Source organism: Rhizophagus irregularis, chromosome 11 (genome assembly GCF_026210795.1).
Source record: "Rhizophagus irregularis chromosome 11, complete sequence".
In the NCBI taxonomy this organism is placed as follows: domain Eukaryota; kingdom Fungi; phylum Glomeromycota; class Glomeromycetes; order Glomerales; family Glomeraceae; genus Rhizophagus; species Rhizophagus irregularis.
The window spans coordinates 4,465,557-4,587,452 of record NC_089439.1 but is presented as its reverse complement, the minus strand read 5'-3'; the positions used below and the strand labels follow the sequence as shown (position 1 = coordinate 4,587,452).

Below are 121,896 nucleotides of genomic sequence, written 5' to 3'. Positions count from 1 at the left end.
TTAACGTGTTGTAATTTTCTTAGATGAAAAAAATATTCGCTTATTCTCGAATATGTGGATGGTGGGACATTAGGAAGTTATCTAAGGAACAATACTATTGAATGGAAGAGCCAACTAAATAGCAAGTGCTTGTTGGTTACATGATAAAAAGGGAATCATACACGGGGATCTTGTAATTATTCATAGTGTCTAATAACCTTAATACACTATCACTATAACTTGTGACTAACGTTTTCTTTTCTAGCACCCTAATAATATTTTAATACACAAAGATACAGCCAAGTTAGTAGATTTCGGCTGTTCATGTCTAAAAGGCTCAGGTTATTATAACACTCAAGTATGGGTGTAATACCTTTTGTAGATCCTATGATGCTCGATAAATAAATTCCGTACAAGTTAGACGAGAAATCTGACATATATAGTTTAGGTGTAATGTTCTGGGAGTTGACAAGTCGTTCCTCCCCTCTCAAATTTGAAACAAGAGATCCTCATATTGTTACATTAGAAATCCTTAATGTAAGAGAAGAGCCCGTTCCAATCACGAATGCTATATTTGTTAGGCTATATCAAAGTAAGTATAAAGTTATAAAATTAATTGAGGAAATAATTCTTGTAGTAAACTAAATTTGATTCGTTCGAACAGGATGTTGGGAATGCGAACCGGATAAACGATCAGATATACACCAAGTAAATTTACAACTTAAAAGTATTGATTCCGAAAACAATAATGCATCAGCTGTTTTTTATTCCAAAGAAGGAGGGATAAGCGAAAAAATGGAAAGTGAAGACTCCGACTTGTCAAATTGCGAAGAAGATTGTGATTTAAACAAGCTTGATTTAAACAAGATTGATAACTTGCCTAGATTCGATATTAGTTCCTAGATTTCGTTTAATGTATATTTTCGAACATTGTTAGATCTCCTATATTTTCGTTTAAGGGAGACTTACTTTTTCGAGCATTTTATTCTAATAAAAGATATTTTCTTTACGTACATCACATAACATCACACAAACGTCAAAGTACTCGAGTGATAATATTTGTGTACTGGGATCAATGACTATTTCTTGATGCGAAAACTCTTCTTAAATCTGGTTGGCCTGTAGCATAGATGAACGTAGACGAAATAAGTAACTTGCATATATAATAGCAATCTCGATCAATGATATCATCTTCCTCATTTATTTTTAAGTTTCATTCTGCGATTGATATGACGTCATAACATGTTAGGGGATGGCCAGAAATGACGTAATTTAAATTTTAGGATTTTTGACCCCCCCCCCTCCCCATGTCATCATTCATTTTAGGAAATGTAAAATTAAAACATAATTCTGGCTAGAATTATATTAACTACAAGTGTCTAAAAATGGAAGATGTGTAACATCATCATGGTCTTAACCCCCTTAGGAAATGACGTCATTTCTGGCAGTCCCCTTAGATGCTAGAAACGGAAATTTATACTTGTATAAATAGTACTGATTTGGATTCGAAAAAATATGTACGACGTGTCACAATGTAGCTTGAGTTGGGATGAGTACAGCAGAAAATCATTCAGGAGAGATATCGTAGCAAATGACTAGAAAAGTCCATATAATGTTATACAAACCGTTACAGTATTAAAGTTAAATATAATAAAAGATAAAGTCATGTAACTGTTTGCAATTAGGATTATTATCATAAATGCGGGAGTACAGATAAATGGGATAAGTGGACAATTGACTGTGCACAGAGAAATATCCTTTTTCACTTCCGTTTGATAATTTTACTCGCTAAAATATATTTCTTTCGTTACGTTATTGAGTTCGGTCATCTGTCATAAATTACCTTCTACATTTCAAAAAAAACGAGAAATCCTGACATATTTAATAGCTTTATTGCTTAACGACAATATAGAAACTGTTATTTACGACCTTTCTCAACCTCGGATTTTGTACCAAAAAAGTTCAAATTTATACACGAAGTAATTCCCTTCAGCCATTTCTTCTATTGTGTCATTACAAAGGTACAGTTTGCCTTTATTTCGGCGTTAAAATATTCGCTTTTCATTTTTTACTTAAAAAAATATGTAAACTAACTCCGACATTTGGTTACCAGGAAACCCAAAATTTTATAGTTTATAAAATTAAACAGAACTGAGAAAACAGAACTACAATTAAAATCAAGCCGTATTTATATATAAATGTTTTTTTTTTTAACCCAAAAAGAAACTCATTATATAAAATTTTTGGAATCATGAATAGTTTTTCATTTTTGATGTAAATCAGTCATATGCATCATATGCATTTGAGCTACATAAACTATTAGAGATCAAGGCAATTCACCGCTATGGTTCTCACTTCTCAAGACCTTAACCATTTTAAGAATATCTCAAAGAGTGTTTATACCGCTAATTGGAGGAATACGCCAACAATATATGCAATTAAAAATTTGTCCACAATAAAGAGGTGTGTTGCGATAACCTTATTTATATAACTTACATATTATTTACAAATCATTTCCTTTCTAGATTTATTTAACTTATACGGCCAATTATCATAAAAATATAATTCAATTCCTTGGAATTACGAAATTCGATGCCAAAACAACAATTATCAAATATGAAATCTTATTGATAATTTTTTTCATTTCGTTGGCATATTTTTATTTAGATGATTGCTTGTTCTTGAATATGCAGAAGGCGGGACACAGGGAAATTATTTAAGGGACAACTATAAATTTTGAATGGGAGGACCAATTAAGGTTTGTCAAAGAGATTGCAAGTGCCATTTTATGGATACACGATGTTAAGAAAATCATACATTCTTTTTAGCACCCAAAAAATGTCTTAAGACACAAAGGTATAATAAAATTAGCAGATTTTGGGTGTTCGTGTCTAAAAGAATCAGATAACAACACCGGAGCACATGGCGTGACACCTTATATGGATCCTAGATTTTATGAGAATCAGTCGTATCGTATAACCGAAGAATCTGATATATAATACAGCTTGGGAGTATTACTCTAGTCGAAAAACTCCTTTTAAATATAAGACGGGAGATGATTGCGCTCTTAGATTACGTATTCTTAGTAGTTTAAGTGAAGAGCCTATGCCAAACACCGAAACACGAATGTTATATTCGTCGAATTGTATCAGAGTAAGTATAAAATAGGGTACAATACTTTACCGCAACATTTTTTCACAATCTATTTTTACCGTTTTATTAGAATGTTGGGAACAGAACCAGATAATAGACCGAATATCCATCAAACTTAATCTTATAATCCCTGAAAACAAAAATGTATCTTCCTTTGCTCTCAAAGAAAGTGGAAATGCGGATGACGATTTATACTTGCTCGATAGAACGGGTCTGGAGTAGTAATTATCATGCCTGATCGGATACTTTTCTCTTAATTTAAATTATTACTTCAATAAATATATATATTTTTTAATTTATTTATTAATTACAATACAAAAAAATATAAATTTTCATGTTATACATTTTCTTTTCGTTTAATCACTTCACTTCGAATTTCTACAATCAAAAAAAGCGCATCAACTCAACCAAAAACGATACATTTGCACTCAAAGTTTATTTTGTTTAATAATAAATATGATAATAATAAATAAATGTGATTTATAAAAAAATGATGAAACATTTAATATATTGTTGCTAAAAAAATAAAAAATTTTCATCTGATATTTATGTTTTACTAATAACCTGAAAAACTTCAAATACACTAAAATTGAAATTTGTTGGTAAACCAATATCAGGATAAGTACTAGGAATACAATATCCACTTTTATCTGAATATATACGAAGATCAGCCCCACCACCAAATGTTGGCATGTAACCAGAATTACAAAATATAGAATTAGTATTAATACCGGCTCTTCCTATTTTAGCCGTTGTATGACTAGATATATTAAAAATAAAACAATCATTTGAATGATAATATTTACTATTAACTATATTCCAACTAACTGGATTATAACCCCCAATAATTTGACCTGTATTAACTTTAACTACGGTGATGGTTTCCCGTATATAATCACATTTTGCATGAAAATCCATAGGAACTGATCCATCTTTATTGCTACTATAAATTAATTTAAATTCATATTTGTTATTAAAACTATTATATGCTGATTGATCTTTTTTATTAATCCAATGTGTAAATAATTTAATATGGTCTTTATTAATTATCTCAGAATTTATTCTTGTTTCGTTTTTGCCTTTATTCCTATAAAGTTTTGTTATCCAATTGTCAATTACAATTCCGACTGTGGTCCCCCACTTAACTTCTACATAACTTCTATTATTATCATCATCATCATCAACATCATCATCAACATCATCGGATGCAGCACTTATGACATCTAATATTGGTTTATATAACCAAAACTTTTGTTCCTTTTTAAATTTTTCTATCGTTAAGTGTAAACATTTTGGTATGTGATTTAAATATTTTGTACGCTTTTCTATATCTGAGGTTCCTTGTTTTAATAAGTTTTTTTGGTATTGTTTTATGTCCCCAACAATACTTTCCTTCAATTCTTCATCTGGTACTCTTTTATGGTATATAACCGCTAATTTTTGGTATAATTCTTCTAATTCTTCTGAGGAATCATATCCTGGGTTAGGTTTAATTAAAGAATCACCTTTTCCTACTGATTTTACGTATGACAAGTAGATTTTTAATATCGCTTGAATTTGCACTTCTATTAATTGATCGTATTCTTCCGTCATTTTCTTGTTAATAATCATTCACAACTTAAATGTAAGCTTATTATTTATACATGTTAAGATCTTATTAATTTTATTATTAATACACCCATTTTAGATTCATTGACAGTTGTATTGTTGATTTTAGATATTACTGCATATCACAATTGTTGTGTCCGTAATCCACTGTACATTAAAAAGAAACCTTTTTTTTTTCAACTACCAAGTTTATTTCTAAAAGGTTCCATGGAAAGTAGAAATGGGGTTAATTAACCGCCGCTACGTGGAATTTTATGAGATTTGTACAGTATTACTAATGTAAAATTCGCACAGATCCCGATAAATTCTTGCAAATTCCATGGGAATCCCATCAATGATGGATAGAAAGATTATGCAGTTGCCAAGAGATACGCCATCTTTCTATCACTAAAATCTATTTCCAAAAATAGGTAGACAAAAAGAAATCTGAAACGCCAAACTTCTAAATTAACAGATCAACATAATACATATGAAAGAAAGAACAGTAAAAGAACGCCAGGAAAATGCAAGAAGAAAATTTAGTGGTACCATGTGAATTTTTTCTTTTTAGTTAAATGGATTTGATGATACATACTACTGATGCTAGTAATTCGAGAATAATACCTCATAATTAACAAACGAAGATTAATTCTAAAACTAATTAACGTAAAGAAGAGAAATAAAAATAAAATATGATATTCTAAAGGGCTATATCTAATTTCTCAGATAGTGATTGAATACAATTTTAGATTTTTATATGCTACTTTAGGTTTTTTCGTAGTTATATGGTGGAGGTCTTTCAAATATTTTATTTAAATTCTTTTTGTCTGAAATTTTACACGAAACATTTTTATTTCTATAAAAATATAGATTGATTTTACGTAATGCATAAAATTTCGATAACGTAAAATAGTCAAGTGATAATGTTGTACTGTCATTGTGCAACTTCCAACAAAGAGAAGTATTGTAATTTTCAAGTGTACATCGTAGTTGTACAACAGATTTCCAAATGACTTTTTAAACTTGTAATCACGAATTTGATTGTTGTGCGACAAAAGATTGAGAACAAATCTCGATTCTTTTTTTTTCGTTCACTTTTCGTATCCATGTGATTATTAATAGAATATAAAATATATATATATATCCTGTACCCCTCTTACATCATACACTAATTTATACATTTTCGCTCACTCTTCTCTTTCCCCTTTGCCCTTTTCTCTTCTTAAATAAAATTGTTTGAGCAGGTATAAAGGTATGTAATTTTTATTAATTTTTATTAAATTATTTAAATATATACTTGATAGTTGAAGTTTACAGGAGTTTTTTGGAATTAAAAACTGTGCTGCGGCTGTTTTTTAACTTTATTATATAGTTACAACAACTTAACCAAAGCAAATACGTTTTCAAAGGCTATTTTACAGGTATGAGAGATTATTTAAATATTAATTTTCATCAAGTTATTTTGAATATTCATGAAGAAGTTATTCTTAATTTTTGTTGCAGATATTTTGACGTAATTAAACATTTTGGTCAAATAAAACTAACTTTTGCTAATAATAAGTAAAGTCATTTAATGGATATGAAAATATTCAAAAGTTAATTTTCATTGTCTTGAATCAGTATTAATAGAGTTGATTAATATTTTTTGTAATAAAATTCACCATGTATATATGAGTCGTATGTTTGTTTATAAACTGAAATATACATGTCAAATGTTAAAAATTTTTCTTTTTAATTTTATGCGTACTTGCTTTTATTTTCTTTCGTTCCTATTTTTTTTCACGAAATGAAAAATATTTTCTAAGATAAAGGGAAATCTTACCACACCACCCTCGGTTACACAGCCGATCGCCGACCTACTTTCCGAACTACGCACATTTATTTCGGACAGTTATATTTTATATTGTTTTTTTTAACACGTTAACCACGAACGCGTTAGTTATTTTTTCTAAAATTTTTTTTTTAAAAAAAACGCGGTAACCATTGGTTTATTCTTTACAAATGTCCTTTAAAATCCCTTCACATTTAATTTTAACTCAAAAAGACCAACTTAATAATTTGCCGGTTTAAATTTTGTTAACTTAGAATGGAGTAATATAACACAAGAAAATGCTATGGCTTTTTTACAACAATATAATCTTATTTTAGAAAATATTTTACCCGAACATAAATCGAAAATATGCTGTAGTAATAAAGATAAAGAAATTTATGTTTTACAATGTTGCTGTGGAAGTGACATGAATTTAAATTAAAAAAAGTTTAAATCAGAAGAAGTAAAAACACGAAAAACAAGATAAATATATAAATTTGTTGGTTGTCTTGCTTTTGCACGAATAAAGAAATACAAAGGTCTATATGTTAGTATATTTGGTTATCTAATCATTTAGAAGATTGTCAACGTAATCTACCAGTTCAACCACCACCACTTCGCATAAATGAAACAGTTAAATTAATGGCACAAAATTTATTACATATAAATGTTCACCCATCTCATAACCTTGATGATAATATTGATTATATAAGCAATCATTTAGAAGGGAAAGTTTTGATTGATGACGAAAGATATTTACTATCAAACCAAGATATAATAAATATTCGTAATTCAATGACGAAAGATCTCTGGGGAATTGATAAGCGAAAAGCTGAAGAAATTAATATAAATCAAATTTTTGGGCCAAAAAGTAAAGATAGTGAAATAATGGAGGCAACAATATATTATAAACCACGATAAGAGTTAAATGATCGGTTTATGTTGGTTTTACCTACTAAAGAGCAGCGTGAATTAGCATGGGAATTTGGTCACAATAAAATATTACATTTGGATGGAACTTTTGGTATCTCAAATAAGAAAATATTATTATTTGTTTTACTTGTATTAGTTGAACAGAATAAAGGAATTCCGATAGGATTCTTACTTTTTCAGCAGCTGGAGGCGTCCAAAAAGCCAGCAATAGTTATAATCATACAATTGTAAAAGAATTGTTACTACATTATAAACATAAATTGGAGCAAAAAAAAGGACATGTGTTTACATCAAAGGTACTTTTGCAATTTACTACATAATATATTTGTAGTGTACTTTAATTTTATTTTTTTAAAAAAAATTATTAGGTTGCAATGACAGATTGTGATCATAAAGAACGAAAAGCTTTAATTGAAATCTGGCCAAATATTCACTTAATTTTATGTCTGTTTCACGTTTCTCAAAGTTGGGAAAATAAGTTTAAAATAGTTCTTGGACACCATGGTGGTCATGAAATTGTAACATATAGAAAGGAGATATACTGTACCAATTTTTGAAAAATTTTACTGAGAATCTAAAAAATATTACAGAATCTTCTTATATTAATCAAATAACTCAAGTAATTACTAATACGGAAATTCTTCTAAAGGTATGTATTATAAACAGAAGTAATTTATTAAAAAAAATTATATTAACATTTATTAATTAATTTTAGAATCAAATTAAAAATAATTTACCGAAATCTAAAGTAGATATAATTCGTGATGCTGTATTATATTCGAGATTATTGGGTAGGGAATCTATCTATTGGATGGTGTAAATATGGAAGAATACTTGCTGCAAATATTTTAGGAGCGTCATTAGAAAAAATACCCACAACAAATAAATAATCACCCTAAAGCTTCAATAATCTACTAAAAACACATCTTCTACATAAATATCAAAATAATAATCATCTTTTGTGAATGGATATTTTAGGTGTTATTTTAATAAAAAGCATTATATTTAATATTATTTAAGGAGAACTTTAAAAAGACGACTTGAAAATCAGCTTATGGAAAGACATCAAAATTATACATTCTCACCAACTGATCAACAATTTGAAAGCCATTACCAACTGCTAATTTAGAACTACATTCTAATGTATAACTTACAATTTTTTACATTACTATTATTTATATCTTCAATAAAATATTCTTATTTTAAAAACTACCTTTGGTTTATCATAATCACCAGATATTAGTGTTGGATTATAACCATCAACAATTTTCTTGTTATATATTAATATTACTAGATGTACTATTGTAGTTAGCGTTAACGGAAAATTTTATAAGATTAGTACTTGTTGTTACCGGTGATATATTAGCGCGTCTTAAATTCTTTCATAATTCCCTATTTTTATTAGTGAAAACAAAAAAGATTCTTGTTAGCGTTCAGTCATTTGATTAATAAGAATTAAGAAATTTAGTATCGTTCTACACATACGTGTGATTACATCTTCTCTATGAAATAAAAGAAAATTTGAATCTTTATAGATCAGTTACTATCCTTTTCTTATTCCTATTTTACTCTCCACTTCGTAACTTTGCGGGCCTCTAATGGGACCAAAACGTAGATAGTTTACAATAGTGTGTTTCATGTAAAGTCGGCAAAGAGTCAATTATTGTCATTAGTAGAAGGCGTTGTACTGACAGTTTATTAATAGAAAATATTTACCTTTTTACATTTATGTCATTTATGTAAAGTTTCGGTACGCATAAAACTATTATATATGTAACTTTCGAATTATAAAAATTAAAATAAAAAGTACTTTGTATTCGGTAAAGTGGTTGTATATAACTGAATAATCAGGTAATATACTTCTTTGTGTCATCAAACCCAACCTAGTGCGCAATCTCTTCGTTGAAAAAGCCTAGATTTCGATCTTTATGGAAGAATTATGATTAGTGAGAAGGAATATTAAAAATGGTGAATTTATCTTTGAAGTACTTTTTAAGAGATCAGTGAACAAAACTGATGATTGTCTCTTTGTTTAGTGTCATTATTCTTTGTTTAGAATCGTTTATCATTATATTAAATAAATTTTCATTTACCTACTATACATTATCGTTAATATTGCAAATCCAGTTCGGTATATAAAAAGAATGTTCTTTCTTTTAATACAAATAAGATATAACGAATTATTTTCAATTATTATGTTTCATCAGGAACATCAAATGAAAGCTAGAAATACAATAATGTGAAAAATATGTATTGTAAAGTTAAGAAAGATCATAAAAAAAAAATGTAATTAAAAATAAAAATCGTGAAACGCCAAAAAATAGAACAGCCATAAAATATATTTGAATATTCTTTTTCGGTTTAACCCATAAACAATCTTTATGAGAATTTAATATTATGTAAAATATTATGAAGAATATTCACGTTCGAAAGAAAAGGAGGACTTGTAAATGAATTAATTAGGGATTGTTCCTAAATTATGCCTCATCAACTATTTATTCAATAAGGTAAACTGTAACCACGTGAATTAATGATTCCATATAATAATGACCAAAAGTAACCCAAAATTTTAATATTCGAGTAATTTTGAAAATTTAATTAATTTGTGATCTCTATATACTTTATTACTACTATTTTAATATTGAACTGATCTCGCCAAAAACATCGTAGTTAAAAACAATGATAAAATCTTTTTTAGGTTCAATTTATAATTATCGATCAACTGAACATATTTTTTCAACATTAACAAAACATACTGTACATAATTAGGATATAAAAAGTATATCATTAGTATACTATAGTTAATCTTTATTTTATTCGATTTCAAAAAATTCGAAAGAAGCTTCCGCTGTTGTGTTTTTTATAAATGATCAAAAATCAACGAGAAAAATCATAGAATATGAACTTAAGTATAATTTTTAGTGAAATTAACGAAGCTATAGCGTTTCATGCATAATCTTAAAATTATGGCCCATTACAATTTCTATAATTTAAGTTTTGAATCATTTTGATATACAGCGGTAAAGATAAATTAATTATACTAATGACATCATATAGGAAAAATAAAAATATCCACTTTTTTATTTCGGTGCTTCTTTTTTTCATTTTTTATTTTTAGATCTATTTTCAATTTTAAAAAAAGGATTTGGTTTTAGCGTTTACTGTACTTGTCTCAGTATCGTGTCTAGAAGTCCCACATTCAAAAACGGAAAGAATGAATTATGTATATAAAGTTCATTATACGTCACCTTAAATAAGAAATCACGTGAGGTGAAAATTTTTGGTGGTATGATATATCATGTGAAATTTTGCCAAGAGAAAATTTGCCGAAATTTTCAAATATGGTAGTTCTATAATTTTATTTAAGCATTGAAGCACAATTAGAATAAAAATAATAATTATAGACAATAATGTTTTGTTTTGTTTGGATATGAATTTCACATATTTAATCGGTGATTATAATTTTCCAAAACGTATCAAAGTAAAATTAATCTAAACTAAATAGAATCTCTAAAAGGTACAAATTCAATTTCTGAAGTATTTTCAAATTTATTACTATAATACATTGATTATAGAATAACTATAGAATTACTTTAAGACAATGAAGTTACTTTAATTTCAAGATAATGATTAATTATAGAGGAAATATCCTTTACACTTTGTAAGTAAGTGCTTTTATAATGGCAGCTTAAGCTTCTTATTATTAAATAACTTATTACATTTAAATTTTGAATAATTTAAATTTCGTAATCACCAAAATATGGAAATATGTTCAGTGAATGTACAATAGTTATAATGATTATAAATGTTTTGATGATGATTTAATCCCTCGATTAAAGATTATAATTAAACCCATGACACTTTAAAATATGAAGAAGCAAGAATATCTTTGCAAATTACGATTTAATACGTACGCTTATTAATATAGTAATGCAGACTCAAATTTAAATTTTAAAAAAATACTATATATAAATTTTGATTTTAGTTAAGGATTTAGTCGCTGGCCTTGGAGATTATTATAGCGTTATATTAAACTATTAGTTAAGGAGTTCTCAAATTAATCGTGATATTAAAATTGAAACTCTTTATAAATTTATATTTCAAAAAAATTTATGGTTAATAGAAAATTAATATATTACATGATATTGTTTAGATGATTATTACTGTACTTAAAAAGGAATATTTTAAGAAAAAAATCAAGATTAAACATAGTAAAAGATTATTTGGAAATTATTGAACGATACTTTAGAAATTTTTCTATTATTGTCGCTTATTTTTTAAAATTAACAGCTAATCGTATTAATAGTAATATTTAACCCATTTTTTCTTATTTAACGGAAATATATAATTATGATTCTTTTTTAAATAATATAATATTGTACTTTGTAAGAATCATATTGTCATGGTAATATTAATAATATGAATAAATTTGGATTCAATGATGCATATTAATGCACATAATGTGTAATATATATTTTGAGTTATTCCATATTCTATTCGTGGCTGCTTTTTTCTAGACTTCTAGATCACTAATATTATGTTCCGTTCATTCATCATTTAACTACACCAATTCTCGTAATCGCACGCCAATAAATATAATGTATTATTTGACTGACTTTTCAGAATAATCGCTTCGCTCCGGATAATAATTAAACAAAAAACATCCAAGTGTTTCTGTAAAAATCCTGCAACTCAAATCTGGACAACTTATAATTTATCAATATAAATAACAATACTGTAGAACGATAAACATTACAGAAAAAAATATGTTAATATCATATTAAAATAAATCAATATTATTCAAATAGCTAATTGTCTAATTTAAATTACATGCCTACAAATTTTCTACTTCATTGTTTTTTTTTTTACCGCAAAATAATATCTGCATTTAAGAGTTTTTAGTTTATCTATGGAATTTATTTCAGATTTATGCGATATATACTACTAGCAATATAAATTCTAATTCGGATATGGACATATTTATTCTAAATCCACATCATCTTTATTACGAAAAATAAATTAATAATTTTGTCATTATAGATGATCATTGTCTTTAGTTAAACCATTTAAATCTGCAGGTATATTCCCGGCCAATGATATTCGGCATTTCACAAAATTCGTGATTAATTTGATCGCCACAAAATTGCCAAAATTTCATGAATTTCGTGCCCATAAATTTATATATTTTATTCAAATATGCCACATAATTGCACATAATTAGCAAAAATTTACTTTCGCCACAAAAAACAATTTTTATTTTTATCACGCACAATTCCGTAAAAAATCATCGACCCTGCCTCTTTCCCTCTTAGCTGCACGGCTCATCGGCTCAACCATAGACCCGGGACTAAACCGGATACGAATGATCGACAAATGCCCGTTTGCGGCTAGCTACATATGAAAAATTTTTTTTTATGGTTTTATTCTAATTACTAATACGGATAACAACAAATTTCCAAATAAAGTTAAATTTCGGAGTTTATGTTTCATTGTTCATAATAAAATATTATTATAAATAAACCTTTTATTCATTAAAAAATCTCGTAAAATATTTAAAAATAGCTTATATATAGTCTATTATTATTGATTTAAGAATTATATTAAGTGAATAAAAACAAGATTACGGTCTTATTTGAATATTCAATTGAAATTAATTTGGAATTATAAATTAAAAAAAAAATAGATAAATTTCATTGAGTTCAAATACGATAAGGTTGAAAACACTTGATGGAAACATGTCGTTAGAAGAGAATATTGAAGAAAACATCCAACTTATTAATAAATATGATATATTTGAATCAAGATTTGGAGTTTTTAAGATATTAGATTATGATTTAAATTTAGATGAAAGAAAATTGAAATTTAAGAAATATGCTCATGTCTTATGTGAAGATTGTAATCAAGAAATTGAAAAGTTTAGTTTTATATGTTATAATTGTTATAATAAGGAAACCGATTGTAATGAGCGAAATCGTATGAATCATGGAATATGTAACTCTTGTTTTAAATCAAATACTTCTTATGGCTGTTTAATTTGTAATATTTTTTATATTTTTGAGACATCAGATTATGATTTAAATTTGGAAGAAAGAAAAGCAAAATATAGGAATTCAAATTACATTTTATGTGAAGAATGTAATAATGAAATTTTTAAGGGGGATTTTTATTGTACATATTGTTATAATGAAGAAACTGATATTATTAAAAAAGGGCATATGAAATTTGGATCAAGTTTTAAAATTTTGGATTGTAACTTAAATTTAGAAGAAAGAAGAGCAGAGTACATGAATTATGATGGTATTTTATGTGAAAAATGTAATAATGAAATTGATAAGTGGTATTATTGTTGTGCATATTGTTATTATAAAGAAACTGATATTATTAAAAAAGGGCATATAAAATTTGGACCAAAATTTGGAATTTTTAAGACATCAGATTACAACTTAGATTTAAAAGAAAGAAGAAAAAAATACATGAATTATGATAATATTTTATGTGAAGAATGTAATTACTACAATGAAGAAACTGATTTTATTAAAAAAGCTTATATGAAATATGAATATGAATATGTAAAATATAGTAATGAAATTGATAAGTGGGATTGTTATTGTACATATTGTTATGATAAAGAAACTGATGTTATTAAAAAAAGGCATATGAAATTTGGGCCAAAATTTGAATTTGGAATTTTTAAGACATCAGATTACAACTTAGATTTAAAAGAAAGAATAACAGAGTACATGAATTATGATAGTATTTTATGTGAAAAATGTAATAATAAAATTGAGGATTGGAATTATTATTGTGCATATTGTTATTGTAAAGAAACTGATGTTATTAAAAAAGGGCATATGAAATTTGGGCCAAAATTTAAATTTGGAATTTTTAAGACATCAGATTACAACTTAGATTTAAAAGAAAGAAGAGCAGAGTACATGAATTATCATAGTATTTTATGTGAAAAATGTAATAATAAAATTGAGGATTGGTATTATTATTGTACATGTTGCTATGATAAAGAAACTGATGTTATTAAAAAAGGGCATATGAAATTTGGGCCAAAATTTAAATTTGGAATTTTTAAGACATCAGATTACAACTTAGATTTAAAAGAAAGAAGAGCAGAGTACATGAATTATCATAGTATTTTATGTGAAAAATGTAATAATGGAATTGATAATTTTGGATATTATTATTGTGCATATTGTTATGATAAAGAAACTGATGTTATTAAAAAAAATCATATGAAATTTGGACCAGATTTTAAATTTTTTAATACATTTGATTATAATTTAAATTTAGAAGAAAGAAAAGCAAAATATGAAAAATATGACATTGTTGTATGTGAAAAATGTAATCAAGGAATTAATAAACACAATTATTATTGTACACGTTGCTATAATAAAGAAACTGATGTTATTAAAAAAGGTCATATGAAATTTGGATCAGATTTTAAAATTTTTAATACATTCGATAATAATTTAAATTTAGAAGAAAGAAAAGCAAAATATGAAAAATATGACATTGTTGTATGTGAAAAATGTAATAATGAAATTGATAAGCAATACTATAATTGTAATTATTGTTATAATAATAATCAAATGATAATTAATAGATGCAAAGTATGTTTTAATGGAAATAATGATGATTGTTGTTCATTTTATGAATTAAAGCAATTTTTGGAAAACTTTAGTAAATGGATTAATGAAAATAATGTATTTATAGAATCAAAAATTGAAATTTCAGATTATGATTTAGATGAAGATGATAGACGAGTAAAATACAAGAACTTCGATTATATTTTATGTGAGAAGTGTGATAGAAAGTATCATTATAATTATTGTTATGAGTGTTTTGATAAAGAAATAAGAGAATTAAAAGATTGTGAAAATTTTTATTTCAAAGTATACAACAAAGAAACGAAAGAATTAAGAGAATTAAAAGAATTACAATCTATTTTAATAGATTACAAAAATGTTTATTTTAAATTAAATAGTAATTTAGGAATATTTAAACAAATAATACAACAATTTGACAACACAAAAAATTATGTAGATAATAAGAAAATTCTTATAAATAATATAAGATATAATGGAGTACATAATTGTTGGCGTAAACTTCGTTCTTACTGCTGTGATTGTTATGATAGAGAAATTGATATTATTGAAAAAAAACGTATTGAATTTGAAAATGTAAAGAATGTCTAAAGATATATGAGGATTTGGATGGTTGTTTATCCTGCAATCCTAAACATTTTCAAAGAGATTTTGATAAGTGGACCAGTAGGAATGAGGTTATTGATAAGTTGATACAAGACAATCAAAATATAGGCAGAAAGTACGGATTATTAGAATGGATTTCATATGATAAATTTACAAATATTAATTACATTGCTAAAGTAGGTTTTGCAAAAGTATATTCAGCTATATGGAAAGATGGACCAATTAAAAAGTGGAGTCAATTTTCTAATAATTGGAAAAGAAATGAATCGACAAAAATCGCTTTAAAAGTATTGAATAATTCAAAAAATATAAGTGGAGATTTTCTAAATGAGGTACGTAAAATAGAATTTAAAATAAAATAAATTACTATTTAATTTACAAATTTAATATTTAATTATATATTTATAGATAAAATTTCATAACGAAGTTAGTGGTTATATGTGTATAATAAAATGTTTTGGAATTACTCAAGATCCTATTACTAACAATTATGCGTTAGTATTACAATATATGGAAAATGGTGATTTACGAAAATATCTTGAACGAACTGTTAATATAATTACATGGGATCAAAGATTAAATAAAATATATGATATTTGTCTTGCACTTAATAATATTCATATTCATGGGTTAATTCATAAAGATCTTCATCCAGGAAATATTTTTATTGATCCTACATTTGCATATATTGGAGATTTTGGATTTTGCATGCCAGCAAACGAAAATTTATCAAATTCTACAAATAAGAATATTTATGGAGTAATGCCATATATGGCACCTGAAATATTACGTGGAAAACCACATACATTAGCATCTGATGTATATTCATTAGGTGTGATCATAAATGAAATAATTACAGTAACTCCTCCATTCAATAATGAACCACATGATCATTTTCTCGTACTGGATATTTGTCGAGGTTTACGTCCAAATATTAGAGAAGAAACTCCAACTTCTTTAAAAGAATTAATTAAAAAATGTTGGGATGCAAATCCAGATAACCGTCCAACTTCTGGAGAAGTATTTCATATATTATCTTATCATTTAAATACATACAAAAGTATTCCATTAAAAAGATTATCATATAATTTTAACGAATCAACCAACATTACAAATTTATTATTAAAAATACAAAAAGACGAAAAACATCCCAAGGCTATTTATACAAGTCGGCTTCTCAATTTTCAAAATTTACCGGAACCTATTAATTGCAGAAATCAACAAGAATTTGTTTCTTCGAGATATACTAAGAGAATACGAACAGGTAAGTTTTTTATTATTTATATATTACTTTTATCTAGCTAGTAAAATTAAAGTTAAATAAAAAATTTACCTATTATAGGACAAGTTAACACCTTTTATTCTGATGAATGTTCTGATTGTGTTATTATGGATATTGATTGAACTTGGTGTTTATTATGATTATTACGGTGAGATTATGATAGTTACAAATATTCAATTTGAATTGTGCATGATATAAAATTAATGTTCAAATTTATAAGACACTTTTTTTATTATTTTATAAATTAAAATATATTAAAATATCACTTTTTATTATGTTAAATTCTTTCTGTTTCTGATTTTCCAGACTTTTCCAAAGTATATTTGATAAAGATTACATTCACTATCTAATTTCTTTATAGAAAAATGATAGCGGACAATACAAGATAGAATTATAAAATTTGAGTTTTAATCAATTTAGAAATTTGATTTTAAATAGGTTAATTGCTTATGACTGAATCGTTTGAGTACGTCAGACGATTTGTCATCATTGCTCACATTCATTGGTTTGGTAGTAAATTTTTATTGGAATGTTTCCGAATTTATAATTTATTAAATATTTATATTATATTACAAATTATGCTATCTGTTTAATCACTATTCTTAATGTCTAATGTAAAGACTAATCTATTTTCGAAGAAAATTTCAAAACTTGCCTGTATTCATTAAATGTCCCAGATTCGGCCGTTCAAAGAACCGTATACCTATAAAAAAAAAAAATTTTTTAAAAAACATTAAAAAAATTATAACAGATAAGTTTCAAATAGAAACTTACCATGTTGATATCTGCATATCTGGGTCCATGCTGATATCTACAAAAAAAAATAAAATTTTAAACAAATTTTCGAATCGAAACTTACCATATCGGTATATCCAAGTCCCAAAGCTGAAAGAATCGATTCCTACAAAAAAAAGAGAAAAATTAAAAAATAAATAAAAAAAAAACACGTTTTGAATTTTCGAATCGAAACTTACCATATTGGCATATCCAAATCCCAAAGGCGAAAGAATCGATACCTACAAAAAAAAAGAGAGAAATTAAAAAAAAAACAAAAAATAAAAAAACGTAAGTTTTGCTTCGAAACTTACCAAATCCAAATCTCAAATCCAAAGGAACCGATATCTACAAAAAAAATAAAAATTAAAAAATTTTTTAAAAAAAAATTTCGAATCTCCATTGAGAACCAGCAGCCTACAAAAAGAACGGAACGTTATATGTTTTGTCGAAAGAGCTATTTACAAAAAATCAAAAACTCCCTCACCGAATTTCCCTTCTTATAGTCCAAGCCGGCGCAGGCGCTCTACAAAAAAAATATTGAAAAGAAATGTTGTATGCTACCTCAGAAATCTGTACGAGAAAATATCACTAGTTTCCAAGTCTTGGAATCGTTTCCTTGTAAATGCACAGCCACAACCATTCATACCCTAATTGTCTCGCCCGGACTTCAATAATTTTTCGTTAACGCTTCTTTACATTTATGAGTTATACTCAGAGAGAATATCATAGAGCATTACTGCGCTTTATTTGTAAGCCACACTGATTAGTCATATTTCGTCATAATAATAATCAAGGAGTCTAATCACGAAGTATTCAAAAAGACATACAGTAAAAAGGTATATAATTATATACCCTCAAGAGCACTAGTTTTCTCAAACCCTCTAAAAACTAAAATATCATTTATCACTTTAGAGTCTCCAAAATGGAACTGTCGCTAAATTGTTTTGTTCTAGGCAGCAGGAATACTTTTACGGCTAACGTTCCCAAGAAATATATCAATGAAAGTAATTTGACTGTAATCGAATATACCGTTTCAAACTTTAAGGAGATAATTAAAAACCAAGTTAAACATGCAGTTCCTGATCCCGAAGATCCAAACAGTATGGAACTTTGGCTAGTTGATATCGACGATGGAAGTCTTAAAAATATTTCTACCGAAAAAGACATTGAAAACAAATTTAACGGCAAGAGGATGAAATGTGCATAACCCACTTAGCGACTATTTTCCTAAGGGTACTGTACCTCCTACATTGAGGAATATTCATATTATCATAGTCCCCGTCACTGGTAAGTGTCTCCCAACGTTTTCATCTTATGTGAATTGTTTATTGACCTTTTTGGCGCTTCCTTCTTTTTTAGATACTCCAAATAAAAGAATAAAACTTGAAGGTAAAGTTGTTAATTGGTGGTTTGTTTCTAATATAGTTTTATTTGATTTTTAGTACTAATAGTCATATTCTTTTTTCATTTCGATGAAGATATTGGAATAGGACTTATACAAGATAAGACAACCGAATATTTACAAGAACTCTTGTGTCCTTTTGATGAACCAGTCGATTGTAATAATATCAATTCATACTTTAATACACCGCTACGAAGGAAATTGCCAGCCCCCACATTTTATGTCATGATTTTCCTGACTTTTTTGATCACGAAGTTTTCGAGTTTCTTCCTGGTGTAATGCTTACTGTTGGAAATGCTATGAAACTTTATAAGGGTAAGAAAAACCAGGAGATGGAAACCAGTTATATGGTCGACAATGTCATTCGGAAAATGCTTAAACTTGCTGATAAATATATTGGTACATTTGGTTTAGAATGGGCTCGCAACAATAAAACGAATGATTTCACTACAACTACAGACAAGTGAGTCCGACCAGATGTCTTAGTTTATTGTAGAGACGTACTTGTAATAATGGGCGAGGAAAAAGCTACTAATTCAACATTTGCAACTGCAGCGGCAGATTTAGATTATTACTATAAATTTTGGAACATGCTTGCCTTAGGTGAATTACCACTTGTTATTGCCTTTGCAGCAGTTGATGCACAGATACAATTTTATTATTATCATGTAGTTGAATCATCAACAACACCAAAACGTATTGGAGATGTTCTGTCACTTGGAACTAAAGTTAAGCGAACTTTCTTGCAATTTGATCTATAATTAATATTATTCGGATTATCGGGACTTTTGACTAGTTGCCTAGACTTTTCCGGCATTTTTATAACATTGTAGCTTAAGCTTAGGAATGTGCCAAATTTTATGCGTTGTATCCACAGCCGGCTTTACAGATGGTAGGTTAATATATATTGGAAAAAAAAGTGATGATAAAAAAAATGATATGCAAAAACAAATTTCTTTTATCTTTTATCGTTAGTTATTTAATTAAAATAAAGAAATTAGAAAGATACGCAGCGCCATTTGTTTTTTTATTATTATTTTAGTTACTATTATTTTATTAAAACAATAATAATTATCTTAACTTTTATTATTAATAAATTGATTTTTAATTCAGTGATTTTCCGAAATCAAGCTGTAATATAAGAAAAAAATTTCCATAAAATTTTAAAGTTAAAATATTTTTATAGACAATGAGTTAATTTGTTTATTTTGTAAAAAAAAAAATACTAAAATTCGTTAGATGCGCCTATTAAAATTTCATTCATACAATAGGTAAGTAAAATATTTCTTTTCCATAATAATTTTATGCAAATTTTTTTTACAAAGTTACAAATACAATATGTCATGTACGTTATTATTTCCAAATATACGTGAAGATAATTCTCACAGAAAATTTTTCATAATACTATAAACCACATTTATTAATGAATATGTCAACTTTGATTCTTGATTCCACCCTAGTTAAAATTAACAATAAATCTACTTGATAGATTACATAATTATTATTTTAAGTTTAATGTAATGAAAATATTGAGCTTAAAACGTGATGTGATCTTTTTATCATTTTATAGAAATTTTAAAAGATATCAAAATTATATCATTGTTAATATTAGAATAATTACTTTATAATTTATAGCAGTCAATGATAATTTATGGATTAAAAATACTAAGTCTGTTTTCATGACAATTGAGAATATCAGCAATTGACTCAAATGACATATTGTATCATTTATAATATAGAATACAAAGACATTTTAATAATTACATTGTACTGCGCCATTTTTGTGGAAATTTAAATATTAAGAGAAATTTACTGTATATGAAATAGATAGACAAAGGCGCATTATTTTTTTTTAAAAAAAATAACTTTTATAATTGATTTACTTTTTTCCGGAGGGAGCGACTGAGCGAGTGAAAAAGTAGAACTCTGTGTGAAATTAACAAGAAATTAAAGAATGGATTTTTTTAATGATTTCAACGATTTTTAGCTAACTAAATAAAAACGCAAAGTTTTGAATTTAACCCGGTTATCCGAATTAAACTATTAATCAGGTCAGAACGATGTTATATAGACACTCGGACGTGATTTGACGTACGTATTATTATAAATGTTAAAATATGTAGAGAATGTTGTAATAAAAGTAAGTGTAACGTAAATTATAAATTTTAATTATCTGATTTTAATGTGTTTCCTATTTTAGTTATAAAAAAAAGTTTATGCATTATCAGTTACTGGAAATGACAAAAAAAAGAGGGCAAATTTTTTCATTAAGATTAATAAAAAAAAAAATTTGCAGCGCGGTATTCAGATTCATCGCTAAATAATATTTAATACATCTAAGAAATATCTTAGATTAATTTTCGCTGCTTATTCTTGCTAATTACTATTATTTACCACTTATTTACTATCTATATAAGACTTTTTTTTAACATGTCTCGACTTCGAAAAAGTGTATCATCGATAATTTCGAGATCGTCGGACACCACGTTGTCACGTGTTGGATACTGATTTGGTGGTGATGTCTTAACCACATGTATTATCAAATTGATTATATGGTATGAATTCAAATAAATAATTCCTAAGGTTGTTTCGCCATCTTTTAATTAAATTATCAATATTATCATTTCCAGTGGTCGAATTTTTATATAACTTTTTCAAACAAATTTTGTGACATGAACTACACCAGTTATCATCTATACATGTATACATTTTTCACATTTATCATCATATCCTTCTTGAAGAACTAAAATAAAATCTTTTGTATCAAGTTTTGAGAAATTCCAATGATATTTATTTAATTCTGCTTTAACCTATTGAATTGTATAATTAATAAAAGATATTACTCCATGGTTAAGGTAAAATTTATATTAAATTTAGTAAAGAAAATTTCATACCTCGCTTAAAGATTCATTTTTGTAGATTTAAGTAATTTTAAAATAACTTTTAATATTCGGCTGATTTTTTTGTTTATTCATTTTTTCCTTTATTATAATTTAATGGTCCATTCTTCCATATTGCTGAATATACTTTATCAAGAACTTCTTTTTTAAGATCTTTTTCACCTACTATTTCTTCAATATTATTAAACTGATTATATGCAATCCATACAGTTACTATTTCATAATAAAAATTTATTTCTAATAGTTTATCTTGAATTAAACTATTGATTTTTTTCATTTTCATTATTCCAATTTATCAAATTATTTTTAAGATTATTTATTTGACATGATTTACACCATTCATACTTTGCATAATTTTTGTCTATAAATCGTTCACCACATCTTTTACAAGATTCATTCGGAAAAATCATAATGTAATCTTGTGTATCTGGATTTTGTGATATTCCATATATTAAAAGATTATTATATTCACCAACTTCACCAAAAGCTTGAAAATCAGACTTAACCTATTATTGATTTAATTTAATAAATGTTTATTTAAAATAAAGAAAAATAAATTATTTTAAATCAAATTTAGAATTCATAAAAATTTAATAATATTTTATGAATTATATAAATATTTTAGAGAAACTTCCTTGTTTGATTTTCTCATCCATTTTTTATCATAATAATATATTGGAACATCCTTCCATATTGCTGAATATATTGTATGTAAATCATCTTAACTATTATTTCAATATTATTTAATTGATCATATGGTATCCATTCAAATATTAATTATAATCAACCAATGATCGTATTTCTTGAATTATAATATCAATTTCTTCATTTTCACTAATGTAATGATTTTTTTTAAAATAATTTATTTGACATGGTTGACACTATTCTTTAATTATATTTGTATACTTTTTACCACATTTTTCACAAAATATATCTTGAAAAACAATAATATAATCTTTTGTATTTGGATGTTGAGAAATTCCATATATTTTAAGAACTTCACTAATATAAGTTATTGAATACATTTTATCCTATTTAATTATATTATCATACAATTATTATTATTATTATTATTATTACAAAAAAGTATTTAAATTTTCAATTAAAAGAAATTTTATAATTTAGCTCATCAATAAAAAATTCATTAATTAAATTTTGTGAGTTGTATAATTTTAGAACAACCTTTTTATTATTATTATTTCTTATATATTCATTCTTATTTTTATTATAATTTAATGGACCATCTTTCCATATCGTTAAGTATACTTTATCAAACCCTTCTTCTCCTATTTCTTTTATATCGTTAAATTGATTATATGGTATCCATTCAAATATCATATCATCTGGTTCATCAATTTCTAATTGTATCCCTTGGATCAAAGTATTTATAGTATCATCATCACTGGTGCAATTAGTAAAAAAATTATTTTTTAAATTATTTATATGACATAATTTGCACCATTTATACTTTGCATTATATTCACTCGTATATTTTTCGTCACATTTTTCACATTTCTCATCATCTTGAAAAAACATTTTATAAAATCTCCTTTTTTTTAAAAAGTTGGTAAATAAAAAAAAATGTAAAGGTTTAGCAAGCTTATTTTGAAAAAAAAGAAGAAAAAGAAAAAGGACGCAAAATTTTCTTGAAGCCTTTATATATATGAATTTTTGGTACAATTGGACGTTATCTTAATTTGGGGTAGACTAAAAGCCGGACGTTCGGTCTATGAGAGTGTGACAAATAAATTTTTATAAATTACGACCTCAGGATAAATAGTAAAATGGGAGGCGACAATTATTTATAAGTCACGTGATCAAACGCGGCTTTCCCTAATTTGCAAGTAAATCAAACATCCAATGAACTGATCATTCTGATACACGTGTACACGCAAGTCATGATAAAAAACTCTTCCTTCAAAAATTAAAAAACATAACAATTCCGCAGTAAAATTTTAATTTTATTTTACTCAGTTTTTTATTAAAATGGAAGATACAAGAAAAATACAAATAGCCGAAAATAAGTTTCCTATGCTTATTATGGGTGATGAAAATAGGTTTTTAAAAACTACATATTTCCAATATATACAATATTGTGAAAGTCTTAGTGCTTCATTTTTTAAGGGACGTTCAACAGAAGTTCAAAATAATATTTTAAAAGCAAATTTTGGATTAACAAATGAAGACATACTCAGTTGGGAGAATAGAGCCTCTCGTTACCAAATGACTCCTCAAAGTTTCTCATTTTTTTTACATGTTGCTATGTACTCTGCTTCTCATGGTTTTAACGCAGTATATGATGGGATACAACAGAGATATGCTGAAAGAAAGCAAATAATGAATGTTGTGAGAAAACATGAGGATAAGTCTAAAAAAAGAAAGGCTAAAAAGAATAAAAAGAAAAAACACCAAACTGTTGATTCTGATTCTGATCCATTAACAAATGATGAATCAGATGATTATATGCGAAATACTGTTGATGATGATGATCAAATAGGTGATGATCAAGATGTTAATATAAATCGGTCGATTGCGGATGCCTCTGGATCTCAATCACATGTTGATCAACCTTTTGATATGGACGTCACACCAGTAGAACCAGTATCTAATCTGGATGTTACAATGCCTCAGCCGCAGCTATTACAACAACCAGATAATAATTTATCTAATTTGACAAAATCTTCGAATAAAAAAAGAAGTCAAATAAAAATATAATTCAGCAAGTTATTACAGGTCATAAACCAGGTGATGATGGTACATCACAAGTCAGAGACATTTTGGTTTATGATATCCCAGTATCCTGGACGCCAGAAGAAATTCTGCAAAAGTTAACATTTTGGGGGAATACTATCTCATTACAAATGAAACAACAAAAGAAATACCAAACAGTTCGTTTGAAGATAGAATTAAATTCTTTGCGTCTTACCCAGTTCGAAGGTAATGATGATCCTGTTTGGACTACGGATTTAGGGGGGATACCGGTTCGATGGTTTCCAGCAAGGTGGACACTCAAAGAAAGAAAACAACGTGAGAAGTTCCAAGCTACAATTCGAAAAATTCCAGAATCGATGACGATAGCAGCCTTATGGAAAGACCATTGCCCACATTCATTCCTTTCTGCGATTAAGGGTTTGAAAAGCTTTAAAATTATACAGACTGCAAGGGGGGATCGTAAACTTATTGGTTATTTTGAAAAGTGGGTTGATATGCGTACAGCATTAGATAATCAATTTGATTGGGAGCAATTGCACCTGTCTTGGAATCGACATGATTCTCCATCGCAACGAACAAGGTCATTTGGTAATAATACCAACAAGGACCGGCAACGAACTTCAGGAAGTCGACAGACTGATAAAAGTAAACAGAATTCTAAGAATTCTAAAAAGAAACCACAAGAGGCAAAATCTGAGAAGCATAATAAGCAGAAGAAAGATAAGTCCCGTAAAACATCACGATCAAAGGTCTTAGCGGAAATTTTAGATGTTTTACGTAAATTAATTTAGGATATACTAAATTTTTTTAGGTTTTAGAATAATTTTCTTTTTGTTTTATAGTGTGTTTTTTTTTTAGAAAAATATTTTTGATCTAGTCACCAAAGGATGTACGAATACCGGTAGGGTGCTTATGCATGTGAAAGTATTTGGGCAGGCATGACGGTAGATAGTTCTTTTGAACATATATTCTTAAGTCACCATTTTTTTTTATTAGTTTTTATTCGATCTTGTATTTAAACTAGATTAGTTCAATTTTGTATATTTTTCTTTTATAATAAATATTGTCCTTTGTTTAAAAAAAAAAAAAAAAAATACACGTGTACACGCACATATAAATCATTCTGTAAATCCATAATCGTTTATCCGTTAGGCCGGGCCAATTAACAAATTCACGTGATTTATTTATGTACAGTACTTTCTGCCAATTTTCTTAGCTAGTATCAAACCGTAGATTTGGTCAAATAATTAAACTTTGAAAATCTTTCTTCAACAATGCAATTATATAACAAAGTACGAAATAGTATTGCTCAAGTACATTATTCAAAAATTTTTGATGGACGACGAAATCAAAATGATTATCAAAAGGTCTTCAAAGAATTTACGTTGAAACAATTTCCTTTTATCTTTTTCTATTCCAATAAATTTTGTATTTAATTATTTTACTCTATACAGTAGTTAAAATTTGATTTTACTCTATATGGTAGTTAAAATTTATTATGCAAATAAAAATTAAATAATGGGACAAAAGTTATTTTTCTTGGTATAATAAATTTTTAAATTTAATTTTTTTGATTCAGTTCGTTAGCAATTTTGATAATGAATTCCCTTTCTATCGTCAAAACTTAACGTTAAACTTTTGTCGTTAGATTCCAATATTGTCAGTTATTTTGTATGTACTTTTCATTTATTAATAAGAATAATTTTATAATATTGTCATAATATATTAAGATGGAGCTGACGAAGACACTACTTTATTTTAACATATTACCTTCACTCACCTTGCTTCAAATTTAGGATTAAAATGTAAACAAGTTAGATCTATTATTTGTGTCTCTTAATATGATAAACATTCTAAACATATGGTAGTTGGGTAATTGGTTGCTCCAGAATTTAACTTTATGACAGATGTTTTCTTATGTCTGGATAAAAATTTAATCAAATATTGAATTTAAATGTGGTTATGTTAATTAACCTGTTGCACTAAGTGTCACTAATGATTTCCTTCATACCAATTTTTGAAAATTGCGAGTTAAGTGCCGGGATATTTATTTCCCGGTCTCATATAGATAGCCTGGAAATCTAATTCTAGTTTAAAATAGTTAAATAGTTTAAAATATTCAATCACATGTTACAGTATTTAATGAGTGACGCGCTCCAAGAGTAATTATTTCAGGAAATACGGGTTATTTCCCTGAAGGGTAAATTAATATGAATAATACTAAACCATTTTGAAAATGGCTGATGAATAATAATCATTTATAGATTATATAATATCATCAAAATTGTATAACGTATTTATTAAAAATTCCGTGATTTAATATAATAATCGAATAAAAGATTATAACCTGTCAATTAAAATAATTTTTCTTATTATTCACTTAAATTTTACACATTTTTTTGCAAAATTATATAACGATATAAATTTATAATAATAAATAATTTCTTTATTTAATAATATTGAATAATCCTATAAAAAATAAGAATGACTAAATTATTTAAATTACAAACTAAGAATCTTCCTATTACTCTATAATCTTAGTGTTTAAATAATTCAACGTAAAATAAATGAATTTGAATTCATATTGTCAAATTGTAAATTAATTTAAGATTCATCTATAAAATACATAGATTAGTAAATAAATGTAATTTATTATTTTAATATATTATTAAAAATACTAAATAATAAACAAACCATCGAGAATTTCTGATTTATCTTGTTCTGAATGAAGAATTAAATTATTTTGTACTTCATCTGTAAAAGTAAAATAAATTAGAATAATGACCTAATTTATATTATAAATAATTTAATAAATATGGCTTACCATTAGTACCAATATTTGATCGTCGTTGCATAAATTCTTCCTCATAGTCATTTTGAACGTCTACTATTATCAATAAATCAAATTTATTAATATATTCATCAACCAAATACTATAAGAAAATTAGAATCAATATATAAATATTTTAATTTTTAAGGCTTTACCATTCTCTATTTTTAATTTTTTCGATAATCTGGGTGATTCTTTACTATCATTATCTAAAATTAAAATATACAATAAATTAGTATTTATTTATTATAAAACACTAATAAGAATAACTTACCATTGGAACTAATTGGTATATATTGATTACTCGATTTACTAAGATTACTAGCTATAATAATATCAATAATTTAATATTTTTATTGTATAAATTCAATAAATTTTTAATAAATACTTACCATTACTAGAAATAGTAAAATCATATGATCTACTGATATAAAATGCTATTTTAAAAAAAAGAGATTATCTCAATCTATTTATTAATTAATAAAGGACTTATACTAAAACATTATTATCTTTATATTACCTTTTTGTTCTTCTATTATTATTTATAAAAAGAAGATATTATTAATAATACTAAATATTAAAAAAAGATTAAATTAATAATATAATTATACCTTCTATTGCATTTTTTGGTTCAGGTAGATTTTCAAATTTATAAATTTTACTTGTAAATGATTTACTATTTATGTCAATTTTTTCTTTATCTACTTTTGCTATTAATTGAGGTAATTCATTTGGATTATTTTGATAATATGTTTTAATTTCTCTTATCTTCTTTAATAGTGTATCAGGATCAGGTCTTTTTAATGGATTAGCATCCCAGCATTGTTCCATTAAACTTTTATATTTTGAAGGAATTTCTGATATAATTTTTGGTCTTATACCATCAATAATATTAAATGCAAGAATACAATCATCTTCATAATTCATAAATGGTGGTTGTCCAAATGAAATTTCCCACATAAGCATTGCAATACTATAAATATCAGATTTAAAAGTATATCCTCTTCCAATAATAACTTCAGGTGCTATGTAAGGAAGATTTCCATATATACTAGTTGATGGTTTGTCTGCAGGACCACAAAATCCAAGATCACTAATTCGCCAAAAATCTTCATACTGTAAATATAATATATTTCCAGAATGCAAATCTCTATGAATTGAATTCTCTTTGTGAATATAATAAAGTGCATCAATAATTTCAAAAGTAATTCTAATTCTTTCATTCCATGTAAGTTTATTATGATTTTGTTGTAAATATTCTCTTAAATTCATGTTATACTTACTCATTACAAGTAAATAATTTCCATTTGATGGATTTTTTGTTAAACCGAAACATTGAACAATTTCTGACATTTTGTTACTTAAAGTTAAATGTGATTTAGCCTTTAAAAAATAATAAATTAATTAAATTTTAAATTTATTAAGTTCTTTAAATATTTTAGATTACAAACCTCTTCAAACCAACTTTGACTTGCATTTTCAAAATTTTTTAATTCTTTAAGTATTACATTAAGAGTTCCATATCTTACTAATTGTTGCACTTTAGAATCCCATTCTATGTATCTTCCATCAATCCATTCTGCTGTATAAATCTCTGAGAATCCACCTTTTGTCAGATATTTAATACTTTCTAAATTATTATATGGGATCCATTCAATAATTCTACTTGGTATAAGTGTTTCCGTTTGGCAATTTTTTATTAAATTATCAATAACATTATTTCCAGAAGTCCAATTTGAAAAATTATATTTTAAATAATTTCGAACACAATATTCACAATATAATGTAGCTAAACATTTTTGGTTGCAATTTTCACAAATTCTTCTTGTCCCTGAATTATAAATAATTTTATCTCGGTCATAACTTTTATTATTTTCTCTTATTGCTTCAGTTTTTTCTTCTTCTGTAAGAGATTCGTCAGCAAGAATGAATTGTTCACAAAATTCGTATTGTTTATGAAAGCCAACACAAATACTATAATCAATTGACAAATGTGCTCTCGTAAGTGCTGCTTCTATTAATTCTATTCGAATATTAGACATTTTTGTAAAAAAAAAAGAAAATTTTTTTTAATAATAGTGTAAAAAAAAAACCATTGCTGGTGCGACCAACAAAATTTAGTATTGTTCTATTGATCTACCTGTCATGTGCTACATTGTCATCTGATCATAAGCAAATTTTCATTTAACTTGTAAGATCATTTTTATTTATTTATTTATTTCTTGTAAAAACATGACGTAAAAATACAGAGGTACTAATTAACATTAAAGATTGTACAAAAAAAAAGTTTTAAAATTATTTTCTGCAAAATTAATGAAATATATTTCTAAAAATGATGTTTTTGAAAAAGAATTTATTAATCAAATCCTCATAAAATTCAATATATCAACTACATTATAAATTCATATCTATTTTATGGGAACTTTCTGTTTATATTGCAAAAAAAAGGAAAGTAGAGTAAAAAGGAACATCGAATAGGACTTCCTAGTAGTAAGTATTAAACTGTGAGAAAATCATAACCGTCATTTATGTAAAATTCTGAAGAATATCCTGATGATTCACAGACTTAAAAAAAAAAATTATTTCAATTTTTAATCTAGATAACTTTCAAATTACTCATTATAGGCATAATAATATTACATCTAATACCATTATTAAATCAAATTAATTCAATCATTCAGTAGTAAGAAACTTATTTCTTTAAATTTTCTTTATATCATCGTTTTAAATTTTCATTTGTCTCTTCATTTTTATAATTATATTAATTATATTTAATTTGTTAGGGTTTGTTGATAAAATAATTTAATTAATTTCTACTTTCACCGTGAATTATATAAAAAAGTATCATTCTGTCACTCCAGTTAGTCAATCTTGTGCGAATATAAGCAAGAATCAGGCGAAAAATCGAACAAAAGTTCTAGTAAAATTTCAAATATACCATTATTTGCATCATCGATATTTACAACCAAACGAACTCGTACATTCCACAAAGTAATAATAAGGTAGGTTTGTTTATTGTTCGTCTAGCTTCTTGAAACATGTCATCACGATATTAATCAATTTTCCCGCCTTTAAAGACGTTCTAAAGTGAGACGGACATATTATGTACTCTCACTTTCCCATTATGGTATATCAGCACGCACTGGAGAAGAGAATTTTGATGTGTCAAATACAGACACAATTTATTTCTTGGCTCCAAATATAATTCTTAAGTTTTTCTAATCTAGCGACTTCTTAAAAAACAACAATCTGTTTCAGTAAGACTTATTATGAAAAAGTTAATGTCCATTTATTGAAATCCTGTTGAAACCGTTACTAAATTCTTTAATGTTTGACGTAAAATTGTACTCACGAAATAGAATAGGAAATATTGCTTATTTTTTTATTTCATCACTAATCTCCCAAATTTACGCTGTAAAATTACTTAATCTATGAGAAATTCTTTTGCTGAAATCGATGTAATTTATGTGAGTGGGAGTGATTTAAATTAATGAAAATTTTGTATAGTTTATTCGTGCTTGTAGAAGGGTATGGAAATATTTTAGCTAGAAATAATAGTGATAGCCAGGAACAGAATTGCAAGAATTTAGAAAAGTGTGAATTTTTTAAATAATGATGTAGTTAGCTTAAAAACGGAGCCAAATTCCTGATTGCCGATCATCCGTACCTGGTTTAACCGCAGAAAATCCCCTGGAATTCCACGATAATCTACGCCTGAGCCAGGTCCGGATCACGTTGTGACTAATTATTTTTTGGCTAACTACGCCATTATATTTTTAAAAATGACATCTCTTTTTACATATTTGTGTAACATTCCGATGTTACCAGATCTTTTTAAGTGGCTCATTCTGATCTGCGTGACCATATAAAAAAAAATATTTTTTTTTTCTTCTTTCTTTTTTATCTCTCATATAAACAAATTTCCGTAAGGTAAAGTTCATAGTGGCTGAATTATAAAAAAAAAATACTTCGGGGACCTGTAAAGCTATGACCGTTGCCAACGAAATTGATGCATTGAAATAACTTGTATAACGACCTTTAACGAGCCAGTATTCCGGCTACCTTGACCTGTAATATCTTGTGTAGTTACTTGATTATTCTGCTTTCTTATTATTTCATATTCGGATAAGGTTTATTAATTCTATCTTCTTTTTTACATTTCGTTAACTGTATGTACCTTTTTCGATTAATTTATGAAATGTAAAAAATAATCACTCTACTTATGTTTGTAAGATTGATCACATCAAAGCTTTGAAGATAATAGCTTTGGAATAGTCAGATTCTTTTAAAATCTTTGAATCAAACCGAATTGAAATAAAGATCCAACTATTGATGCAGTCTATGATGGTAGTTATGAAACCTCCTCTAATGATTACACTTCCACTGACACTATAAAATGTTACCTATCGACTTGGAAATTTTGAAGCAACATACTTAGCCTTGGATCATAATTATATGTGGACGCTGAAGAATGATCATAGAGATGGTTATTCACGAGTATGCTAAAAAGCTGTCTTCACTAGTTTAAATGATGCTAAACGCTAAATCATTATTTTTCTGAGAGAAATCACAACGTAAGAACTTGAATTAATGAAAAAAAATATGGTTGATAATATAAAAAAAAATTACGAAAATACTTTATGAATCTTTTGTAGATGAATATAATAATAATCTTCATTTTTATTTGACTTTATAAATTATGCATACTGAAGTATGAAAGTTCTTTTATAGATTCTAGATTCAAAGCTAGAGGGTGGTATGGAATGAACGTTTTGAATCACATGATCGAACCAGCTTTTGATAATTTTATTGTGTGGAGAGAGCATCAAATGATTGGAAAATTATAATTGGACAATAAACAATTGAAAGTAAAGGTGATGAAGTTTTCAGACTCGTGAAGATTGTTTAGAATTTGATGCTATGGATGCAGGACGTAAATGGGAGGGAGAAAGCGGAATTAAGTATTTGAATGATTCTTTATTAAAGATAAACAAATGTTGAAGGATGTGATAGCGCAATTACAATTGCATAAGGAAAAGAAGGTCTATTAAGAAAATTGCAATTGATCAATATTCTTAATGAAGCTAACGGAATTCAAGTCATTTAAAATGGGATATTTTTATCGTATCCAACATAGAAAGGTTCGTGTAGTTGCTGGACATTTAACTACTTCGGAATTGCATGCTTTGTATTGAAAGAAATATTATGTGCCAAAGCTATTGTTAGACAGACGTTGGCGTAATAAACAAGAAGAATAATTAATTTTCTTGATGATTCCGTTGACGAAGGTGAATATCATGCACCTCTCAAGATTGTTATGCCATCATCAATTTTCAGGACCCTGAAATCAAAACGTACTAAGAATAAATTATGTATTTGTGTATTATATATAAAGTTTATCTTGACTATGTGACGCAAATTAGCCATTTGATAATTTTATACCGTGCTATAATTATTGTTTTCTTAATAACAATTGGAACATTATCTATATGCATATATGAAAATTTTATGCTAATCAACTATTACTACTAGTTATAGTTAATAGGGACTGGAATCAATTCAATCAAAAATCGAAACCCGAGAGTCGATTTAAGAATTGATTAATCATTTCTTAATAATAATTTTATAAAAAATCATTTTTTAAACATTTTCGCAACGCTTTCAATGACCCGGTAGCACAAACTTTTAGGTGGATTTTAACTAAATACTAAAATAATCTTTATCGTAAAATTTGAAAATTTTTGATTAAAAAGTAAAATGATTTTATTTTTGCACTGAATAAAAACCCTGAAATTTTTTAGCTAAAATAATTATTATATAAGAAATCAAAACTTGTTATCATTATAATAAAAAAATATGTATAAATATGCAGTAGACATTTTTGGCTTGCATTATAGAATTATGTTTAATTCTGGCCAAAAGATGATCCAGGCTCCTGAACTCGAAATTGTCAATTAATAAAAAATTTTTTTTTTTTAATTAATTAAACATTCTAATTGTCCAATATCCAATTATTATTGGTCAAAAGCCATCACAATTGTTGAATTTTTTCGTTTTTTTTTGTTATTTCTGAGATTTTTTTTTCATTGTGGCGTGGTTATAGAAACAGCAAGATTAAAAAATTTGATTTATTGGGATTCGATTTTTAGATTTGATTTTCGATTAAATCAATTTTAGCGAATCGATTTCAATTTTTATCCCCAGTATAATTCCTTGAACATTTTCTTGAAACTCTTCTAGGCAATATGGGCAATATCATATTCAATATTATCACTGGAGTATTCATACATATTTCATAAAAAATTAAACCATATACAGTATATATAATATAACGTCATTATGTACTAATGTAACTTACACTGTTTGATGCTGGTGATACTCTAATTTAAAAAAAAAAATATTTTAATAATAATTTGTTACTAGTCTGACACTCGACATTTAAAATTTGCGTACCTTATAAAAAATTTTATCCATTATTTCCGTAAAAACTCCGTAAAAATGAGCCTTCATGGATCCATTCACAGAAAATGTAAATAATTTAATAAATTCTATGATATAAGGTTATTAATTCCAGAAATATGAGCCTTTTACGGAAAAAAAGATGGAATATAAAAAATGGATAGACTTTTTTTACAGGGGTATTTTTTTATGGCCTATGTTTTTAAATATTTATTGACATTTAATGGATCAAATTTAAAGTTTCGAAAAAGTAAGTTTAATTTTGATGATAAACTTCAATTTATTTACTATCCAACAAAATTTATCGCTTTTTTGTGATATAATGATTAATGAGTTATAAAAAATCAAAATTGACATAATTTTAGGTCATCACAATGAAACAACAAAACTTTTGCTGTAGATAAATTATTATATTTAGAAACTAAATGTTAAAAAGAGCAAACATGCAATAAGACAATATACTTTTTCTAGAATGAGCGACTCTTATAAAGTAATCCTAATTTCAATTCTAATTTTGCTTATTACTTTCTATTTACTTTTTAATGCAAAAAAAAGAAAGAACAATAAAATTAATTACGAATTAGTATTCCTTCAGCAGAATTGTGTAATTCTAATTCAGCTTTATCTTCCTTTATTTAATTCATAGGATTACATTTCAATATCTATGACTTCTTGCGCCTTAATACAATGTTTTTATGGTTTATTTTCCTTTTGCTTTTTTCGACGTATTTTTTAGATAAATAGGCTAAATAGGCTCAGATAATTTACATTATTGTATCAGAAAAGGAAACTCTCTCAATCTTACCCCTGTAAAAAATCTGATCCGTATTTTATCTTTCCATGTTTTTTTTCATTTACATGGAATTTATAGCCTTAAATCATAGAAATTTTCATCTCGCTAACATGGATATCCATGAATGTATCATTTTCATGGAATTTTTACGGAAAACATGGAGGAATAATGGAATTATTTGGATAAAAATTTTTTATAGGGTCACCAATGCTACGATAGTCTTATTTTAAGATAACGTTTTTAAACTGATTTTTTACAAATATTAACTAGTGTAATAAAGCGAATAATCAATAAGGACGTGATATTTAACAATACTACTAAGTATACATATTACTCTTAACTAAAATTATCTTTGATATCTAAATATATTGTATAAAGATTTCAACCCAAAATTTATTTATAGATGAGATCATAAAAAGAAAATAAATTTTGCCTGAAAATTTTCACTGTTGATAATAGTGAGAATTCATACTTTATATGAAAAAAAAAACTGATATTAAATATTATTTTTTTTACTTGTAGTTAGGTATGAGACAACTCTATCTGTTCAATTCCACGAACTGGAATCGAATCGGACTGAACCGAATTGGTAGAACTGACTAGACCGTACCGCCGTACCGGTTCTGATATTTCATAATTCCGGCCAGAAATATGTTATCTGCACAAAAATTTCCTTTTTGGAAATATGTGTTGTCACGTGATCATGTTTTAGTCAGTCCGACGCTCACGGAATCACTTGAGCTGCTCGAAAATGGTTCCAACGTTTGGTTCCAAAACTGACTTGATCACTTGAGTTACTCTCCATTTGGAACATTTCCATCCCTACTTGTAATATCAGCACTTGAATATTTTTCATTTGAAATTCAAATCTCAAAAATAGATATCCAATTTAAACGGGTTACCAGCAGATGGATATTTATTGCAGGATGAAAACTGGGCATAATCTAATAAATTGTTGCATTTAAATGTGGTTATGTAAATTAATAGAATGAACTATTTTAAAAAATGGGTTAATACTTATGATGAATAATCAATTTAGACATCCTAATAATTTTAAAACATATTTATTAAATTTTATACAATTTAAAACATTATAAAATTATTTCGTTTAAACATAAAATTTTATAATTATCTTTATTTAATAATTGAAAAGTCCTATAAAAAAAAATAGAGAATTGAATTATTTTAAATTACAAACTAAGAATCTTTTTACTACTCTAATCTTAGTGTTTAAATAATTCCAAAATATAATAAAGTTAATAAATAATAAAAAATGAACTTGTTTTCAAATTTGTAAATTAAATTTAAAATTCATCTAGTAAAAAGAATAAATATGTTTCTAGTAAATAAATATAATTTATTATTTTTTATATTATTAAAAAATATTTGAATTATAAACAAACCATCGAGAATTTCTGATTTATCTTTTTCTTCTGAATGAAGATTTGGATTACTTTGTGCTTCATCTATATAAGTAAGGTAAATTAGAATAATAATACTGTTCACTATTGTAAATAAGCTATTTATTTACCATTAATACCAATATTTGATTGTTGTTGCATTATTTCTCTCTCATAGTCATTTTGGACATCTGTTATTATTAAATAAATCAAATTTATTAATATATTCATCAACAAAAATATTATAAGGAAATTAGAATTGATATATAAATAAATATTTTAAGGCTTTACCATTCTCTATTTTTAATTTTTTCGATAATCTGGGTGATTCTTTACTATCATTATCTAAAATTAAAATATACAGTAAATTAGTATTTATTTATTAAAAACACTAATAAGAATAAATTACCATTGGAACTAATTGGCATATATTGATTACTCGATTTACTAAGATTACTAGCTATAATAATATCAATAATTTAATATTTTTATTGTATAAAATTCAATAAATTTTTAATAAATACTTACCATTACTAGAAATAGTAAAATCATTTGATCTACTGATATAAAATGCTATTTTAAAAAAAAGAGATTATCTCAATCTATTTATTAATTAATAAAGGACTTATACTAAAACATTATTATCTTTATATTACCTTTTTGTTCTTCTATTATTATTTATAAAAAGAAGATATTATTAATAATACTGAATATTAAAAAAGATTAAACGTGAAACAATTATACCTTCTGTCGCATTTTTTGGTTCAGGTAGGTTTTCAAATTCATAAATCTTACTTGTAAATAATTTACTACTCATACTATTAATTTTTTCTTTATCTACTTTTGCTATTAATTGAGGTAATTCATTTAGATTGTTTTGATAATATGTTTTAATTTCACTTATTTTTTCCCAAAGTGTATCAGTGTCAGGTCTTTTTAATGGATTAGCATCCCAGCATTGTTCCATTAAACTTTTATATTCTGAAGGAATTTCTGATATAATTTTTGGTCTTATACCATCAATAATATTAAATGCAAGAATACAATCATGTTCATAATTCATAAATGGTGGTTGTCCAAATGAAATTTCCCACATAAGCATTGCAATACTATAAATATCCGATTTAAAAGTATATCCTCTTCAAATAATAACTTCAGGTGCTATGTAAGGAAGATTTCCATATATACTTGTTGATGGTTTATCTGCAGGACCACAAAATCCAAGATCACTAATTTTCCAAAAATCATTAAACTGGGAATATAATATATTTCCCGAATGCAAATCTCTATGAACTGAATTTTCTTCATGAATAAAATAAAGTGCATCAATTATTTCAAAAGTAATTCTAATTCTTTCATTCCATGTAAGTTGATTATGATTTTGTTGTAAATATTCTCTTAAATTTACATCCATTCTTCTCATTACAAGTAAATAATTTCTATTTGATGGATTTTTTGTTAAACCAAAACATTGAACAATCTCTGGATTTTTGTTGCTTAAGGTTAAATGTGATTTAGCCTTTAAAAAATAATAAATTTATTATTAGTAATTAAATTTTAAATTTAAGTTTTTAAAATATTTTAGTTACAAACCTCTTCAAACCAACTTTGACTTGCATTTTCAAAATTTTTTAATTCTTTAAGTATTACATTATGAGTTCCATATCTTACTAATTGTGGCACTTTAGAATCCCAAACTACATATCTTCCATCAATCCAATCTGCTGTATAAATCTCTGAGAATCCACCTTTTGTCAGATATTTAATATTTTCTAAATTATTATATGAAATCCATTCAATAATTTTACTTGGTATAAATGTTTCTATTTGGCAATTTTTTATTAAATTATCAATAACATTATTTCCAGAAGTCCAATTTGAAAAATTATATTTTAAATAATTTCGAACACAATATTCACAATATAATGTAGCTAAACATTTTTGGTTACAATTTTCACAAACTCTTCTTGTCCCTTCATTATAAATAATTTTATCTCGGTCATAATCATTATTATTTATTCTTATTGCTTCAGTTTTTTCTTCTTCTGTAAAAGATTCGTCAGCAAGAATGAATTGTTCAAAAAATTCGTATTGTTTATGAAAGTTAACGTAAATATTATAATCAATTGATAAACGTGCTCTCGAGAGTGCTGTTTGGATTAATTCATCCCGAATATTAGACATTTTTGTAAAAAAAAAAAATTAATAATAGTGCAAAAGAAAAATTAAGTTTCCATAGACGATAAGTGGTGTAACTACCAAGATTACTGACCTACATGTCATGTGCTACATTGCTGCATTGTAAACGTAACAAAATAATGATCATTTGATCATAATCACAAAATTTATCATGATGTAAATACTACAAAGGCACAAATAACGATAATAGGTTAAACTTTTGTAGACTAGAAATATTTTTTGCAAATTTAATTTTAGATGTTTTTTGAAAAAAAAGTGTTTTAACAAATCATAGAATTCAAAAAATCAAAACACCTTTAAACTCATACAGTAGTAAAATAAAATTTTAATTACCATATTAGTTCTACGTTATCAATAAATTTCAATGATAATAAAAAAAAAATTAAATATTTAATAATGGATTACTTATTTTCTTTTTTAAATTATTAATTATTTAAATTAATTAATAATATTTTATTTTTAGAATATATTAGCTATTGATGTTTAATGAGCCAAATTTGAAGTTCAATGAAAGGGCGGAAATAAAAATTCAATTTTGATGATAAAATTTTATTTGCATAATATTTCGATAATATAAAACAGTGACATAGTTTTCTATTGCCTTTTTCGTGGCATAATGAGCTTACAAAAAATTAAAATTCAACTATATTTTAGATGTAAAAAGTATATAAAATATTATAGTTTATAAAGTGTTATGATATTGAAATGTAAAAATTTTTAAGGTTAATATTTAACTGAGCTAGAATCCAAGATAAACTAAATTGACACTGAAGTTACGCCTTTTTCCCCCACAAATTCATTAAATTTATGTCCAATTTCCAAAATTTTTATTGTCACCCTGAAAATGTGGAATAAATTTTATCATCGATAGACTTATATTTTCCTAAATAAAATATACATATGCATACATTTTGTAAAATTACTACGTTTTCAAAATGATAATACGGTTAGAAATCTGCGTCTAAGTAGGCTATAAGCTACCTAATTCGGGTAAGCTTCGATAATTCCATTTATTTCAATATCAAAGAGTCCAAGAAACTATATTCAATCTTAAAAAATAATTTTAATACAGATCGAAATGGTTAATATTAGTCATTTGAACGTTAAAATAATGACGATATTATAAATAAAAATTGATATACTTACTTGGACTTCGACAATAGGATGAACTTTATAAGCACGTCGAAGAGTTTCTGCGGAACATTCAGAAAGACCAATATATTTAATTTTTCCTTCTTTAACAAGTTCTGCTATATTGCCGACAGTGTCTTTAATGGGTCTACAAGATTTTGCAAGCTTTATGAACGTAATCTAGTGTACCCGATATACCTTTAAATTCACTATTCGCAATGCCAAATTTTGAAAATGAAATAATAAACACTTCATTACGAACTTTTGAAAGGAGAATTTCATTTGTTCCATTTTCATAAATATCCTTTATATTTTAAAATTAAAAAAATTTAATATATCATTATCATCGTTATTTTAAATACAAACAGCAATATCCCAAATGGTACATCCTAAATCATTACTTGATTCAATGTTTTAATATCAGCTGTAAGTAAAAGTGCCCTATCATATAAAAAAAAATTAAAGTTGTTAAAAGATTATATAATTAATGAGTTTAAATGACGTCAATATCAATTGACGTTGCTTTTTGCAGGAGTTTTTTACATCACTTTTACCAAATTCATGAATAAAAAACATTTTCTAAAAAAAAGGAAATGGAATTAAATGAAAAAAAAATGAAAATAACAATGGTTTTACCGGATAATAGATAAACCCAAAATTTTTAATTTAATGTTTATGAATCATTTGAATTTCGGAAATTTTATTAATACGTATGCAATATGATCTGTAAAAAAAAAAGGTTAGTTTATTCTTACCCAAAGAACTTGTTTAGTAATATTACTATTTCTTGCAGATATTTTTACACTCATGTGAATAAATAAAATACTACATTATACATGAATTTATATTTACAGAACGTTTATTCCATTCATATGTTTTTATTTGTCTAATATTCTCTTAACATCATAGTATCAAAAAAGAAATGAAAGAATAATATACGAAATAGTGACAAAAAAATAATGTATGAAATAATGAAGAGAACATGATAATATGTCAAATTGTCACTAAATACAACTATAGTAGTAATAACTGTAAGATTTATGCTTTACAGTAAGTATGATGGCAGCATTCAGAGAAAATGGTTCTTCATCATTGAGGATATCCCAAATCTAACGATTTTGACTAATTTAATTAATGGAAGATTATATAAATAGTAAATTCAGAATCAAGTAAATCCGTATAAATTCCCTGTAAATCCCGTATCCAAATCATATTTTTAGTGTTGCGGAATTGTGCATTTTCCCGTATCCTTTCAACGGACGATAATTAATTAAGATACTGTAACTTACAAACATACCGTTGAATTTAACAAGACTTCACTCTCGTCCACATCGTCTTTGCTTTGGCTATCTTTTACATAAGAATTTTATTAAACACAAGTCAATGGTTGATAGTTCTTTACAAATATTTGGATACTAAAATATAAAATATAAAATTTTAATGTTACGGAAAATTAACCAATATTCTCCAAAAAGAAGGTGGAACTTTGTAATTTCCAAACCATATTTCTTGCATTTACTAACAATAAAATAAAATCTTTTCGAAATTTTTTAAAATAGAAGATGCTCTAAGCTGATCATAACCGATTTTAATTCTTTCAATGACCTTTTTTCTCCCTTCAAGGATTCGTCATCATTTTTTCTTTTTGAATTTCATCATTAGTAGGTAGGTAAGTGATTACTTCATCTTGCTAATCACCATATTAATGTTAGATATGAATTCTCTTATGAAAATTATTTATGTCAGTATGATAATTGTGATAGTTGCATGTGTAAGAAATTGACTTTCTTATTTTTAAAGAATGTACTGTTATCTATATTGTTATTATTATGTAAGTAAATTAAAAAATGTATATTATTTTGTATAAATTTAATATATACCGCTTTAATGTATTGTATCGCATGTGATTTATATTTTTATGCTCTGTTAGGATCCCGAATTATATAATGATTATTGGATTATTGGATAGGGATAAAAATATCGATCATCTCATCGGAGTGACTGATATGTTACCCTCCCATTTAATAATTGTATCACTGTGCATACCATTCAAGATCATGCCTTTTTTTATATAAAAGTTACGCTACCCTTTTTACTGAACGGTCTACATGATCCCGATGTCGCAATCCATAGGAGATATTTTACGGGGCTAGGCTTTGTTGATCAATTTAAACAAAAAACTCACAAATAATTATTGTTTAAGTTTATTTCTGGCTAGTTTCGCAAAATTGAAAATGTATGACGTAAAGAAACAAATATAACCAACACATTAATTTACAAATTGGATATGATACAGTCGAATCTGCCAAGAAGCTTCAGAATATCGTTGGCCCCTGACGATCTTAATAAGACATACTCACGTGTCAATACTATGGATAATGGATATCGTTATAAATGATCAGCCTTTATGTACATTTCCTTCAACTTCTACTTTTAAATGATTTACTTTCCTGGCAATAAGTAGATCAATTATTTCACTTTTATTACATACAGCTTCATAAATTTATTATGTTACCTTTTCTCGAATGCCATTTTCCCAAATATACCATTTCTCGAAGTCGTTTTTCTGAATGCTCATTTCCCGAACTGGATCATTTCCTGAAATTCCAATTTCCCGAATACAACCAAACTTCCTTAAGTTCAATTCCCGAATTTCAATTCCAATATCTAGACTATACTTTTTTCATAATACATGTATTTATTTATATGGAAATGATAACAAGGATTAAGGAATTATTGCATTAAGAATTTTATTGCCAAGTTTATAATAAATCTATGTACTTACTGTATAGTAATAATTACTGCGTAGTAGATCAGATGATCGTAAAATTTATGTACAAATTGTATAATCATTTTATTAAGGCTTTTGTATAATCAATGTTATTTTGTCATTGTGATTTATTAAATATAAATAAAAAATCTATTCTAAAAAAAGAAATTGTTATACATCATTAAATCCAGTAAAATGTCCATTTGGGATATATTATTAATATTAGGGAAAATAGAATTTCAGGAAATGACCCAATTTTGGAAATGTGGAATCGAAAAATTATTCTTCAGGAAATGATATATTCAGAGAAAATGGCATTCGGGATACCAACGCAGTTGAATGAGATGGTAAAGTATGAGTCATGTGAAAGTCATACCTAATAATTTGACGATCAGCACATCTTGAATCAAATTTAGAATAACGTGATGTTAAATGTATATTTGCGGATTATAAGTATGTTTAACGTAACACAGCCCCTTAAAAAATATAAACATATAATTATTCCCCCTCACACTTTTCAGAAAATCTGGATATTAAACAAACAATTAAGTTGGAATAGTCTAGTAAATACAACGAATATATATATCTTATATATATTTTATACAGTATATATACCTGAGAAAATTTAGAACTGAAGAAGTTATTATACAACATAAGGAATTAAGATGTTTTTTAAACTACTTGGGAATTTTGAAATTAATGATTATATCTTCTTGTCGAATACAATATTAATAGTCTGCATAGCACATTATTATTACAAATATTTTACTCGTGTCAATCCTATACCTGGTCCATTCCCATTCCCATTCCCATTCATTGGTTATTTTCCTTGGATTAATAAAGATGCCCAAAAGTTTTATAGTAATTGTTATGAGAAATATGGTGACATATATGAGCTTTATGGAAGTATACGTGGAAGTGTACGAACTATAGTTTTATGTCGAAGAGAATACCTTGAAGATCTTTTATCTGAAAGTACGCATGGGTTGAAATTTCCAAATCGCAAAGGATTAGAATGGGGACTATCATTAAATGATAATTTTAAAACGTGGATGTTTAATCGTCATTTTTTTAATCAAACTATTTTGTCACCGAAATTTGCTGATGAAGCTATTGATTGTATTAACAAGCTTTTCAATGAATTAGAAAATTATTGGGATAGATTGTTTCTTAAAGAAGAATTTATTAAAGAAAATAAAAATAAATTGGATTTTTCAAAGTGGTTTAACCATTACACAAATGATATGATTATTAGTTTGTTAACTGGTGCAAAATCTTATACAATGGCAGCTTATTTTGATACTTTTAGTGATGAAAAATCTCATTTTCCATCAGCAATAATCAATGATTCTGTTAAATTTGTTCAAGCACTTAGTAATCTTCTTATAGGATATTTAATATTTTTCATAGTTTCACCTTTGTTACGAAATTATGTTCCATATTTTAAAAATAAAGCAGATGATTTACTTCGAAATAAGGATTTTATTGATCAAAAGCTAAATGCAATGATTAAGAGACGTAGAAAAGAAATTGGAGATATACCATTGGACGAACCTTTACCGCATGATATGTTGACGTCGATGATTATCAAAAATACACTTCGTGATAATAATTATATTGAAACTGGTGAAATCGATAGACCTATGACTGATACTGAAATTCGCGTTAATTTATTTGATGGAATTCTTAGTGGAACTTATAAAGTAAGTATATTTTTTGAAGAAATTCATGTTTTAGGTTTATTTTACAATTTTAATCATCGAAATGCAATGTGTTTTAACTTGAAATTATATTAACCATTTCGTTTTTTTTTATTTCATATATATAGAGTGCGAATATGCTTACATTCATTATTTATTATATTTCACATAATCCAGATGTGAAAAAAAAAATGCTAGAAGAAATTGATAGTATATTCCAAGGTGATAAAACGCGATCAATTACTAAAGATGATTTTTATAGTTTAAGTTACTGTGAAGCAATTGTGAAAGAAGCAGCTCGCGTTTTCCCAATTAAGCACATGCTTACAAGGTGTATTGATAAACCTGATGAAGTAGCGGGATATCAATGGCCAGCTGGCACATTGTTTCTAATTAATATTAAAGCTATTCATAATTGTGATGATTATTGGGAAGAACCCAATAAATTTAACCCTGATAGATGGATGGTTGAAAATTTTGAGCCAAAGAAGAATTCTTTTATCATGTTTGGTGGAGGATTAAGATTATGTCCAGGAAGAAAGTTGGCAATGATTGAATTAGTTTGTTTGATGGCTTTATTGTTTAGGAAATATGAAATTAATTTAGTAGATATGGATGCTCCTATTAAAACTATGAGTGACGGCGTTGTAACTGCTTGTAAAGAATTATTAGTTGAAATTAAACCAAGAAATTGATTTTCTTATATTTTAATTTTATACTATTTAATATCAAAAGGATATGAGTAATGGGATAATTTTCACAATTTTGGAATCAAACATCTCTTCTAATTAAGACATCATTTATGAAAAAGTATATTAAAGTTAATAATTAATGATTGATAATTACAAATATTTTATCTACCTTTTTTTTAATTAAGTTAGCATAATCCTTCTTCTTTAAACTGAAGATAATTTTCGAGAATTTACTATGCACTTTGAATTTCATTTACTAATAAATTTATTTTGTATAAGAGAGTTTATAAAGTCAGCGAACTTTATAATGAATTTTAATGTCTCAGGTGTAACACCATAACGAATTTTTAATATCTTTGGAATATTTGTTATATATCGAATATTTAATTAAAAACTGATGAATAATAACTATTTAAAAATTTTTTTTTTTAAATTTTCAAATTCATGTTTGTTTAATGATTCATAGAAAGATCTTTAATTATTTCAAAAGTTCACAACATGGAAAATATTACCATCATATTATATTTGAACAATTATGTCTGAATCATTGTTAGCAAAGTGGTGTCAAATGATGAAAAAGGATTAAAATCTAAATAATAATAATTACAAAGATAAAATCATTCACTAACAAGGAGCTGAATTTCTTTTAAAAATTATTTTGTTCTTACAAAATTTCTTGTGGGACATCTATAAATTAAAAAGGATGGTTAGCTTTTGCTAAGTACTCTACTTAAGAATTTCATCCTGCCATCTGGTAGTGACGTGAGGCAGTATCCTTCTAAAGTATCAAGTAACATAACAAAGCAGTCCGGATCTTCTTCCTATATATTAGTGTCGATATTTTCACCGTCCGTTCCTGAAAATTGCACAATAAAAGGTATAGCTACAAGTATCTGTTTGAAAGTACTTACAAAAACACAGCTTTAGGTTATTGTGTCCTTTCACTGACATCTCTCCTGGACACACAAAAGATTTGTTATCATCCAGAAATTCTGAAAACAGAGAAGGACGTTCACAGTAAAACTGTGGCCACGAAGTGCTTCCAGTTCTCTGAATCCAAAAGTCCTCAATGAGAACAAACCAATTGCATGAGTCAAAGTTGAGGAAGGTACGTAACTATTCCTCATTGTGGAATAGTAGACCTCAACACTGAGAAGATCTTATTCATATCTCAGCCAGGTCTGTCAGTTAACAGAGTTATTATAGATAGACCTGCCAGCTCACAAGGTTGCCGTAACTTCCTTGATCATTGCATCCACTTGTTCACCTTTACCAGATAGCTTTACGAAACAGTTCAACATACCTTTGGCCAAAAGAAGAGAAGACCTAGACAGAGAGAAGATAGATCTAAAAAAAAGATGAAAAAAAAAGATGTCAAAAAAAAGATGTCAAAACGAAAGAAAAAAGATGATGAAGTGAAAAAAAAGATGATGAAACGAAAAAAAAAGATGAAAAAACAAAAAAAAGATGTCAAAACGAAAGAAAAAAGATGATGAAGTGAAAAAAAAGATGATGAAACGAGAAAAAAAGATGAAAAAACAAAAAAAAAGGATGTAAAAACAAAAAAAAGGATGATGAAATAAAAAAAAGGAGGATGAAATAAAAAAAAGGATGATGAAATAAAAAAAAGGAGGATGAAATAAAAAAAAGGATGATGAAATAAAAAAAAGGATGATGAAATAAAAAAAAGGACGATGAAATAAAAAAAGGACTATGAAATAAAAAAAGGACAACAAAACAAAAAAAAAACAAAACAAAAAAAAAACAAAAAAAAAAAGATGACAACAAAAAAAAAGGACGATGAAACAAAAAAAAGGGGTCTAAAAAAGAAGACCTAATAAGAGAAAACCTAGACAGAGAGAAGATAGTCCTAAAAAAAAAGACGAAAAAAAATATGATATAACCACACGCAAACCTAACCCACACTCTCTAAAGAAAGACATAAAGAAAAGGGCCTAAGAGATAGAAGACATAATAAAGAAAAGCTTAGGCAGAGAGAAGATAGACCTCGAAAAAAAAAGACGATGAAAGTATATATTGTGTATATATAATATTGCTAGCTGACGAAAAAAAAGATGATGAAAAAAAAAGAGGGGTATTGAGGGTATATAAATACTTTTTCAAATACACAGTGACTAACAATACAGTTGTTTCTGGTTTTGAAAAAAAAACTGGAAATAAAAAAAATAATAAAAAAGGCCTCGGCAAACATGATAAACACGATATACTGCGGCTGATCGCATCATCCAATATATTTTTTTAAAAAAAGGTTCTCTTTTTTGTAAACTTTTATTGATAAAATGTTGTTCGTCACCAGTATAACGTGATAATAGTCTCATATGTTACACGTTGATTATCAATTGATTACTTCATCGGGTGGTGTTTATTTAAAAAGATAGATAAAAAGTCTATCAATATTGGAATAAAAAGTCTATCATCATTAGTCAAAATAAGTATATTAAAGGTTTTATGGTATGGATACCGTGATGAATCAGTTATTTCACGGAGTCATTGGAATATCATGATTTTCATGGCTGCAAGGTATGTTTGTTTGAATTAAAATGTGGTAAAATGTTTGCTTAGTCTTAGGGTAAGACTAGGAATGTGATCTAAAACTTGTAAATTTAATATTAATAAAATAGTGCTTTAATGGTTGTTCCATTTACAAAATTTCTTCCTTTAATTAATGGAATTGGAAATTTTTTTAACGAAACCATCGAATTAGTAGAAGCTGCTGAACATAATAAACGAACTTGTGAAATATTAAAAAATCGAGTTCATGTAGCAGAATTAGCCGTACGAGAACTTAGAGAAAAAAGAAAAGATAGAGGAGATTTTTTTTAATAAAATAAATTATATGCGTTTACAAGAATTATCTACTATTATAGCACGAATTAAAAAGCTTATATCAGAAATTTCTCTAATGAAAACTTTGATAAAATACCTTAAAGAAAAAAGTGTTGAGAAAGTTTTTAAAGAATTATGTGGAGAATTTGATGTTTATATTAATTTATTGTCTTATTCTATTAACGTTGAAATTGCTGATGAACTTGAACAATTAAAATCCGATCAAGACGATTTATTTAAAGTAAGATTAAAAAATTGAATTTTATTATTGAAACATAAAATTAATTTATATTATTTTAATAAATTATAGTATTTACAAGAGATGGTGGCTGGTATTGATGATAACGACTGCTTCGCAGACTCAAGTAAAAAGTTTTTTTCAACAATTGTAAAAGCTAATGCAATGAATAATACAATGGAACATTTTACGAGAGGAAAATTTAGAAGTCAAACAAAAATTAATGATATCTTTCAGGTACATCCACTAGAATTTTCTGATTACTATGAAAGTGATGATAATAAGAAAACACGTGAATATAGACGTGTATATAAATGGTATAAAAAACAAATAAAGGTGCTGAATTCGCTTTTAAGCTTATCTATAATAGAGATAACCCAATGGATTTACAAAGCAGTATTACAATTCTTAAAGAACTTCATGATTGGCAAAAAATCATAAAATTTTATGGAATAATTTATGATGGAAGAGAATGGCATTTTGTGAATGAATGGGCTGAATATGGAAATTTACGTGACTTTTATCAAAATAAAAATGATTTCGACCTTAAATTAAAATTACGTATATCCCTTGATATTGCTCGTGGATTAAAATTTTTTAATAACTGTAGAGGTAATTATATAACCAGCTTTTATTTAATTAACGAAATTTTTTCTAATTTTTTTTTTTTTTGTTTTCTCATCGAGATATTAGGGCTGAAAATATATTAATTACACTTAATGAGACAGCAAAACTTGCAAATTTTAGTAGCCGTTACGAATCTGCGTCAAGAAGCAATTTAGACAAATATAGATATTACGCACCTGAAGTGTTAGATAGATATTCATATTTTAATTATGATCGAAGAAGTGAGGTTTATAGTTTTGGATCTTACTTTGGGAAATTGCTGAAGAAAGAATTCCACATCAGGGTATTAATGATAATTTAGATATAATTGATAAGGTACGTAATAAAATGTATAGAGAACCATTTTCTGAAAATAGTCAAATGCCAGAAGAATTTAAACAATTAGAAATTGAAGGTATGTAAAAGAAAATATTTTAAATTACAATTTTATTTGTTGTACTTAATTGGCTTCTTTTTTTTTACATATTTTTTTAGCCGTTCATCATGATCCAGATTTTAGGCCAAAAATCACGAAAATGTTTGAAGTTCTTAATAATTGTTACAAGAAATATTCACAAGTTACATCAAGTTCTAGTGGCCCAAACCCAAGCGAGAACAGCAGAAACAGCTCCATGCAAAAATTTCGTCCAAAACGAGCAGACAACATTGATGCATACTCTCTTCCAGATCTTGAATCACTTAATTATATGACACTCACTGATGCAGCAATGCAACATAGGCTATATAATAGACATGGCAAACTAGTTGGAAATTTAAAAACTGCATATAAATGTTTTGAAGCTTATGCAAATTTTGGTAATACAGGAGGCACAGCTCATCTAGCCACCTTCCCACAGCTTTGTAGACACATTTATATTGATCTGTGAAAATTTTCTAACCAATGCACACGAATATTCAAGAACATCGTTATTTTGCTATATATGGTCGTCTCTATGAAACACATTTCCGGTTTCTTTCAATTTTTTGATATTATAATTGGTTGTTTAAAGGGAATGTTAGTTAATGATGAACTTCTTTTGGAGAGCGTATTCTATCCATAATTTCTGTAAAAACTCCGTGAATATGATACATTTTCGGAAATAATATGCAATAAAAAAAAACACGGAATAATTTGTTATAGGGATTCCAATAAACTAGGAAAATAGAAACCGTTTAAAGTCCGTCACGTTTATTTACTAAGTATCTTTCTTTCATTTCAAAAAGAAATTACGAAAAATAGCATAATATGATGATATGTAACACAATAAAATAAGCAGCGTTACAAAAAAAAGGAGTCAAAATAGGAAAAAGCGAGGGCTAATATGTGAGAGAACGTCAGCGAATGAAAGACAAAATTGTCTAAGCAGAATGTTCTCGTTAACGTTCCAGACAATAATGAAAATAGTTTGACGTCGCTTATTTAAAGGCAAATTTTTTTGTGCCAAGAACAAGCGCAAATTATGATGTAGCACAACTCAAGATGTATGCGTTTATGGTCATAGGGATCAGGGGTAACACGTTGGTTATAGATAATCATGTGCCGATTGTAATTCTTCGTTAATTACAAAAGTGAATAAGCAAATGAGAAATGAATAAGAAAGCCTATTAATAGCTGTTATGCGTGTTAAGCGCATAACCCCTGAAGCTTGACTAGATGTTAAGATTAGTTAGTAGATATAAACAACTGGATTATATAATATATAAATAACAATAATTTAAGTTTATTGGGAATTCGGAATTTTGATCATTTATATAATATATTTAATGTATTTGAAATAATTTTTTTTTTTGTTATTTACTTTGTAATAATCATTATTTCATAATTAAATTTTACGGTGTATTCAATCTCATAAATAATATGTAATTAAATTATTTTTTGTGTATAATTTATTACATTCCGACCACGGGATATTTGTTTACTCGGATTACCTGTAGCATCTTTTGTTAATGCTTTTAGAATTATTAAAAAGGTTGCATTGGAAAAGTAAATAGCTTTTTTCATTTATACATGTGAAAATCTATTCTTATCGATTATACGCATATTTAATGTAGCCACTAAAGTTTTAGTACGAATGAGATCAAAATAAGTTTAAATGATAGTATATAAAATAACTTTTTAACGTAATATTTACATATTTATTAAATTACGCGCATTATTAACTCATTTTTATAGGTAACAAGATGATAACTTTAACTGGGATCATAAGCAATATACTATATTCCATTGTACTACATTAAATATCAGCATTAATATCATCCACATCATTGAACTAATAATCTTATCAGCCACAGAGAAACAAAATACACCATTGTACTACATTAAATCATCAGCCACAGCCACAGAATGATTAGTGATATATAGAAGTCTCAAGCCCACAAAAAAAAAAAATAAATTCAAAAAAAAAATCTGAATATTAAATCCTCCCATAAAATATCTATCTCAAATATGAATTATGGACAAAAAACTCGCGGAACACCACCATATGTTCAAAATATCTGTTTCGAAAATAATGCCTGCAAGATAATAAAAGAAAGTAAACCTCCAAAGATTTGCTCTGATTGTAAAGAAATGAGCGATTCTGTCAAACTTATTTCTAGTAAAGCAAATAAAACAGAAGTAATTGACGATTTTTATAAAAATCCCATAAGAAAAAGTAAGACTAATCAATTTTCTATATTCAATGCAAGATTTACCTTAAACAATGTCTCTCGCGAATTAGAATACGATTTATCAAAATTTCTTTAGAAAAATTAATAATTTTTCGACTAAACAGACAGTCTTCTATCTCTATGACAATTGTTGTCTATATTTATACAAATCTCGTATTAGCGTCACCTAAAAGGATGGACTAAAAACCAAAAATAAAAAACATTAAAAAATTTTTTTTTCGGTTTTTGAAAAAAAAAAAAAATAATATTAATTATAATAATTATTTAAACAAATTATTTATCTAAATAATTTAAAAAATTGTATTAATTTTTATCAATTTAGTATACAGTGGACATTATTATTATTATTTTATTTTATTTTTTTTTTAAAGATTATTATATATTATATTATTATTATCCCTTGTTTATACAAATATATTTTGTGATTAACATCAAGTTTCAAAACGTTATAACACGAAACATGAATAAGGAAATCTCATTCAAGCATCTGATTACACAAATTAATAATCAAAACCTGATATCTTGAGAAGATTTTTTGCTTTGATAAACCGGAGATACAAACAAATTAATAATATATATTAGGTTATTTAGTAAATAAAGGGGTTTTTTTTTTTAATGTATACATAAAAAGAAAAAATTGAAATAAAAAATTTTCATGCTACGCGAAAAAATAAAAAATCTAATTTTCTTTGTAAAAAAAGATCGTATAACATAAAAAAAAAAAAAATCTTTTTCTATTAAAATTATAAATTAGGAAATGTTCCTCCGCCTAATCTCAATCTCCGAGTTAATTCCGACCTCCTCTTCTCTATTTTATCTTTCTTCTATAATATCCCCCAAATATATAAATTATTTTTTAATCAATCTTTTTTTAAAAAAAATGAAATATTCGGGCATATTACCGTATTAAGTAACATCAATATTAAACTTAACTGTATTTTTATTTTTACATTTAACACATTCAACAAGGTAATTAAGGCATGTTATTCGGTCAATCATTATTATAATTAATGGTATAAATAGATTGTTGTGTTATATTACAATGCCACATTAAGATTTCCTAAGTAAAGAAATGATTTTTTAAAAAGGAACGTTAATGAAAAAGGATTTAGAAATGACAATAAAAAATTTTCCCCAAAGTTTAATCTATCAAATGTCGTTCACAAAGAATAATATGAAAGGAAAAAAAAATTTCCTCATGATTCTTTGTAATTACGTTAAGATACAATTCTTACAAAAAAAAAAACAAAAAACAAAAAACAAAAACAATAAAAAAATGTTGCCGTGAAATGATGTAATTAAAGGAGGGTATGTTTCTCGGGCCACGGACAAGATCTCCTCTAACCCAAAATCTTTGAACAACCCTGAATCAAAAATTCTATAGAGCTAAAATGTGAATCAATGGGTATTTTTTTTTGTTTATGAGAATTGAGAACAATATTAATCGATTATTAATAATATAGTCTGAAACTTATTTTGTAAGAAAAAAAATATATATATATAAAAAAAAAAAATTTCAATAAAAATAAAACAAAGAATTATTAACGTTAAAAGAAAAAAAAATCGGATAATTTTATATTCTATTCTCAAACGTTCCTCAAACGTTCTAAACATGTTCCAAAAATCTCAAACGCAAAACGTGGACTGAAAAAAAAAAGGTATTAATAAACTTTACCGCTTCTTACTTAATTTTACCATGCAGCTCATAATAATTTTCCTATTCCCCCTATCTGTCAATTTAATTCTATGCCTATGCTTATTTACCGATCTTTTGCAGAGTTGACATCTTCCTCGTTCATGAATGAAACAATACGAACAATTATAAGAATAACTTTCTTACAGTAATTAAAGTTTAAACGTAATCTGTCAATAATAATATGTTTTCTATATGACATTTGATCGACAGCTACTACGCCTAAAAATAATTACGAAGAAATAAAAGTATCTTTGCGATGAAATTTTATACGATATTATAAGTAGAAAGCCAGAAAAAAATTTCAATACTAACACTTGCCAAAACTTTAGCGCTGGCCTGAATCAAAATTTTTTTTTTTTTTAAAAAATAATTTAATTTATTTAAATTTTAGATAATTCGAGCAAAATTTCCAAATTATTAATTACCAGTAACGGTAAAAATTTAGCTGATCCTACCAGCTCTTTTTTTTTATTAAGCATTTACTGCTTTTTTTTCGATTTAAATTTCGTAATAAATTTATATAATACGCAATTACAATATTTTTCATTGGCCTTTAAGTAACAGGCGAAAATAGTATGAATTACGATACGGCCTTGCATAAAATGTCGTTATTATTACTTATAATTTAACTTAGTTAATTTAATTTTTTTTTAAAAAAAAAAATATTTTTTAATATTTAGTTTTTATTTTTTTTTTATATTCTTTCTTGTGACAATTTAGTGTTAATTGCTAACCATTTTCAACGTTTTTTTAAAAAAAGGATCAAAATAGAGTAATAAATGAATTTTTAAGTAAATGAGAATTTTTATATTTATGAGGACAAAAGAGGTATTTTGTCCTTACATATAATATATCATTAATTTAACATTCGTAATAAAACATTTTCCATTTTCATAAGTAATAAAAAAGTCAATATTACTTATTAATATTGATACGTTCTATTTCTTTCTTTATAATTTCCTATGTTATTTTAATAAATATACTTATATTAAGAAAAAATATAACGTGAATTAAATTTTTTTATCCTAAAACTTTCTTTTTTTGTTTAATAAAATTAAAATTTCATCTTTATCGAAGATAAACAACTTTGCCAATCATTTCTATTTTAGAATAATGATCTACATTTGTTTTTCTGCTGTTTATAGTCATTATCCACAAAATAAGAAATTTATTAGAAAATCTTTCAATTATATATAAATTTTGTACGAAAAGATAAAGTCGAGTCGTAATGTATTGAATCAATTTTTATAAAAAGAAAAGAAGTTGTATCTTATTTGGGAATATTTAATATTATTCATGATTTTAAGAAGCATTATAAAAGTGGGTATTGCTAAATATCACCAATGGTGACGGTCACCAGGTGGTGGATTTATGATGTAATGCCGGTCAGTGTTTTATTAAATTTTAATTCAGGCCAAAAGTGCATCTTAATGTTGGTATGGTGATAATCACCGCTGGTGAGCTTTAGAAATTTTCTATAAAAGTTATCCTTGTTATTTAAGGATAAATTTTATTAGGGTATATCACTGGTATATCATATATTTCCAAAATTAAGCACCCTTTTTTTTAATTATGATGCTGGTCAAAGTAATCATAATTCCGGTCAAATCATCATAACGTGTTCAGGTACTTAATTACGGAAATATATGGTTATAAACTAAAAAAAATTAAATTTAAAGAATCATACTTATATACTTGGTTTAAATCGTCTTGAAAAAAGTAATATTTTGAGAGATTACACTTTTATATAGTATTATATTATTTCGTTGTACTTTTGATACTTTATATATTGTCAAATCATTTTTTTTATTTATTTATCTATTTATTTTATTAAGTCGCCTACAGTACACTCTATATATAAACTTATACTTTAAAATATATAACATTAATTCATTAAATAAACAGTATATTTAGTATATTTGATCAATTTTGTAGTCTTTTTGACCATCAACTATAATTAATGATAATTCTATAATTCTGGTCAAAAATCAAAATAAAGTAACGTGATCGAATGTTAAAATTGTCAAAAATGATCAACGAATTTGTTTTTCGGGCTATAAAAAAACATAACCCTTCCTAGTTTAATATGCAACATACACAAAAAACAATTTCATTATATAGAAAGACAATATATTTTAAAAATGGTATTAGAATTTTCATTTTTTAAATGACAAGGTAAATCGTATAATAATATTATTGTCACGAGTACCATTTTTTTTTTTTGATCGCTTTAATATTTCTCATTGTTAATTCTAAATTGGTATATTTCTTTCTCCGGAGATAAATATTACAACCATAACTAAGTTGATTTTTGCGTATCCTGTCGCATTTAAAAAAATCTTACGTCTGTTACTTCTGGTCAGTCGCAAAATTACACGTTGTCATAATAAGTTTACGAGTCTAAAATTCATTAATAAATTTGAAATTATAATAGAATACCTTTTCATCTGGTAATCATATATTTTATGCCCTTATACATTATTGAATTCACCTTGATTAGACGAAGCAAATTTTGGTAGTTTTATGCTTTCATACCGATAGAAATGATATTAATGAAAATTTAATAAACGACGGATTACCTTTTGCGGAACTGCAATGCGTGTATGTCACGCGGCAAAATTATGATTATTCACGTGAACCTTTCTCCAGTGTGTGTAAGTGGTTGCTTAATGCGATAATTCCGGCCGGGAAGGCTCCCAGTTGGTACACCTGATAAGAATGCAAAAAATACTATTTAATGAGACGTTTCATCGGGTCACAACCGACCAGCCCGTTCATTTCACACCCTATCATTTCCGTTAATATGTTGTGTCATCATTATTATATCAGATTCTGACCTTCATAAAACCAATATCCGCAGCAATTAATGATACATTTGATCGCGTATAAAGCAATTTATAAAAAAGCGCGTGTAAAAACCCCATTCGATACTCTTGATTGATACTCCCGTTTACTCAAAACTATCAATTCATTATTTTTAATGATTTTATTAATGTATTTTTAAATCTTTTGTAAAATTCTACGTAATTGTGTAACCTGTTTGAATATGGATTTTCTTTCCTCTTTATCTCGAACTTTTTATCCTTATTATTTATGTCAAAAGGCCGTTTAAATAACAATAGACATTAAAAAGAAAATTAATTAGAAGAAATCAACGATGAAATCAATTTCGAAGGCGCAGAATTTTAATAAAACGTCAATAATAAATAATGACGTGGTCACATTACAGTAAATCTTATAAATTGCGAGATATTCTAATCAACGTTGTTCGAAGGATACTTGACATACTGTATTAACGTATTCGTTAGAACTTGGTAAGGCTCAAAAATATCGGGAGCAGAGTGGCGTAGTCTTTATTTTATTTATTCTGAGATATACCGAATCTTACCGTGTTTCCCTCGACATGTGACTAGCTGTCCAGGCGATGTTAGAGATAAAATTTATAATTTAAAAAGTATGCTAATAAGAATACTATTAATTATGTTAATTAAAGATAGTAAAAAAAAGAAAATATAGCATTATAAAATAAAAATAAAAATTAAAAAAAATCAAAAAAAAATCTGAAACTATAAATTAAGATCAATTACATTAATAAAAATTTTCCAATAAATATTGACGGATTTTAAACGAAATTCTCCATCAAAAAAGACTCACTTATAAAAAACCTTTCAACCAACAAAATTGGCATCTATTAAAGAAAAATTTCTAACAGAAATCCTCCATCAAAAAACATATTCTCCATTAAAAAAAAATTCTTACCTATTAAAAAAATTCTCAAAAGATTACTATATCAAAAAAACTTCCCTCCTATTAGTATAACAAATAATAATTATTTTCTTTATATAAAAAAAATTCTTTACCGAAATTCTATATCAAAAAAAAAATCTCCCCGTTAAAAAATTTCTAACGAAATAATCTATCTCCACCAAAAAATATTTTCACCTGGTATTAAAAAAAATCTCAAAAGAAATTCTTTATCAAAAAAAAAGCCCTCCTATTAAAAAATAATTCTTTAATGAAATACTTTATCAACAAAAAAATCACCCCCGCTAAAAAATTTTCTAACAAAATTATCTATCAAGAAAAAATCTTCCCTATTAAAAAATTCTCTTATAAAGAAAAAATTAATGATTTTTTTGCATATTACTTGATATTATCAAAGTCGTGATATGTTTTAAACCTAAGACGCTATAAATGGGATTTGATTTCCATAACTGGTATGATCGACATGAAAAACAACAAGAGACGTTGTTTTTATAACGAGTCACTTGTTGTGTTGATTGACATGAAAAACAACAAGTTTTATAACAAGTGACTTGTTGTTTTTACAATTTGCTTTTGAATTGTACGGTACGCCATAGATTAACGGGTTTTGTCTATAAATGTATATATTAAGGAGTTTAATAATACCAAATTTTGTTTCATTTACATAAGGGAAATAATTACCCCATTAGTACTAATTTTTTTTTTTTTTTTAAAAAAAAAAAATGGAATTTTAAATTTTTATTGGCTTCAATACGAAAATAAAAAAAAAAAGAAGAAAAGAAAAACAACAAACATAACCCAAGGAAGAGTTATTTTTTGGAAAGAATTACATTGATCAACTGACAATCAAATTGGGCAAAAAACATTAAAATATTTGTTTCAACCCTCGCTTTTTGTTAAAAAAAAAAATCATAATGGTTCCAAAACTTAATTACGATTGTTTACAAAATGTTTTCGAACATCTTGAATCATCTGACCAAGGCACGCTATTCAATTGTATCCTAGTCAATCGTTCATGGTTTAAAATTTTGATACCTTATTTATGGGAGAATCCATTTTCAATTGTTCATCGTAATGGAGCAGCAAATTCAAAAAAATTACTCAAAACAATAATTTCGATGTTTCCTTTTGATAAGTGGACGGAAGAAAAGTTAAATTCATTTAAATACTATAAGGTTACTTATCATAAATATAGGAAATCAATCCGGGATTATTTGGACTATATGGAAATTTTTAAATCCGCCGAATTTCATGGATTTATTGACAAATGTTCTCGTGTAACTCCTTGGAAATACAAAAATCTTAAGAGATATTATGATGAAGAAGAAAAAAAGTGGATATTAAAACCTAATCATGAATATGATGAAAGTTCGATTTCATCAACTTTAACAAATCATATTTTTAATATTATTTTTAGGAATTGTACAAAAATTAGTCAGTTTTCGTTATTTAACATTTCTAATATGATAATACAAAATAATTCTAATTCTTTCAAAAACCTTTCGAATATTTGTTACTTAGAAGTTGGTAAACCTTATTATCTTGGTAATATATTTCGTGATTGCAAAAAAATTAAAAAGATCGTAATTCATTTACATGGCTATGATACACAAGACAGATGGTTTGGTTCTTCATTATTAATTAACTTTTTAAAAGATCAAAAAGAATTGAAAGCTATACATTTTTTGGACCTTTCGAATTGGAACATTCGAAATATTCGTTATTATCAATTAAGACCAATTCCAGAAGAATTATTAATACAAATACATTCAATTGAAGAACTTGGTATGAATTGTTTCATATTACCATGCAGACAACTTAATACTCTTTCAAAGTTAAAACATTTAGAAATTACTCTCTGGAAATGGAAACCTGAAACTATTGCTGCATTCGATAATGGATTATGTCCACTCTTGGAAGTATTAAAATTTCAAGATGATTTTCCGCCTTTAGATGTTTTGGCTAAATTTATAGGAAAAACGAAAGGTCATTTACAATGTTTTTATATAAAGAATCCTAATCAAAACCATTATGATCACACTCAATTATTGTTAAAATCTATTGCAAAATCGTGTCCAAAACTTAATTCATTATCTACAATTATCAATATAACAAAAGATTTAAGCTTCTTGAAAACTTTATTAATTTCATGTAATGAATTGAAAAATTTCACTCTAATGAGCATCGATTTTATGAGTCAATCATTATTACAAGAACAATTGAGAATGATGGATGAAAATTGGGGTGTTGTTCATGAAAAATGCCAATATAAGAAATGCAAGAATATCGATTCGATAAAATTTAATAAGTATCAAATTGAATTAAAAAATTATCTCATTGATCATTAAATTTTTTTTAAGAGTTATTTGCATATTATATTTTTCTAGTGAAAGTTATATGAAAATATTTATTCTATTTAGATGAGAGGATATTACTATAATATTATAATATTTTTCTTGTATTTGTTTTTGAAATATAATAAACTTCTATTATCAAATATTCATGCATAAAAATATAATGATTAACATTGTAGTAATTTTTTTTTAAAAAAAAATTTGTTTGTATTAAATATTTAAATTATCTAATTATCTAAAGATATCGTCCGGATATCCGAAGTTATTGTCACGGGTTCGGATTGATTTAAGGCAGATTATCCAGTTCGGAAATCTCTGGATGGATGAAATTATTCATCATTATTATTTTTTGAAGATAAGCAAATAACTTCTATTGAAACTCCAAAAATAGATTTATAGATTAGTTATGAACTCGAATTTGTTAGAAATTATCGAATAATAAATAGTTACAAGCAATGATTTCAATAGTAAAATATTGTGATAATTACTTAATTTTAGCCTATATAACCTTTGATTTTTTTTCAATATATAAATCCGTATTTATCTTTGCAGTTCTTTATAATGAAATTGCTAACCTAAAACTGTTAGCCGTAAACTTTTATAATGAAGTATTTCTCTTGTGCATTTGCAATTTTATTAGTAAAAACGCCCATAATTTTTGGTGTTTAGGTTTCTACATCTGGTCACTGAAGATGACATGATTGTAGATGTGATAAGCCATAACATATGCTCTTGACCTCCGACCATAGCATCCCTTGAGTTTGCCGACTGGTGTTTTAGGCCATAGCTCTAGTTAGGTTCTTCCATATTGTAGTGTTTCACTTCTTATCTATTTCTTTTCTTTCTCCTAAAAGATTATTATATTTAAGCATCTCTGTATTTTTGGTTAGTTTGATTCTAGATCTTGTTACTCATTTTATTTATTTATTTATCTTTTGGATGAAAAACATTTATGATTTCAATTTAATTCCATAAAAATATTTTTATCCCTCTCAGAGTAAATGTCATCATAATTACGATATATTCATATAAATTGTCAAACCCTGATACATCTAGTTACGATGGTTACGATCAATTAATAATCAAATTAATTGATATACCTTACCACGTGGAAATCAATAACTTTTCCTATTATGAATTTGTGACATCTTATTGAATTAGCGATTCTGCGCAATTATTATTAAAATGTCATAAAAGCTTTTTCTATTTTTATTACTAGTATTATTAATAAGAGAATTTTTATTTCATTCTATTTCAATTATGATTCCTATCATAAAAAAAAAACGTTATACAGTTAAAATGTATTAAAATTTGGAATTCCAAGTTTTGATTTTTAAAAAAGCCGATTATCGGAATTTATTGAATTTTTTTTTTTTGTATAATGAACAGTTAAGTTAAAATCAAGCAAAATTATTTTTACCGTATATGGAATATTACATGAAATTAAGTATATGTTATTAGTACTATAAAATATTAGAAATCATTTATTTTAGTCATTAGCATAAAAATATCTTAATCCTTCATTGTTTATAAGTTTATAACAAACAGGGCGAAATAAAAATAAGAAATATCATGATAAACGTCCATCAAGTTTTATTGGATTATAGACAATTGAAAATAAAACAATTGGAAATTATCCAAAAAGAAATTATAACAAAGTGGATTTATTACAAATTCAAAATACAAATTGGTATAAATCAGAATAATCCTTCTCTAAAGACTGCTTTATCTTTCAGTAAATTAAATATTTATATTTTATTCTTTATTCTTTTGAACTTGGGTTATAACCTTTTTGATTTATTTCGTTAGGCAGAGTTATAGCGATATCTATTATTAACTTCATTTATTTCTATTTGTAATAAGTTGTTTCTTGGATGTATTCTCTTTATAATAATAAACCTAGCCAAATTTACTTATTTATTTTTGTTAAAGTGCGTAATAATTAAGTATTAAATTTAATAAATAGGTTTAAACTGCCAAAAATTTTTGATTGTATTTCAGAGCGCAATTTTAAAAAGTTGTGTTGAATTTTTATTAGTTAAATCTTTCCAATAAATTATATATTGATTCTTGAATATTTTTAACCATTACCGTAGAGCGCTGCGCTCTAGTACAGTACCTCGGTCTTATTCAAGAACGTCAGCCTAAATTGAGTAATGCCCCCCAGGGTACTGTACAAAGAATAACTTTGGCCAAATATCAAATTTTGCTTAAATCAGCACCGGGTACTAATCAAAAATATCAAGAATAGTACAGGACCCCGAAATATACATAAAAGGGTCAGGTCAGAGTTTGCGTATAATGAGTCAAAAAAATCATGTAGATCATTCCTTTTATGGATAATCCCAGCCAAAATAATATTTCCTAATTTAGATAATGGCTGAAATTATCGTAATTCCGGCCCTGAAAGAATGCGTATTTTGGACCACTTCTGGACCTGACCTCTACATATATATTTCGGGGTCCTAATAGTACCAGGACACTACTTAAAGGGGATATTTTTCAAGGGGATACGCTCTACGGTAGATGATAAATGATTTTCTTTATCATCAAGAAATTTATGGCAAATAATCGATATGGATCGAGTAATAATAATTAGTAAATTTTCTTGTAAAAGTATATTGAGGCTTTACGAATTTTTAAATAAGGATTATATGGACGCCCACATTTCTTCATTAGCTCTATGGTACCATAAAGAACAGTTTTTGTTTTTAAAAAGGTTTTTTTTTCTTTTTAATTATTTTATTATTTCAACATACCTCATTAATAAAAACAATTTTTTTTTCCATTTTACAAGGTTATTTCTTTTTTTAAATTATAAAAAGAAAAAAAAAGATTATATTAATTGTATCATACTGTGCTGCTGCGGCTGTAGCTATGACGTCTAGACTCGAGTCAATGTCATAGTGCGGGCCAAAATGTATTGATTTCCATTTAACATGCAGGCCGACATTACAATAGTTCTGGCCAGCATTGCCGATCACGTGCACCCGAGTCGTGACTCGATGACACTGCGAGTTGTACTCGTTTAACCTCTTTCTTCCAACTTTTCAATTATTGTAATTATTTCAAGTAGTCAAATGATCTTTAGTCAGATGATATGTTTCTAAAGAAATTTCTATAAAATAAAAAGGAGAGTGGTTTTTAGTATTATTTTTTTAAAAAAAAAAATACTAATTTATTACTTCTATGATAAGAGCCAGGTAGTCAAGTAAATAACCTATCTCTCTCCTTTATGAAAGCCGATTTCTCCTCAATATCCTTTCTGTTATTGGTCCTCTACTATCTTTTTTTCTTTTTTTTCTTTTTTTTTGTTTTATTTTTAGACGCTTTGCAGCGTCTAGGAAAACAATTATCATAGGCACGTAAGTTGCTTAGTTTTAACTTGCCACAGTGTCAAGTACAACATTTGCAGTTGGTACCATTCTTCAATAAAAAGGCCATTCCCAATAAAAAAAGTGGATACGTTTTTTATAGGGATGAGAATTATATTTAACTCATAATAACTAACAGGCTCGCATTATACAACTAATATATTCACATGAATAATATTCTTTTTCTTTGTAAGAGAAATGCATCCCATCTTTTACATTGAATTAAATTATCGGGTTAAAACATTTAAGAATGACTATTAAATTCATCTTGATAAAAGTTTTTATGACTAATCGATATTCGCAATAAGTGGCACAGTTACTGTTCTGAAAGCATCTTGTGTAGAGAGGACGAGAGGTAAGCTGCGTGGTGAAGTTAATTGCAAAATTTACTTTCTTAATGATCATAATCCAATTCGTAAAACATCATTTTAGTAAAAGTATTGTATGTGCGTGCTTTTCATCATTTTACAAAAGAAATATTTCAAAAAATTTGACTACAAGAAGAAATATTTATTATTTGACTACACATCGATGATCATTTCAAAAAAGAAGGATCGTTAAATAACATTAAAGAATTTTCAATTTAAATTTTGTTATTCTTTCGAAAAAATTGTTTTTAATTTTTTTTATTTGAATTAATTTTTACGATTTATTTGAGTTTAAAAAATTATAAAAATTTTTAAATTGATAAAAATGTGAATTATTATTTTCTATTTGACAAGTTTATGTACATTGAAAATCAGAATAATCATAAAATCTAGATTTTAATTCCAACTCAATTGCTTGCCTTGTTTGATCAACAAATACGGCAAGCAAAAGTTCGTTCTAACTTTATACTATTAACCGAATAATTAAGAAACTCTACATAGAAAGAGGTATCCTGGAAATTGCAGCAAGAATGTCCCGATACATCTAGAAACGTCCGTTGAATGTATAAAATGTATATAATGTTCGTTAAGGCTGAGTAATGTGTCAGGTATTGCATTATCTGGACAGTGAGGATAAGTTCCGGATAGATCAGATTCCGGAAATCACTCATTTCATTTGAACAATTTGTATCACAAGATTGATTTGAATGCAAAAGGTTCGTAGGATTCTTTCCTGGACGTGTATAAGTGTTTCTTTTTCTTTTTGATTGGCTAAGATTGATTTATTAATAAATATATTAAGTTTAAAAGGTCTTTATTTTTAAGAAACGAAAACAAAATATTTCAATTACCGATTATGAATTGGCTTCGTCTCACTAACATGAACATTACTATTATTTTTTGTTGTCTGTAAAAGAAAACCATATCTTTAATAAAGTAATCTTTCTTAAAAAAAATAAGATTAATATTAATAATAATACATACTCCCGATTCACTCATATCAAATAACGATGGAATATTTTTTTTAAAAAAAAAAGAATTGAATATTTAAAAGCGAGGATATATATAGCACCTCGACATAATATATGTTACGAGAAGCTTTACATAATGAATATTTATTTGTCGGATAAGGCCGGAAATTTTAATATTTAGGAAAGAGATTCCACAAACCTGTTTATTTGTTCAACCAAACAATTCAATCCAATGTATTGGGATTGATTAAATAATAAACAATAATAGTAGATATGCATGATGATTTGTTTTGTGTAATTAATTGTGATTTATAATATGCATAATATGTATCTGTGTAACAATGATTGTAAATTACTATTGTTCCCCTTAAACACATGAACACATGCATCCTTTTTTTTGCTTTCATTTTAAGGGGCGTCGAAAAAGTTCTTTGTTCTCACGCTAGTAAATAAATATAAAAAAAAAGGATTTTTTTTTTTTAACCCATATTACATTAGCATATTTTTATTAGCATAATTTATTTTTTATTTATTTTTATATTTGTAAAAAAAAATAAAGCTGGATTGACAATGTCACATACCGTAAGCAGCGGGTAATATACTAATAATTCCATAAAATTTGTAAAAGCATTTTTTTTTTATGAAATTATTGAAATTTATATTATTATTTAATTTTTTATTTCAAAGGTTCCATATTGTATATTTTATATTAAGCTGCGTCACACATGGATATGCGTATTATAGTCGGATTCTCAATCCGAAGGAAGTCTGATTTTAGTATATTCAATGTATATATTAAATGTGTATAATTAATTTAATTTGATTTTTATCTATATTATGTCATTTAAAAAAATGGTGGTGTTGTCTTTTTTTCTTAATTCCGAAGGAAATCTAATTTAAGTTATTCAATATATAATTAATTTGGATTAATTTTTTTTTTGTCTATATCATGTCATTTAAGGAAAATGTTATTGTCTTTTCTTAGTTTACATTTACTATTTTTTTTCTTACGAAATATGCGATGGAAAATGAAAGGTTGAAAGAGTTGGAAGAGCATATTGATAGTTGCGGTAGCTGTAACTATTGTGGAAGACCAAATACTGGAAGAAGTTGGTGTAATAAATGTAGTCCTGATCAAAGAGAGTCAAGTGGAAAAAATGAAATAGACAAATTCATTCTTGAAGTACAACATAAGACAAAAAATTATGATGATAATTTAGAATGGATACCTTATAATAAATTTAAAAATATTAAGAAGATTGGCGAAGGAGGATTTGCTAAAATTTATTCCGCTATTTGGTCAGATGAACCTGGTTCAAGAGGTCATGTTAAAGTTGCTCTTAAAAAACTTAAAAGTCCAACGGAAGCTTTTATTAACGAGGTAAATTTATTATTTTTTTTTTCTAAAAAAAAAAGAAAATTGTTTTGCTTTTTAAAAATTAATGTAAATATATAATAATTTAATTTAATAGATGAAAATACATAATGAATGTAGTTACGCTAATTCATATATAACACAATTTTATGGAATAACTAAGGATCCAGAAACTGAAGAATTCTTTATGGTTTTAGAGTATGCGACGAATGGTAATTTAAGAAAATATCTCGAAATCAATTTTCCTACTTTAGAATGGTATAAGAGATTAGAAATATTACACAATGTTATAGATAACCTTGATTATATTCATAATAAAAAATATATTCATAAAGATTTACATAGTGGAAATATACTTCATTTTGATTATTATGCAAAAATCACGGATCTAGGACTTGCACAATCATCAAAACATGATTTAAATTCAAACGTTAGTGGAGTACTTCCTTATATAGCCCCAGAAGTCTTGGATGAAAAACCGTATACTTTTGCAAGTGATATTTATAGCTTTGGGATTATCATGGTAGAAATGTCAACTGGGAAACCACCTTATGGAAACGTACCTCATGATGAAAAGCTCGCGTTAGCGATTTGTAACGGTTTAAGACCAAGAGTTTCTAGAGGAACACCAAAATGTTATATTGATTTAGTAAATCAATGTCTTGATGCAAGTCCGGGCAAAAGACCTTCGTCAAAAGAGATTCTCAAAGTGATTAGAAACTGGCGATTCCATGATGATCACGAAAAACTAAGTTCTAATAAAGAATTTATTAATACTGATAATTCAGATGCAGATAAAATCATTTCACGAGGATTCCCTTCTGATACACTCCATCCTGGAGCAATTTATACCAGTCGTCTTATGAGTTTTAGCAATCTTCCTAAACCAAGAAACTCCAGAGGAATTCAAATCGAAGATCCGGAAGGTAAAAAAAAAATTATTTATAAGATGATTATTATTTTTGTATTCTATTATTAAAACTTTATACGCCTTTTTTTTAGTTTCGGATTCCCAATTGATTAAACTTCACGTTTCTGAAGACCTTATCTAAGCCTAAATAAATTAGGCACTCGCTTTGTCACTCTTTTCGCCTTTTACAACGATCTTGATTTTCCTATAACAGTAAGAAATTAATTTAAGGTTACGAGATTTATGGATTCGTAATAATATAGACTTATAAGTAAACTCTTAATACGTAAGAATAGTATGAATATTACAGATTAAGTTTTCTAATATGTTTAATTTTGTTTAATTATGAAAAAAGTAATGATTTTTTTTTTTATTATTGACACTTTTTTAAGATATGAAAAAACTTTTTTATATAGCTCCTTATTTGTATTATTTTTTTTAACATTGAAAATGAGAACACGAGTTGCCATTTTATATGCATAACATAATACTGTATTTATGAATTTGAATAAATAAGATTTATTATTTTGAATGATGATCGATAATCCTCCGTGATTTGAATTTAGTGATATTATGTAAGCAAATACATTGTTCTTTTTTTTTCTAATATTATTATCTTTCGAAGGAGATGGAACATCCTAAAATAGAATAGAATGACAGTATATTTTACGATGGCGTATTTTTTGTTCGTCAAATGTGATCAGCGACCATTTAATAAGATGATCATACCTATTGATTTACTGCATGCAGATTTATAAAAAAGGCAATTATACAAAGAGATGATTTAAATCCAAATATTGTTGTAAATGAATAATATCCATTTTATCAATGAGATTATGAACATCATTAATCGGATTATATTTAGTACTACTCCTTTTATAATTTACATTTGAAAATGAAGATTTTCAAATTATTCAAATTAAAATTTTTTTTGTTTATTACCATTTACGATAAAATAATTTTTTTTTTACTAATAATGAATAAACAATACGTCGTAAATTCATTCAATGAAATGTAAACAAAAATAATATTATTGTAGGACAGTAATCTTATCAAATAGCATTAAATGAATGTCTTTATCTGTTATCATTAAATAATAATTAGTAAAAAAAATAAGTATTTACAGTAACATCAAAAAATCGAATTTTGTACCAATCAGTGAGTAAACAAGAAAAAAAAAATAAATATTTTAAAAATGTAATTTTCTCTCTTTTCATGAAAAATTTTGTCAATTTTTATAAATTGATTCGGTAAGGTTTATCTTTTTTAGTATCGGGTAAGTGTCTACATGGAATCAAATAAGAAGTTGGTCTCAAAGTACAATATCTGGATATTAATTCTCGCATAAGTACAACTATGCAACATATCACGACTGTCATGTTTTACGTATTTATTAGTAGTAATAATTAATACACTTTTTTTTTTAAGAATTATGCGAATTATACGAAAACAATAAAATGAAACAATGAAATGTAGATACTTTAATAAAGTCTATTTGTTTCTCCAAGAGAAAAGTCCTGCATAAAATGCAGGGCGTGCAGTTTAATACGATGTCGGTATTTTATTAGGAAAGAAACTCAGTATTTGCATTAAAATTGAAACATAGAAGTGAGTGCATATAAACTAACATTCCTCCGCAGCTAAACATAGAGCAGTGCAATTTTTGTGGTCATTTGCCATTTGTCAAACGTGTGCACTATAATATTTATAATATTGACGGCTGATATCTTCGTACAGGATGTTTAAATTACACGCCCATGACGAGAAAAGTCATAACATACGTAATGATTTCGTAAATGATTTAATTAATGATTATGTTATGGCACTTATGTGATACATACAGTCAAACCTCGATGTACCGATAATTTCCTATACCGATAAATTTTCATTATCACATATAATAAAAAAACCTCGTTGTACCGATATCATATATGGTTTTCACGATGTAACCTGTACTGATACTCCTCTTTTTGCCCCTTTATACTAGTAATGCATGGTAAATTAAATCATATGACTCATTACATTAACGTTTGTTTTTATATTGCTTAATGCACATGTTAGTCCTGTACTGTTCTTAAAATGTGTATTTAAAAAAGTATCAATAAATCAAGAAAGGTATTTTCGCGTCTATTATGAATAATAATGTATCAATCACACGGAAAAAGAAAGACTTCTCAAGATTTTTCCCAACAAAGAAAAAGAGTTACGCGCAAAAGCATCAACTCTGTTTGGGTTATCAAAACCATCACGACTTACTCAAGAAGAACTATAAAATATTTTATAGTATAAAATATCGATATATAAAGTTTTACATTATATCATACCATTATTTCGATTAACTAATAATTTTTCTCAAAACCAGTGTAGCATCGGGTTTTGACCGTACAGTACAGTACATACATAGAGTATATGTAGTTTTTGGAATCACGATGTACGCATGTATATGAAGATTGTAAAAGGATCCATTAATACATTTGAAGTGAACGAATTTTATTAATCTCTTCCAAGTTTTCGTAAATTATTTAATTACTTTTTTATTCATATTTTTTAGTATGAATTGTTACCAAAACATTTAAGATTTCTTTAAATCGAAATCCATGTATGGGAATTTTTATCAATTTTCTATTTTTAGATTCTATATGTACAACTTCCTTAGTGAATCAATCAATAAGGTAGATAGTATTTACATCACTTACGCGAATTTAAACAGTAGAACAATATTCCTTAGCTACTTCATCTATCCCTGGAAAACAATTAAACTCATTTAAAAGAGATTCAATAGGAATTCTTGAAGAAGAACCATTTTGGCTATATAAAGGAACATTATCAGAAGATGGAAGGGGAAGAATGAATTTTTGATGTTCTTGTTTTATATGATAATTTTGGGGTGGACTGCTAGGAGTATATGAAGGAACATTGTCAGAAGATGGAAGGGGAAGAATGAATTCTTGATGTTCTTGTTTTATATGATAACTTTGGGGCGGACTGCTAGGAGTATATGAAGGAACATTGTTAGAAGATGGAAGGAGAAGATTAAATTTCTGATGTTCTTGTTTTACATGATATTTTTGGGATGCAACTTTTCTTGAGTTACTTAAATTCTTTTTCTGACTTGAATTCCTGACTTTATCCTCAGGACGCCTCTTATTAAGGTGTTTTCGAGGCTGATTTTTTTCACCTAAAGGATCGGAGATATTAATTAACGAAAACTAAAAAGGAATTATTATTAAAATAAATTTGAATTACTTACAATACACATTATTTTCATGGCGATAATTTTCAACCAAACTATATGATACATTAATACTTGAATTGTTTTGGTATATATGTTTCTGGGATTTATGAATCAATTCATTTTCATTGAAGTTCCGAAAGGGATCATGATGATTTACTATCAAATAATTAAATAAAAAAGGGTTTGGGTTGGTACAATTATTTTTGAAAATGTAAACAATGAAGATAAATTTACGGTACATACAATTCAGATAGTACTGATTTCTATAGCTGAAATTGATTGAAATAACAATTTCAAATTCAGAAATAGAAAAAATTATTATTTTATTGTCACATCGATTAAAAATTTGTCTTGATATACATTTCGGCGCTGATTTGCTAATTTTCTTACGATACTCTTTCCTATGATATACGCTGTTAAACACATTTTCCTACATGAAAGAAAAATATAAGTCAATTTCTTATCTTTTTACTTAAAAAAAAATCTTATATAAATAATACTTACTTTATTATTGGATTGTGAAATTTTACTCATTTTTACGATCGATTATTTTCGTATAGTAGTTCAAATAATGTTTTATTTTTTTAAGAAATTTCTTTTTCTTTTTTTTTTAAGAAAAATTTTTTAAACGTAAACAAATAAGAAGATGGTATGGAGTAAATATTTGTTATTTAATAAAAAAAAAAATTAAAAACTTGTGATTTGTTGGATTAGCCTGAAAAAAAAATCTATATATTTCAAAATTATGATATGATCTTAAAAATTTAAAGTTCTTAGAATCAATCAAATGGCTTTATGGTTCTGTAATACAAAACCATTGATGTGGTATTTTAATACAAAAGGATATTTAGAATAGTCTTCATGCCGATTAAGTGGTCCGAAATTGTTTATCCAATAACACGTGTCGCAAAGTACTAAATTATTTTATGACCTTTCCAATTTAAAAATGGAACGCTTAAAATAACTTGTAAATAATTGGAATTTAAATTGTGAGTTTAGAATAAATAGGGAGATGAATAAGATTTTACTGAACATGCATGATATTAAAAAATGTAGTGTCAGAATACATTACGTAAAGCAAATAGATGATGGCGCACGAGCGCATGTTTGCTATGTATAGATAGTATTTGTCATTTAAAATTTCCTAATTTCAGATGCTTTAACCTCTATTGGGAAAATTAAAAGTACAATGGTCTATTGTATTACATCCAATGTAAATGATCACAAAATTCATTAAGATCGACGATTAAATCATAATCACATTTAGGTTCATTATTAAAAGGTCTATAATTACACAATGGAACATGGTGTAATTGATAAACCATTTTTCATTCAAATCTATTAAGTGATACTAACTTTAAAATTACCATTCAATAAAGTTTATCAATGCATGTAATGCATATCAAACTTGTAAAAAAAATTTCTTCATTCGATTCACTTTAAATATCATGTAAATAAACATGCGCCAATTTAAACAAAAAAGGTATAAAAAAAAAGAATGGCTTATTATCTGAAACAAATCAAGATTCGCACGGACAAATTACTTATTAGATATCATTAAACTTTGGTCAATAACTCAATAATTCATCAATAATGACTAACCTTATTTTTATTTTTCTATGTGTTACATTTTTTATTATAAAAAATCTGGTTTCAGTATTTTTTTTTTCAAATAATTTCTAGAAAATTCATAATTTCAAATTGAAAAATATATATATTTATTATGCCATCTTTACTTTACACGCGAAAATAAATAATTAACTTCATAAACAATTTCATATCGTTATCCTTTGTTATTAATCATTGACTTTAACTATCGCGCATAAAACCAATTTCTTCATGCAAGTTCTTATTGGATTCTTATAATCATTACTTTTCATTAAATTCAATAGAATGATTTTTGTATTTCTTCTAATTATGACCATAATTCCGTTGGTGTCTTCCTGTTTTTCACATAAAGATAACGAATGTTCGTCTTAGGTAAATTTTAAAAAATTCTTTTTAATTATAATATATACGTATTAAAGTTTCTTTTTTGTAAATTTTTAGCGTCAGATTGCGAAATATTTTGACGTCTGGTTGGCACATCACACATCATTGCATCTCACAGTAAATTAAAATGTTTATAATATTTAATAAAATAAAATTTTTTTACTTTTAAAATTTCAATAGTGCAAAAATTTTTTCTAATGAAAAAATAAAAATAAAACTATAAATAAAATAAAAGGACATCGGAAACTTATATGAGATCAATGAAAAAAAAGTATAATAAAAATAAAATCATAATAATAAAAAAATAACGAAAATAATAATAAAAATAACAAAAAAAAATAATAAAAAATAACGAAAACATAATAATGAAAATAAAGAAAATAATAATGAAAAATAACAAAAATGATAACGAAAAATAAAGAAAATAATAATGAAAAATAACAAAAGATTAATAAAAAATGCACAAACATTTTTATTCATTATTATTTTGATCTTTCGTCAGACATATAAGTTTCCGGTTTCTTGTTCCTTATACTAATTATATTTGTATACTTAGGGACGCCCATCATGATCAATACCCGAACGGTACGCTCTTTCCGTCGTTCTTTCCCTTCTTTGCCTAGAATTGAAAAAATTTTTGATTTTATTCTCAGAACGAAGCTTGCCAAATCTTATTACTAATCCATTAATTATATATTTCCAATGAATGGTAGTAGATCGCATTTGGCATTTACGGACTCGTTCAGTAATAAAAATTTTCTCATTAATGCTTAAAGGATCGTGACATACTAATTATTAAAGAAAATGAAACATATGATGTGTAATATATTAAAGAATTGGTTTAATGGATAAAAAAAACAAAAATAATAAATATTAAAGGATAACTGAAATTTACGACGCACAATCTGGATTGAGACTATTTCTCCAACTATATTAATTTATGAAAAATAAGATTAATGATTTTTTTTTAAAAAATAAAAGAGTTTTCAAAAAAAAAATAAAATTATTTACTGCTCAGAGATTTGTCTTGCAGTATGATTCGGCATTTCTCTACTAATCCGTACGAATCGATTATGATAGCTTCCCCATTCTTCCATAAGAAGAATGATACGTCTGTTATCCTAAAAGAACATTTCTTTAGTATAAATTATAATATACCGTGTTTTGCCACCCTCGTTTCGTTCCAGAGTAATTATGATTTTGGGCGACAAATATGTGTGCATAACAACAGTAAACTATGGTACGGTAATAATATTAATAATAACACTCAATTTGTAATATTTACTTCACCACTAAATAAGTCCCCCTTTTGCCGCATGATCTTCAAAATGATGTAAGAAATTTAATGGGTTCTTTGGATGTCGAAATGATTTGTTGACGAAAAAAGGCATTGAATATATTAGATTAATTAAAAGATTATCTTGTGCGAAGCAAAATATTGTTGTTTATTGAATTTATTGAAGTTTACAAAGTAGAAAGTATTCAGCTTCTAAAATTCTTGAGAAGCTTACAGAAAAGTGATAGATTAGAAGAAATCCAGGTTATTTTTATAGAGTGTGATCTACCAAACTGTGTAATGTGATTATTGTGATAATAAGGTTGATCGTAAAATTATTTATCTTACCATCTTATCATTTATTATTACAATGCGTCTATATCAAATTATATCATCTTTTATATGTTACGATTGTTACGCTATAATTATAGTTTGGGCGCAAATTTAAGATATTCCCCCTTTTTTTATTCATAATGGCTGGGAGATCTACTGTCGTACAAAAACAATTTGAAAGGACGGTGATACCAAAAATTTGACTTTTAAGATTTGTCATTATTTGTTTTGAAGATTAATTTTACCATTTAATGTTTTTTTGATTTTCAATTATATGCATGATAATATTACTCTAGTGTATAGTAATGAATGTATTTGGAAAAGTTTATTTTTTACACAATAATGTTTGTTATTAATAAAGCGTAATTAAACAATCAAAGATTTTTACGAGTTAATTTTTTACCCTTGTAAAGCAAGAATTAGGAAATTTTATTATTACTATATTATTATTACTTTTTCTTTGTTATTTTTTTTTTCAGTAAAATATTTACAAAAATTTGAAACCAGTCAAAAATATTTCCGTCAATATTACTTTGTAATATTGTGATAACAAGGGTGATAAAAAATAAAATAAATCACTAAAACTACACTCTTCAATAAGGTTTAAATCTATATTCTTCACTTTTACCTTTCGAATATTTTGACGAACAAGATTTTGGTTTCGTTTCCTTCTTTGCGTCATTTTTTAAATCTTTTTTCATTTTATTTCTGTATTTCAAATTCCAATAATTTTTAATTTTATTCTCAGAATAAAGTTTTCCGAACAATCTAAGCAATTCACGAATTACTTCTCTCCAGCGGATTTTAACGCTTGTCACGAGAATTTTTTGAACTTTATCATCAATAATGACTTTTTCGTAATAACCCAAGTCTTCTTTGCATACTAATTAAAATAAATACAAATTTACTATATATTAAAATATTTCTTTAAAAAATAAAAAGTATTAAAAGTAAAGATTTATTTACATTCCGGGTTAAGATAATTTCTCCAGCTATAAAATAAAAAGCAGATATTATTATTATTATTTTCTTAAAAAAAAAAATCAATAAATTATTCTTACCGTTCGGAGATTTGACTGTTAGTAAACTTTTCATTCATTAATCCATTAATGATTACGAAACGATTAGTGAATTTTCCATAAGTTTTCATAAGTTTAATGATCATATTATCGTCCTACGACAAAATCATTTCATTAATAGATTAGAAATAATTGTTTTATCTTTAAGATTTATTAACATACTTCCTCAGTGAAATAAACCGCTTTCGAACGACACATGATTACAGCACTTTAAAGGTTGTCAAGTTTAAAAAGAATATAGAATATGATTGTCAATTTTACTTTTGTAGACCGAGAAAAATTCCTCAAATTTTATTTGAAGATTCTCTCGCTTTTTAAATAAGAAATAAATATATAAATATATATATATATAAAATAAAGATGTTTTAATCGATCAGTTTCAATCTATTATTAGTAATGAAAGATAGATTATTTATTTGTCATTACAATAAATAATGTCACTGTAATCTTTAAAATCTCTTTGTATTATTGACTTATTGGTAAAAAAAAGTAAAGGGGGTGATAAAATCATTTATCCTTAAATCCAGATTAAGACAATTTAAATTTTAATTTACTTAAACAACAATGCATTTTTTATTTATTGTAATAATAAGTTTTTTTTTTTACCTGATCATTATAATGCAATATAATGCAATAATCTTATTGTGATCGTCACAATCGTCATAATGAACATTCATCAATCATTTATTTCTCATTTTACCCTTTCATTAAATGAACACAAATAATAATAATAGCTTACGTGCAGATCAATTTTGAATGTAAATCATTGTCGACCATTTTTTTTCATTTAAACTCATTAAACTGGTAAATAATAATAGTAAAAAATGTGAAAATTTTTCCCTTATTAATGTTTTTTATCTGATAATGCATCATTTCATTAAAGTATATCAGATAATATTTACTGTAATCGCGTCAAAATGATTTTCAATTAAAAATGATCGCTTCGTTGATTAACTGATAACATTTGATTTGATGATTTGCTGATTTGCTGATTTAAAAATTTGAACCGCCATAGTTTTATCTTATTTAGAATTGGAATAATGCAATCAGATAAATTTCTGCTACCCCAAATGAGTTTTTATGGGGTGTAACACCGTATAAATATGGCTTAGTTAATAATCTTATTTACCCAAATTTAATTCGGGGAATAAGCAAAATTTATCCTGACAGATTTATTTATTTCTGAAATTATAAAAAATCATGTTTATCATGAGATTTACTAAAAATAAACTTTCCCAATAAAAGATTGGCCAAGATTTTACCACTTAAAGGATAACATAATTTTAAATGTATTTTCTTTTTTGGTTGGTTTAAAAACGATTGCATTGTTTATACCAAGATTCTAATTCAAACTTAATATCTCTCTCTATAATCACCATTTTTTTTACAATTGCCTTCTTTAAAATAACAATCCCTGAAATAATGGTGGAATAATAATCATTATCGTTCGGCCCAATAGGGTCATGCAGATTTTCATAGACCAATATTTTTATTAGGCTACATGTTTGATATAATAAAGTGGAGTAAAAAAAAAATATGGTGTGAGTGAATATTTTATAGGAAAGTTTAAATAAAGCTTATAAAGTGGATTAAAAATAGCATAAAATAAAATCTATAGAAAGTTAAATAAAGCTTATTTATGATGCTACAATTAAAGCTCCGCATGAGCCGGGTCAAGCTAAAAATTCGAGTCAGCTTGGCTCGATTATAATGGCCGAGCTTGGCTCGTATCGAGCAAACTCTAAGCCGACCCTATAAAAAAAGAAAATTCGGAATTTGTCCTGAAAAGTATGGAAAATGTCCAGCCGGACGATTTTATAGAATTTGCGAAATGATTAGCTGATGATCACATGAGCAAATATCATTTTTGCTTAGTTTCAGAGATCGCGAGCCAGCTGATAGCTCGTGAGCCAGCTCGAACGAGCTGTATTGAATCTCGGCTCGGACGAGCCGATGCGAAGTCCCTTTGACCAATATAGCTCCTCATCCAACAAAAGTGTTATCGTTCTGACGTTTTTGATCATGCATTAATTATAGGCTAGTGCTCCGCACGAGCCGACGATCCGTGCCAGCTCGAGCCAGCTCGCGAGCCAAGTATATTGATTTTTAATCCGATCATTCGGTTCTGTGACCGTCATAGCTTATGGTTATGTAATAACGAAATTTTTAGTGACGCCGGGAAAATGAAATGCAGGCGAAGTGTCCTCATATCTTAGTGAGCATGCATCGTCTGTATTTAGTGGAATTTAGACAAAATTGTCCGAGACATTGATCAGAACCATAGTCAACTATGGAAGGTTCTAACCTAAAGACTTGAAGCATGCACAGATCCTTATGCGGATGGTACATACCTTGGTACAGTAATTTTATCGTTACAATAAAAAGGGTTTTAAGCTCATTTTATATACAATATATATAGGCTAAATTTTTTCTAATAATAATTTTGTTTATTATAGGTATAAAATAAGGAAGCCAAGGTATAAAGGGAGAGAGATATTTGCAAAAGATAAAATATCTTTACAATTACGATATCACCAGTATATATAATATTGATTTTAGTTATAATTTTATATTCCTTATTGAAGTATGAGTTTATTTATTATACTGTATATGTACACATTTTTTTTTAATTTCATACACAATACCACAATACAAACGTTTGAAAGGGCTAGCATCTCAATAAAAGATTCAAAAAACGAAATTGAAGGAATACACTTATATAAGTGTATATATAGTATAAAATAAGAACGTTAAAAAAAAAAATGTTGAAGCAAGAAAGAAAAGAAATTTCTTCTTTTTTTTAGGAAAAAAGCAATAGTAGTAATAAAAAACAATAGGAGTTGGATATACTGGTTAGTTAGTTTGATTCTTGCAATGGTTGGTCCATTCCAAAAAGGAGAGGATCAAGAATGTTTGCCGCTTGTCTGGCCAATCTTCTCTCCCTGGAGTACCAAATATTTTTAATATCGTTTCTAGATCGAAATCTTCTAAATTCTTCTTCCATTTTCGACTGTAAAGTTTTCCACGGGATGGTTTTCTTATTAGAGGAGAGATAGTCTTCAACCCAACTGTAAATGTATCCTTTTTCTTCATTCGAAAAAGGTTCATTACTGACTAAACAAACTAAAGCAAAGAAAAAAAGGTTATTCGAAAGTTTTCATAAAAAGAATTTTAAGATATAATTATAATTATAATTTACTTACGTCGCGGGTCCAGCTTGTTCCACCAACTAAATTTTGTAGGCAACAAATTAGAATTATAATTCTTTTTTAAAATAAAAAGAAATTTTTTGAACTTACTGCTGGTAGATTTGCTTTGGACTGTGAGGAATGATTTTACTCAATTCCACAAAAGGATTACGATTTTGTCTTCCGTGACTAGCCCATCGCTCCATATAATCAATTATAATTCTCTCACTCTAAAAAAAAAATTAAAAGAGGAAATTAGAATCCAATTATTTAATGCAAATTTGCTTTAGTAACGTACGTTCAAATTAAATATGCAAGTTATTTTTTTCTTTCTCGCTCTTTGACTTCGTTGCGGCATGCTGTTGTTGGTGAGCAAAAGAAAGTGAGTGGAATATAAAGTTAGTCTTATTCTTTGACAAATTCTTTTTTTTTTGAAAGTTAAAAAGATTTAAAAAATCCTAGATATTTCACTATATTTATAACCAACATGCTATTAGCAAAGCTAATATGGAATTATTGTGTAATATTTGTAACATTAAAGACGCACAAATGATTGCGTATGATAGAATTCAATTTAGAAGGCCTTTTCTAAATTTACTCTTGTGTGAGAATTTTATTGTAAGGGGAAATAAAAAAATATTATTATCACGGACTTTATTCATTTAAAGTCTAGTTTGTATGTTACATATCTTAGAACGTCATGACAAAATAATATACTGTACATTCTATTTCACTTTATTTTAAGACTGGTAAAAGAATTATTTCAATTAAATTTAATGAACTGAAAAAAGATATTCTATTTCATAATATTCGAAATTTCGAATCATCGCTTTTTTTTTTTTATATAATTTTTCGGAATGTTGGAACAATTCAATACTATATAATTGTTTATTTTTTCCGATGCACACGATTCATTTGATCAATTAATATGGCATATGATTTCAATTTAAGCTATAACAAATTTAATTAAATAAAATAAAATTAAAAAATCCTATCTTTTATACAAATATAGTAAATCTTAGCTAGGGGGTTTCTAGATTATTTGACTTTCTATTCGTTTAATGTTTGCATTACATTTTCTTTGTTCAGAACGCAGTATAAAGTAAAGATCCTTGATGGTTTAATTTTAATGGACAATAGATAACGCCACAACGTTAGTTCAAAAAATAGCGAATTTTGTTAGATAGAAAGGATATTATTGCTACGTATTTCTTTCTTTCTATATATATTATATATTAATTTGTTTTGAAAACTTTTAATAAACAAAGAAGTGTGTGTTACAAAAATAAAAAGTTCCCCTGATGTAATATAAAAAAAAACCACTAAAATTCGGTTTAACTATAATATTTCAATATAAATATATATATATTTTTTCTTCGATTCATATTCGGCATTCTCTAAATCTGGATTATCATATCGATCATATCGATGGCGAATTATCAAAATAATCCATTTTTTTCAAAAATGGATTCTCTGTGTTTTATTTTCTGCATTATAATTCGTTAAATGAAACACAATCAATATCATTAGAAGCGAAACCTTATATCGTGTACATAAATCGAATAATGAGTCATTATGTTAACCATTATACTAAAAAAATCAGATGATTATGTCATGCAGGCATGACTGATATACTACGTGCATGCATTCCTTTGATTAATAAATAAACGGGGCTTATTAGAAGTCTGTAATTAGAAATTCCTTCAATGTAAATCACAATATATAATTTTCGGACTAAAACAGATGAACCAATTATTATCGTTTAGAAAAACACAAATTTATCCGAAATTAATCAAATAAATATTTTCTAAATGTTCTTGATCGTCAAATATTTGTAAATGTTTGTACAACGATAAAGTGTAATTTGGTTGGTTCGGATAAGAAATATGAAATTTTCCTGCCGGAAATTTAATAGGAAATCCCTTTACTTTATATATTACAATATTTATATAGTCAAAAATTTTTTTTTTAAAAAAAAAAATGAGCCAATTATTGGATAATCTATCGTTTAAAATACAATAAATAATTATTTTACCTTCAAATTAAGATCATCCGAAGGATAACTATATTTATTTGCATAACTATAAAGTGAAATTTGGTTGGTTTCGGAGAAAAAATATATTGTTTTTCCGTCGGAATTTAACCGGAAAATCCTTACGCAAATTAAACATTTCACTTAGTTGTTTTTTTTTCTTATATTGAGAGTTCTTATGTTACAAAATATGATAATGACTCTAATTAGTGTAGCATTAAATATTTTTTTTTAAAAAAAAAAGTCATTGTCGTATTAAATAATGCCTTTTTTTAACGATTGAATTATTATAATTCGGGGTTGAATAATGCCAATATTGGAACAATATATATAATAAAATTATTATAATTAGGGGTTGAATAATACCAATATTGGAACACTATATATTGTAAAAATATTTTTGATACGTATATAAATAGTATAAATAGAACATAAAGTATTGTAAATAAATATATATAAAAAAAAGTTCCAATAAAAGAATAACCAAAATTTTCTAGTAGAAATAAGAATGACTAATATGATTTTAAAAAAGGGAATCTGAGTATGTTATTGCTACTGCGTCACTTAAGTTAATCTCCGAATGTGTTTCAGCATTTGACTTTAAGCCGGTAATTATGCCGATCGATCACAACCAATAAAAACTGGTTCTTTATCTCGTGATTTAAAGCGAAAATTTTATTTGTTCTTAATAAATATCATAAAAGTCTATCTATATAATACAAAATGCATCTAATGAAATGAAAGAAAATATCTATAAAAACTTAATATAAAAACGTAATAAACGTAAAACGTAGTAAATAACGTAAGTGATGTACGTTAGAATATATGCACGATAAACAAATAGCACGATAAATAAATAGCACGATAAATAAATAGCACGATAAATAAATAGCACGATAAATAAATACCACGATAAATAAATACCACGATAAACAAATACCACGATAAATAAATACCACGATAAATAAATACCACGATAAATAAATAGGGCACGATAAACAAATAGGCAAAGAAAAACACATCATATAATAAAAAGTAAACTATATACAAAAAATTTATGTTGACTCACAAGTTGTCGAAATTTAAAAGGGATGCAATAGTGATTTTTGAAGGACGTCTTGGTAAAAAGTCTTCGGAACTAACAAAATGGAAAATGAATTTACGTTCATTTCCTTCAGTATACATTTCTTTTCCTTGTTCTTGTTCATTATTTTCGTCTTTTATCTCTTTTTGTCCTTTATTTTTAAATTTTTTTTCTCTCTTTATTCTTGCGTTCCAATAATTTTTGACCTTGTTTTCGGAATGTCGCTTGCCAAATCGAATTTTTAAATCGTTGACCACATATTTCCAGTGGATGACTCCACTTGAAGTTCGATATTTTCGAATCCATTCTGCAATAAATTTTTTTTCTTCGTACTCTAGAGTATCAAGGCATACTTATCAAATTGAAAAATGTATGAAAATTAAATTTTGAAAAATATCAAAAGAAAAGAAAGGAAAATTGCATGTATATAAAGTTTTTCTTACAATTAGGATCAAGATAATTCTTCCAGCTAAATTTAATTTAATTAATTTAGTAAATAAAGAAATATTTTTTTTTTTTCCTCGAAAATCAAGAAACAATAAAATCAAATTTAAAGAACTCGAAACCTACTGAGAAGCAATTTGTTTGGGTGTATAATTCGGGACTAATTTACTAATTTTTACGAAGCGATTATGACGACCTTTCCACTTTTTCATACCGTGTATAATAAGTTTATTGCTCTTTAAGAAAAAAAAAATTTAATAAAATCTTTACATAAGAAGGTAAAACATAATTTCATAATTTATTTACATACATTTTCATCAAATAATGGCATTTTTTTTTTTTGAGAATCTAAGTATGATGTGAATCGAAAATTTTAAAAAAAATTAATTTCAAGGTGACAAGGTTTCGTTAAATTTATAAAAAAAAAAAACTATTGGTAATACTGAAAGGATTGTATCCATAAATGAATAAATGATACAAGTTTCACGAATTTTTTGAATTGTTCCCTTTTGAGTAATTTAATTGTTTAATTTTACAAATTAGTAACAAAATGTAATGTAAATCAAACATATTTTTTTCTATTTATAACACAGGATCCCGAGCAATACATAAAGAGGTAACAAGCGATCGGCGAAATTTTGCTATTAACTCCGTGCATCTTAATTCTGGTCGGAGAAGCATAATTCCGGTATATGATTTTAAGGTGTCACAAAACTCTGACTGGCATTATGCAAAAAAAAAAGAAAAGATCTGCAAAATTATTTCGGTCCATTCTACACAAACTCAATTGTTACCTTTTTCAGCATTATTCGGGGGGTCCTTATGACGATTAACAACGAACAAATACAACCAGTAATAATTTATATCAAATCTTTTTGTGAATATTTTTATTTTATTTATTTTTTTTTAAAAAGAATACGGTTACAAATTTCAAATTAGTCATAAGGGATTAAGATATATTGTCAATATAATATTACTGTAATTTATTTTTAATTTATAAATCTTTTTTTTTTCCTGAAACCTAAAGACAAGGGTGTTTGTTTAATATCTCGTACACATGTTAAAAATTATTATGAAACTAATATTATTAATTGTAATACCTTGAGATGCACGTCAAACTATATATTGCGCCAAGTCAAGCAAATAAATATGAAGCTTATCCATAAATCACTTAATATTAATTTTTAACTGCTTCAAACAACGTTTACATTACTTTTCGAATCATATTCCTTAATTTCAGGATTTTTGCACAAAGGATATCAATCATATATAATTATGTTATCGATTTAATGGTACGCAAATATTTTATGGACGAAATGAAGTTATACTAAATTAACCTCTTTGATTGGCTGTGTTTGACAGATAAATTCTTTTTTTGGTAGCATAAATTAAACATGGGGCCCAAAACCTAACCTCTGGGAGGATTTCCGAAAGTTTCTGGTTTCGGAATATACAAATCGAAACCTCACCCGAAACCATAAACAAATTCCGAAACCCGAAATTTCGGTTATTCCAATCCCAATTCCCGAAACTCACTATCGATGTTTGATAATCACCTTATTCTTTAAGACTTAAATTAAAAGTCTTTTACTCTTTTTTAAATAATAAAATGTCGGATATTTTATAATAAAATTCAAAAAAAACACAGTCTGCAAGTAGTACCGGTGGAAGCCAATTTGGAGCTTTTTTTAGCAAGGAGACGAATTAGACAAAGAGTACTATGTTACAAGTAACTTTAATTCATAATAATATAATTTTATTAATATAATTTTGTGTAATAAGCATAGTGAACTAATAGGTTTCGGTTATATTTCGATATATAAAAGTTTCGGGAGTTTCGGGTTAGATTCGAGATTCGGGATTCGGGATTCGGGATCCGGAAAATAAATGCATGTTCCTAAACTTAGTTTCGGTATATACCTAAACCTAAAGGGTTTCGGGAGGTTCCGATTTCATTAGGCCCACCCGTCATAAATAATAAGTAAGTATTTTAGGATTATATTATTTGATATTTTAAGCTAAAGAAAATGTGGAAGACGATGTAATTGAAGAAGAAGAAGTACCAAAATTGGAGACTATACGTAATTGGATGTTTCATTATACAAGTCAATACCACCAAGAGTCAGCAATAGTAGTTCAAGCGTCTAAGAAATAAATAAGTCCGTTGTTTCTTCCAAAATTTGTAATAAATAAGTCGTATATGTAGAAAAATTTTTGAAAATGTAAAATTTTTGGTGTTGGAATCCAACTGGCATAAGCATAGCGGACATCCCTATTTTATCACAATACTGTTGTCGATCATTTGCCGATCATTTATTCAATTATCACATAATATAAATACCGTTGCTAAAAAAATTTACATAATAATATATGCTTAAATTTCACAAATAACTTTAAATTTAGTTTTAATTTATTGTGTATTAAATTTCATTAGAAACTTTTTAGCTTTTATTATTATTTGGCATATATTTATTCATTTTACGAAATTAATCACTAATTATGTTACTAATAAAAAACCTGCATTATGAATCAGATCACTGCATTATTTTTTTTATAGATTCTACATAATATAAAGAATATTTGTGCAAATTCTTAAGTTTCGCACTCGCATATTCATCTTCGCACTTTAATTTTTGTCTGATGATCGGCAATAATTAGTGAATTATCATAAACAAATAATATATTTATAATATTATTAAAAATTGTGCTAATAATTATATAATTAAAATCATATAATAATTTAGTGTTTTTACTTAGATTCCATTATTTTTTTGCCACATTATTTGAAAAATATTTGTGATTTTGCAATAAGTTTTTAAAATCCGGAATTAGTGATCAGCAAATGATCGGCAAGGTGATATGAGCATGTCCGCTATGCTACTGGCATACAAGTAAAAAAAATTTTGTTTTTTAAAAAGTTATTAAAAAAATTGTTAGACGTACGATTTAGGTATTGATGTACAAAATGACATAAGTTTTGTATCGATTAAAATTATATAAAGTGATTTACATCGAAAAAATCAATTTTTTAATTTTATTAAATTATAAGAAAATTAACGCGCTCAAATTTGTCGTATCTTATATAAAACCATTAAAATTCCCTAACAACATATTTGTACAATTTATTTTACATATATCAGGTGATCCAATCGTATAGCTTACTTTCAAACTTAAAATCATTTCTAAAACGTGGGATAGCGTTTAAAGGTACATAGAAAGTCATACGTCTTCTTTCTCATTACATAGTACTGGCTGTAATAAATTAAACATTATATACTATAATATGAAAAATGCTGTTGATATATAAATTGTATCATTAAAGAAATAAATAGAAATTCTTGAAAGAACGTGGCTAAGTCGCAAAAACTATAATAGTAAATTTCAGTTAATTTAATTACAAGCGAGATAGTGAATATAAGTATATGAATAAAAATGTCAAAATATGTAGTTGTTTTCGAATCTTTTATACTGCGTAAAATTTCTTACCGTTTTTTTATTGTAACTCTTTGTTAGGGTTATCATTTGCCCCATAGTCCCTCATAGTAAAACTATTTTTAGAAAATTTGATGCGCTGTGTGACATTTAATTGACCAATATATTATCAACCAATTTACAATTCAGATTTTATTCACGTAAAATTTTTTATTAAAGCATGCCATGCATTAATGTTACGCTACCTTAGGAATTTCCAATTGATTTTTTATCCTGACTAGTTAGGAATAAGTAAAATTTTACTAGAATCGGATAAATGATCGGCCGATAGGCCGATCATGTTCCAATTCTAAAGTAAATTTATTAGCCAAGATATAATTAATTTATCCCCCTGCCATTTACACAATGGTAAGTGTTTTATAGTATATCTCGAGTATAAATATAGTTAGTATACAGTATTTTATTGTTGAATCTTATTTTCTTTCGCTTGGTTTTTTTTTTCATTTTAAAAGATTTTAAAAAAATGATTAATTTTTAAAAAGCTTCGGAACTATTACCAATACACTTGGAAAATAATATTGAGATTAGAATAAATTAAAGAAAGTTTTTTCTCATTTGGAAAATGCAAATCTTTCTGAATTGCTCAAATTTTTAAATCCGTCTATTATAGTATAATCAATAGTTAATTTTTACTGCAAAATCTCCTAGGAACGGATAAATTATTAAATTAAACTCTAATTTTACTTTATAAGAAATTTTGATTAGAACTTTTGTTTCAGCTATGACTATCTCAAAGTTAAATATCCATTATTTGGCAACGCTATTAGTTAGTATTATTATTTAAGTCCAGCTAGATTAATAATTTAACCTAATTTTATTACTAATAATTTATTGTCTCAATCCTTTCATAGTGGAATTCCTATTATTTATGTTATTTTTCTATTAGCAAAAATTTCTTCATTTAATAGTAATTATTCAAATACTGCAAGGCCAGGAGAAAAAAAATATAATTTGTTGGTAATTTTTTAAATTGGTAGGCGGCCTTTTTCTCGCATCTTTGTTTTTTTGTAAATTTATGTCTTTCAATGAGGAAAGTGTACTATGCTAACTATTATTTATTTTTAAAAAGTAGGACCTATTAAGATGGTTTTTCTCATATATGATTAATATAACCATTATGTAATCGTTATCCGCCCACCATATGTGGAAATCTACTATTCAGAAAGTAAAAAAATCAATTTCGCCGAAAAATTTGGTCATATAAAGGGATAACGAAAGGTATATATGAAAAGTATTGAGTTATATAATTTTTTTAAATGTTGTATATTCTTTTGCTTACTAACTTCCACGGTTCTACCTCCTTCATTCAATATAGATGGTGACATGATTGTTCTTTGATGATATCATCGTTACCAGAGCAGGAGCTTTCTTGTGTCGAAGATTCGACATCAGAATGAGTGCGCTTGGTTGAAGACGAAACATCTACCTCAATCGGATTTAATTGTTATATAGGTTAAGCTGGTTAAATGGGGGTCTGTTTGTTCGGTGTAATCGGAGCAGTTTTAGGGGCTACAGGAGAGCGTGGCGAATATTCGATAAATGGGATTATGTTCTATATTACCATGATTAAAGATCATTTGATTATTATTATATTCTTGCTATTAAATTACGACTGTTTTTGAACAACAAAACGAAAGTTTATCTAATAATAACAAGGTATAGTGAGTTATATATTCCTTATTATCATTCGCACGAGCGACTATCAATTTTGTGTACCAATTTATTGACATAATCTATTTTATAATATGTTGAATAATAAATAGTTATAATTATGAAAAGAAGCGTTTAAAGGTTAGTAGCGTATCTTAATTCAAAATTTACCAATGGTATTATTTTTGGTTACCATCTTATTCCTTTTTCGACAGATGTCATGAGGATAGTACCTATTTGGCTGACATGATGCGTTCATGACGAAGAATTACTCCAATTCCGATATAAAGAGAGGTTAATCATGTAATGTATCTTTGATTATTTTAGCCATTTATCTTTAGCTTTTCTAATCCATGATTTCACACAAAGTACATGTTTCCTAAAAACATGCTGTTTCAACTTATGGTTTTAGTACCTGCCGTACTTTATAATTAGCAATAATAACTGTATAATCAGGAACTATCTAACTAGAAAGTTAACGGATTAACCAGCTATGTCTTCTATTGGTTCTAAATTTATACTTCTTCACAACTTGTATTTTTACTAATTAATATATCTCACATGTTAATGTTATAATTGTTAAATACCATTTGATTTTACAGTGGAATTTCCGGACGAATGAAATTGACCAAACCTAATGATGTTGAAACCACAATTATAGGGAATGATTTTATAGTGGAAAGATCAAAGAAAACAAAATTTTGTGCGGTCGTCCGAATTATTATACGATGAGCAGGCCAAATTTCAAAATTAAAAACAGCTAATCTCATTTAGAATTCTCTTTTTTTCTGTTCTGAAACGATACTAATATCAAATGGCTAATTATCATCAAAGGTATCAAATTCAAATACAAGAAATAATCTAGACTATTTAACCTAGATTAAAGGTCTGAATAACTACTATTTTCCTGACATTAATTATGAACAGTCAAGGTAATTAAAGCACCGAAAAGAATTTTTAGCAGAGCGCAAATATTTCGATTTATCGCCGTTTTCAAAATGGTGTACGCAGTTTATTTGTGATTGTATATTCGAATACCAATATTCGCCCGGTTTTCATCCGTTTATTGTCCATATTTCATCCGGTTTTCGGTTTTCTTTTTTTTTTATTCAAATTTAACCGCGTACATCATTTTGAAAACGGCGAATAATGACGATCTGACCATATTGATAATAATAAAATTTTGGTTTTGATTGTTGATTATTTTTTTATCGCATCTTAACTAATTATATTTTTATAATCACTGATTATTACAAAGTGACTTGGAGATTAGTTTCACCTTTTGCGCGAAAAATGTTTCATAACATGATTATTCTCTTTCATGTAGTATATAGTTAATTATTTTATTTTAATTCTGAAAGAGCTGCCAATCCGTCAGCATTTCAAAAAAAAAGAAAATAAATTAAAGCAAATAACGGTAACATTTGAAAATACAGTACGTATACTCTCAGAAATAAAATGTAATTTGGAAGGGATTATTTAATGATGCATTTGACTTTATATTAATTTCCAAATTGGATCACAACGTTTACTTAGCAATGTGTAACAAATAATCAACTGTTTAACTGTACCAATCTCAATTCAACATTATATGATAAAAATTTTTAATTTACCTTAACTTACTTGTTAATTAATTGAAAGTAATAACTGTAAAACTAAAAAAAGATTTTATTGTTCAGTTTCTTAAAACAAACTCATACAAAATAAATTATAATGAAAATCTAAAAATAGTTAGAAAACTTGACAAAAATAAAACGCTTGGGTAAATTATCATGCCGGTACTAATACTCCCTATACAAAATGACTTCCCAAATTTCTTTGTTTTTATTTTGTTTACATGTATGTAAAATTATGTAAAATGACAGTCAAATCATGAGACTACAGTAATTCTGAAAATGTTCAAATACTGTAATTTTTCTCTTCCATGCGATTTGTATTTTTTCATTTTTTAAATTTTCTTTAGCAATTCCTTCGTTTTAATATACGATATGGTCCGTAGTAAAAATCCTTTGTTTAATGAAGAAGTATGTTATTTTTTTTTTCTAAAGAAAAAAATTATCACAAAAAATTGGCTTAACAAAAATGTAATTTCCTTGTAGGATAATGAACGTATCAGAAATTATATGAAAGAGAATGGACATTATCACAATCGTTTTGTAAGAGTTAGTAAACTAATCCCGAAATATACACCGAAACAAATTTCTAATTAGTAAGTTAAATATTATTAGTTAATTTTCATTTATATTTCTAAAATTTTGTTTAATTTTTCTTATTAATTAAATTAATTTAGTTGGAGAAATTATCTTAACCCAGAATGTATGTAAAGTTATCACTACCTACCGTCCTATAAACATTCATTATTCCAAAAAAAAAAAAAAATTATTTCAATACTTTTTTATAATTTCTTTGATAGTATGCCACGGTCCCTTAGGTAGCTGTGAAAAGAATTTTATTATTGAATGGATTGTTAAGCATCAAAAATCAAGAACAAACGTGTTTAAAAAAAATTTTAATAATTTCTATTTTTATGAAAATAATATGAATTGTAAGTAATTCAAATTTATATATGTTCGATTTTTCTTTAATTAATATTTCCTTGATCCTTTAGGGAATAATGAAAAAGATAATACCCTTAAACGGCCTGGAAAACATCAATCATCTAGCGATATAATTCCTTGGAAACATTTGGTTCGTGATTTAGAAAATCAATTTAACAAGCGATATTCCGAAAATAAAGTCAGGAATTTTTGGAATTCAAGGCAAAAAAGTATTTTGAAACAATCTAAAAAACATAAACAAATACGAGAAACTGTAGTTCAAAAACAAGTTTTCATTCTTCCCCTTCCCACTACAAATAAGAATACTCTCCCTTCTAACAGTCAAAATGATTCTTCAAGAATCTCTATTGCGTCTCTTTTAAATGACACTAGTACAGCTGTGTATTCTAACATGGATTACTAATGAACCATTGTTATAATACATTTCGGAAAATAGATTACGAATATATTCCGTTATTGTAAACATTCCTTTGTTAATCATACCCCCTGAGTACAACTTCAAAATCGGGGAATATATTATAACATATTCCGTAACCTGTATGTATCCAGATGATTGACTGAAAAAGAAATGATTATAATGTGAATCATTATGTACTGTAGTACAATTGATACGTGCAAATAAAAATGAGAAAAATATGAAAATTTTACCAACCTATAAAAACTAATGATTTTTGGTGTTATACTAAAATGAATAAATTGTATTTAATAAATTTATAAATTCAAATAAAATTTATCTTGATTCGTTGTGAAGATTTTTTCTCCATTTAAATTTTTATAACTGCTACTACAGCCATTATTAGGACCTAGAGCAATACATATATAGGTAACAAGAAAGGTCAAAAATTTTATAATAGCTCTACGCAATTTTTTTATTAAGATAAATAAGCAAACTCAACATGTGACTTCATAAATTGCCCAAAAATAAGCAATCTAATCATATGATTTTATATAGGGAATTGAGTTGACGCCAAAAATCATTGTTTGATTAATTGGTTAAAAATTTTTTGGCAAAATTGAACAAAATTGACTAACAAGCAGTAATCGATTAAAATTTGATTAAGTACACTCGATCAAATAAAATCGAATAATTAATCGAACAATTAATCGATTATAGTACTTTATAGTAAATTATTATGACGAAAAAATGACTACTGAGAAATTTGTGGCTCTTGTTCATCTGTATATTACTAGCCAAATGTTTTGATGTGTGTAAAGATTCAGTGGAACTATTTGCACATTTTGGAGGCAAGTTAATGTTAAAAGAGTTTAACACTTCAAGTAGAGGAGCATGAAAGAAAGAACCTTTTTTTTACAAGGTAAACTAGTTACTATTTTAAGATTTAATCACATTTATTTAACCAATTATATCATTTAATATTTTAATCGATTATATTTAGTTGAGTATCATGATCGATTATAGTACTCGATACGCAAAATCATTAGTTGAGTCACTTGACTCAATCGACCATAATCGATTTTAATTTGGTCGACTCAATTCCCTAATTTTATAATATTATATTTTGTACAAAAATCATTTGATCATTTTCTTGAATTTATTATTTTGCAACAAATGTTTCATTTTTTAATAATATCATCTTAGCTAAAATATCCATCCCAGTAATTTTTTAATTCCCTATTAACTTTGCATAATTATCATTACATTAGATGTTATATAATATGTTATTAGACAATACAAATTTACCAAAAAATAAGTGATTGTATTATATAACTTCTCAAAAATTCTATGAAAATAAGCACTGGTCAAAGTGAGGTAGTATACAATACATTTACAACCAAGAAATTTTGTATACATGGCCAATTTCTTATTGATTTGTTAATAATTTCAACTAAATCTTATTAAAATGTGCATCCCAGAAATTAGTTGTAAACTTGTCCAATTTCCATGGAATTTATAGGTCTTTAAATTAACAGATTTCCACTACAATAAATTTAGCTCAAATTGTAATTAGGACTGTGGTTTTCAGCTGAAACTGAAAACTGACTAATAAAACTGAATTGCAAAACTGATTGTAAAACTACTGCAAAATTGAACGAGCTAGTGTTAGAAAGTATTAATTATAATTTTATTTGATAATATTCCTTAAAGTTATAATTTTTTTTTTAAAATAATAATGCCAATTTTGCAATTTTTTTTAGCAGAACAAAAAATCACATGATCTACACTTAAAAGATAAATTTTCTTATTATTTCAAAAATAAGAATACTATATATATATATAAACACCAAAATCATAATTTGTATTTTCAATAAAATTAATAAAAGAAACATTTTTTTTCTTTTGGAATATATGATTAACCAATCAGTTTTTTTGTCAGTTTTTTTATATATAAAACTGACAGTTAACTGGTTAGTCTTGAACTGAAACTAAACTATAACTGAACTGGTAAAAACTGGTTATAATTGGTTATAACTGAACTTTTGGCATCCCTAATTGTAATTAAATCTAATTTATATATTCATTTATTTAGGATAAAATTTTGTATATTATAAAAAAATATTAATGAAATCCTATTTAAATTTAGTATAATTAATAATAACAAATAAATATCTGATTTATGCTTTATGTGCTAAATAAAGAATCACAAAAAGTATTGAACTTACTGTACATTTTCTAATGTATTTCTCCAATTCAATTATGTCCTGTATAACAAATTTCTGTAATATATTAAAGTAGAATTAAAATTAGTCTAATTTTTACAAATTGCATAACAACTGGTCGAAATCATTTATTTCATCAATAAGACCTTCCAGCAATAATTTGGCAAATCAATCACATGATCTGTCACACATTTGGCTAATTACAAAAATTGGCATAAATCAACTGGTCGATTTTTGGTCAATTTTTAGTTGTTGTAACATAAAAAAAAACATAAATCGATCAATACTTTTTTTTTATTGATTTCTTATTAACAATAACAATTGACTTGGAATATTCAGCCTTAATACAATTTGGCCTATATTTGATATATTTGATGATCTATGATTAGACATATATTGAATTATATTAATTAAATGTTACACATTATGCAATACACATATTAAAAGTTTAAAAAAGGATCATCTTATGCATCCTTTTTTTAAACTTTTTTAATTTTCTTCCTTTCTCTTCCTTTTTCCTTCCTTCATTTTTTTTTCCTTCATCCCTGTTTCCCTTCATCCCCTTTCCCTTCCTTTGTTTTCCTTTCCCTTCCTTTCCTTTTCCCTTCCTTTCCCTTTCCTTTTTACTTCCTTTTGTCTTTTTTTTTATTTTTTTTTAATATGAACAGTTACTAACCATTCCTTTTTTACTTTTTTTTTTAGTTTCAGCTTTCAGGTGGACTTCTGAAGTACAGAAATTCCAAAAATTCATAAATACAAATTCATTGGAATTTTTTTTATTTTTTTTAATATGCATGATTACTAACCATTCTTTTTTTACTTTTCTTTAATTTCAGCTCTCAAATGAACTTCTGAAGTACTACAGAAACTCCAGAAGATTCGTAAGTTCAAATTCATTGGAGTTTTTTATTTTTTTTTAATAAAATATAAACAGTTAATACTAATCATTTTTTTTTACTTTTTTTTTAATTTCAGCTTTCAAGTGACTTCTGAAGTACAGAACCCTAAAGATTTGTAAGTACAAATACTTTAAAGTTTTTTTTTTTTTAATATGAACAGTTAATACTAACTGTTCTTTTTTACTTTTTTTAGATTCAGCTCTCAGATGACTTTTGAAGAATCCCAAAGAATTGATCATTATCCAAACAAAGAGGCTGAACTGTCAAGCGATGCAGAAAATCCAAATGTGAGATCCAAGATCCACTCCAGATTATAGAAGAGGATACCCAGGAAACCCAAGAATCCAATTGCCCTGCTACCTTAGAAGAGTTTGCATTGCGAGAATGAAAAAACAAGTTTTGTAAGTACAAAACTTGTTTTTTTTTTTGTTTGTTGTTTAATATTATAAACAGTTATTAACTGTTCTTTTTCTTTTATTTTTTATAGGTTCAGTATCTTGGGAGGAGCTTCCAAGTATCAAAGAACAAAAAAACCAAGATTCATAAGTATATATGAACCTTGATTTTTTATTTTATTTTTTTTTAATTTTATTAATGAATGATTACTATTAACCATTCTTTCTTTTTTAGGTTCAGTGAACTTCTGAATTCCAAAAATTGGAAAAGAACTAAGATTCATAAGTATATATGAATTTTGGTTTATTTATTTTTTTTTAATTTTATTAATGAACAGTTACAACTAACTGTTGTTACCCCTAGTCACGTGTAGAGTTACAACTTACTACGCCAAAAGATCATGTGGAAAATTAGGATCTACTGTGTCCAACTGTGCCAAGCTGACTTAGCTGCAGCCAACTTAGCCTATTATTTTTATTATATTAATTATATTTAATATAAACGATATAATTATTTTATTTATTATATTTAATTTATTTATTATATTTATTATATTAGTTATATTTCTTATATTTATTATATCTATTATATTTATTATATCTTTATATGTAGTGTTATCGAATAATGATGGTAATTAAGAGACGAATGGCGGATGACTTATATCATATAACTACACGGATACCAACGAAATTCTTACTATACTACCTATCCAAGGTATTTCCGGTATTGTTCGTTAAGAATCGTCAAGGTAAACAACTATAAAACATGATTAATAGTAATATGCGATATATAAAATAAATTTTATATGGAATATATAGAAACAATGTAAATAGCCAAAACGTAACGATTTTATTAATAAAAAAAGGACACTTTCGGTTTACAATAAAACGAATAAAGGTGATAGGGGAAAATTCTCAAGAACAACTATATAGGTCACTATTCTATTATGGAGTTGGTAGAGGCATATTTATATCTTACTGCCATCTCTTTTTCTAACAATCAAAGGCAAAATCTAATCTATAGATATCTAATTGTCAATGTTTCATCACCATATTACAATAGCGATAATTTTTATTGTAAGCCACTTTCAAATAGAACACAATTGATAATTTTGGACAATTAATACTATTGAACTAATTCTCACACAATTATCTTCTAATAAATTCTAATAAAATTGTATACGTATAAATAATACAAATAAAGAAAATATCTAATAATAAATAAATAAATTGAATAAATTAAAATAAATATAAAAATGATATATAAGTAAATTTATCATATAAAATCAATATCTTTAATATAGCTAACTGATATACACAAATCAGCAACTATACATCGGCGTAAATCGTCTCGTAACATCAGAAATCGACGTGTACACAAATGTACCAAAATTTCATCGGATCATCATATAATATCGGAAATCACATGCACAAAAAAATTTGTGTAACAGTAGTAACTTTTATATAAATAGGGTATTTTCCTTCATTATAAGTTAAGTTCCTTCAGTTTACCTTAGTTCTTTTAGTTCCTATTAGTTTGAATAAGTTCTTGTAATTATAAAGTTCTATAATAAAGTATAACCTTTTACACTATAAACAAACTTCCTATTTTAAGCGTGTCTTGTTTGATTGGATTTCAGTCATAGTTAAGCGTACTTAACCTCCCTGACTGCAAATCATAGTTAATCTATTCAACGTACCAAATCGGTTAACAAGTGGTGATTCCTGCCAGGTAAAAGGCTATACTGTGAATTAACAATTGATTTCTTTTCTCAGACGAACTTGAGAATACTTGCAGACGTACTTGCAGATGTGATTTCTTTTCTCAAACGAACTTGAGAATACTTGCAGACAAACTTGCAGATGTAATTTCTTTTCTCAGACGAACTTGAGATACTTGCAGACGTACTTGCAAACGAAATTTACTTTCTCAGACGTACTTGAGATATTAGCAGACGAACTTGCAACAATTTGAATTTTAAAATTGAATGCCCTTTTACAATTTATCTAAAGCAGAATTAAAGTCACATCAAAGAAAACATTGTAGAGGAAGAACAATAAACCAAAAAGAAGTTTACTGTATTCAGTGTTACCCAACAGATTCTATTCCAGCTGACAATATCCCTGACAGATTTGAGAAATTTTGGCTCTGGATTTCTATTCAGTACACAGCAAAACAATATACTGGAGCAACAGTAGCTGCTTTTAAAGTATTAAAAACTGAATTTTTTATAACTACACAACTCAATACACTTGTCGGTATAACTACTAAGATCTTACAAAGTATAAAGTTTTGACAAATAAATACCCCTTTATTAGAATTATCCTTTTATTTACATAAATTATTTGAATTAACAAATGGATTCAAGAGTTTACCAACCAATACTCAAGTAACTAACGCATATCAAATTTTTCATAATATACCAGTAAATAATAATGCCAACATGAATGAAGGTCAAATAAAAGAACTTATGAAGTTAGTTTGGGGAGCTGACCCAGCTGATAATAATAACCCCAGAAATGTTGGAAACCTCTTGGAAAATACTTTGAATAATAATACAACCGCCATCACTAATGCTTTACAAAATAACCTAAATGCCCTCAATGTTCTTATAACTGCCAACCAAAATTGTACAACATCTAAAGTTGTAGATGTTCCCTTTTTCTATGGACGTGATGATGAAGATTCATACGAATGGTGTCAACTCTTTGAAGCTGCCTTTGCAGCTAATGGATGGCCAGATAATCAAAAAATCGCTTTAGCTGCTGGATTTCTTAAGGAAGCTGCCCAAGATTGGTATGAAGAGGATAGAGGAAATATCAACCAATGGCATATAGATAACAATGCAGATAACTTTGATACCCGACTTATAAACTACTTTGCAACTGCTGCTCGAAGGAATCAGTGGACCAGAGAATTGCAAAATATTAAACAAAGGGACAATGAATCTGTAGAAAACTATTCTCAACGTTTTAAGAAGTTGTTAAATAAAGCCACCTAAGGAGAAGCTTTATCTGCAAGATACCAAATTAATTTTATATTAATGGTCTCAAACCTTTTCTAGTAGAACAAGTAGTAATTGGAAATACAGATAATTTAGAGGCAACTATTACCGAGCCAAGTTAGTAGAATTAGGTGTAAATACTACTCTTTTAACTACAACACCAGTAACTACTAGTACTACAGAACCTATTTCAACTACTACTACTACTGTTAAACCAACTCCACAAGTAGATGAAATGAAAGCATTAACCAAACAAATGCAACAACTCGCTCTTAATTATGCAAATCTCTCATCAGTTCTAATGGTTCAACAAAGCACTCTTTGAAATACCAGACCTAGATCTAATAATAACAACAATCAAAATCATCAAAATAGTCAAGCCCCTACTCATAATTCCTTCAATCCTAATATCACCTGTTTCAGATGTGGAAATGTGGGACATATTTCCAGAAACTGCCAAATGGGAAAAATACCAATAATGGAAATATTAATGGTAACAATAATAATAATAATCGCCCTCGCCAAAGAGCACCAGTTACACCTATTAATTATGCAGATGATGAAGCAGAAATTTATTATAATGAATATATATGAGGATGAATATGAAGAAGAGTGGGAAGAAGAAGACAAATATGAAGCATATGTTACAACTCGTTCTAGATCTGTTCCATACGAGATATCTTCTCCTAGAGGAAAAAGAACAAGATTTTCAGAATCTCGAAAGGAAGACCAATTACGTACCCACCCTATTCCTCCAGTAACTTCTTCTATACCAATGAATATGGATGCTACAGCAGAAACTTCTACAAAAAGAAAAGTAAGAACCAAAATGGTTCCTGCACCTATTGAAAATGTCAATGAATTTGATATAGCTAAATATATTAGTGACCTACCTTGTGATCTATCTATTGGCCAAGCAACAGCTCAACTTCCTGTTTACAGGAAAGGATTAATTCAAAGTATGAGGAGAAAACGTGAAAAGATTGACAATAACAATTATATTGGAGAAAGTTATTATGGAGATTTCAATTCAGAAGAAGAAACTCCTACTACCGCCACTAAATGTGAATTCCATATCAATCAACAGCCAGTTATTGCAGTTATTGATAGTGGAGCTGCAGTTAGTATTATGACTACTGCCATAATGAAAACTTTGAAATTAACTATTGATGGACCTTCAGAATATGTAATTAAAACTGCCAATGGAACTAGAGTTAGATCATTGGGAGAAATCCAAAACTTACCCCTAAAAGTCAGAAATTCAATTATTAAAACCAATGTTCAAATTATAGAATCAAGTGATAGTGTTTTCATTCTAGGAAATAACTGGATGAGAAAGGTGAATGCTGCCCTTGACTGGAACAAGAAGACGCTAACTATCAGATACAATGGACGATCCATAACAGTTCCTGTGATTTTTACTCTTCCAAAACCCATTAAAATGAAGCAATCATTTGAGTATGACGATGAAGAGAAATATGAGTCTGAAGAGTTAGAAGAAGCTCAAATCTATATGTCTGACTTTTCTGGTTATTCAACAGAAGAATCCCTTGAATTTAACCCCTAGGAAAATGAAGTATCTCCTGCACACCAAAATAATGAAGATGAAGAATTGGAAGAATCAAATCCTGCCATTTATTTAGCTCAAGCAGAAGTATATAGTGGAGAAAAAGTCAATCCAGACTTACATTTAGGACCATTAGACTACCACCAACAAAACCAATTTCAACAACTCTTAAGTGACTATGCAGATATTTGTACTAAAAGCCAAATGGAAATTGGAAAAACAAATGTAATTAAGCACAAAATTATTACAAAAGATGCGTACGCCTATCTCTCAACCACCTTACAGATGTAATCCTAAATATAGAGAATTTTTACAAGGTGAAATCAAGAGAATGGAAAGTCAAGGACTTATAAGAAAATCAGCCAGCCCTTGGGCTTTAACTGTAGTAATTGTTAATAGAAAAGAAGGAGAAAACCGTTTATGCATAGATTATCGCAAATTGAATGCTATCACCAAAGCAGATGCTTACCCATTGCCTCGAATTGATGATATGCTTGAATCTTTTAGTAATGCAACATGGTTTACCACATTAGATTTAGCCAGTGGTTATTGGCAAGTAGCTATGGATCCAGCAGATATTGAGAAAACTGCCTTTATTACTCCATTTGGATTATATGAATTTCTAGTAATGCCCTTTGGTTTAGCTTATACGCCTGGAACTTTTCAACGATTAATGAATAGAATACTCCAGGAGTATCTAGGGAAATTTGTAGCAGTATATTTAGATGATGTAATCATCTACTCAAAAGGAACCTTGGAGCAACATTTGGATCACCTTAGACAAGTATTTGAAACTCTTAGACGAGCAAATTTGAAGATTAAACTTAAGAAATATTACTTTTGCCTTGGAAATATTCATTTCCTAGAACATGTAGTTGGACGAGAAGGCATTCGTCCTGATCCAGAAAAAATTGAGAAAATTAGAACTTTTCCAGTCCCAACAAACCTAACACAACTTCGCTCAGCATTAGGCTTATTCTCCTACTATCGAAAGTTCATCAAAGATTTCTCAAAAATAGCCAAACCAATGTTATTACTTTTAAAGAAGGAAACCCCTTTTCATTGGACTGAAAAACAGCAAACTGCATTTGATTATTTGAAGGAAAGATTAATTAAATCTCTTAATATATCCTGACTTTGAATAACCCTTCATTATTCATACAGACGTATCTGGTACTGGACTTGGTGATGTGTTATTACAAATAAGAGAGGATGGAAAAGAACATGTAGTCGCTTATGCCAGCAGATCTTTGAATAAGGCTGAGTGCAATTACCTTATAACTGACCAGGAATGTCTTGCAATAGTATGGGCTATCAAACATTTTCAACACTACTTAGGATTAAAATCTTTTACAATTGTTACTGACCACTCTGCTCTAAAATGGTTAAAGATATCCAAAATCCCAAAAGGCCGCCATGCGAGATGGGTCATGGACCTTCAACAGTATGACTTTAATATTAAGCATCGAGCAGGAAAAGCAAATGCAAATGCAGACGCATTATCCAGAATGTTTGAAGAAGATAACTAAACTCTTAGTTGTTTCATGATTTCTATCAAAAAAGAAAGACAAACTAATGTAAATGAAAGCTCTACTCCAGTACATGAAGAGTATGATGCAGATTCAGAAGATGATTATACCGATAGACCTGCTCAAAAAGCTATCGATTTGTTAAATCATTGTGATTATTTATTATATGATATGCAAAGCTACATTGAAGAATAATCAGGAAATAGTTCTTCTATCAATATTATTTCAGGAATTTGATATGATTTTGACAACCCCAATGGACCTCATCCAGAAGATTGTATTTGTAAAGATTGCCAACCCCCTCCAGCTCGTTCACCATCACCATATACACAGGTCGAAAAGTGAAAAATCAGGCACCAATCGGTCACCAATCAGATACCTGATTGGTGACCGATTGGTGACTGATTGATGCCTGATTTTTCACTTTTTGACCTGTGATAGTTGCTGCAATAAGATTATTTGTCAGTGTAATGAAGATAACTATTCAATTGATATAGAAGAATATAATAATTCTTGGGAAAGACAAATAAATGGAAATGTATTCTCTGATTAGTATTCAGAAGAAAATCAGATCAATATTGAAGAACATATCACCTGGACCATGTGTGGTATAGACCGTCAAGCTTTAGAAAATATGTATTTGGAAAATATCAAAATTAAACAAATAATTGCCGGTCAACCAATCAATCATGGTGGAAGTCATTATGGAATGTGATACAGAAAATCATCATGTGCACACATATTGTACGATGTGCAAGAAGAATTTATTTTATGGAACTACCATCTATGACTGTATTATTGGATTCACTTTAGGAAAAATTAGGCCAGATATGAATCCCAAATTTCTTATTAATAATCAATGGTGGAAAGAACCTCAAGCAGTACAACTTGAAAATAATATCAATTATCTTAAATATATTGAACGATTAATGAATGATCTACCAGTTCACAAAATATCTTTATTGCCAAATTGGACTAAAAGTCCACCTCTTTTACATATAATAATTAACAAAGTATCAAAGATGAAAGCGAAAGTATCTGCATCATGACGAGACAGCCTAAATTTTTAAAAATGGATATCAAACATTACAATAACATATATAATTATTTAAAATATAATCAATTACCTTCTACATTAAATAACCAACAGCAACAACAAATTCAAAAACAATCAGTATATTTTATTATCAAAAATAATTTTATTTATAAAAAAGATAAGAAGAAACAAAATAATTTATTATGAGTGATTAGAAGACATGAATTGGAACCAGTTCTTTTTATGTTCCACAATGATCCTACTCCTGCGCATTTTTCAGTTGACACAATGTTTGACAAAATTCAATTAAGATATTATTGGCTACAAATGTACAATGACATCAGATCTTATGTCATGTCATGTGATTCTTGCCAATGAAGAGGAAAATAAAAGACAAAGTTACCTTTACATCCTATTCCAGTAGAAAGTCCTTTTTATCAAATAGGAATAGATTTTGTAGGACCTTTACCTATAATTACAAATGGAAACAAATATATAATTACAGCAATAGATTATTTAACAAAATGGCCAGAAGCACGACCTGTAAAGGAAGCTACTGCAAAACAAGCTGCACTTTTTATTTATGAAGAAATAATTTGTCAACATGGATGTCCAGCAAAAATATTATCAGATCAAGGAACTCATTTTAGAAATCAAATAATTGAAAAATTAATGGAAAAATTTCAGATAAAACATTTATTTTCAACGCCATACCATCCTCAAACAAATGGACTTGTAGAAAGATTTAATCGTACTTTATCAGAATCTTTAGCAAAATTATCAACAGATCATATTGATAATTTGGATAATTATATTTAAGGTTGCTTGCTGAAACCTAGGGGTTTAGGCAAGATGGCATTTTACTGAAAAGCAAAATTCTGCCAAAACTATATTAAAGTTATATTAAAAAACTGGCAAAACTTTGGAGAAAGGCGAAACTGCTGAAACTTATTATAAATGCTGAAACTGCCAAAACTCTGCTGAAACTATAATAAATCTATAGTAAAATTTTGACAAAACTAATCGTAGAATTTTGAAGAGGTTTAGATAAGCAACCTTAATTATATTGCACCAATTTTATTTGCTTATCGTACTACAAAACATTCAACTACAAAAATTGCACCTTTCTTTTTATTATATGGATGAGATGCTAAACTACCAACTGATTTATTAGAAAATAATGGAACTCCAACTTTAATAAATCACATAGAAAATTTAGTTGACCAATTACCTTAAGAAATCGAAATAGCTAAGACAAATATTGAAATATCTCAACAAAAACAAAAAGAACGACATGATAGAAAATTACGTCACCAAATAAAATTTTCTATTGGAGATAAAGTTTTATATTATAACGCAGCAAAAGAAAAGCAATGGACTGGAAAACTAAATCCAAAATGGAAAGGACCATACTATATTCATCAAGTTGGAGAAAAGGGAGCGTACAAATTATGAACTATAGATGGAAAAGTCTTACGAACTCCTGCAAATGAAAGTTTATTAAAATTGTATCATGATTGACAAAATTGGGAACCAATAATTGTAGTATAATTAGATCTACAACTCGTGGCAAATAGTTAATTTTACTTAGTATGATTTACAAGTGTTACAGACGATCAAAATGAATTTGTGACTCAATAGTCAATACCCCAAAAAAATTTATTAAAAAGATGAAAAATTTTAGAAATTTTATTGCGAAAAACTTAATGAAAAATTTGTTACAAAAATATATTAGAAAATTTTAGAAAAAAATCAAAAAGAAGAAAATTTTTATTTAATCAACTTCTTCAACACTAGGATCAAAAGTAGAAACGTTTGACAAAATTATATTACATTCCTCAAAAAGCACTTGTTTCACTTCTTCAAATGCTGCTTCTGCACGACCTTTACTACTTTCCAACCTCATATTATGTGCAATTAATTGACATACTCCCTCTTCAAGACCTTCTATTGTTCGTCACTGATCAATGATTAATTTTTGGGCTTCCCATAATTTTCGTTGCTCTTCAGCCCAGATTTTATTATGGAACTCAGTATCGAGATTTTTATGAGTCCCCATTTCCAGCAAGCTCTTAAATTTCTCTTGAAGACTTTTTGATTGTAGTTTTGCATGAATCATTGGTGCTGAAATAAACTCCAAGAATCCTTGTACAACCATATCAGGATCAGGACCTAAGAGATTGGAGTGGTACAAGATTCACAAATGAATGCATATGAGATAAATCAGAGAATACTGTGTGTGTGAGCCTTTAAAAATAGTAAATATAATCACTCTAATTCAAATTAAAAATTTTTTCTACTTCAAAGTTCTTTCAAAGTTCTTTCCTTTGAACTAAATATATTAGCAAATTCACATATACTATTTAATATCAATACTTAAGTAAATTTTAAATTTTGTGTAATATTCATAAACTTGTCTAAATATTTAATAAATTATTTAACACCTCTAACTCATAAACTATGTATAAATTTATTATCTTACTAAAATATGCTCCTACTCTGAAATAATTAGAATCTGCATCTTTTACTTTCTACTTGGAAATATAAACAATTATGATTTTTAAAATCTTTTTAAATTTCATAATTTGCTATATCAAAGTAATAATTGGATAATCTTTTGTTAATATTTTAACCTTGATATCTTTAAAACAAGTATAAGCCAATTAAATACTTATAATGTTATTTCGACTTTATTCTCAAGCCTCTTTATTCTTTTTTTTTAATGCTCGTTGGTAATCCTTTATAAACTTGAGCTAGAGTATTTTTGAAGGAATCCATCATTTTTATCATTTAAAATAATGTTACATTTCTTGAAAAGAACTTTTTTGCTTCTGTATAAACTTCCTTAGTATAATCTTTAATTCTCTCTAAACACATATAAAGTATATATTTACAATATCAGTTACTACAAATATTGCTCATACTTTTAGTAAGTAGTTAAGTCATTTATTAATTGAACTTTTTCTCTGTTAATGTCTTTTATTACTACCAATTCCACCAATAACCTTTGCATTTGCTTTTCTTAGCTATTTCTTGATAATAACCAATTTCTTAATCCTTATAAAGTAACTCCTTAAGATCATTTGAGCTTTACTTTCATACTTATTATAAAGAATAATATGCCCTATTATCATTAATTCATATAATTTCTTTCAGAACTAAAAAATTATGACTGCCTTTAATATTAAGTCATGCATAGCATCAAAAGATGTGTAAAATGCTTATCTTATATTAGCCATAATATAATATATACCATAGAATATAATTGCAAAATATACTCTTAAATTAAAAATATCATGAATTCATAATCCAATTAACCTTATTTATTATTGCATGATCACTGTGATGTTTCTAATGAAAAAGAATAATTAAATAAGTTATACTAATGCAATAAGTAAGGTAGGATATTCATATATTTGAAATCCTGTAATACCAGCTTTACTTAAGTTTAACCCTTAATCATAATCCTGTTTATTAACAAAAGTTAAATAATATGTATCTTTCATTTTTTTGTTTTAAAAAATTTTATCTAAAGGTAGATCTAGCATTGTTGAAATAAGATCTTTACTAAGAATAGCTCTACAGTTTGAACTAGTTATGGTCCAAAAGAGTCCTTAAGTTCCATGGACGCATTATGATTATTTTGAAAAAAATACCACATCTTATTATCTTAACAATGTAATAAATATTTACAGTTTCCTTGACAATCCAAAATCAACTATCTTGGCATTATTTGTCTATTATATTATTTTTAATATATTACAATGCAGCATGGAATGAATATGTGTTCTGTATTCTATGGACTAGTAATAGAACTAAGGATTACTAATGTAAAACCTATGATATAGTTATGAATTGTGTCCCATAGAATAAATTCTGTTGCATATTGTGCACCTCTGATAATTGGTTGGTTGGTGATCACTTGTTTGATTTTAATGTTTTTGGCATACATATTCTCCAATGCTTGTACATCCATTCTGCACATTGTCCAAGTAATATGTTTTTTGAAATTAATTTTATTTTCTTTTGAATACATTATCCTTATACCAAATGCCAACACTAGAAAATGATTTTCCTAGAGCAACCTGACTATAATAAATAATTATTAGAACCTTTTGGAAAGTCTATATTAAATTGTTACCATGAATTTGTCTTTCTCAAGAATTGTAATATTTTTCAGTATTAATTGAACTATAAGGTGAATAGTTCAGATAATTCTATTTAATGAGTGTTTTAATAAGTTATATAAAATACCATATGTAAACAATGTAATAAATATCTATAATGCTTTCTTGACAATACAAAATCAACTAACTGTCTTGGTATTAATTTGTTGAGTATGATTCTATTGATGTTACAGTATTTTCAACACATTATTCACAATGTGGGAGAAAGTAAAGTAAAAAAATCTTTCAATATTAAATTTTTTTTACTCTCATTGAGATTTTGTATCATTAAGAACAAAGGTTTCAATTCACTAAGGATTAAGTCTTTGTCAGTGATTGATATGATTTTGAAAGCAAATGTGCTAATTGATCATAAGAAATACTTCTTGAATTGGAAGAATCATGTACAATGAAATTTAATGTGCAGTTTTTTTTCTGAAAAAAATAACCCTTTTCAGAAATCTTTGTAATCTTATTAATAATGATAAAAGAGCTTAGAAATAATAATAATAGAAAAATTTAAGTAATACTTTATATTTTGAATTTCTTTTTATGAACTTTTGTAAACCTTGAACATTCTAAAATCAATAATTAGGAGCAATCATGTTTGCTCTATTATCAGCTGCTCCATTATCAGTTGCTTTATCAATAATTTTTAAGTTATAAATCATATAAAGAAAATATAGTTTCTTTAAGATCTTTAAGGGTCACTTGTTCTATATTTGCAACCAGTTGAATACCTTTGTGCATTTTGGATTAACTATAATATTGAATCTATTGAATCCTACATCATATCCAGGATATTGTTCACTTGTACTCATAATTATTTACTAATAGTAGTTATCCTTAAAGTACTAGCTTTCAAGATCTGGTTCTTTACAGTTTAAAATTGATTATCATAAAGAAATTAATTCAATCTATGATTATATGTATAATTCCCACTTTCAAGTTGATTTATTTTAGATTTTGTTGTGCTTGGAAGTGAGCTTTTTGTTTTTTTTGTTTTCTTTTGGATGTAGCATGCCTGTTTATTACTTATTGGTACATAACTGATATTAGTAAGATTGTTGCCTCTGATAAGAATGGAACATTCTGATGAACAGTACATAAGTTTGCCTTCTTTAGTGGTTAAATAACAATAAAATAATTAGTTAAAAGGCCAAAAGTATAATAATTAATGACATTTTGGACCATAATATTTTCTAGTTACAGTATCCAAAAAAAAGCAGTTTTCTGATAAAACTTTCTTGCAAATATTTCAAGTAATCAATAATTAGAAGATATAATATAAGCAATGATATGATAACTGGCGTCCATTGAATTATTAACCAGTAAATTCAGGAAAGGTTAGTGATGGAATGAAGTATTTTGTTTTTCTTTAAAGATTATATCCCTATACACTTTTCTAGTTTTAAAAATTTTTCATAGGGTATGAAATCATCTATAAAATCAAATGATGATTAATTTTTGGTATTTGAGTATTTCGAGAAATAAATTGTTGACCGCATCTATCATCTCGTGTTTGGTTTTGAATTTTGAAATGAATTCAGGAAATGAATAGGCGCAGCTGCAGCTTGGAAATCCATACGCGTAATAGTAATGGAGGTTCAGTGAGGCTGCCGAATTCAGATTAAACATTTCCCATTAGGGGATGCATGACTTGCAATTTAAACTAATAATATTTCAGACCATTTAATACATCAATTATATTGTTGATGGTAAATATCGAATTTTAATTACTTTTGAGCAAATTAATCTTATGAAAATTTACATATAAAGAATTTCTTTAGAAGGCATATTTTGGAAATTTTCATTAAAAAATGAAATATTCATAAAGTGGATTTATTCTAATATTATTATTATAGAATCATGAAAACTTAATTATTGATAATATATTAAAAAAAGGGAAAGAAATAAATGAGAGAAAAGGAAAGAGGGTGAATAATAATTGATTTGAAATTTATTTATATAATTTTTAGAAAATAAAAAGCCATAAAAGCCTCATCCATAAAATATTTAATTGTTCCAATTAAAATGCCAAACATCATAAAACATCAAAGCCAAAAATTACTATATTGGTGGCCACCATAGCCACTATAGCCTCCATATACACCATATACAACATATACACCATATACATAGCCACAAAATCACAAGTTTATGATTTGGATCTTCTCATCTCATATGATGATAATTATTTGAACAATTAAATAAAATTTAACTTTAAATTTTGCCTAAATATATAATTAAACAAAAATAATATTTTTTTCTTTTACATGTTTAATTTTACTAAGAAATATATCTAGAAGCAATCATAAATTATAAATAATTTTAGAAAATAACAACTGATAATAACACAAGTATATCACACTTATTTGTTTAAATTTAAATTCATTAAAGTCTTACACTTGTTTATTGGAATATTAATTGGACAGTTGTTCTACATTATTAGTTTAACCTAAATTATTAAACACATCAATAAATTTTTAAGTCCGCTTACTCCACTCTGTCTGACACTGCTGTAATTTATTACACGTAGTAAATGTATTCTTATTTTTTTGGTTTGTAAGTAAATTAGTATAACCTAATCACGAAACTAAACACTCTTCTAAATTACAAAACTGTTATATCAGATAAATTAAAAACAAATTACCGAGATTATAGGTTTCAGATATAATTAAAAATTACTGATCGGCAATAAATCTGTCCAAATTTATAATGCTACAATCTTGCAAAATTCTGGCCAGAATTACCACCAATCAGTGCGAATTATTATTTAAAAATCGAGCTAAAGTAAGTATATCTGAAGTATACATAAAGTATAAATTTTAACAAATACAAAAAGTTGTTTATCAAAATTTCTCATTATGATATTTATCTTTTTTTTTATCAACATTTTTTAATTTTTTTAACATTAACGTAATAAAATTATCCAGATTTTCTTGGTTGCATCCGAACCACTATCATTAGATCTTACTATTATTAATTTCAAAATGCTCAAATCCTATAATAAAGCGTAAAAAGGTATACATACATTGAGTATTTATGTTTCACTACTATTTGTGACACGAACAATTCAACTGTACCATTTTGTAACCTTAAAAATAATAAATCTGTTGCACCACAATGCACAAAACGTAGTACTTATAAAGATTGGACAGGGGATGAAACTGTGGAGCCTAAAGATTATATATAATTTAGTAATTTGTTAAATAACCCGATACCTTTTAAAGTAAATATTATAATTTTTTTTTTTTAATAATAATTCAAAGCTCTGACACATCTTTATTTCATAAGGTAGAATAATTATTGTTAACCATATTATTTTTAAAAAAAGTTCTAACTGAATATTATGGCATCAGTTAGTATATTTAGCAAAGAGGTACGTTTAACAATTATATTTAATAAACAATAATTTATAATAACATAAAATATTTTGTTTTTTATATCGTAGGATGATAACCTTATCATACAATATATGAAAGAGTTTGGTCATCATCGAAACCCTTTCACATTGACTAGCAGCTTAATGCCAAAATACACAAGAAAGCAAATTCGTCAACGGTAGGCTTAGTTTGAACTTATATGCATTTTTATTGAAAAAAAAAATTTCTAACCCTTTTTGTTCGATTTAGTTGGAATGAATATCTTAATCCAAAATGTAAATACTGAAAATGTTTTATCTTGTTATATTTTCAAAGTAAAGTAAGAATTACTAATTTTAACACGTTTTTGATTAGTATATATCACGGACCCTTAGGAGATCGTGAAAAAAATTATATTATTGAACTAGCACAAAAACATCGAATGTCAAAAGTCATTAATTGGAAGCATGTGATTTGTGATTTGGAAAGACAATTTGATAAGCATTATTCTCAAAATCAAATTAAAAATTATTGGTACGCAAACCAGAGATATATACTATCATACCGTAATATGCACCTTTCCAAACCTCTTTTCGATGATGAACAATATCAAAATTATTCCCCTTTGTTACCCACAATGGAACCTACATCACATGAACCTAAATTTAATAAACCCTATAAGATGCAACCTTTATAATGCTTATTTTACCGTTAAATTTATTTTATTTATTAACATACAAATTAAAGACTGTAACCTTTAATTATCAATTTTTTTTATACTCGAATTATCCCGTTTCTGTTGTAATTATTTATTACCATTTACAGACGACCTAATAACTGAAATTAGGAGTTTTGTATGTTCAAAATAAAATGAAAAAAGTTTGAGTTGATTTTCCGAATGATCAAATAATGCTGAATAAATCACATGACACTTTCTTAAATGTTTCATTTACTTAATTTACTTAGATGATTACGAAATATTTGTTGTTTCAAAATATTATTTGATACTTATTACATATGACATAACGAAACTTAATTGTTCATAGTGTATTTTACAAATTGTTCGTTGGGTATTAATTTAAACAGCTAATGCTCATGAAACAAAGAAATAGATGTTTGAAATATAAATTTAAATGGAGAATCACGTTAACGAAATTTTACTTGTAATTTTAATAAAGGTATAAAAATCACTATTTCATCTAAATTGACATAATCTATTTTTATAATATTTTACGAGAAATTAGTTCAGTAATTCAAGTACATACAGTATTAATACATGATAGAAAGACGACTAGCTGCGCCTAATACTACTCAATCACATGATATAACGTCAGATTAGAATCTTTTATGGAAATAGAAATCATTATTTTCCATCTTTTTCTCAAAATACCAGCTATTAAAGTAGAACACAATTGCGAATAAAATTACTTAAAAAGTAATTCTATATAATTATTTGGATTAAAATATTATTTATATCTATTATTGTAGAAATATTTTATTTTTTTTAAATTATTTCACTTTTTTGTAAAATTATTACAAATAATTTTTGTGGCCATGACATTTTAGGGCATTAATGAAATATTTTCATTTGACACCATTATTTTCTTATTATAATATTAAAACGATTTTAAAACAAAAGTTTCATAAAATTAGTAGTAATTTCATGACTTTTATGGTTAAGAATTTAATAGCTATACATAATTTTTTGCTTTGTGTTATGATGTCTTTTTAATTGGAAAAATAATACTTTTTTTTAATTTAAATATAAATAACCCTTAAAATTTCGTTGATACAAATTATTTCTCTTTTTTTCTTTTCCTTTCCTTTTGTTTTATCTCAGCTACCATAAAAGAATATTTTATATAAAATATAATTATTTCCAAGTATTATTATATATAGTTTTATAACACTTATAATAAAATAGATATAAGAAATATGATCGATAATACAATCAACAGATTTACAACAGAAACTTACGAAACTCTAAAATAAATAATAATCTAAACAATTTATCAACAAACAATTAAAATTGAATAATATAATTTATATACTATTGAAAACTACTATCTTTACCATCTTGTAATTAATGGTCTTGAAATTTATGCTAATTTGACTAATAAATATAATGACTTTTATGGTTTTTGGGCATCATCAGAAATTCGTAACACATTTCTTATTTTATGTCAAATATCTTTAATTTCAAGTAAAATTAGCCCTATTAAAAATAATATTAATTTATAGTATATAATTTCCAATTTATCATGAAGCATACCCATGATTCTTGAAAGTCCACCATGTCATGTTTATTTTGGACAATCATTTCATCATATCTAAGAAAATATATAATAATAGACCATACAAAGTGTCAGAGAGATTATATTATAAGAATATTAATTTATTCAAACCTCTTGATCTTACAAACTCAAAGTAATATTTAAATGGATACCCTTAAGGTTTCATGAAATCAAGGTCACATGCTATGATTAAACAATAAATTAAAGTATTTAAAGAAAATAATTTAATTTTATTATGAATATCTCTACTTATAACATTGATACAGTCAAATATTCATTGAATGGGAGTTCTCTCTATTCTATAATTTCTATATATATTAAGTTAATATATAGTAATAATTGATCAATTTCAAATAAAATTTAGTTAATATTAATATATATAATATTTTTATATGAATAGACAAGTAATTTTGATAATTGCATATAAATCTAAAGACAATAAATGTTGAAACAAGTATTAAATTGTTCATCAAATGGAATAATATACTTATATATTAATTATGTATTATACATATTATTTAAGCAAAGTCTGTTGTTCATATTATGAAAGCAAAGTTTGTTGTCCATATTATGAAAGAAATTGCCATAGTATTGATCATTAAAAAAAAAGGTAGACTTTTTTAAAAGGTATATTACTCAATTTCCAAAGAGAAAACATCACAGAGATTTTCATTACATCATAATGTATATTTTAAAAAGTATTTTTAAAAATGAGTAGTATAATTGTCAAATTTATTATATCACATTAATTTTTGGAGCCCAATCGGGCCATGGTTCTCAATTAGATAATAACATGTCATATAGATGTATAGATAATGCTAATATTGTGGCAATACTTCTCACAAATACTATAAAAACTGCAGTTGATCTACCACTTGCTATTAGGATCATTATAGTTGTAGTTTATTATTTTTATAAGTAAGTTAATTACCTAAAGTATACAAGCATAATTCAACAACTGCAGCAATAAGCAATAATGATGAAACAATTTACATAATTGTATACAAATAAACAGTTAATATTATCTATTCTTTATTAAGTAAAAGTAAGGATTTACAGCCGATTCTTGACAATAATAATATATTTCATTCGCCAGAAGAGATCAGATCAAAGAAATTCCCCTGAGAGGGTAATTGGTAAAACAGTATGAAAATGGAATAAATAACATTTAACAACATGAAGTAATCCAATAAGGCAGACTTACAGGGTGTCTTTATTTAACCCTTAATTTTTAGAGAACAAAAAAGACTTCTTTGATTTTTCATGGAATAAAGATTTTAAGTGTAATAAAAATTATAAAACTATTTTCAACATAATTAATAGTGATAGACTTTTTATTTTATATTGATGATAGACTTATATAATATATCAAAAATCATGAATAATCCAGGGTCAAATATATTCTTAACCCTAATATATAAACTTACACATTTCCTTAATCTCCAGATCCAAAATAACTATGACGTATATTTTTACACAAATCTCTCAGGCGAATTTTGGTAGGAAACAGGTAATTACCAATTAATTTTCATTAAAAATATTTTTTTATTTAAATTCATAATTAATAATATTTATTATCTGTAAACAGAAAATAAGTAGTATGGTTGATACATAATTTCACTAAATCACAAAATTTATTAATATAAAAAGTAAAAATAATTAGAGAATATGTAAATAAAAAGGCAAAAATAAAATTTCAAAATATTTATATAATATTTGAGTAAAACACGTATATATAAAAAAAAACGTATAAAAAATAACAAATACATATTGACTATTAACGTTAATGTTTATATAATCTCTATTCAACATCAATCAATCCATATTAGTTACAGTTTGAATATCTTATCACTCCTTCATTAATGTATCTTCTAACGATATCTCTATGTTTTTCTGTAATATAATCTTTAGAATTATAAATGATATTAAAATTAAGCAAGGTTCGTTCTTTACAACTATCAAAAAAAAGATCAAATGCTTCAATCGAACATTTCCAAGAACTACTAATGGATATATCAATTAAAGTCATTGGCGAACATTTGGTAAATATATCAAATAATTCATCCCCTATATCATTAACAAAGATGTTCAAACTATCAAATGTTATCTCTTCTAATTGTCTACATTTTGTTAATAATGATTTTACGTGAATAAAATCTTTAGGTTCAAGATATGTGTTTAACTTTTCAATTTTAGGACAATTTTTAGCAATTGCTTTAATTAACATTCCTGTATTTTGAGCAATTCTATTGGTAGTATCAATATGAATACGTGTAATATCTCCCTTCGTTTTATCAATTAACATTGCTAGCTCTTTAAAACATGATAACCCCATAACACTAAGAGATTGAAGTTTCGGAAATTCTGAAATTGCAAGATGTTGTTGGAATACATTTACTTTTGGATTAATAAATTTATGATTTTCATCATTATAAATCGATAATTGTGTTAGATTAATGAGTGATACTAGGAATGAAGGTGGAATTGTGCTAATTAAATTCAAGTAAAGAATATTTATCGTATTGCCCTTTCTTGCTAAAACTTTGCTTAATTCTTCGCAGTTTCCTTTCCTAGTATAAAGTTGTACTTTTTTTAAGTTCTTTTGAGCATCAATTAAAGAGATTAATCCGGGAAGATCATAAGAACAATAACGAACTTCTAAAAACTCTAAATCTTTACAAATTTGTGCCATCTCATAAAGAGATTTGGAATTGACATAATTAAGATTAATAGTTAAACTATTCAATTGAGAAAAACATGTTGATGCTCCTGGAAATGATGTTAAAGGTTGTGAAGTTTGCCATATTAATACTTTAACATTCATAATTTGACTAACAAATAATTTGTAAATTTCTCGTTCAAAACAATTTATTCTATCATCATTGGGGTAACGTAACGCAACACCTGTAATTTTATTCACAACTTCAAAATTTGGAAACTCACAAAAACTAATATAATTAAATAATGGAGGTTTTGAAAGAATTGTTGTGGGTAATTTAATATTATTATCGAATAAAAGTTGTTTTGATGAAGTTGGTAAACAAGAAAGTATTGTATTTACCGTTTTCATGAAAAAAATTGATTTTTCTATATTATACCATGAATATGTTTTCCATAAGATAGGAACTACTACTTTACACCATTCCTTATTAACTAAAAGACATGAATGTAATGATTTTTTATCTTTCAATTCTTTGAAAATAAATAAAAGACAGTCTGTGTTTAACATTTTACATTTAACGATAAAAAAAAAAAAGAAAAAGAAAAATTTTTATTTGGTACATATTTATGTTTTATGTCGCACAAGAATTACGCCCTGGAAGCTGGAAGTCCGGATGAATGTATAAATGGATAAATGCGGTTAGCAAATCGGGATAATCACTAGACATATAAATAGGTAACAATAGAGAGTGCATGAATTGAACCAAAATAATGTGCATATCATTCATATCATTCCTTTTTCTGATAATGCCAGGCGGCATTATATAATTCTGGCACGGTAAATGAGTGCCGATCTCTTGGTAACTTTTTATGTATTGCTCAGGGTCTCGTGAATTGAAATTCAAATTTGATTGGCTCATCGATACAACGAAAATGTATCTTTGAAAGTTGGTGGAAGAACTTAAAAAAAGACTGAAACGGAATGTTTATGTAATGTTTTCTGGTGAAATGTTTTTCTGGTTTTTTTTTTCTTTCGTTTTCTTCGTTTGCTTGAAGTTGCTTTAGTTTAGCGCAGTCATTTTAGTACGGGCAATAGGTTATTTTGAAGCGTATCGAAGGATACTGCATGATTCTATTGATGCTTATTCGTTCAACTTGCTTCACATCCTTTGTTCAATATATTAGTGTCTAAATAAATAAATACGTTTGACCCTATCGTTTTGTTTGTTTTATAAGTTTAGCAATTTGGCGTTTCTTTATAAATATTAGAAAAGCGAGAATTTGTTACTATGTTTAGCTTGCACGATGAAGATAATATAAAATGAGTAAACTTAAAATTTTATTTTCTTTAAATAATTGATAAATATTATAATATTATATTTATTAATTATATTTGTATGAGTTAGTGCGGTCATCAGTTTTTTAAACGGATCGGATTTATGGGTAAACGATAACATCTTCACGTTAGACTAAAGTTACTGATTAGGATTTCTCCAGTAGCGACTACATGACTATTTTTTCATCATTCGGTACGAGCCACTTAAGCTTAGTTCTAGTCAAAATATCTTTGTTCTGCACTAGGAAGTACTTGCAAACCATCTCTGTTGCTTCTACTGATACATTCACATTGTCAGCAAATTAGAGCATCAATCATTTTCAGTATAAGCTTTATCTACAAGAAATTGAGATATATACCATTCCCATTGGTCTAAAGAACACGTTTAATTTGGAGTTGATCTTGCGAAACATGTTCCACATATCAATCATCTGTTAAATAATAAGTTAGTGTTTTCCTTGAGAAAAATATTTGATTCTCGACCAAAGATTTGGCAGATTAATGAATTGACTTACTTGAAGAACAAAATTGACGCAACGGTTCAGGTACGAATTTGTCAATTTTAAGAATGTCAATTATATTTGGAGCGGAAGTTGTACGGAACGGTCACTAAAGTTTCCAACCCTCTTCTATTCTATTTCTTTATAGGAGACTCTGCAAAGCGCAACGTGACGGAAATACTGACTTTGTACATTTTTTCCTTACCGTTATCCTTGATATAATTAAATAATTAAATATATTTCAACTGCAATTACGCGTTCGCTTGCGTTGATTAAGTTTCAACTCCCGTAGTATTTATTGGGCAGTTTGAGTATAAGAAACAGGAAAGAGAAGCATGAATATAAGCAAAAAAATGATACAATGTAGATAAAAAGATTGAAAGCAATGAATATATTGATGACAGTAAATTTCTTAAGACAAAACATTAAGAGACACACACCTGATGACTATGATAATATAAAGTTGCTGTTTTTTATGTTTTATCGCCTTTGTTTTAAATATTCATGGCATAGGATTACCATGATTTTTAGTTCAACGATTTAATTCTTAGATTTGATCTAACGCCACAAATTACGTAATATTTGCTAATGACAATATAAAATAGACTTTAATAAATTTATTCAAAAGATAAAAAAAAATAATATTTAAAATTGATTATTGAATAATAAAATTAGTATTTCGGTTGTAAAAAAAATTATAAAGCATTTTTATTTTTAAGTAAACCCGTTACGATGACCACGATATGGAATAGTTTAATAAAATCACATTGATTAGATAATTGATTGATTATTATAACAATACGATTCTCGTTAATGACATCTTATGAATATAACTTATTTTTAGAAATATCAATTTATTTTCAATTGAAATTTACGTAACCTTCTAAATCAAATCTAAATCAAACTGATTAACCTGATTTAAGCGCAGTTACGCAGTTAATATTATACGTATTTACTTTATTTATAGAATTATAGCGTATAGAAGGTTCCAGAATTAGTATAACTCTTGAGAATATTTTATTTTTAGCACGAAACAATATGTGAATCAATTTAATTAAGATGATTAATAAACCATGATATAATTAAGAACGGAAAATTTCGTGATCATTTTAAGACTGAATAAAAAAAAATATGATTAGTTTATTTTCTATAAATAAATAATTTTTAGTCGAAAATATTAATAATTCAGAATTTTTTTTTAGCCCTTCAAAATATTATTTAAACACGTAAAATTCTCCCTTCTTAATTTTTCAATTCACTTGAAAACTTCAACAAAAAAAAAATATTTATCAAGATGAAATACTTGCAATTAACCCTTTTCCTTTTAACTCTTCTTATTATTTTGGTCAACGCTGGTATATTAACATTTATATTTTCCATATTTATTTCGATTATAATTATTTTGATATTTTCCTAAAAATATATATATAATATATTATTATTTTTTTTTTTTTATAACGAAAGGTCCTGTAAAACGTGAAGCTGAAGCCGAATATAAGCCGTATTGTTATTATGAAGATTATAAGAAATATTGTCCTTATAAGCATCACCCTTACAAAAAAGAAACTGCAAAAGCGATCGCTGAATCAGATTTGTCCGATGTAGTCACCGAAAGAGCAGCATCTTGTAAGATTTAAAATCTACCTTTGATGATGATTTTAAACCGACTTTCTGGCTTAATATTTTTTCTTTTGTCTTTAGATCAACTCCATGACCGCGGATACAAAAACGACCATCACGGCCATCACGACCATTATGACCACTATGACTATCATCATGGTCATCATGGCCATCATGACTAATTCTCATGTACCGGGAAAGATTTAGCAATTGAAAAAGAAAAAAAAATTATATACGATTTTCAATTTTTTAAATGCTTAAATTTTATTCTTTTTTCTTAATTGATAATTAATAAATATTAACGTATCGTGCTGTATTTGCTAATATCAAGTTAATATGTTTTATGAAATAATTAATACGAAAATTATCTAATCCGTTATGTTTAATATTATTTTCAAATAAATTCTATCATCTTCCTATTAAAAAAAAAAAATAAAGATATAAATTTGTTAATGAATCTGAAAAATGAGATATTTAACGCACATGTACTGTATCTTAATATACGTAAAAAAATACGTAAATAAAAAAGTAATCTGATCTAACCAAAGTAATCTGAGCAAAACGTTAAAATAAACATAATTAAATAATCAGAGAACTTTCTTCGAAAAGAAAAGTTTCACGCTAAAACGAAATCTGTTCAAGTTGTCTTAACGTTAGTAATAAACAGTAAAAATTGGTCATCGTTTGCTGCGCTAATCACGTCACACAGATCACATAAATAAACTCAAAATAAATAGAAGTCAAATTTAGAAATAAGAAAAATTACAAAAAAGGAAAAGATCTACATTATATAACATTTAGTAAAGAACACGATCGAACTATACTATAATATTATTAGGGACTTAAGATTTTATGTTCAAAAGAACTATCTACAATCCTGTTCACCCAAATAGGTTCACTAAACTATCCGCATAACTAATACTGTTTGTATGGACTTCGGTAATGTTATATAAAAAACCCACCACAACTCCTTTAACTACTACTACAACATCAAAGATAATAAAAATAATGCTACGGAACACTACCGTAATCAAGAATATTATAGTAATCTATTGTATTACCCCAAAATAAATATGACTTTGAAGATTTTGTAGATTAAAGTATTTCTTATTTTTTGATTTACGCGTTTTATCAATAAACTGCTCTTTACCAAAATGTTTTTTTTAACATTTTTATCAATTCTCAAACCTCTATCAGTTTATTACACATTTATCCAAAATTTCATTCCTAAAATTATATGACAAAATTTCAACTTTTGATTTCGTAGATAATAATTCTTTACAGAAACTTTTAAAATCGAAACCATATATTGACCATATCGAAAATTTATCGTGTAAATTTTAATCAAGATTTGGTCACGATTTAGTATCATAAAGTTATAATTTAGTATCGAAGTCGTTACTGCACATTAAGGCGATCGTCAGCTGATTTGATCGAAATTGTAAAAATGGGTTATTGAGACTTGTACATAAATTGTAAAAGTGTGTTTTCGAATTTGTAAATAAATAGTAAACTATTATTAAATATTTATTAAATTGTACATTTTAAAATTGTGAAGTTTTAGAAAATAAATTCGTAAATAAATAGTAAACTATTATTAAATATTTATTAAATTGTTCATTTTGAAATTGTGGAGTTTCAGAAAATAAATAGAAAAATACATATTTCGCACATGAATTATATCTAAGATTGTGGCTACCCTCAATATTTCATCATTAAACTACTAAAAGACTTTTTGCCAGTCTTTCATTTGTAACCTAATTGTATTTCAAAAACATGCATCAATTATGTCTTTCACGTTAAATTTTATTGATTCTTACTGGTTCTTATGTTAGAGGATAGTGATATAACTTGGTTATACAAGTCCAAATTCAAAAAAGATCTGAAAGAGTCACCTAAAAAAAAGTGCAGAATGTTAACAAACGTTTTGTGAAAAACATTAAAAGCATTAAATTAATTAAAAAGAGGTCAATACTTCACCAAGATATCACACGTCCAGTGTCTGACCATTGCCCAGGTCATACTTTGAATTCAATACTTTTAAGAATACCACTACCTAAAAAGAGAGAAAAACAAACTGTTAATAAAGTTCGTTAAAAAAAAATCTGTGTTCAAAGAGACTCCCGGCATTCCCCACCAGAAATCCCACACATTCTCAAGTCGTCTAAAAAAAAGAAATAAACCATTAGCATAAACCATTAGCATTAGCAATCATTAGCAATCATTTCAATAAAAAAAGGATAAATTAAAAAACTTGGACTGATTTCTACCAATCTATGCAAATAGCAACAATGCAACATATCACATTCTCATACATCTAGACCTGTCTAAAAAAAAGAAGAATTTGTTGAAAGAAACAAATTGAAAAAATGTGACTGACCCACAAAAATCCTACGCGTTTTTGACACTTTTGGCTCAATCAGTTAGTTTTGTTAGGCTTTGTGATAAACCTTGAGTGATTTATCTTCTTTATTGCGCATGATTCATCTAAAAGACAAAATGTTAGCAATGTTTTCCCTATAAAAAAATTGGATACGTTTTTTATAAAGTTTTTATACGATTTTTTTCCTTAGAAATAACGTATCGTAATAGGATACGGAAAAATGCACAATTCCGTATCACTAAAAATATGGTTTTGATACGGAATTTGCATGGGATTCATATGGAATTTACATGATTTGATCACTGATTTTATCACGAAATTTATACAATTTGGTCACTGAATTTACTATTTGTATTGCAGTTTACTATAATTGTATTTACATAAATCTAATTTTACTTTATTAAAATAAATAAAAAATAAACAATAAACAAAATACAAATACGTTATGAAAATTCCCTCTTTATTAAACCACCTATTGCAACCAAAATTATCTATATCATTTGGAGTAGTCAAACAACCTAAAAAAACAAACATAAGAACGTCTAACTTAATTGGAAACAAAAACCCCCCTCGTATAGTATCTGCAATCATCCAAGTCACCAAAGGTTAGCATTCTTACAAAAAAAGAAAGAGAACTCCAGAATGTCTGACCTACATAAAAGTGAAGCGTCTGATGAAAAAGAAACCAACACAACAAAATAAATCCAAAACTGACCCACAAAAAAAGAAGACTCTGAAGCAACAAAACTGAAACAACCTACAAAAAGAAAAGAATCTGAACCTAACTTTTGAAAAAAAAAGAAAATTTGAACTGACCTAAAAAAAGAAAAAATCCTGAACCATCCTACAAAAAAGAAAGGACTCCCAAACTGATCTACAAAAAAGAAAAAAGAAACTGAATCTTCTCACAAAAAAAAATCTGCTGGCCTATGAATAAAAAAAAGGATAAATATAAATAAAAAAGAAGGGGGGGATAAAGAATAAATTAAAAAAAAATATTTTTTTAAAAGAGGGTAACGGAAAGTTAAAAAAATTTTTTTTTTTAAAGGAGGACGTCAAAGTTAGGATAATAAAAAATTTTTATAAAGAGGAAATAGAAATAGGAAAGAAGAAAATTTTTTTTAAAAAAAAAAGATGAGTGGGAAATAAAGAATAAAATCAAAAAAAATTTTTTTTTTAAAGGAGTGATGAAAAAAAATTTTTTTAAAGTGAGGTACGAAAAAAAAATATTTTTTTTTAAAAGGGGATGACGAAGAAAGAAGAAATTTTAGAAAAAATAACAAAAATAAAACAAGAGAAAAGTTAAAGGAAAGACAGAAAGGAAGATCGGAAGATCAAGCTCATCAAAGTAAGGGTTTATATAAAAAACAAAAAACGTATCATAACAAAACAATAAACAATCACATGATCTCATGTTATGATATCTAAAAATATTAAGTTTAAAAATTCCGTATACATTCCGTATGATTAATTTTTTCCGTATACATTAGTTTTTTTAAAAAATGTTCAAAAATGAATTGCTTATTGAATATACGGAATTTGTATACGGAATCTATAGAAACGTACTGTACATAAAATGTATACAAAACGTATCCTTTCTGTATACATATTTCTTATAGGGTTTGTTAAAAAACAATTAAAAACAATTAAACAAAAGTTGATTCTTTACCGAGATCCTATACGTTCAGACCCAAAAACAAGCTGTCTAAAAAAAACTAGATTTATATATTTTTAAAATTTTTTAATCTAATAATTTAAACACGATTCTAATTATAGTAATTTTAATGCACATTTTACTGATAATGATATTGATTGACCTACTGTATTTTTCAAAATTCAATAAAGTATCTATATACTGTAGTATAATTGTACTAACAAATAATATTTTGGTGTGACAACGCTTTTTTTTTGTGAAACAAGTATTTATTTGGGAATTATAAAAAAGGAAATTTCTTACTTAATAATCCGTGATTTTTGTGATCATCAGCTGACTTTTTGGACACTTTATTGGTTTGACCTAAATAAAAATAATTTGTCAATCGCTGCTGTGCAACTGTAATACGTTTAAAAGGCATCTTTTTTTTTTAAAAAAAAAAAAATCTTTTTTATTCTGTCTAGACATAAAATTGAAGTCACATTTATTAATCCAATTATGGAAGAATTTATGCTTGCTGATGATATATTTGAGCAAATAAAAGATTTTTACTATCTTGACCTAACTGAAGAACAAAGTTTGTTAATTGATAAGTTAATATTAAATGAAGAACTAAAAAAACGTTACAAACAGTATGGTTTATGCAAAGGATGTAAGCAGCTTAATACTGGTGATTATTGGTGTAATCCATGTAATTCTAAGAATTTACAACAAAATTTCAAAAATTGGACTTGTGGAAATCATGAAGTTGATAAGTTTATTCAAAAAACACATCTTAAAGCTAAAAATTTTGATGAAGTTTTAGAATGGATTGAATATGATAGATTTGAAAATATTGAATACTTGACAAAAGGAGGATTTGGAACTATTTATAAAGCAATTTGGAAAGATGGATATATAAAAAGTTGGGATTTTGAGAATAATAAATGGACAAGAAGTAAATATTATTGTAGGAAATATGAGAATTTTCCAGTTATTTTAAAATGTTTACTTGATTCTCAAGATATTACATCCGATTTTTTAAGAGAAGTAAATTACTGATTTTTATATAATTTCAAGATATTGTCCCATTATAAATGTTAAACTGTCTATTAATTATTGTTATTATGGATTCTTTTTAGATTAAATCATATAATATGTTTTCTTCACAAAACATAGTATGGTGTTATGGCATTACTAAAGATCCAGAATCTGGAAATTTTATGATAGTAATGGGATGTGCAAAAGATGGTAGTTTAAGACAACATTTAAATAATAGTTTTAATTCAACAAAATGGGATGAAAAGTTGAATATTTTACAAAATATTGCACAAGGCCTCTCTTGCATTCATGAAAAAGGGTTAATTCATCGTGATCTTCATTGTGGTAATATATTAAAAGATAGCTACTATACTTTCATTACTGATTTAGGATTATGTCAACCAGCAAATGTAAAATCATCCCAAAATGAATGTAAAGAACTATATGGAGTATTACCCTATGTAGCACCAGAAGTTTTAAGAGGAAAAGGATATACTCAGGAAAGTGATATATATGGATTTGGAATTATTGCATATGAAGTCTGTACAGGGCTTCCTCCTTACCATGATATTGTTCATGATAAATTTTTAGCTGTTAGCGTTTGTCAAGGACTTAGGCCAAAATTAAATTATAAAATTCCTCAATTAATTCTAAACATAATTAAACAATGTTGGGATGTTGATCCTTTAAAACGACCTAAAGCTAATGAATTATACGATTCATTATGCAATTTATGGAAAGATACATCACATTTTTTTAGTGGTAATACTGAAACTGAAATTAAAAAGCAAATTGAAGAAGCAGAAAAGATTAATGAAAGGTTGTCATCATCATCATCATTATATACTGGACCTACTCTTTCATATACTACAAATCCTCAAGCAGTTTACACGAGTAGGCTTTTAGATTTTAAAAATCTTCCAGAACCAAAAAATGCTATTGATAACAAGGATGATGATAATTCATTTGAAGAATATTCAGGTATATATATATATATATAATTAATTTCCTAATTTACTTTACAAAAGCATTCTTTAACTATTTATTTGATGTGTATAATTATTTTTTTACATTATAGAATCAATAGAAGCAATAGATTTTACCAAACTAGACCTAGGTACTTATATACATTAACCTTTTATATGATTCATTTTATTAATATATTATTTAATAATTTATTTTTCACTTATAGATAAAAGCAGCTGAATAAAAGAAAGGAAAGGTATAAATTTCTTTATTATTTACTATTTATTTTCTTTAACATTACTACAATATAATATTTTATTGGAATGTATTTTTATGATTTATGATTAAATAAAGTATTATTTAGAATGAATTGTATGTAATATGTTACAAAGATGTAACAAAGTAAAAAATTACATTGTACTTATGTTAATCTTATTATAAAGTTATCCAACTCAAAGGGAGGTTAAAAACCTATTATGACCTGGCCCAGATTTTTAGTTCAGGTGTCAGGTACCCGATCTGAGCTGATCCAATTTGGAGCTCTAAATTTAGATATTTAACGATTGAACATGGTGATTAATCATTAAATTAAGTAAAACCACTAAGGAAAGTA

At 26.6% G+C, this 121,896-nt stretch overlaps 26 protein-coding genes across 26 annotated transcripts; 16 read left to right on the top strand and 10 right to left on the bottom strand.

Moving 5' to 3' along the window:
• Positions 1-432: 432 nt before the first annotated feature.
• On the top strand, positions 433-882 carry OCT59_003475 (uncharacterized protein; the record flags this gene model as incomplete). The annotated part of the gene is made up of 2 exons (XM_025310708.2): positions 433-571; positions 644-882. The coding sequence occupies 2 exons, from the start codon at positions 433-435 to the stop codon at positions 880-882; spliced, it is 378 nt and encodes a 125-aa protein (XP_025179542.2).
• A 2,796-nt stretch (positions 883-3,678) lies between these two features.
• On the bottom strand, positions 3,679-5,103 carry OCT59_003474 (uncharacterized protein; the record flags this gene model as incomplete). Its single annotated transcript, XM_025316842.2, has 1 exon — positions 3,679-5,103. The coding sequence occupies exon 1, from the start codon at positions 4,741-4,743 to the stop codon at positions 3,679-3,681; it is 1,065 nt and encodes a 354-aa protein (XP_025179544.2). The 5' UTR covers positions 4,744-5,103.
• A 1,730-nt stretch (positions 5,104-6,833) lies between these two features.
• On the top strand, positions 6,834-8,282 carry OCT59_003473 (uncharacterized protein; the record flags this gene model as incomplete). The annotated part of the gene is made up of 7 exons (XM_066145637.1): positions 6,834-6,951; positions 7,107-7,400; positions 7,491-7,553; positions 7,643-7,758; positions 7,831-7,969; positions 8,053-8,111; positions 8,178-8,282. The coding sequence occupies 7 exons, from the start codon at positions 6,834-6,836 to the stop codon at positions 8,280-8,282; spliced, it is 894 nt and encodes a 297-aa protein (XP_065996337.1).
• Positions 8,283-13,087: 4,805 nt separating this feature from the next.
• Positions 13,088-17,088, top strand: OCT59_003472 (uncharacterized protein; the record flags this gene model as incomplete). Its single annotated transcript, XM_066145634.1, has 5 exons — positions 13,088-15,654; positions 15,738-16,016; positions 16,093-16,204; positions 16,682-16,948; positions 17,027-17,088. Exons 1-5 carry the CDS (start codon positions 13,198-13,200, stop codon positions 17,086-17,088), a joined length of 3,177 nt encoding a protein of 1,058 aa, XP_065996336.1. The 5' UTR covers positions 13,088-13,197.
• A 1,577-nt stretch (positions 17,089-18,665) lies between these two features.
• Positions 18,666-19,612, top strand: OCT59_003471 (uncharacterized protein; the record flags this gene model as incomplete). Its single annotated transcript, XM_066145633.1, has 4 exons — positions 18,666-18,942; positions 19,019-19,132; positions 19,222-19,302; positions 19,401-19,612. 4 exons carry the CDS (start codon positions 18,666-18,668, stop codon positions 19,610-19,612), a joined length of 684 nt encoding a protein of 227 aa, XP_065996335.1.
• Positions 19,613-19,657: 45 nt separating this feature from the next.
• Positions 19,658-19,906, top strand: OCT59_003470 (uncharacterized protein; the record flags this gene model as incomplete). Its single annotated transcript, XM_066145632.1, has 1 exon — positions 19,658-19,906. One exon carries the CDS (start codon positions 19,658-19,660, stop codon positions 19,904-19,906), a length of 249 nt encoding a protein of 82 aa, XP_065996334.1.
• A 1,932-nt stretch (positions 19,907-21,838) lies between these two features.
• OCT59_003469 (uncharacterized protein) lies at positions 21,839-23,581 on the bottom strand (the record flags this gene model as incomplete). Its single annotated transcript, XM_066145631.1, has 6 exons — positions 21,839-21,955; positions 22,173-22,305; positions 22,391-22,551; positions 22,834-22,879; positions 22,952-23,076; positions 23,228-23,581. The coding sequence occupies 6 exons, from the start codon at positions 23,579-23,581 to the stop codon at positions 21,839-21,841; spliced, it is 936 nt and encodes a 311-aa protein (XP_065996333.1).
• A 450-nt stretch (positions 23,582-24,031) lies between these two features.
• On the top strand, positions 24,032-24,760 carry OCT59_003468 (uncharacterized protein; the record flags this gene model as incomplete). The annotated part of the gene is made up of 1 exon (XM_066145630.1): positions 24,032-24,760. The coding sequence occupies one exon, from the start codon at positions 24,032-24,034 to the stop codon at positions 24,758-24,760; it is 729 nt and encodes a 242-aa protein (XP_065996332.1).
• An 88-nt stretch (positions 24,761-24,848) lies between these two features.
• Positions 24,849-26,286, top strand: OCT59_003467 (uncharacterized protein). The gene has a single exon (XM_066145629.1). The coding sequence runs from the start codon at positions 24,907-24,909 to the stop codon at positions 25,546-25,548; it is 642 nt and encodes a 213-aa protein (XP_065996331.1). The 5' UTR covers positions 24,849-24,906; the 3' UTR covers positions 25,549-26,286.
• A 1,075-nt stretch (positions 26,287-27,361) lies between these two features.
• On the bottom strand, positions 27,362-28,090 carry OCT59_003466 (uncharacterized protein; the record flags this gene model as incomplete). The annotated part of the gene is made up of 7 exons (XM_066145628.1): positions 27,362-27,372; positions 27,452-27,511; positions 27,582-27,644; positions 27,743-27,796; positions 27,862-27,912; positions 27,980-28,011; positions 28,083-28,090. 7 exons carry the CDS (start codon positions 28,088-28,090, stop codon positions 27,362-27,364), a joined length of 279 nt encoding a protein of 92 aa, XP_065996330.1.
• Positions 28,091-39,419: 11,329 nt separating this feature from the next.
• On the bottom strand, positions 39,420-40,145 carry OCT59_003465 (uncharacterized protein; the record flags this gene model as incomplete). The annotated part of the gene is made up of 5 exons (XM_066145627.1): positions 39,420-39,476; positions 39,585-39,688; positions 39,768-39,873; positions 39,971-40,010; positions 40,072-40,145. The coding sequence occupies 5 exons, from the start codon at positions 40,143-40,145 to the stop codon at positions 39,420-39,422; spliced, it is 381 nt and encodes a 126-aa protein (XP_065996329.1).
• A 7,443-nt stretch (positions 40,146-47,588) lies between these two features.
• Positions 47,589-49,309, top strand: OCT59_003464 (uncharacterized protein; the record flags this gene model as incomplete). The annotated part of the gene is made up of 6 exons (XM_066145626.1): positions 47,589-47,819; positions 47,889-48,133; positions 48,211-48,428; positions 48,545-48,669; positions 48,759-48,837; positions 48,918-49,309. 6 exons carry the CDS (start codon positions 47,589-47,591, stop codon positions 49,307-49,309), a joined length of 1,290 nt encoding a protein of 429 aa, XP_065996328.1.
• A 1,559-nt stretch (positions 49,310-50,868) lies between these two features.
• Positions 50,869-51,168, top strand: OCT59_003463 (uncharacterized protein; the record flags this gene model as incomplete). Its single annotated transcript, XM_025325773.1, has 1 exon — positions 50,869-51,168. One exon carries the CDS (start codon positions 50,869-50,871, stop codon positions 51,166-51,168), a length of 300 nt encoding a protein of 99 aa, XP_025179557.1.
• A 6,126-nt stretch (positions 51,169-57,294) lies between these two features.
• Positions 57,295-59,055, top strand: OCT59_003462 (uncharacterized protein). The gene has a single exon (XM_066145624.1). It carries the CDS (start codon positions 57,468-57,470, stop codon positions 58,899-58,901), a length of 1,434 nt encoding a protein of 477 aa, XP_065996327.1. The 5' UTR covers positions 57,295-57,467; the 3' UTR covers positions 58,902-59,055.
• Positions 59,056-63,004: 3,949 nt separating this feature from the next.
• OCT59_003461 (uncharacterized protein) lies at positions 63,005-63,648 on the bottom strand (the record flags this gene model as incomplete). Its single annotated transcript, XM_066145623.1, has 4 exons — positions 63,005-63,106; positions 63,276-63,420; positions 63,501-63,556; positions 63,634-63,648. 4 exons carry the CDS (start codon positions 63,646-63,648, stop codon positions 63,005-63,007), a joined length of 318 nt encoding a protein of 105 aa, XP_065996326.1.
• A 993-nt stretch (positions 63,649-64,641) lies between these two features.
• On the top strand, positions 64,642-66,047 carry OCT59_003460 (uncharacterized protein; the record flags this gene model as incomplete). The annotated part of the gene is made up of 3 exons (XM_025310709.1): positions 64,642-65,001; positions 65,093-65,921; positions 65,998-66,047. 3 exons carry the CDS (start codon positions 64,642-64,644, stop codon positions 66,045-66,047), a joined length of 1,239 nt encoding a protein of 412 aa, XP_025179560.1.
• A 2,560-nt stretch (positions 66,048-68,607) lies between these two features.
• Positions 68,608-69,674, bottom strand: OCT59_003459 (uncharacterized protein; the record flags this gene model as incomplete). Its single annotated transcript, XM_025331957.2, has 4 exons — positions 68,608-69,083; positions 69,156-69,296; positions 69,384-69,570; positions 69,645-69,674. The coding sequence occupies 4 exons, from the start codon at positions 69,672-69,674 to the stop codon at positions 68,608-68,610; spliced, it is 834 nt and encodes a 277-aa protein (XP_025179561.1).
• Positions 69,675-73,334: 3,660 nt separating this feature from the next.
• OCT59_003458 (uncharacterized protein) lies at positions 73,335-74,018 on the bottom strand (the record flags this gene model as incomplete). The annotated part of the gene is made up of 4 exons (XM_025310710.2): positions 73,335-73,624; positions 73,708-73,733; positions 73,803-73,915; positions 73,983-74,018. 4 exons carry the CDS (start codon positions 74,016-74,018, stop codon positions 73,335-73,337), a joined length of 465 nt encoding a protein of 154 aa, XP_025179562.2.
• A 2,659-nt stretch (positions 74,019-76,677) lies between these two features.
• OCT59_003457 (uncharacterized protein) lies at positions 76,678-77,366 on the bottom strand (the record flags this gene model as incomplete). The annotated part of the gene is made up of 4 exons (XM_025310711.1): positions 76,678-76,943; positions 77,024-77,049; positions 77,120-77,238; positions 77,307-77,366. 4 exons carry the CDS (start codon positions 77,364-77,366, stop codon positions 76,678-76,680), a joined length of 471 nt encoding a protein of 156 aa, XP_025179563.1.
• Positions 77,367-80,105: 2,739 nt separating this feature from the next.
• On the bottom strand, positions 80,106-80,899 carry OCT59_003456 (uncharacterized protein; the record flags this gene model as incomplete). The annotated part of the gene is made up of 4 exons (XM_025316851.2): positions 80,106-80,476; positions 80,568-80,593; positions 80,695-80,804; positions 80,879-80,899. The coding sequence occupies 4 exons, from the start codon at positions 80,897-80,899 to the stop codon at positions 80,106-80,108; spliced, it is 528 nt and encodes a 175-aa protein (XP_025179564.2).
• A 6,799-nt stretch (positions 80,900-87,698) lies between these two features.
• Positions 87,699-88,671, top strand: OCT59_003455 (uncharacterized protein; the record flags this gene model as incomplete). The annotated part of the gene is made up of 5 exons (XM_025308491.2): positions 87,699-87,734; positions 87,810-87,919; positions 88,001-88,026; positions 88,124-88,255; positions 88,319-88,671. The coding sequence occupies 5 exons, from the start codon at positions 87,699-87,701 to the stop codon at positions 88,669-88,671; spliced, it is 657 nt and encodes a 218-aa protein (XP_025179565.1).
• Positions 88,672-91,547: 2,876 nt separating this feature from the next.
• On the top strand, positions 91,548-92,555 carry OCT59_003454 (uncharacterized protein; the record flags this gene model as incomplete). Its single annotated transcript, XM_066145622.1, has 8 exons — positions 91,548-91,554; positions 91,753-91,768; positions 91,863-91,901; positions 91,980-92,073; positions 92,152-92,187; positions 92,274-92,332; positions 92,417-92,467; positions 92,546-92,555. 8 exons carry the CDS (start codon positions 91,548-91,550, stop codon positions 92,553-92,555), a joined length of 312 nt encoding a protein of 103 aa, XP_065996325.1.
• Positions 92,556-106,836: 14,281 nt separating this feature from the next.
• On the top strand, positions 106,837-107,546 carry OCT59_003453 (uncharacterized protein; the record flags this gene model as incomplete). Its single annotated transcript, XM_025310712.1, has 3 exons — positions 106,837-106,866; positions 106,939-107,048; positions 107,225-107,546. The coding sequence occupies 3 exons, from the start codon at positions 106,837-106,839 to the stop codon at positions 107,544-107,546; spliced, it is 462 nt and encodes a 153-aa protein (XP_025179567.1).
• A 3,126-nt stretch (positions 107,547-110,672) lies between these two features.
• On the bottom strand, positions 110,673-112,381 carry OCT59_003452 (uncharacterized protein). Its single transcript, XM_025316852.2, has one exon. It carries the CDS (start codon positions 112,370-112,372, stop codon positions 110,969-110,971), a length of 1,404 nt encoding a protein of 467 aa, XP_025179568.2. The 5' UTR covers positions 112,373-112,381; the 3' UTR covers positions 110,673-110,968.
• A 2,553-nt stretch (positions 112,382-114,934) lies between these two features.
• OCT59_003451 (uncharacterized protein) lies at positions 114,935-115,442 on the top strand (the record flags this gene model as incomplete). The annotated part of the gene is made up of 3 exons (XM_025310713.1): positions 114,935-114,995; positions 115,105-115,266; positions 115,342-115,442. 3 exons carry the CDS (start codon positions 114,935-114,937, stop codon positions 115,440-115,442), a joined length of 324 nt encoding a protein of 107 aa, XP_025179569.1.
• Positions 115,443-119,795: 4,353 nt separating this feature from the next.
• On the top strand, positions 119,796-121,523 carry OCT59_003450 (uncharacterized protein; the record flags this gene model as incomplete). The annotated part of the gene is made up of 5 exons (XM_025323482.2): positions 119,796-119,988; positions 120,079-120,326; positions 120,419-121,298; positions 121,396-121,434; positions 121,510-121,523. The coding sequence occupies 5 exons, from the start codon at positions 119,796-119,798 to the stop codon at positions 121,521-121,523; spliced, it is 1,374 nt and encodes a 457-aa protein (XP_025179570.2).
• Between the last annotated feature and the right edge of the window lie 373 nt (positions 121,524-121,896).

Bases quoted from the DNA above. Each gene is read 5' to 3' on its own strand.
- OCT59_003467 (XM_066145629.1), top strand. From the start codon at position 24,907: ATGAAACAACAAAAGAAATACCAAACAGTTCGTTTGAAGATAGAATTA.
- OCT59_003462 (XM_066145624.1), top strand. From the start codon at position 57,468: ATGGTTCCAAAACTTAATTACGATTGTTTACAAAATGTTTTCGAACAT.
- OCT59_003452 (XM_025316852.2), bottom strand. From the start codon at position 112,372: ATGTTAAACACAGACTGTCTTTTATTTATTTTCAAAGAATTGAAAGAT.